This window comes from Eleutherodactylus coqui, chromosome 7, assembly GCF_035609145.1.
Source record: "Eleutherodactylus coqui strain aEleCoq1 chromosome 7, aEleCoq1.hap1, whole genome shotgun sequence".
NCBI classification, from domain to species: Eukaryota; Metazoa; Chordata; class Amphibia; order Anura; family Eleutherodactylidae; genus Eleutherodactylus; species Eleutherodactylus coqui.
In genome coordinates this window covers 229,762,131-229,906,309 of record NC_089843.1, presented here as the reverse complement: position 1 = coordinate 229,906,309, position 144,179 = coordinate 229,762,131, and the positions used below count along the sequence as shown (strand labels likewise).

General features: G+C 46.2%; 1 protein-coding gene across 1 annotated transcript; it reads right to left on the bottom strand.

The window, feature by feature from the left end:
* Positions 1–39,483: 39,483 nt before the first annotated feature.
* On the bottom strand, positions 39,484–125,423 carry LOC136573242 (cytochrome P450 2G1-like). Its single transcript, XM_066574540.1, has 9 exons — positions 125,247–125,423; positions 124,431–124,593; positions 122,645–122,794; positions 76,008–76,168; positions 74,537–74,713; positions 59,130–59,271; positions 57,990–58,177; positions 43,359–43,500; positions 39,484–41,686 (listed from the first exon to the last, which is right to left on the bottom strand). Exons 1-9 carry the CDS (start codon positions 125,421–125,423, stop codon positions 41,505–41,507), a joined length of 1,482 nt encoding a protein of 493 aa, XP_066430637.1. The 3' UTR covers positions 39,484–41,504.
* Positions 125,424–144,179: the final 18,756 nt, after the last annotated feature.

Here is a 144,179-nt window from a genome sequence, read left to right as displayed (position 1 = left end):
GCGAGCACACTCATCCGAGCTTGATGCTCGTTCGAGTATTAGGGTGCTCGAGATGCTCGTTACTCGAGACGAACACCACACTGTACTCGAGTCATGTGCATTTCCCTTCCCCACAAGTTTAGCGCCATTTTCTAGCCAATAAACATGCGGGGAAGGCATTACCCCTTCCTGCTGTGACGTGCCAGACCCCCCTCCCCCTCCCCCTCCCAGTAGTGAGTGGCTGGCGAGATCAGGTGACCACCGAGTACTTAAACTGGTCCCGCCTGCGGCTCGCCTCAGACGCATGCTGGCAGCGGTTAGGGAAAGTGCTGAGGCTTATACAGGGAAAGTGTTAGAGTAGGATCCTGACTTCAAGAACCCCAACAGTCCTTCTTAGGGCTACTCCTCATTGTGTGCATTACTGTTGTGGCTGGCTGGGAGCAGTAGTGCACCATTTTTTTTTTTAATATATATGTCCTGGCCCACTGCTGATCATTGCACCTATAATGTCCTATGTGTGCAGTGCCTTAGGCAGAGGGCTCACTCTCATCGCTAAATAGTACTCTACTATTTCCTGGGACACTGCAGATCATTGCAGCTATACCATTATGTGCGTGCTATGCCTTAGGCAGAGTGCTCACTCTCATTGTTAAATAGTCTGCAAATATTTCCTGGCCCACTGCAGAACAGCATTTCACAGATACCATTCTATTTGTTGGGTGAAGTATCCGCAGTTATCAGCACTATCTACTGGCTGTATAGCTTTCTGCCCCTGGGCAGAGCGTCACACAATACCCTTTCCTTGGGTGCGGGGAAGTAGCTGCATCTATTAGCACTGTTCAATGGCTGTATAGCGTTTTGCCCCTGTGCAGACCATCGCACAATACCCTTTCCTCGGGTGCGGTGAAGTTGCCCCTGTTGTCAGCACAATCCACTGGCTGTATAGCTTTCTGCCCCTGTGCAGACTGTCTCACAATACCCTTTCCTTGGGTGCAGTGAAGTTGCCCCTGTTATTAGCACTACCCACTGGCTGTATAGCTTTCTGCCCTTGGGCAGAGTGTCACACAATACCCTTTCCTTGGGTGTGGTGAAGTTGCCGCAGTTATTAGCACTGTTCACTGGCTGTATAGCTTTCTGCCCCTGGGCAGAGCGCCGAACGATACTGTTTTCTTGGGTGTGGTGAAGTTGCCGCAGTTACCAGCATTATCTTTCTCTTTTTCTCCCACTCCATACAGCGTTTCTATAATATACTAGTCTCTGTGAGCGGTTAATGACCCCACGGTATCAGTGCAAGACAGCGGTTTAATTTTTTCCGGTCACAGTATAGAGCCTCCGGTATCTAAAAGTCTCTGTGTCTTAGCCACAGTTCTCAGTGCTATATGGTGGGGTAATTTATTTTGGCCCTGCTCTATCCTTAATCCGACATGATGAGGAGTAGGGGTAAGGGTCGAGGATGTGGACAAGGCCGCGGGCGTCCAAGTGAGGGTGTGGGCGCAGGCCAAGGTCCTGGGCAGGGTGCATCACAGCCGGCTGCTGAGGGATTAGGAGAGTGCCAAGTCCCTTTGCTCCCCAGCTTCCTATCACAATTTACAGGTCCGTGTGGTAGACCATTTTTACAAGAAGAGCAGTGCAAGCAGGTCCTGTCGTGGATGGCAGATAATGCGTCCAGCAATGTATCAAACCCCCAGTCTTCTACGCAGTCCATTACTCCTGTCCTAGGGACTGCAGCTCTAAATCCTCCGGCTGCTTCTCCTGCCTCCCAGTCTCGTCACTCCAGGAAAATGACAGTTTCCGAGCAGGCAGACTCCCAGGAACTGTTCTCAGGTCCCTGCTTACAGTGGGAAAAAATGGTTCCTCTCTCACCTGAGGGGTTTATTGTGACCAATGCCCAACCTTTAGTAAGTTCCCGGAGTCCTGGTGATGAAGCTGGGGACTTCCGGCAACTGTCTCAAGAGCTTTTTGTGGATGAGGATGATGAGACACAGTTGTCTGTCAGTGAGGTAGTAGTAAGGGCAGCAAGTCCGAGGGAGGAGCGAACAGAGGATTCGGAGGAAGAGCTGCTGGACGATGAGGTGACTGACCCCACCTGGCTTGCTAAGCCTACTGAAGACAGGGCTTCAGAGGGTGAGGCAAGTGCAGCAGCAGGACAGGTTGGAAGAGGCAGTGGGGTGGCCAGGGGGAGAGGCAGGGCCAGAGCAAAGAATCCCCCAACTGTTTGCCACAGCACCCCCTCATAGCAAGCCTCAATGCAGAGGACCAGATGTTCAAAGGTGTGGATGTTTTTCAGGGAGAGCACGAACGGCCAACGAACAGTGGTGTGCAACCTGTGCCGCACCAAGATCAGCCGGGGAGCCACCACTACCAGCCTCACCACCACCAGCATGCCCAGGGATATGATGGCCAAGCACCTCACAAGGTGGGTCGAAGGCCATTCACCGCCTCCGAGTCACACCACTAACTCTACCCACGTGCCACAACCTGTGTCACAGATTCAATCCCCCTCCTAGGACGCAGGCACGAGCATCTCCCGGCCTGCACCCACACCCTCACCTCCATGGTCCTTCATGGCCTCTAGCAATGTCTCCGAGCACAGCTTTTAACTGTCGCTAACACAAGCGTTGAAGCGAAAGCGCAAATACGCTGCCACCCACCCACATGCACCAGCTTTAAACATGCACATTGCCAAATTAATCAGCCTGGAGATGCTCCCGTAACATTACATGTGCCCTCAACAACGCAGTTACTGGGAAGGTCCACTTAACGACGACACGTGGACAAGTACTGGTGGGCAGGGCCACTATATCTCCCTGATGGCACATTGGGTGAACTTGGTGGAGGCTGGGACTAAGTCAGAGCCTGGGACCTCTGACGTGCTACTCACACCAAGAATAGCGGATCCTACTTCGGTGCTTGTATATTATGCCATCTCCTCCAAACATCCCCCCCCCCCCTCCTCCGTCTCTCAATTGCGAAGTGTAAGCACGTCGCCAGTAGTCTGTAGCCTGTGGCACGGCAGCACAGCGGTGGGCAAGCGTCAGCAAGCTGTGTTGAAACTCATCAGCTTAGCTGACAAGATGCACACATCCCCTGAGCTGTTACAGGGTCTGACGGAACAGACCGACCTCTGGCTGTCCCCGCTGAGCCTCCAACCGGGCATGGTCGTGTGTGACAACGGCTGTAACCTTGTGGAGGCTCTGCAGCTTGGCAGCCTCACACACATGCCATGCCTAGCACGCGTCTTTAATCTGGTGGTTCAGTGGTTTCTGAAAAACTACCCCCACTTGTCTGACCTGCTCGGCAAGGTGCGCCGCATGTGCGCACATTTCCACAAGTCCACCACGGATGCTGCAACCCGCATGAGACGGCAACGTCGATTTCAGCTGCCAGAGCACCGACTGCTCTGCGACGTGCCCACGCGCTGGAATTTAACGCTGCATATGTTGGCCTGGCTGTACGGGCAGCGTAGAGCAATTGTGGAATACCAGCTGCAACATGGGCGGCGGAGTGGCAGTCAACCTCCGCAGTTCTTTACAGAGGAGTGGGCATGGATGGCCGACATCTGCCAGGTCCTCGGAAACTTTGAGGAGTCTACCCAAATGGTGAGCGGCGATGCGGCCATCATTAGTGTTACCATCCCGCTGCTTTGCCTGCTGAGAAGTTCGCTGCTAAGCATGAAGGCCGATGTTTTGTGGTTAGAAGAGGAGATGGGGGATGACAGTATGTCGCTTGATAGCCAGACCACCCTCACGTCTATATCTCAGCGGGTTTTGGAGGAGGAGGAGGAGGGGGAGGGAGGAGGAGGAGTGGAAGAGACTGCTGGCCACACTGCAGAGGGTACCCATGCTACTTGCCTGTCATCTGTTCAGCGTGTATGGGCTGAAGAGGAGGAGGAGGAGCATCCTCCTAGTGAGGACAGCGATGTGTTGCGTACTGGGACTCTGGCAAACATGGCTGACCATGTTAGGCTGCCTTTCCCGTGACCCACGCGTTAGACGCATTCTTGCCAACACGGATTACTGGGTGTACACCCTTCTCGACCCAAAATATAACGAGAACCTTTCCACTCTCATTCCCGAAGAGGAAAGAGGTATGAGAGTGATGCAATACCACAGGGCCCTGGTGGAAAGAGTGATGCTAAAGTTCCCATCTGACAGCGCTACTGGTAGAAGACGCAGTTCCAAGGGCCAACTAGCAGGAGAGGTGCGGGGATCAGGCAGCATGTCCAGCACAGGCAGGGGAACACTCTCCAAGGCCTTTGCTAGTTTTATGGCTTCCCAGCAAGACTGTGTCGCCACTCCCCAGTCAAGACTGAGTCAGAAGGAGCACTGTAAAAAGATGGTGAGGGAGTACATAGCTGACCGTACCATCGTTCTATGTGATTCCTCTGCTCCATACAGCTATTGGGTGTCAAAGCTGAACACGTGGCACAAACTTGCGCTGTATGCCCTGGACATGCTGGCCTGCCCTGCCGCTACCATCTTGTCAGAGAGGTTGTTTAGTGCTGCTGTGGGGGATCATCACGGATAAGCGTACACGCCTGTCAACTGACAGTGCTGACATGCTTACCCTCATAAAGATGAACAAAGGCTGGATTTCCCCAGACTTCTGTTCTCCACCGGTGGAAAGCAGCGGATCCTAAAGACTTCCTATTGCACAAATACACTGACTGACTAGGGCAGAGATGTGTGCCGAGGTCTTTGGCAGGGTAAAACTTTGCCATGTTTGGGCACTCTGATTTCTTCCTGTGTAATACCATCTTTGTGCACCCGCAGCATAGGCGAGCCCAAGGAACTCAAAGACTTCCCATTGCAGTGTTGAGCTATCTGACACCTACACAAAATGAATTGTGTGGGGAAACATGGATTTCCCATTGCTATGTAACTCACGGCAACCTTTGGGTCACACAAGGTGAAGGCTGGGACCGAGCCTGACCTTGGTATTACAGAGGAAGAAATCAGAGTGCCCAAACACGGCAGAGTTTCACCCCGCCAAGGACCTCACCTCACATTTCTGCCCTAGTCAGTCGGTGTATTTGTGCCAGACAGGCAAAACACTGCAATGAGAAAGCAGTCTGCACCCTACCCAAGTCAGTCAGTGTATTTGTGCCTGACATGTAAAACAACGCAATGAGAAGTCTTTGTGCACCCACAGCATAGGCGAGCCCCTGGAACCCAGGGACAGTATTAAACAGGAAGAAAAGAGAGTGCCCAAACATGGCAGAGTTTCACCCCGCCAAGGACCTCAGCCTCGGCCCACACCCTCAGCAATCGTGGGTATAAAGCGGACTTTTGTGCTAGTACATCTGTGAACGTCTCATTAAATCAGTTATGGTTGCTTTCATCGCTGCAAAGACTGCATGAACCACAGGCCAAACCTGGAGCAGTTGATTCTTTCCCCCAGGACCTCGGCCTCTGCCCACACCCTCAGCAATCATGGGCATAAAGCAGACTTGGATGCTAGTACAGCTGTGAACGTCTCATTAATTCAGTAACACGTCTTTTGTTTGGTCCAAACCAGTGTCTCAGATAACTGGTAACGTGAGAGCAAATACATGTTGCCCAGTGCTGATCCCCAGACCCCAAGCAGGAGGAGGAGGTGGCATAATAAGGCCGAGAAACCATGACTGAGGTAGGACCCGCAATACTCTGTGTGGGAAGCACGTGAGCGGGCCCTGGGTCAGGCTTGGTCCCAGCCTCCACCTTGTGTGACCCAAGGTGCCATGAGTTACATAGCTGTAGCAAATCCATCCCCCCCCCCCCCCACACACACACACACACTTCATTCTGTGTATGCATCAGGCAGCTGAACACCGCTATGGGTAACCTTTGTGCACCCACAGTATAGGCGGACCCCTGAAACTTTTCTGTTGCAAGAGTATAGGTGGACCCCTCTAACCTATTAGTAGCAAGTGTATTGGCGGACCCCAGTAATATTTCTGTAGCAAGAGTATAGGTGGACCCCTATAACATTTCTGTAGCAACAGTATAGGCGAACCCCTCAAAACTTTCACTAGCAAGAGTATAGGCGGACCCCAGTAACATTTTTGTCGCAAGACTGTAGGGGAACCCCTGTAACATTTCTGTAGCAAGAGTATAGGCAAACCATTCAAACTTTTCAGTAGCAAGAGTATAGGTGGACCCCTGTAACATTTTTGTAGCAAGACTATAGGCAAACCCCTGAAACATTGGGGTACCAATAGTATAGGCGATCACCTGAAAAAATGTATTTACCAAGAGTATAGACAAAGCCCGGAAAAATTAGTTTGCTAACAGTTTTGGCAATGGCCTGAAAAATTGGTGTACCAAGAGTATAAGTGTTCCTGTGAAAAATAGCTTAACGCCGAGGGCAGGTGAAACCCATAAACATTTTTTAAAGATACAGCTCGTTTATTGCTTAATTTGTAACAGAGCCTGGAGACAGCCCTCCGAAAATATTGGTTTAAGTTTAACTTTTTAAAACTTTAAAAACGTAATTAACTTTTAAAACTTTTAATCAGAGCCGCTTGGGCTGCATAAAAATTGGCAGTTTAGCATGATGACATGCTGTTTTAGGAGGAGGGGGAGGAGTAATATCCAAGAGCGATACACAAAGCTAATTCTCCCCTTTTTTGGAGTGATAGAGGATGAGCGGTCCCAGGCTCTGACTCGGTCCCAGCCTCCACCAAGCTCACACAATGTGCCATCAGGAAGATATACTGGCCCTGCCCGCCAGTACTTGTCCACGTGCCCATCGTTAAGTGGACATTCCCAGTAACTGTGTTGTTGAGGGAACGGATAATATTGCGGGAGGCGTGCTGATGTAGGGCGGGGATGGCACGCTGGGAAAAATAGTGGCGACTGCGGACCGAGTAGCGTGTTTTGGAAAGCCTCCGTTTCCACAAGCCTACACGGCAGCATCTCCTGGCTGAATAATTTGGCAATCTGCACGTTTAAAGCTTGTGCATGTGGGTGGGTGGCAGCATATTTGCATTTTCGCTCCAATGCTTGTGTTAGCGACAGTTGTACGCTGTGTTGGGAGACATTGCTGGAAGCCGTGGAGGACCGCGGAGGTGAGGGTGTGGGTGCAGGCCGGGAGATGCACATGCCTGCATCCTGGGAGGGGGATTGGATCTGTGGCAAAGGGGAAGAGGCAGGGGTGTGATCTGGAGGCAGTGAACGGCCTTCGTCCCACCTTGTGGGGTGCTTGGCCATCATATGCCTGTGCATGCTGATGGTGGTGGTGAGGCTGGTAGTGGTGGCTCCCCGGCTGATCTTGGTGCGGCAGAGGTTGCACACCACTGTTCGTCGGTTGTCCACGCTCTCACTGAAAAACATCCACACGTTTGAACATCTAGCCCTCTGCACGGAGGCTTGCTGCGAGGGGGTGCTGTGGCAAACAGTTGGGGGATTCTTTGCTCTGGCCCTGCCTTTCCCCCTGGCCACCCCACTGGCTCTTCCAACCTGTCCTGCTCCTGCACTTGCTTCCCCCTCAGAAGTCCTGTCTTCAGTAGGTTTAGCAAGCCAGGTGGGGTCAGTCACCTTATCGTCCAGCAGCTTTTCCTCTGAATCCTCTGTGCGCTCCTCCCTCAGACTTACTGCCCTTACTACTACCTCACTGACAGACAACTGTGTCTCATCATCCTCACCCACAAAAAGCTCTTGAGACAGTTGCCGGAAGTCCCCATCCTAATCACCCAGACTCCGGGAACTTTTTAAAGGTTGGGCATCGGTCACGACAAACTCCTCAGGTGAGAGAAGAACCATTTTTTCCCACTCATGGCAGGGACCCGAGGACAGTTCCTGGGAGTCTGCCTGCTGTCAGGAGGCTGGGAGGAAGGAGGAGCAGCAACCAGAGGATTCAGAGTTGCAGTCCCTAGGCCGGGAGTAGTGGACTGCGTAGAAGACTGGGTGGTCGATACTTTACTGGATGTATTTTCTGCCATCCATGACAGGACCTGCTCACACTGCCCTGTTTGTAATAAACATCTACCACGCGGACCCATAAATTGTGATATGAAGCTGGGGAGCCCGGAAACTTGCCTCTCTCCTAATCCCGCAGCAGCCAGCTGTGATGCACCCCGCCCAGGACCTGGGCCAGAGCCCACACCCTCACTTGGACACCCACGTCCACGTCCTTGACCCTTACCCCTTCTCCTCATTATGTCAGATTAAGGTTAGAGCAGGGCCAAAATAAATTACCCCACCGTATAGCACTGAGAACTGTGGCTAATTTACTGCACACAGAGACTTGTAGATACTGGAGGCTCTATGCTGTGACCGGAAACAATTAAACCGCTGTCTTGCGCTGATACCGTGGGGTCATTTACCGCTCACAGAGACTTGTATATAATAAAGAGGCTGTATGGAGTGGGAGAAAAATAGAAAGCCAGTGGATAGTGCTGGTAACTGCGGCAACTTCACCACACCCAAGGAAAGGGTATTGTGCGATGCTCTGCCCAGGGGCAGAAAGCTATGTAGCCAGTGAGCAGTGCTAATAACTGTGGCAACTTCACTGCACCCAAGGAAAGGGTATTGTGCAACGCACTGCCCAGGGGCAGAAAGCTATACAGCCAGTGAACAGTGCTAATAACAATGGCAACTTCACCGAACCCAAGGAAAAGGTATTATGCGATGCTCTGCCCAGGGGCAGAAAGCTATACAGCCAGTGGATAGTGCTGATAGCTGTGGCAACTTCACCGAACCCAAGGAAAAGGTATTGTGCGACGCTCTGCCCAGGGGCAGAAAGCTATACAGCCAATGGACAGTGCTAATAACTGCGGCAACTTCACCGCACCCAAGGAAAGGGTATTGTGCGACGCTCTGCACAGGGGCAGAAAGCTATGCAGCCAGTGGATTGTGCTGAGAACTGCAGCAACTTCACCCAACAAATAGAATGGTATCTATGAATTGCTGTTCTGCAGTGGGCCAGGAAATATTTGCGTACTATTTAGCGATGTGTGAGCTGCTAGAGCTGTAATGCTCTGCAGAGGGATAGATGTTTTTTGTTTTTTTTTAAATGGGTGCACTACTGCTCCCAGCCAGCCACAACTGTAATGCACATAATGAGGAGTAGCCCTAAGAAGGACTGTTGGGGTTCTTGAAGACAGGATCCAACCTAAACACTTTCCCTATATAAGCAGCTCTTTCCCTTAACTCTGCCTAATGCACTGCAGACTGGGAGCTGTAATGCTCTGCAGATATATATATATATATTTTTTTTTTTTAATTGCAACTTCACTGCACCCAAGGAAAGGATATTGTGCGACGGTCTGCACAGGGGCAGAAAGCTATACAGCCAGTGGATTGTGCTGGTAACTGCGGGAACTTCACCGCACCCAAGGAAAGGGCATTGTGTGACGCTCTGCCCAGGGGCAGAAAGCTATACAGCCAGTAAAAAGTGCTAATAACTGCGGCAACTTCCCCCAACACATAGAATGGTATCTGTGAATTGCTGTTCTGCAGTAGGCCAGGAAATATTTGCGTACTATTTACCAATGAGAGTGAGCACTCTGCTTATGCACACATAGAATGATATAGCTGCAATGATCTGCAGTGGGCCAGGAAAAATTTGCGGACTATTTAGCGATGAGAGTGTTAAGGGTTAATCTTGTTTTATAGTAACATAACATAAGAAAAATAAGGATAGATAGAACAATGATGTTGTTTTTAGTCTGGACCTTGCATTAAGGACATTGTGATAAGACACAAAGGCCCCAGATAAGGAGTCAACAGATAAATAAAGCTATGTTAACAGAGAAGACACAATTATTATAGAACTATTGTCTAACTCACCAGTAATCTCCTCTACTTGGGTAATTGTTTAAGCTTTGAGACTATTTGGTAGATGTCAATAAGTCCCAAGTAGTTTGACCTTCGTACCAGTAAAGTAGTTTGACCTTTGTAACACTAATCTTTGTACCAGGCAACATTTGGATACGCCTTCTTCCTCTTGTATAAGAACTGGCAATGTTCACAATAGAGTAGAATTCATTTGGACTCTCTATGCTGTGTGTGTAGTGGGTTCTTATGGTTCTCTGGGTACTCGTTATAACTTTCCTTTGAATTTGGACTCAGGCAACATCAGCACTGGTCTCCGTTGAAGACCCCCAACAGTTTACTTGGCGCCCAACGTGGGGCGGGGACTCCTTTTCACCTGCAGCCGATACCTGACGACACCAACTGCCAACAACCAAGGACCAGGATCACGGGACCCCAGATCTACAAAACACCGGTGTAAGGTAAGCCTTTGACTTGCCATAATCTGCTCTGGGCTCCCCTGACTTGTGTCTACTGTTGTCAGAAGGTAAGTCGCTGCATGTGTTATTCCCCGCCTCTTTGTGTAGTTTGTTCATGAAACTGTAATAGACGGAAGAACTCACTACTGGGATATTTTCATGCCATGTTGCATGAAACCTTGAAATAAGGTCCTGTATACTTAGTGAATAATAGTGGGAATAGATTACCTTTGTGGTTGAAAATGGGGTCTGAACAGTCTAAAACTTATCTGACCCCTATAGAGATAATTAAGGAGAGGGAAGGGGGAGACATATGCAGACAGGCATATAAGATATACAAACAAATAGGCCTTAAAAAGGCGTGAATCTTTAACTATGAGTTCTGGCAACAGTACGGGAGAAAGCATGAAAGATATCAGAGACGCCGGTTTAGAAAAAGGAACAGGTTTGCAGAAAGCGTCTAAAGGGGCAGTAGTGAGCCCTGGAATCCCCCTACTGACCCCTATACAGGTACAACTTTTGGGTTGTGAGAAGCCTGGGTAGAACAGGACTAACTTTAAATAGTAACTCCTGGGGAAATCTTCTTTTGTAGAAGAGGAAAAATAGAGTCAGGGAAGGGATAAGAGGGCTCTAAAAACAGACAATATGGGAAACGTACAGGGCAAGGAGTATGCCTATACGGAAACAGCTAGAGAAATAGCAGAGGACAGAGAAAGCTAGTTAGCCGTGGGGAGAGAATGTAGCAAGTTGTTGAGAAAAGCAGGCGTTTAGAATTTTGGGAGAATGGAGTCTTAGATCAACAAGTTTGGGAAAGATTCAGAGATAGACAAAAGGTTGGATAAAAGTATGTTAGACAGACGGATAGAGGCAAGTGTAGACACGGCAGTAATGGGTTATCAGAGAAAGAAAATCCTTTTATAGTCTGTGTTCCTTTGGGACATAAAGTAAGTTCTTGCAGAATCTGTGGACAATTATGTGACAAATAACCATTATTGTTTGTCTTGCATGTCTTGATGTTATGTAATCTAATCTTTGTTGTACGTCTTAGTCTTCTTCATACAAGTGTAAGAAAGTTATACCCCACTCACGTCTGTGGGGGCTTTTAAGAATATAAGGGTTAAAAATGCAGAAAATGTTGCGCTGTTAGAAGCACTTAGCATGTTGTCTTTTCTATGTGTTTAACTATTCATATCCTCAGAGAAACATACGCCTTGTAATTACTAATGATTAATGCTGTTTAAAGTCTAAATGTTCTGGCTACTTTTTAATATTTTAGCTATTGTTCTGTTTCATAGAGAGATAAGATTCAGGGTCATAGAAAGAAGGACAAACGCTGATGAAATAAGAAACTTGTAATGAATTACGTGAATTATACGGTCTTAAAAATAGAAAAAATATAGGGATTTTAAGATATATTTTTGCTTTTTGGGTAAATGTCAGTTCTGTGATTGGTTGGACGTCTGTATCACTGCTAAATGCTGTTAGGACTGTACTGTCTCTGAAGAGAATGTTCTGTAGATGAAACACGCAAATGGCCAGTATCGAAGCGGTGGAGCTAGATGATGTAAAAGTACGTAATCTTTCAACCTTCTCTTGTCCACAAAGGGGGGGGGGGGGGAGGAGAAGACATAGGTGATCTACGTATTGCAGGTCAGCTATTTTTTTAATTTTTTTTTTTTTTTTTGCAACAAGGTTCTGATCTATTTGAAATAGAATACCAGCCTGATTGTCTAGCAGTAATCGGTGCAAGGGGTTTCAGGAGTGCCAATTCAGCTGGCAGAAACTGAACCGCTAGAGGTAATGTTTAAAGGGTCGCGATGCCTCACGCGCTTCCTTGTGCTGGAAGGTCCTGAAAGCATATTGGGAACCGATGTGATGGAACCCTTGGGATGTTGTATCGAACTTCACCCGTCCGGTGAGGCTCGTATACACCCCGGGTCTGAAAGTCACCTGACCTTCTGTCAGATGGCAGCAGACCTAGCGACACCTCTCCCTGTCTTCACTCTTACGCACGCAGAGAAACAAGTTCTTAGTGTCGTTCCTTTGAGCCTTTGGGCTACCAGTCAGACGGACCACGGCAGACTGTCAGTCCCACCGGTAATGGTTTATCTAAAAGAAGGGGAAAAAGCCCCCATGATTCGCCAGTATCCCCTTGCCATGGCACAGGAAGACGCAATAGCCTCCTCTGTTACAGAATTATGTGCCTTGAATGCTTTAAAACCTTGTGTCTCCTCCGTTAACACGCCACCGCTGTACTGACACCGTTGGTCCCCAACCCACATACTTTGTTATCAACTATACCTTCCGGAACTTGCTGGTATACAGTAGTGGACCTTGCTAACGCCTTCTTTTCAGTTCCATTGCACCCTGACTGCCAGTATCTGTTTGCATTCACGTTCCGAGGGAAACAGTATTGTTGGACCGTCCTACCTCAAGGGGCGCAAAATAGCCCCAACCAGTTTACCAGATGTATGATGTTAGTGCTCGATGCTTGGGCCGCCCCGCCTGGAGTGGCCCTCCTGCAGTATGAGCAGAAAATAGAGATGGAGGGGAGCTACTACCGTAAAAAATTTTCTTCTTTATTGAATAAAACAAAGCATACAGCTCACAGGTACACGCTGAACGCGTTTCGGCAAAAAGCCTTTGTCAACAGCTATGAGGTATGGAGTGCATAAGACATTTATAGACCAAATACAAATTAAAACCAAAGGAGAGATACCTGTGTATGTTAGTTTGTCAGGGGGAGAAATGGTTGAGGGATGGTATAGAGGGTGTGTTCAAGAGCTAATTACAACACATGTTACAACCAGCATACAGAGATTTGTGGCAGGAGGATTCAAAACAGACAGATAGAGAAACAAGTATGCATGTGGATATCTGGGAAACAATACTTCAATACATTTACATAGCGATAAATAGGTAAAGAATCAAAGGGGAAAAAAAGAAAATAAATAAATTTATATCTTTTCTTTTTCTCTCCCATTCTTATCTCTTTTTTCAAATATATAGTTGCACAAGCTGTTTCCGCATAATCATAAAGCGATTGCTGGGTATATAAATTCACCAGAGTAGAAGTCAAGGAAAAAAAAAAACAACAAAAACCAAACACATATATATATAGGTTTTCTTCTTTCTTTTTTACCTATACTCCCCCCTTACTGTTTGTTAATAAACACAGAATAAATCCGTTCTATAATTCATACCAAATGGGAATCTTGTATTTAATTCCAAAATCCAATACGCTTCCCTGCGAAGAATATCCTTCATTTCTACTTTTTGTTTCCTATTTTTCCAAACTCTGTCTATACCCAAACATGAGAATTTTTTTGTTTCACCACCATGTTTTAGAATGAAGTGATTTGCAACCCCTGATTTTCCTAATAGATTTTTTTGGATGTCCCTCAGGTGTTCTGCTATTCTAGTATGTAATCTCCTAGAGGTGCATCCTACATAAAGTAAATTACATAGGGTGCATACTATTATATAGATTATTCCACTAGTTTTACAGTTAATAAAGCTATTGATTTTGTATTTTTTGTTGTTCTGTGGGTTATTTAATTCCCTAGATTTATTAAGGGTGTACTGACAACAACCACAACGTGGGTCAGCACATTTAAAAAATCCATTAATATTAATCCAATTGTTTTTGTGTTTCTGACATATGAAATTCTTAGATACCCTGTCTCCAATAGTACGATTTCTACGAGAGGTACATAACACGCCTTTGTCTAAGATAGATTTTAAATCGTCATCCTGTTTTAAAATTGGAAGATAGGAGAAAAATAATTTTCTTATCTGTGGGAATTCCCTACTGTATGGTGTAGTGAAGACAATTTTGTTGGATATACCATCAGATAAATCTTTATCCTTATATAATAATGTCTCTCTGTCCATTTTATTAACCTTGTCCCTAGCATTATTCAAAGTTTGTGAGTTATAACTTCTATTCGCCAAGCGGGTACAGATTTGGTTTGCTGATATATTATAGCTTGATGTATTAGTACATATACGTTTTGCCCTAATGAATTCCGTAAGTGGTATAGCATTAATTGTATGTCGGGGGTGACAACTAGTCGCCTTAAGTATCGTGTTGCCACTGCTAGGTTTACGGTATACTGAAGCATTGATACTGTCCCTAGAGCAACTGACCTCTAATAGGAGATCCAGGAAATTAATTTTGTTCTGATCACTGTTGATGGTAAACTGTAAGTTGCAATTGTTCTTATTGATATAACTCAGGAATTCTAATAATTCTGAGTGGACACCAGAAATGGTGGCATTATGGGAATGGAGAGATCCCTGTCTCCAAATAATAATGATGGCATCCAAGTATCTGGCATCCCACACCGCGCTGTCAATGAATGGATTAGATATAGAGAAAATATAAGATTCTTCCCACCAAGCCATATAAAGTATGGCTAAAGTGGGAGAGAATTTCGACCCCATAGGAGCTCCTACCAATTGTAAGAAAAATTGATTATTAAAAATGAAAAAATTATGAGTGAGAAGAAACTCTGTGCAAAGCATAATAAATTCTCTCAGTTCACTACTGTATTCGCTATACTCTCTCAAATGGTGGTGTAAAGCTTGTAAGGCATCGTGGTGTGGTATACAAGTATAGGGACTGACAACATCGCATGTTACCCAAATGTAATCCTCCCGCCACACAAATGTATCCAATTTTTTCAAAACACTACTGCTGTCTTTCAGGTAACCCGGTACTCGCATAGCTAGTGGTTGTAAAGATTTGTCTACCCAAGCACTAAGTCTTTCACATAGAGAGTCAATTCCTGAAATAATAGGGCGCATAGGAGGAGGGAAAGAGTCCTTGTGCGTTTTGGGGAGGCCATACATAAATGGGACTTTTGGGTTAGTAGGGATAAGATATTCTCCCATATTAGTAGTAATAACACCTGAGTTGGATCCCAATTGTAATAATTCATGCAATTTTTTAGAAAAAGCAGTCGTGGGGTCTCCCTGTAATTCTTTATAAGTAATCCTATCCTCAAGGATGTGATTAATACAATTAATGTATAGGGTAGTGTCCATAATAGTAATATTTCCCCCTTTATCTGACTGACAAATCCTGATTAGAGATGAGCGAGCACCAAAATGCTCGGGTGCTCGTTACTCGGGACGAAATTATCGCGATGCTCGAGGGTTCGTTTTGAGTAACGAACCCCATTGAAGTAAATGGGCGACCCGAGCATTTTTGTATTTCGCCGATGCTCGCTAAGGTTTTCATGTGTGAAAATCGGGGCAATTCAAGAAAGTGATGGGAACGACACAGCAACGGATAGGGCAGGCGAGGGGCTACATGTTGGGCTGCATCTCAAGTTCCCAGGTCCCACTATTAAGCCACAATAGCGGCAAGAGTGGCCCCCCCCTCCCAACAACTTTTACTTCTGAAAAGCCCTCATTAGCAATGCATACCTTAGCTAAGCACCACACTACCTCCAACAAAACACAATCACTGCCTGCATGACACTCCGCTGCCACTTCTCCTGGGTTACATGCTGCCCAACCCCCCCCCCCCCCCCCCCGCACGACAGTGTCCACCAAATTGTCCCTGCCCAGCCTTCAGCTGCCCTTATGCCACGCCACCCTCATGTCTATTTATAAGTGCGTCTGCCACAGGAAAAGCAGGCACACACTGCAGAGGGTTGGCATGGCTAGGCAGCGACCCTCTTTAAAAGGGGCGGGGCGATAGTCCACAATGCTGTACAGAAGCAATGAGAAATCCAATCCTGTGCCACCTCCATCTGGAGCTGCACACGTGGACATAGCAATGGGGAACCTATGTGCCACACACTATTCATTCTGTCAAGGTGTCTGCATGCCCCAGTCAGACCGCGGTTTTTTATAAATAGTCACAGGCATGTACAACTCCGCAATGGGAATTCCGTGTGCACCCACAGCATGGGTGGCTCCCTGGAACCCACCCGCTGTACATAAATGTATCCCATTGCAGTGCCCATCACAGCTGAGGTAATGTCGTGCTTAATACAGGTGGGCTTCGGCCCACACTGCATGCCCCAGTCTGACTAGGGTTCTTTACAAGTGGACAGATGTAGGATAAACTCCGTGTGCACCTACAGCATGGGTGGCTCCCTGGAACCCACCGGTAGTACGTAAAAATATCCCATTGCATTGCCCAACACAGCTGAGGTAGTAATGTCGTGCTTAATGCAGGTGGGCTTCGGCCCACACTGCATGCCCCAGTCAGACTGGGGTTCTTTACAAGTGGACAGATGTAGTAACAACTCCCTGTGGACCCACAGCATGGGTGGGTGCCAGGAAGCCACCGGCGGTACATAAAAATATCCCATTGCATTGCCCAACACAGCTGAGGTAGTAATGTCGTGCTTAATGCAGGTGGGCTTCGGCCCACACTGCATGCCCCAGTCAGACTGGTAATATGTACCTTAACAGTAACCTCGTTGGTGGTAATGTGGTGGTGACTGCGGACCTGGTAGCGCGGTTTTATGTAGTTGGTTTTCGGAATGTGGCCATGATTAAGTCGGCCGTGGCGGGGGGATGGTGGTGGTGCTCTCTTGTTGTGTCGTTAAAGGTGAAATTCTTGGACTGCCACCAGACGGACCAATGCAAAGGTATTTGCCAAGAATGTTTTCATTGTTGGAGGAGGAGGGGGATGTTTTGGAGGCACTATGTGTCCTCTACACGTGTCCGTGGTTATATGCACCTTAACAGTAACAGCGTTGGTGGGAAATGGCCTTGCCGCCATCATGTCTTTGTGAAGCCTCTGTTTCCACACCCCAGTGACATACCATTAGCAGTGGTATAGGCAGATCCCAGAATTATTAACATTTCAGCGGTAGCATTAGGGACAGGCCCCACTAACATATCACTAGCAGCAGTATAGGGGGAGCGCAGTCTTAGTTCCATTTCAGTAATAGTAGCACTCAAGACAGGCCCCAGTAACATTCCCATTGCAGCAGTTTAGGGAGATAACAGTCTCTTTCACATTTCAGTAGCTGCAGTATAGACAAGGCCCCAGTTACATTTATGTAGCTAAAGTGTAGGCCAACCCCACACACCTTTCTGTACCATGAGTGCAGGCGAAGAACATAGAAATTACTATGATTACACTGTAGGTGAGGGCCCAAAAAAATTGGTGTACCAACAGTACTAATGTACCTCAGAAAAAATTGCCCATGCCCAACCAAGATGGCAGGTGAAACCCATTAATCGCTTTGGTTAATGTGGCTTAAGTGGTAACTAGGCCTGGAGGCAGCCCAGTTGAACGAAAAATTGGTTCAAGTTAAAGTTTCAACGCTTTTAAAAGCATTGAAACGTATAAAAATTGTTTAGAAAAATTATATGAGTGAGCCTTGTGGCCCTAAGAAAAATTGCCCGTTCGGCGTGATTACGTGAGGTTTCAGGAGGAGGAGCAGGAGGAGGAGGAGGAATATTATACACAGATTGATGAAGCAGAAATGTCCCTGTTTTGGATGGTGAGAGAGAACGATGCTTCCATCCGCGGGTGCAGCCTACGTATTGCTTAGGTATCGCTGCTGTCCGCTGGTGGAGAAGAGAAGTCTGGTGAAATCCAGGCTTTGTTCATCTTGATGAGTGTAAGCCTGTCGGCACTGTCAGTTGACAGGCGGGTACGCTTATCTGTGATGATTCCCCCAGCCACACTAAACACACTCTCTGACAAGACGCTAGCCGCAGGACAAGCAAGCACCTCCAGGGCATACAGCGCGAGTTCAGGCCACGTGTCCAGCTTCAACACCCAGTAGTTGTAGGGGGCAGAGGCGTCACCGAGGACGGTGCTGCAATCGGCTACGTACTCCCTCACCATCCTTTTACAGTGCTCCCGCCAACTCAGCCTTGACTGGGGACCGGTGACACAGTCTTGCTGAGGAGCCAGAAAGCTGTCAAAGGCCTTAGAGAGTGTTCCCCTGCCTGCGCTGTACATGCTGCCTGATCTCTGCGCCTCCCCTGCTACCTGGGCCGCGGAAATGCGCCTTCCACCACTAGCGCTGTCGGATGGGAAGTTTACCATCAGTTTGTCCACCAGCGCCCAGTGGTATAGCATCATTCTCGAACCCCTTTCCTCTTCGGGAATGAGAGTACAAAGGCTCTCCTTATACCGTGGATCGAGCAGTGTGTACACCCAGTAATCCGTAGTGGCCTGAATGCGTGTAACGCGAGGGCCACGAGAAAGGCATCCTAACATGAAGTCAGCCATGTGTGCCAGGGTACCTGTACGCAACACATGGCTGTCCTCACTCGGAAGATCACTTTCAGGATCCTCCTCCTCCTCCTCCTCCTCCTCCTCTGGCCATACATGCTGAAAGGATGACAGGCAAGCAGCATCTGTACCCTCAGCAGTGGGCCAAGCTGTCTCTTCCCCCTCCTCCTCCTCCTCCTCCTCCTCCTCTGGCCATACACGCTGAAAGGATGACAGGCAAGCAGCATCTGTCCCCTCAGCAGTGGGCCAAGCTGTCTCTTCCCCCTCCTCCTCATGCTCCTCCCCCTCCTCCTCAACGCACTGAGATATAGACATGAGGTTGCTCTGACTATCCAGCGACATACTGTCTTCCCCCGCCTCCGTTTCTGATTCCAAAGCGTCTGCCTTTATGCTTTGCAGGGAACTTCTCAAGAGGCATAGCAGAGGAATGGTGACGCTAATGATTGCAGCATCCCCGCTCACCATCTGGGTAGACTCCTCAAATTTTCCAAGGACCTGGCAGATGGCTGCCAACAAGGCCCACTCTTCTGTAAATAATTGAGGAGGCTGACTCCCACTGCGCCGCGCAAGTTGGAGTTGGTATTCCACTATAGCTCTACGCTGCTCATAGAGTCTGGCCAACATGTGGAGCGTAGAGTTCCACTGTGTGGGCACGTCGCACAGCAGTCGGTGCACTGGCAGATTAAACCGATGTTGCAGTGTCCGCAGGGTGGCAGCGTGCGTGTGGGATTTGCGGAAATGTGCGCAGAGCTGGCGCACCTTTCTGAGCAGGTATGACAAGTGGGGGTAGCTTTTCAGAAAGCGCTGAACCACCAAATTAAAGACATGGGCCAGGCATGGCACGTGCGTGAGGCTGCCGAGCTGCAGAGCCGCCACCAGGTTACGGCCGTTGTCACACACGACCATGCCTGGTTGGAGGCTCAGCGGCGCAAGCCAGCGGTCGGTCTGCTTTGTCAGACCCTGCAGCAGTTCGTGGGCCGTGTGGCTCTTCTCTCCTAAGCTGAGTAGTTTCAGCACGGCCTGCTGACGCTTGGCCACCGCTGTGCTGCCACGCCGCGCGACACCGACTGCTGGCGACGTGCTGCTGCTGCTGACACATCTTGATTGCGAGACAGAGGTTGCGTAGGAGGAGGAGGAGGGTGGTTTAGTGGAGGAAGCATACACCCCCGCAGATACCACCACCGAGCTGGGGCACGCAATTCGGGGGGTGGGTAGGACGTGAGCGGTCCCAGGCTCTGACTCTGTCCCAGCCTCCACTAAATTCACCCAATGTGCCGTCAGGGAGATATAGTGGCCCTGCCCGCCTGTGCTTGTCCACGTGTCTGTTGTTATGTGGATCTTGGCAGTAACCGCGTTGGTGAGGGCGCGTACAATGTTGCGGGAGACGTGGTCGTGCAGGCCTGGGACGGCACATCGGGAAAAGTAGTGGCGACTGGGAACCGAGTAGCGCGGGGCCGCCGCCGCCATCATGCTTTTGAAAGCCTCCGTTTCCACAAGCCTATACGGCAGCATCTCTAGGCTGATCAATTTTGCAATGTGCACGTTTAACGCTTGAGCGTGCGGGTGCGTGGCGTCGTACTTGCGCTTGCACTCAAACGCTGGCGCTAGCGACGTCTGGACATTGCTGGATGGGGCCGAGGACAGCGGAGGTGAGGGTGTGGGTGCAGGCCAGGAGACGGTACTGCCTGTGTCCTCAGAGGGGGGTTGGATCTCAGTGGCAGGTTGGGGCACAGGGGGAGAGGCAGTGGTGCAAACCGGAGGCGGTGAACGGGCATCGTCCCACCTTGTGGGGTGCTTGGCCATCATATGCCTGCGCATGCTGGTGGTGGTGCCTCCCCAGCTGATCTTGGCGCGACAAAGGTTGCACACCACTGTTCGTCGGTCGTCAGGCGTCTCTGTGAAAAACTGCCACACCGTAGAGCACCTTGACCTGTGCAGGGTGGCATGGCGCGAGGGGGCGCTTTGGGAACCAGTTTGTGGATTATTCAGTCTGGCCCTGCCTCTACCTCTGGCCACCGCACTGGCTCGGCCTGTGCCCACACCCTGACTTGGGCCTCCGTGTCCTCGCCCGCGTCCACGTCCTATAGGCCTACCCCTACCCCTCAGCATGGTGTATTAGCAGTAGTGCAGAAACAGAACGCTGTAATTAAATGTGCCGCTTATTGGCCTGTGGTTGGAGGCTGACTTCGTTTACGGAACCCCAGGAAATAATTTGGCGCAAGCCTGCTGTAACACTTAGCTGGCTGAGTATTTATTTGGAGAACTACTACCCCCAGCAGACACAGACCCAGAACACTGAGCACAGTGACAGGCAGGCCAAATAGATTTTTTTTCAATATTTTTTTCAAAAGGACCACTGCGTATATTCAATCTATAATATATGTCTTCTGGCCCTGCCTACACAATTCTGTCCCTGGACTGTGTCACGGAACTGCAGTGTTGCACTGTTATTAACTGCAACAGACCGGTGATTTCAGAGCCAGGAAATAATTTGGCGCAAGCCTGCTGTAACACTTAGCTGGCTGCGTATTTATTTGGAGAACTACTACCCCCAGCAGACACGGACCCAGAACACTAAGCACAGTGACAGGCAGGCCAAACAGATTTTTTTTCAATATTTTTTTCAAAAGGACCACTGCGTATATTCAATCTATAATATATGTCTTCTGGCCCTGCCTACACAATTCTGTCCCTGGAGTATTACTGCAGGGCGCAATGCTCTGCACGGCCGATATACCAAAGCAGCCTCCACACTACTGCACACGGTTACATGTGGCCGTAAGAAGGACCGTTGGGGTTCTTGAAGCCTACAATAACTCCTAACACTCTCCCTGCCTACACAATTCTGTCCCTGGAGTATTACTGCAGGGCGCAATGCTCTGCACGGCCTATATACCAAAAAAAAAAAAATGTGCAACACTGCTAAAAGCAGCCTCCACACTACTGCACACGGTTAGATGTGGCCCTAAGAAGGACCGTTGGGGTTCTTGAAGCCTACACTAACTCCTAACACTCTCCCTACAGCAGCTCCAACACGATACCACTGTCCCTCAGCTATCTCACAACGCATCTGAGGCGAGCCGCAGGAGGGGCCGATTTTTATACTCGGGTGACACCTGATCTCCCCAGCCACTCACTGCAGGGGGGTGGTATAGGGCTTGAACGTCGCAGGGGGAAGTTGTAATGCCTTCCCTGTCTTTCAATTGGCCAGAAAAGCGTGCTAACGTCTCAGAGATGAAAGTGAAAGTAACCCGAACATCGCGTGGTACTCGTTACGAGTAACGAGCATCCCGAACACGCTAATACTCGAACGAGTATCAAGCTCGGACGAGTACGTTCGCTCATCTCTAGTTAAGACCCATCAACAAGATTTTCCGACATTAATAAAAAAGTCACTGGCAGCAGATAATAGTGTAAAATAGGAGAAAAGCCAACCTTTCCAATGACCTCCCCATCAAGCCTACTGATCCAATGAAGCAGTCTCATGGGACCGCTCCGCCAGTTGGTGGCCTCTATAGTCACTTGCTGTTTATGAACAGATGCCAATAGATAGACAAAAAGGTCTCATCATAGCATGCAGGTTCACACCTTGCCTTGTTACGCTAAACACATAGCCTAGTCATGCTTATCTTTTTTTATCCTGAGGAAGGGACTAGTTGGATCTTATAATGCAAAGCTGTCATTACAACTTTTAATTTAAGAAACTGATTCAAATAAACATGGAAGGCCACAAAATGAATAATGAAGTGGTTATGAACTGCAGGGAAAGGATTAAATATTGGGCAGGATAAGAGGAGGAGGAATGGCTATGGTTGTTATGAGGAGGGCCTTAGGGGGAGTTAAATAGGGGGGAGTGCAGGTACCGATTACCTTACCTTTAGACCACTTGCCTGGAAGCACCTCCCTGCTTGGTTTGTTGGACAAATGTGTGTTTTACTGTGTAGTGTCTTATGTTGGAAATGTTTTGTGTGGAATTTTTTCTGCTGGTTTTTCCTTTGTTACATGTGTCACAGCTGGTAGGTAAACCCTTTGCTTTGAAGAGAATGGTGGCTCTACTTGCTCATAGCAGAATAGTGCAGCAGTATCACAAGCACACAAGTTCAATTCAAAACTGTTTGATGTCATGTTTCTGTGCAAAGTTTGTTCTTATAATGGTTAATGGTTGTAATAAAAGTTGTGGCGACCCCATTTACACCCAAACTCTTAGTCATGCATCATTTAAAATGGGAGAGTGGTGAAGAGGGATAGTTATTAGACTTTAAAGCCTAGAAGGTACTTGGTTACACTTGGTTAGTCCCAGCTGTCAGTTTTTTTTAGACCCCCCCTTCCATGCATATAGAGCCTACTTTTCCTCTATTCTCCTAAATATATGGCTTCATTGATTTACCGAAGACTTTTTATAAGTAGCAGGGTAAATGTCTTATCTTCTCTCAAATCTAATTTCCAACCATCTTAATGTCAATATACTGTATGCCTGTTCTTTGCGTAAATAAATATTTGTCAGAAACACCGGCAATATTTCTGGTGTCACGGTATCAACAGCACTGTAACATCCTGGGTCGTGGTCAGATCCAGGGTGATGTCAGCATGGCAGCCCGGGCCACTTGCTCTGCTGAGTAGAGCATATGCACTGTTATTCAACGATGGACACCGAGGGAGTAGCATATCCCTATCATGCCAGCACTAATTGGCTGGCTGGGTTTTCTTTTAACCCAGTCAGCTTATTAGTAGTTAAAGTATGGAATACAAACTCGCCCCTTTGTCCTAAGGGTATCGGTTACACTGTGTTTGTACTGGCAATGGTATGCTAGAGGAAGTGTCAGCATAGTCTTCAGTATCCTTCTGTTCAGGTTTAAGGGTTAGGTAGCTTAGTACTTTGGGTTTATTTAGTATCAGAGGCTTAATGTTTATTGTAGTTTCAGTCAGTCTCAGATTGGTTCCTGGTCTCTATCCTGCACTGGGATCACCCTTTTTGGGGCAGATGCTCCACCAACAGGACCGCTCCAGTTCAGGCGGTTCTGGCCACCTTGTTTAGTGAAATCTTTTGCACTACACTATATCTGGTTAGAAATTCTAAGTTAGTCTGTAAAGAGCCATATCACTAGTGTAGTACCCCAGAACTGGGGCCCACAGCATTGATATAGCCACTTTCTGTAAATTGTGTGAATATAGCTTTAACCCCTTAATGCTACATGACATAAGGTTACATAGTGGCAGTGGGGTACTTAATGCAAAATTATGTAACCTTACGTCATGTGAATAGCGTGAGATCAGAAGAGATCCTGCGCTATCTGGCAGAGGGAGCCGGCTGTTACTGAAAGTCGGCCTCCCGCTGCAACAGCGATGGTGCATAAGGACAGCAACACCCACTGCTAACCCCCTGCGTGACGCGATCTATGTAGATCACAGCATGTAAAGAGTTCACAGAGGGAGCGCGCTCCCTCTGTGATGTCATCAGACCCCCGTGATGCAATCGAGGAGGGCCTTCAGGTTGCCATGGCAACAGGATGCCAGATACAGATGTTTTGCTTTGCCATCGCCTATGATCGCTACTACAAGCGATAAGGCATTGCAGTATAAGTCCTGCAATTCTTTATCATAACGATCAGGATTAGGTTTAGGTCCCCTTCAGTGACATAAACAGTGTAAAAAAATAAAAGAAATAGTGTAAACATTTTTTAAAAACATATAAAAAACCCTTTTGTGCTCATTTTTCCCCTATTTGTATGGAAAAAAATAAAACATTATTTAAAAAAAAACACATATGTGGTATAATCATGTCCTGTACTATAATTTGAGCACATTAATTATTCTACGCAGCAAAAACCATAAAAAAAGGAGGCAAAATGCTTATGTTATTCATTTTACCTCCCAAAAAGCGCAGTAAAAGGGATTAAAAAATCATATGTACCCCAAAATTGAACAAATAAAAATCACAGCTCATGACGCAAAAAAACCCTCACAGGGCTCCATCCATGGGAAAATAAAGAAGTTATGCGACTTTGAATACAACAATTAGAGATGAGCGAACGTGCTCGGCCACGCCCCTTTTTCGCCCGAATACCGCGATTTTCGAGTACTTCCGTACTCGGGCGAAAAAATTCGGGGGTCGCCGTGGCGGCGCGGGGGGTTGCAGCGGGGAGTGGGGGGGAGAGGGAGAGAGAGAGGGCTCCCCCCTGTTCCCCGCTGCTACCCCCCACGCCGCCACGCCTCTCCCCGCCCCCCGGCGCACCCGAGTACTTTTCACCCGAGTAGTGAAGTACTCGAAAATCGCGGTATTCGGGCGAAAAAGGGGCGGGGCCGAGCACGTTTGCTCATCTCTAACAACAATGCAAAATAATTATAATTTTTTTTAAAAAACGGTTTTAATTGTGCAAAAGCGGAAAAAACCTAAAAAAAAAATTGAATGATTTTCGTATTGTTGTAATTGTACCGAACTGCAGATAAGATGTATAGTGTCATTTATGCTTTATGATTGACGTAGTAAAAAAAAATAAATTCAAAAACAATAGCAGAATTGAAGTGTTCTCTCTTTCTGCTCGCAAAAAAAAAAAAAAAAAGGGTTTTCAATACATTATATGTAGAGATGAGCGAACATACTCGGTAAGGGCGATTTCGCAATCGAGCACCGCGGGTGAAAAGTACTCGGGTGCGCTGTGGGTGAGCGGGGGGTTGCAGCGGGGAGTGGGGGGGAGTGGGAGGGAGAGGGAGAGAGAGAGGGCTCCCCCCTGTTCGCCGCTGCTACCCCCCACTCCCCTCTGCAACCCCCCACCCCACAGCGCACCCGAGTACATTTCACCCGAGTAGTGAAGTACTCGAAAATCGCGGTGCTCGATTGCGAAATCGCCCTTACCGAGTACGTTCGCTCATCTCTAATTATATGCACCCAAAAATGGTAGGAATAAAAACTATAGTTCTCCATGAGAAAAACAAGCTCTTATACGGCCATCTCAATGGAAAAATAAAAGTTACGGATCTTGAAAAGTAGAAATGAAAATCCCCCGAAAATCGTTGCGTCCTTAAGCCCAAAATTGGCCATAACCTTGAGGGGTTAAATATGTTAAATGTGTGTGTATTACTTAAAATTTGTTAATTGGATGTGCTTCTACAAGCAAACTCCACATGACTCTCACCTGCCAATCACCCCCAGCTAGCTCAGGGATTGGATAGTTACCTTGCCCCTAGTTGATGATTGGTTGAGTCGGAGAGTATAAAAGGTAGAGCATGGGCGGGGTTAGTCATTCTAGTCCAGGAAAGGATCAAGGAGAAAGCCAGTGCAGTTGGAAGCTACAACATCCAAAGTGTGAGTACTCAAAATACAATAAATATTTAGCAGAGAGAGGAGAAAGAGAGAAAGAAAAGAAAAGGAAAGAAAGGAAATCAAGTCAGCAAGTCATAAATCAATGTACTAGTCAAAACCAGGGAGGAAAGTTGGACCTTAATGGATCTCGGGATGCTAGATTAAAGGATCTCTGGATGCTGACCTATTTTTATATATATACAGTAAAACGCATCAGTTTATTCTCAATCACCCTTTTTATTCATAAAAAGACTATAAAAATGCATAATTTTTATCTTGTCTGCTTCATATGTAGTTTTAACCTTCAAATCCATATTTTGGCTACAGAGTGGGAAAATCAGCACAGGTCTTTTCTCCTTGTTAAAGGGGTTGTCCAACTTTAAACTATTAATGGTCTATTCTGAAAGTAAGCCATAAATAATAAATCCTTGAAGGTCCACTGCTCAGGATCTCCATTGATCAGTTGTTCATCAGGCCATTGCCTTTATGTACATGTGCTGATTTCTGCAGAAAGCAGACTGCTCCATTCCTCCTGCAGCTGCCAGGCTTTGTATTGCAAGAAAAGCTCCCATTAAAGCGAATGAAAACCTGCCTGTAATACCAAGTTTGGTCATTGCATTGGGAACACAGCTGTCTGCTTCCTGCACTGATCAACTCTGTACATGAGCAGGCTAGCCCAGCAACCAGCTAATTAGAGGGGATCCTGGGCAGCAAACCACTTCGGATCTACTTTTGATTTCCTACTCTGACGATGGACTATCAATAGAGATGAGCGAGCACCAAAATGCTCGGGTGCTCGTTACTCGGGACGAAATTTTCGCAATGCTCGAGGGTTCGTTTCGAGTAACGAACCCTATTGAAGTCAATTGGCGACCCGAGCATTTTTGTATATCGCCGATGCTCGCTAAGGTTTTCATTTGTGGTTTCAAGAAAGTGATGGGAACGACACAACAACGGATAGGGCAGGCGAGGGGCTACATGTTGGGCTGCATCTCAAGTTCACAGGTCCCACTATTAAGCCACAATAGCGGCAAGAGTGCCCCCCCCCCCAACAACTTTTACTTCTGAAAAGCCCTCATTAGCAATGCATACCTTAGCTAAGCACCACACTACCTCCAACAAAGCACAATCACTGCCTGCATGACACTCCGCTGCCACTTCTCCTGGGTTACATGCTGCCCAACCCCCCCCCCCTGCACGACCCAGTGTCCACAGCGCACACCAAATTGTCCCTGCACAGCCTTGAGCTGCCCTCATGCCACGCCACCCTCATGTCTATTTATAAGTGCGTCTGCCAGAGGAACCGCAGGCACACACTGCAGAGGGTTGGCACAGCTAGGCAGCGACCCTCTTTAAAAGGGGCGGGCAATAGCCCACAATGCTGTACAGAAGCAATGAGAAATATAATCCTGTGCCACCGCCATCAGGAGCTGCACACGTGGGCATAGCAATGGGGAACCTATGTGCCACACACTATTCATTCTGTCAAGTTGTCTGCATGCCCCAGTCGGACCGCGTTTTTTTATAAATAGTCACAGGCAGGTACAACTGGGAATCCCCAACTCCGCAATGGGAATTCCGTGTGCACCCACAACATGGGTGGCTCCCTGGAACCCACCCGCTGTACATAAATGTATCCCATTGCAGTGCCCTGGACAGCAGAGCTAACGTCAGATGAAATGCAGGTGGGCTTCGGCCCACACTGCATGCCTCAGTCAGACTGGGGTTCTTTAGAAGTGGAAACAGATGCATTTACAACTCCCTGTGGACCCACAGCATGGGTGGCTCCCTGGAACCCACCGGCGGTACATAAAAATATCCCATTGCATTGCCCATCACAGCTGAGGTAATAATGTCATGTTTAATGCAGGTGGGCTTCGGCCCACACTGCATGCCCCAGTCAGACTGGGGTTCTTTAGAAGTGGACACATGTAGTTACAACTCCCTGTGGACCCACAGCATGGGTGGGTGCCAGGAAGCCACCGGCAGTACATAAATATATCCCATTGCATTGCCCATCACAGCTGATGTTACGTCAGCTGTAATGCAGGTGGGCAAAAAATTAATTGGATTACACTGTAGGCGAGGGCCCACAAAAATTGGTGTACCAACAGTACTAATGTACCTGAGAAAAATTGCCCATGCCCAACCGAGAGGGCAGGTGAAACCCATTAATCGCTTTGGTTAAGGTGGCTTAATTGGTAACTAGGCCTGGAGGCAGCCCAGTTAAAATAAAAATTGGTTGAGATGAAAGTTTCAACGCTTTAATGAGCATTGAAACGTATAAAAATTGTTTAGAAAAATTATATGACTGAGCCTTGTGGGCCTAAGAAAAATTGCACGTTCGGCGTGATTACGTCAGGTTTCAGGAGGAGGAGCAGGAGGAGGAGGATGAATATTATACACAGATTGATGAAGCAAAAAGGTCCCCGTTTTGGATGGTGATAGAGAACGATGCTTCCATCCGCGGGTGCAGCCTACGTATTGCTTAGGTATCGCTGCTGTCCGCTGGTGGAGAAGAGAAGTCTGGGGAAATCCAGGCTTTGTTCATCTTGATGAGTGTAAGCCTGTCGGCACTGTCGGTTGAAAGGTGGGTACGCTTATCCGTGATGATTCCCCCAGCCACACTAAACACACTCTCTGACAAGACGCTAGCCGCAGGACAAGCAAGCACCTCCAGGGCATACAGCGCGAGTTCAGGCCACGTGTCCAGCTTCAACACCCAGTAGTTGTAGGGGGCAGAGGCGTCACCGAGGACGGTCGTGCAATCGGCTACGTACTCCCTCACCATCCTTTTACAGTGCTCCCGCCAACTCAGCCTTGACTGGTGACCGGTGAAACAGTCTTGCTGGGGAGCCATAAAACTGTCAAAGGCCTTAGAGAGTGTTCCCCTGCCTGCGCTGTACATGCTGCCTGATCTCTGTGCCTCCCCTGCTACCTGGGCCGCGGAAATGCGCCTTCGGCCACTAGCGCTGTCGGATGGGAAGTTTACCATCAGTTTGTCCACCAGCGCCCAGTGGTATAGCATCATTCTCGAACCCCTTTCCTCTTCGGGAATGAGAGTGGAAAGGCTCTCCTTATACCGTGGGTCGAGCAGTGTGTACACCCAGTAATCCGTAGTGGCCAGAATGCGTGTAACGCGAGGGTCACGAGAAAGGCATCCTAACATGAAGTCAGCCATGTGTGCCAGGGTACCTGTACGCAACACATGGCTGTCCTCACTAGGAAGATCACTTTCAGGCTCCTCCTCCTCCTCCTCCTCCTCTGGCCATACACGCTGAAAGGATGACAGGCAAGCTGCATCTGTACCCTCAGCAGTGGGCCAAGCTGTCTCTTCCCCCTCCTCCTCATGCTCCTCCCCCTCCTCCTCAACGCGCTGAGATATAGACATGAGGTGGCTCTGACTATCCAGCGACATACTGTCTTCCCCCGCCTCCGTTTCTGATTCCAAAGCGTCTGCCTTTTTGCTTTGCAGGGAACTTCTCAAGAGGCATAGCAGAGGAATGGTGACGCTAATGATTGTAGCATCCCCGCTCACCATCTGGGTAGACTCATCAAAGTTTCCAAGGACCTGGCAGATGGCTGCCAACCAGGCCCACTCTTCTGTAAATAATTGAGGAGGCTGACTCCCACTGCGCTGCGCATGTTGGAGTTGGTATTCCACTATAGCTCTACGCTGCTCATAGAGTCTGGCCAACATGTGGAGCGTAGAGTTCCACTGTGTGGGCACGTCGCACAGCAGTCGGTGCACTGGCAGATTAAACTGATGTTGCAGTGTCCGCAGGGTGGCAGCGTGCGTGTGGGATTTGCGGAAATGTGCGCAGAGCTGGCGCACCTTTCCGAGCAGGTATGACAAGCGTGGGTAGCTTTTCAGAAAACGCTGAACCACCAAATTAAAGACATGGGCCAGGCATGGCACGTGCGTGAGGCTGCCGAGCTGCAGAGCCGCCACCAGGTTACGGCCGTTGTCACACACGACCATGCCCGGTTGGAGGCTCAGCGGCGAAAGCCAGCGGTCGGTCTGCTCTGTCAGACCCTGCAGCAGTTCGTGGGCCATGTGGCTCTTCTCTCCTAAGCTGAGTAGTTTCAGCACGGCCTGCTGACGCTTGCCCACCGCTGTGCTGCCACGCCGTGTGACACCGACTGCTGGCGACGTGCTGCTGCTGACACATCTTGATTGCGAGACAGAGGTTGCGTAGGAGGAGGGTGGTTTAGTGGAGGAAGCATACACCCCCGCAGATACCACCACCGAGCTGGGGCACGCAATTCGGGGGGTGGGTAGGACGTGAGCGGTCCCAGGCTCTGACTCTGTCCCAGCCTCCACTAAATTCACCCAATGTGCCGTCAGGGAGATATAGTGGCCCTGCCCGCCTGTGCTTGTCCACGTGTCTGTTGTTAAGTGGACCTTGGCAGTAACCGCGTTGGTGAGGGCGCGTACAATGTTGCGGGAGACGTGGTCGTGCAGGGCTGGGACGGCACATCGGGAAAAGTAGTGGCGACTGGGAACCGAGTAGCGTTGGGCCGCCGCCGCCATTATGCTTTTGAAAGCCTCCGTTTCCACAAGCCTATACGGCAGCATCTCTAGGCTGATCAATTTTGCAATGTGCACGTTTAACGCTTGAGCGTGCGGGTGCGTGGCGTCGTACTTGCGCTTGCGGTCAAACTGTGGCGCTAGCGACGTCTGGATGCTACGCTGAGAGACATTGCTGGATGGGGCCGAGGACAGCGGAGGTGAGGGTGTGGGTGCAGGCCAGGAGACGGTACTGCCTGTGTCCTCAGAGGGAGGTTGGATCTCAGTGGCAGGTTGGGGCACAGGGGGAGAGGCAGTGGTGCAAACCGGAAGCGGTGAACAGGCATCGTCCCACCTTGTGGGGTGCTTGGCCATCATATGCCTGCGCATGCTGGTGGTGGTGCCTCCCCAGCTGATCTTGGCGCGACAAAGGTTGCACACCACTGTTCGTCGGTCGTCAGGCGTCTCTGTGAAAAACTGCCACACCGTAGAGCACCTTGACCTCTGCAGGGTGGCATGGCGCGAGGGGGCGCTTTGGGAACCAGTTGGTAGATTATTCGGTCTGGCCCTACCTCTACCCCTGGCCACCGCACTGGCTCGGCCTGTGCCCACACCCTGACTTGGGCCTCCGCGTCCTCGCCCGCGTCCACGTCCTATAGGCCTACCCCTACCCCTCAGCATGGTGTATTAGCAGTAGTGCAGAAACAGAACGCTGTAATTAAATGTGCCGCTTATTGGCCTGTGGTTGGAGGCTGACTTCGTTGACGGAACCCCAGGAAATAATTTGGCGCACGCCTGCTGTAACACTTAGCTGGCTGCGTATTTATTTGGAGAACTACTACCCCCAGCACACACGGACCCAGAACACTGAGCACAGTGACAGGCAGGCCAAATAGATTTTTTGCCCAATATTTTTTGGAAAAGGATCACTGCGTATATTCAATCAATAATATATGTCTTCTGGCCCTGCCTACACACTTCTGTCCCTGGAGTATTACTGCAGGGCGCAATGCTCTGCACGGCCGATATACCAAAAAAAAAAAAATGTGCAACACTGCTAAAAGCAGCCTCCACACTACTGCACACGGTTAGATGTGGCCCTAAGAAGGACCGTTGGGGTTCTTGAAGCCTACAATAACTGCTAACGCTCTCCCTGCCTCCACACTTCTGTCCCTGGACTATTACTGCAGGACGCAATGCTCTGCACGGCCAATATACCAAAAAAAAATGTGCAACACTGCAAAAAGCAGCCTCCACAGTACTGCACACGGTTAGATGTGGCCCTAAGAAGGACCGTTGGGGTTCTTGAAGCCTACACTAACTCCTAACACTCTCCCTACAGCAGCTCCAACACGATACCACTGTCCCTCAGCTATGTCACAACTCATCTGAGGCGAGCCGCGGGAGGGGCCGATTTTTATACTCCGGTGACACCTGATCTCGCCAGCCACTCACTGCAGGGGGGTGGTATAGGGCTTGAACGTCGCAGGGGGAAGTTGTAATGCCTTCCCTGTCTTTCAATTGGCCAGAAAAGCACGCTAACGTCTCAGAGATGAAAGTGAAAGTAACTCAAACATCGCGTGGTACTCGTTACGAGTAACGAGCATCTCGAACACGCTAATACTCGAACGAGTATCAAGCTCGGACGAGTACGTTCGCTCATCTCTAACTATCAATAGTTTAAATCTGGACAACACTTTAAATCATTTTTACATGTCATCAACTATAAATACGATATACAAAGTTATGATGTTTATAGTTTAAAAGTCTGAGGAACCTTTTTTAATACTCACCCGTCCCCCGTTCCTTAATGGGAGTGTATGCACACAGCCTTCTGAAAAGAGTCAAGCTTTCTGTGCACATGCTGACTTTGCCTGCGGACACAACAGGAATGGGGGACTAGGGGAAATGTTAACAGAGGCTAGCTGGACTCCATGTCATCAAAGCTATGAGCACCATAGCTTAGTTTAAGGTGATTATGGTAGATGACAGGTTCTTTTTAAATTGCACTTGGAACAATTTATGTGGGTGGACCTATATGTTATTTTCTGCAAATTCAGAAAAATGTACAAAATAATAGTAATGAGAAGGCTGAACACAATTAAAGAAACAAAGACAGAGTTACTTGTGGCTGAGCATTTTTCTAGTCATGAGCACAACATAGAACATATGAAAGTTATTATATTAAAAGGTAATTTCAAATCTCAACGTCATAGAAGAAGGTGGGAGTACAAGTTTATAACCACCTTTGACACTCTCAAGCCAGGAATCAACATTGCAAGTGGTTTCATGCATCATTGAAGAATATGAGAAATCAGTAATAGAGAAATCGCAGACCTATTGACCCCCTAACACTAGAGATGAGCGAGCACCAAAATGCTCGGGTGCTCGTTACTCGGGACGAAATTTTCGCAATGCTCGAGGGTTCGTTTCGAGTAACGAACCCCATTGAAGTCAATGGGCGACCCGAGCATTTTTGTATATCGCCGATGCTCGCTAAGGTTTTCGTTTGTGAAAATCTGGGCAATTTAAGAAAGTGATGGGAACGACACAGCAACGGATAGGGCAGGCGAGGGGCTACATGTTGGGCTGCATCTCAAGTTCCCAGGTCCCACTATTAAGCCACAATAGCGGCAAGAGTGCCCCCCCCCCCCCCACTGTCAGCGTAAAAATCGTTCTCCTCTGCCATAGCTGTAACAGCTGTGGCAGAGAAGAATGATGTTTGCCCATTGAATTCAATGGAGCCGGCAATACAGCAGGTTCCACTGAAAGCAATGGGCTGCCGGCGATCGCGGGATGAATTGTCGGGAAGGGGTTAAATATCTAAGCCGTTCCCTGCAATTCATGCAGAAATGTGTTACAATAAAAATATATACCGGCGTATAAGGCGACGGGGCGTATAAGACGACCCCCCAACTGTCACCTTATACGCCGGGAATACAGCGGAGCAAAGAATAAAAATCATTACTTACTTCTTCTGACGTTCTGCGCCGCTCCTGCAGGCTGTTGCTCCCTCCTGGTCCACGGCAGAGTATTGCTTTCTGGACGCAGGGCTTGAAATCCCCGCCTCCAGAAACACAGCCAATCACAGCCATTCAATGACATCATTGTCATTGGCTGTGATTGGCTGAAGGCACGTGTGTTTCTGGAGGCGGGGATTTAAAGCCCTTCGTAGAGAAATTAATGCTTTGCCGGGAACCAGGAGGGAGCGACAGCCTGCAGGAGCACCGCAGAACACCAGGAGGGAGCAACAGCCTGCAGGAGCGCCGCAGAACGTCAGAAGAAGTAAGTAATGATTTTTATTCTTTGCTCCACTGTATTGCCGGCGTACAAGATGACAGTTGGGGGGTCGTCTTATACGCCCCGTCGCCTTATACGCCAGTATATATTTTTATTGTAACACATTTCTGGATGAATTGCAGGGAACGGCTTATATATTTAACCCCTTCCCGACAATTCATCCCCGCGCACGCCGGCAGACCATTGCTTTCAGTGGAACCTGCTGTATTGCTGGCTCCATTGAATTCAATGGGCAAACATCGTTCTTCTCTGCCACAGCTGTTACAGCTGTGGCAGAGAAGAAGGATTTGTCTTCTATATGTTCTCAATGGGGTCGGTGCTGCTGCCGCCGGCCCCATTGAGCGCATATAGAGAAGATTTATGGCCTTAAGAAGGACCGTTGGGGTTCTTGAAACCTAAAATACTCCTAACACTCTCCCTATAGCAGCTCCAACACGATACCACTTTCCCTGAACTAATCTCAGAATGCATCTGTGGCGAGCCGCGGGAGGGGCAGATTTCAATACTCGGGTGACACCTAATCTCGCCAACCACTCACTGCAGGGGGGTGGTATAGGGCTTGATCGTTGCAGGGGGAAGTTGTAATGCCTTCCCTGTCTTTCTATTGGCCAGAAAAGCGCGCAAATTTCTCAGGGAAGAAAGTGAAAGTAACTCAAACATCAAGTGGTACTTGTTACGAGTAACGAGCATCTCGAACACCCTAATACTCGAACGAGTATCAAGCTCGGCCGAATATGCTCGCTCATCTCTACCTAACACCAATTTAGAGACCATAAAACTTTCACAGCCCTTATCAATGGACTAAGTATCTAATCATCTTTTCATCCTATTCTGGTATTGTTTTAAATGCAAATTATTCACACCATGCCTGTGCCTCTTCATACGTGTATATATATATCTATATATATAAAGCTGAAAGCCCTCACTGACTCACTGACTGACTGACTGACTCACTCACTCACTCACTCACTGACTCACTGACTGACTGACTCACTGACTGACTCGCCAAAAGTTCTCCAACTTCCCGATATCGTAGAAACATGAATTTTGGCACGAGCATAGATTATCTCCAACATAGGAAAAGTAATTGGGTCCCAACTCAATTATTCAATTCTAGCGCAAAAGAATTGGCGTCGAAATTTTACGTACATAATCTAAATCTGTCACTTCCCAATGCCTTAGAAACTTAAAATTTGGCACGGGCATTGATTATGACATAAATAGGAAAAGCTAATGGGTCCCAACTCCATTATTCAATTCTATGCGCAAAAGAATTAGCGTCAAAATTTTACGTACGGAATCTAATTTTCTCACTTTCCGGTGTCATAGAAACAGGAAATTTGGCACGAGCATTGATTATGTCATAAATAGGAAAAGTTCATAGGTCCCAACTCGATTATTCAATTCTATGCGCAAAAGAATTGGTGTCAAAATTTTACGTACGGAATGTAATTTTTTCACTTTCCGGTGTCATAGAAACGGGAAATTTGGCACGAGCATTGATTATGTCATAAATAGGAAAAGCTAATGGGTCCCAACTCCATTATTCAATTCTATGCGCAAAAGAATTAGTGTCCAAATTTTACGCATGTAATCTAATTCTCTCATTTCCTGATGTCATTTTATATAAAGGAAACGTCGCATGGTTGCCTCCCCGTGGTGTTTCCTGGGTAACGCAGAGAACTATGCAAAATGGTGAACATATTTTTTTTCCTCAGTATCTCTAAAGTAACCACGACTTCATAAGATTTTCCGTGTGAACACCAGATAAACACCAGTACCAAATTAACTCGGGCGAAGCCGGGTATATCAGCTAGTATATATATATATATATATATATATAAAATCATTTAAGCCTGAAGAAGATCCCTTAGTAGGTTCAAATGCTTGCTATAACATCATGTCTTTTTCTTAACCATTAAAAGGTATCATTTACACTGGGAAGAGCCCACTAACTAATTTTAAACATAAAATATAACTTTTATTCACTCTGTTAAAAATTGAGCTCACTGACAAACATACACAGATATATATCAATCTAAATGATCAATTTACGATCAGTAAAGTATCAACACTGTAGTTCCAATATCAATAGATTCTGTTGGTGGACAAAAAGTATATAAATTATGCACGATCAACTTGTTTTTGTGTATCGTGCAGAAATTAATTTATTCTCCCACAGTCGACGCGTTTCTTCAGTCGCCTCCAACCTGTGACTGATTCATCAGGATGGGGAGACAGTATATTACAGAAATAGGTCCACTTTGATGATGGATAGTGAGGATGTATTAATCACTTATCAAAAACTCCCTTTTTTTTCTTTTCCTGTGGATTTTTATATAGTACGGGAGTTTTCTTTTCCCCAAAATTTGATGATACTTGTGTTGCAAATGGTCTGAATTATGATATTAGTTGGTTTCAGCTCAGTACTTGAAGTATCCAGCCCAGATTGATTTAGGTTTAATCATGGTTAACGGATGCCACCCGAGCTAAATCTCTAACCACATTAATGATATCATTCAGGAATCATGTGGTTACGATAATACACGGACTGGTATCCAACTGATGTATGTATCTTCACTGTGACTCTGTTAGACTAATGGTCATCAGTGTGATCTTATTCCATAAATTATTCTAGTAACTTACTGGGGTACTTCTGTATAGCTGTCCCTGATGTTTGTTTATAAACCATCAGTAAGTAGCTAACAGATGTTACACAGCTACTTGAAATGTTTTTATATAGGCGGTCATAAACACAGTTGGGCCTCAATATTATGAGCCCATTGATAAACTGTGTTATCATTAGTGTCCTTAGTGCAGCTTTAGGTTAGTCTAAGTCAAAAGAGCTAGATACTTTGGCTCAATTGCAGTGACTAAACACTAAAGCTGACTTAGTTTGCTGCCCAGATCACTAAAGAGAGCTGTAACATAGTACTGGAATCGGATGTGATATCTGATAGCACCCTTCAACCTTTCCCACACAGCACAGCATGTGCAACCGCTGGGATCAATGTCCCACAATAAACTGACTGAGGTTGCGCATTTAGTCAGCTGAACGACTAAATGCCCGGCAGGCGCGCTGGGCCTTACTTTTTTCCCGTTTCAATTTTGCCGTCATCTTCTGGCCTGGGTCGAAGAACATTAGAGCCGAAGCGTTGTCGCGTAGCTTCGATGTGCCTGAACCCGTGGATTCTCAGCCAGAGGGGATCCTCTCTCCTGGAGTGGTTCTCGCGGCCTTAACCCCCGGTCTCTCATCTCTGCTACATGCCGCCCAGCAAGGTGCCCTGGAGGCCCTTCCGGAGGGCAAACTGTTTGTTCCCCTCTCCCTGAGACTACGGGTTCTCGAAGAGATACACTCTTCGGTTCTGACTGGTCATCCTGGCATTAGGGGGACATTGGATTTATGCTCCCGGTTATACTGGTGGCCCCAGATGTCCAGAGATGTCCGGGGTTTTGTCAAGGCCTGCGCTGTTTCTGCTCGGGGGAAGAATGTTAGGAGACGCCATGAAGGTCCTATTCTTCCCCTACCAGCTCCATGTAAACCTTGGTCGCACATATCCATGGATTTCATTACGGATTTACCCCCGTCACAGAGCCATACCGTCATCTGGGTAGTGGTTGATAGGTTTTCTAAGATGGCCCATTTTGTTCCATTAAGTAAACTACCCTCAGCTAGCTGACCTGTTTATTTAGGAGATAGTTGGTTTACACGGTGTTCCAGAAGATATTGTTTCTGATCGGGGGGTACAGTTCGTGGTATGGTTCTGGCAGGCGTTCTGTAAGCACATCGATGTTAACCTGTCGTTCTCTTCCGCCTTTCACCCTGAGTCCAACGGAAAGACGGAGCGTATGAATCAGGAACTGATTCAGTACCTTCGTCTGTTTGTCTCGGACAACCAGGAGCAATGGGTGAAGTTTTTGCCTTTGGCGGAATTCGCAATAAATAACCATACCAGCTCATCATCTCAGTTTTCCCCTTTTTTCTGCAACTACGCTTTCCATCCCTGCTTTACCGTATCTGTCTCCTTGCCGTCGGATAACCCGTCGGCTGATTCCTTTACAGGGGATCTGGACGCAGTCTGGGTCCAGGTTCGCAAGAACTTACTGGAATCGCAGGAGAAGTTGCAGAAACAAGGTGCTGGTAAACGCACTCTGTCTGACCCCTTTGTAATTAATTGGTGACCTAGTCTATCTGTCCACAAGAAATTTAAAGTTGAAGGTACCATCTCTCAAGTTAGCTCCTCGTTTTGTCGGGCCATTCCCTATTTCCAAGGTTATTAACCCGGTGGCCTATAAACTAACCTTACCTGACTCCTGGAAGGTGCATAACGTCTTCCACAAGTCGCTCTTGAAGAGGTTTGTTCCCCTGATATTGCCCACCCGCAAACCTCCTCCTCCCACCCTTGTCCAAGGAGAGATGGAGTTTGAGATACAACGAATTCTGGACTCCAGGCGGGTACGGGGTGCTTACCAGTATTTAGTGCACTGGAAGGGGTTTGGACCCGAGGAGCGGTCATGGGTTCCGGCCAAGGATGTCCATGTTCCGCGGCTAGAACGTCACTTTCATAGGACCTACCCCCTCAAGCCAGCACCGGGTCATGGGGGTCTGGTGTCTCCCCGTAAGAGGGGGGGGGGGGTACTGTCAGGATGGGTGGCTATCGGGGTCGCCGTGCCCGCCCCTGCTGCGAGTGCGCGTCGCAGGGGGACTCCTATGCTGGTCATCACTCCTGGCCGCCCGGCTCCGACATGGCGCAGAGGTGCTAGGAGCATGGTGGCTGCTGCTCGGCGTCGTGTTCCTGTTTCCATGGCAGCCTGCTGCATCGCCACTTACCTAGTCTGGTCTGCTAGTGCTGAGGGAGGTTCTCCCAGCACTTTCTGATCATCCTGCTGCTGTCAGGTGCTCCGCCCCAATCAGCTGCTGGGGCGGGAGCTCTGACAGCATTTAAACCCCTCAGTTGCTTCCTGACACCGCCAGTGTTTGTATAGGCTTCCTTGCACTCACCAGCGTTATCTTGTATTCCTGTTTACTAGTGTATAAACCTCGGCTTTTCCCCTGACCTGACTTTGTCTCCTCCTTCTGTACTGCGTTTCTCTGGACTGACTTTTAGTGCTTGACCTTGGCTTGCTCCTGGACTGGTTTGCGGTTTTCCCTTTGTGCTTCCCTGTGGTTGTCTGTTTGTCTGTCCATTTGTTTTCTGTTTCCAGGGATTGTGGATTTCCCCAGCATTCCCCTAGCCAGTGTAGGGACCGTCGCCCAGTTGCCCGCCTGGGGTTAGCCAGGAGTGGAGGCAAGTAGGCAGGGACAGGGGTTGTGGGCTATGTTGCAGGGACCCCTGACTCCTGCTTTCCCTGATTTCCTGACACTCCAGTTGTCTGGAGCAAAACCGGATATAATAATGCGGTGGGGGGGGGGGGCATATAAGTTTTTGTTAATGGGGCCCCTAAGGTAGAATAAAGTAGCAATATACATATATTTTTCATTTCTGTCAGATTCTTAAAAATTATTGACAATTGTTTCTTGAATATATCTGTATAACTTCTATAGCTTTACATCTTTCACAGCGACTGTCACATAAATTCTCTAGACTTTTAGATGGCAAATCTGACTAGTTATATAATCATACATCATACAATCATAGAATGGTAAAGTTGGAAGGGACCTCCAGAGTCATTGGGTCCAACCCCCTGCTCAATGGAGGATTCACTAAATCATTCCAGACAGATATTTGTCCAGCCTTTGTTTGAACACTTCCATTAAAGGAAAACTCACCACCTCCCGTGGTAACCTGTTCCACTCATTGATCACCCTTACTATCAGAATGTTTTTTCTAATATCTAATTTGTGTCTCCTCCCATCTAATTTGTGTCTCCTGAAGATATACATGCAAGTGACAGGACTTGAATTGGCATGTAGCAAATCGGAGCAACATTGAATACAAAGAACTGCATAACTTGTTTTCTTCTGTTATTTTATTGAATGAAAGCCAAAATCTATACTGCATATCTATCCCTATACAGCATTTTTGTACAATGGAACTAATATTGAAACTTTATCATGTTAATCTATTTTGTTCATTATTCGTTAGCATATAGTGCCACCTATTCATAAACTCTAAAACAAAAATTAATATCCATTATAATAGATCTAATATCTAATAAAATTATGATTATGATGATATATGGTACAGTTACTAAGCAGCACAGTCGTCCGGAGATAAAGTCAGACCAGGGAAGTATCTACATAGAGAAGAAACACAGTAGGGCATAAAAGGAATGAGATTAAATAGAACCTATCATAACCTTAGAGCCCCATAAACTACAATACGGGACTCAAAGATAAAGAAACTGGGAGTCTGGGGAGCTGTGTCTTATACTCACTGAGTGCCCATTCTTGCACTATGTCCCCACAAAGTTGTCTCATGCACACAGCATCACTCTTATCAGATGGCTCTATGCATGTGCTGTCCCACAGAAATGAATAGGAGAATGTGCGCATAGAACCATCAAAAAAAAGTCACGCTATGTGCATGAGCTAAATATCTGGGGAAACTGCCTGAATGCAGAGAGTTGAAGAGATCCATTGGCAAGCTATGTGGATTTTGGTTGCCATACATATAATTTGAGCTAATATGTGCTCTTGGTTGTTAAACCCAGGCAGTCTATCTGCTAAGGGCTCAGTCACACGGGCGCATCGGCACCCGTACACATGTGCCCATGTGACTGAGCCCTTCCTGCAGGAAGAAGACGGCCATACCTCAAGACGGACGTCTCTCTGCAGCACTGAAGAAAAAACACATTACCAGCAATGAAGCCGGTCACATGTTCCTTCTCCCGGCGCTGCAGAGAGACGTTCGTCTTTAGGTATGGCCGTCTTCCTCCTGCAGAAACACGGGCGCCGATGTGCCCGTGTGACTGAACCCTAATAGAGCAACTGAGGGGGTGAGTAGAAAAGCCTTATGCAGCACCCTGGAGACAAGATTAGCCAGCTGCCTCTGGAATGATCTGATCCTAAGACACATCCACCAAACATGAATTGTGGTCCTTTCCTCCTGACAGTCTCTAAAGCAAAGCGAGGATATCCCAGGGAATACCTTCTTCCTTTTTATACTTCCAGTGCCCCATTACCATTAGGCATGTATTCTTATACCATGGATCACCTCCTGCCCCACCCAATGCAGAGGTCCAAGGGATGTACTGCACATGAGGTGAGTTAAGTTCCTCACCTTAAGCAGTGCTCTTCCATGACTGCAAGTGATAGCAAATTAATAAAAAAGATGCCGCTCTCTGCAAATTTTAAACTTTAGGCCAAAACACTACAAAATTGTTGAGAGTTGTGCAGAACTGCATTGTTTTTGACTATGCATATTGGTCACCTTCATCAAGAGCACCACCCCTTGGGAAATTTTAAAAAAATTTTGTCCAGTTACCTCAAGAGGCTTCACTACATCTGAAATCTGATTTGATGTCTTCTGCTATAATTTAGTATATATAAATTTCTAAGGCTACATGCATGACCATGGAACTCATGCGAGTTTTGTGCGTTGTCAGATGCACAAAACTTGCATGAATATCAACTTAATTCTTTTGAATGAAGTCATGTACATGAGAGATGTTTTCCCTTGCAGCGAAGCTGAGAGCGAAAAAATCAGTACATGTCCTATTTTTTCATATTTCTCGGAACACATTACCCATTGATTTCAATGGGACCTTAAATACATTGCATGGCACTGTGCATGCAAATGTGATGCAAGGTTTCCCATTGAAATCAATAGGAAAAACTTCCAATCCTCTTTTGCTTGTGAAACACAAGAGAGAGGTTCGGAATTTCAAAGAAGCCCGAAAAACACCTCGTTCCTGCGGGTAGAATGAATGTTGGCAAGTGTGATAGCGGGATGAGTTTCTCGGCCTAATAACGCTCTTGCCCATGTGAGTGTAGCCATAGGGAGTAATGTTTATAAAAATATCCTGCTGGAGAAATAGGCACTTAACAAGAAACAAATGAGAGCTCATAAGGTATCGGAACATTGCTAAATCCAGTCATTTTAGGATTGACGTCAGCTTCAGTTAAATGCATTTTGGTAGTTAGCTTGAAATTCTGCAAGATGGTTGTGAAGAAGAGAAACAGCTCCATTTTAGCCAATCCTTCACCGGCACACACTCTCTTCCCTGGAATTGAGTGAGAAAAAAATACAATTAATTCAAATGGCAAATATTGAAAAGAAAATACGTGTGTGACCATATATTTTTACTTTGGTATTCCATACACCATGCCATGTTGAGGTCTTTGTTTTTCCTATCTAAAGTATTGTCTGATCACAGACATTAGCTTTTAAATAGAAGCTGCCATAATCCTGGCAAACCTGGACATAGCAGGCATTCAGATGAATAGTCATTCATGTTATACATGGATTTCAATGGGTTCATTCAAAGGTGCCTATTTTGCATACACAATTGTGCGTGCAAAAAAAAAATACATACTAATGCTTCCAGACATTGAAATGGCCAAATTATTTAATAAGTGCCGGATGTTTCCTTTTCATGCACAAATCTACCTGAAAACAGAGCATGCAGCGGGTAATTTTGCGTGGCACAATTGCACTAGCAAAATACGTGCTTGTGAACTAACCCATTAAAATCAATGGGATCTATTTTCTATGTATTGCACGTGCAAAAATTCAGCAATGCTAATAAGCCTGTGTGAATCTAGCCTCAGGGTGGCTACCCACTAGCGTTTGCGAATTTGCTTCATTCTAATGTTAAAATCGCATTGCGGCAAAATCACAATTGATGTGATTCTAACATTAACAAGTCCCATAGACCCCTGGAGAAAAAAAAAACGCTGCAAATTTCGCAGTGAAAAAGAACTGTAGTGTGTAGTCACCCTTAGGGCGCCCACCCACTGGCGTTTGCGATTTTCGTGCGTGAAAAACGCAGCGTTTTCGCGGCGTTTTCGCGGCTTTTCCATTAATTTCCATTGACTTTCATGGGTGCATTAGGAGAAAAATAAGGACACATATGCAACTGACAGTTCCTATGTTAAAAATCGCAACGCAACGCAAAAAAAAACGCCAGTGGACAGGAGTACATTCAATTCTAATTGCTCTTGAGAAAAAACGCAAAACGCAAAGAAAAAAAAATCGCCAGTGGGTGGGCGCCCTTAGACAGCAGTGGTGCTGGAAGTGATCTTCTGCTATTATAGCCCATTAGTACTAAGGAGTTAGGTGCTGTGCGTTTGTTAGTTGGAGCACTAGCTTTGCATATGGCTGTAATTTGTTTGACTGTGTGCAGTCTGTTCATCACAATGATTGACATCTTCCTCTGACCCCTTTCATTGACGAGTTGTTTACATCCACAAGATCCCCTTTAGCTGGATGTTTTTCCTCGATCATACACTACCTTCAGTATTCCCTTGACACCATTGCATGAGAAAATCCCACAAGGTAAGTGGTGTATGAAGTCCTGGCTCCAGCCAGTCTACAACTAATGACCAGGCCTCATCAAAATTCACTCAGATTGCAGGAATTTTGCATTCTAATTTGGGTTTATACAGAAACTGATCCATGCCAAACATACTTCATTTTATGCTGAACTCCTGGGTCATGTATGTAATTTCCATACAGGGAAGTTCCAATCATATTGGAGTCGGTGTCAATAATAAAGTGACTATTCAGTGTATATTTCATTTGGTTGCATATAGTGAATATTTTATTATGATGTAATAGCTGAATTATCTCTTGTTATGTTTGTAGAATAACAGCTGTTCTAACTGTTTGATTGATATCAGACAGAATTACTTTGCAACATGGTCATATGTTTTCTATAGTAGGAAGGGTAATACCTGTGGAGAATGGAATAAAAGCATCTTCTTTTTTAAAGCGACCATTTTCATCCAGGAAATGATTGGGGTTAAACTTATTTGGAGTTGCAAAATAATCAGGATCTCGGAGAGCGCAGTACAGAAGGGGGTATACATCAGTGCCCTATATTCAAGAAAGCAGAACAACATTTCAGTAATGATGGCAGCAATGAGTGTGTAAAGCACAAGCAATAAACATAATCATTCTTGAAATATCAGATAGTGGTTTTACCAAAATGAGTCCAAAAGTATCTGGGAAACAACAGCCAAGCCCCGAAATGTCAGGCACAATTCATAGAAGTGTAGTGGCCCAGAGTTAGCGGGGCCCCTCCTTAATGTTCTATTTCTCTCTCGTGCCATTGTCTTGCCAGTGTCTTGTTTGTGAAGTATATTAGATTTAGGGAGGACACCCAATGGTGTTATATTCTCTCTCTTCACTAGCTGTAATAGGCTGAGTGCTCAGCCAATCAGCAGAGCCTTTTCAGGAGGCGGGGATTTTTGTCACAGCTGTGGCAGAAGTCTGTGGTATTCTCCCTATGTTTTCAATGGGGCTAGCGCTGCTACTGCTGGCCCCATTGAAAACACTGGCGATCATAAAGCATTTATTAGAGGAGAACTAATAGCCCTGGGATCGGAGGTTAAAAAACAGATCTCAAGCCTAGAGAAAATACACAAAAACTCTTTAAATAAAGACACCCTCAAAGAATTGATGAATCTTAGAGACAAACTTAAGAAAAGCCTCAATATAAAAGCTGCAAAGACTGTTTTCTCCTCTAAATATAAGATATATATGCATGGAGATAAGGGCTCTAAAACCATGACAAAATTAATTAAAAAAACAAAAAGAAAAAGCTTTTGTCTCCAAAATAAAAACACCAGGTAGCATAGCAACATCTACAAAAGAAATAGCCAAGGAATTTGAAAAATTCTACAACAACCTGTATAATCTTTCTACTGATAACTTAACGAAAGAGCACAACTACATCACTAACTCAACGTTAGCTTTCCTAGAGAGTCTCAACCTACCTATGTTAACCAAAGATGACAAATTGACCCTGCTCAACCCATACACCGCTTCTGAAGTGGAGAAAGTGCTTAACTCTATCCCCAATGGAGAAAGCCCAGGACCGGACGGTTTACCAATTATCTACTATAAAACATTCTCCTAAATACTCCTCCCAATCTTCACAGATTTATGCAACTCACTACTGGGGCAGGCCTCCCCAAACAATCTTTGGAGGCATTCATAACTTTAATACCAAAAGATGGTAAAGACCCAGAACAATGCAGCAACTATCGCCCTATATCCTTATTAAATGTAGATCTTAAAATTTGGGCAAAACTTTTAGCCCAACGTATATCCCCTTTACTAACTAAGCTTATCCACCCAGAACAGGTGGGGAATTCAATACATCTCGTATTATAAATGCAATCCATTACGTTAGAAATAACAAAATACCACTAGTACTTCTGGGAACAGATGCCGAAAAGGCCTTCGATAGAATGAGTTGGGATTTCATGGTAAACGCGCTACTAAAATTTGGTTTCCCCAAAGAATTTATTGACGTCATACTTACCCTTTACTCAAACCCGTCAGCCAGAATCCATAGAAACGGAACCCTTTCAGACTCCTTCCCTATCACAAATGGGACCAGACAGGGCTGCCCATTATTCCCTACCTTGTTTGTACAGGTAATGGAGACTTTACTACAGCAAATCAGACAAAACCCCAACATCCAAGGCCTGAAGGTAGGAAACCTTACACACACTACAGCTGCATTCACAGATGACCTCCTCATACTAATGACCAACCCAAAAACTGCATTGCCGGAAATTCTAAAGATTTTCGAGCAATTTGGCATAATATCAAACTTCAAAGTCAACTTTGAAAAATCAGAAGCCTTAAACATATCCACGCCAACTAACATAGTAACGACTATACAGAAACGATACCTTTTCAAATGGCCCTCTTCTAACATTAAATATCTGGGTACTTTTTTGACCTCTGATCCCTCCCAACTTTTTAAAGCAAATTATATTCCCCTTCTCAAGAAAGTACAAAGTCAATTGCAACACCTTGATGTTCCCTTACTATCATGGATGGGAAGGAAAAATTTAATATCTACTTATGTTCTGCCATATATCTTATACACATTACAAACAGTCCCAATCAGAATCCCCCACCACTTATTTTCTAAATTGCATCAACTATTTACAAAATTCATCTGGAACAAACACAAACTCCGCTTGGCATTCTTATACCTAATCCAAAAAAAAAAAAACATAGGGAGATTTTGGCCTACCGAACATATCTCTTTACTACGAAGCAATACGCATAGATAGATTGATCTCTTTAGTAGATAATAAATTGAACTCCCCCTCAATTAGCATAGAAAGAGCCATGCTGAATCGGGAGGGACAGTATCTTCTGTGGTCCAAGGACCTCCATCTATACTGAACTCAAACACTCAGCCCTATTACAAAGGGCAAAATCAAAGTTATGCATCATCTGAGAACGCAAAAAGGAGAACACTCCAAACTATCACCAATGACGCCTGCCTCCCTGACTACCTCAATCTTAGCTAACAAACCACGAAGAATCTTAAATCCATGGACAAAACTGAACCCCATGACAATACACGATATTATCAAAGGGGCTAGAATAACAAGCCTAGATCACATCTTCACACATAACAAATAGCCCCTCATGACACTCATGACACGCCTGTACAAAGGCTTGTTACTGAGCACCTCATCCGATAAACCGTGGTTTCTCAGAGTCTGGGAAAAGGAACTCGGTGTCACTTTGGACAAGGAAGACACCGAGAGAGTCCTAAAAAACTCACACGGTTTCTCTCAGTGTGTCCGAATACAAGAGAACTCATATGAAATTCTCTATCGCTGGTACAAGACTCCGGTCACACTATTTAAATCTAATCTTATCTAATCTAATCAGATATATGCTGGAGATGTGATTCAAATAAGAGAAATCTATTACACATTTGGTAGCATTGTCAAATCATCAAACCCTTCTGGCAACAGATTACGACACAAATAAACAAAATATGTGGTACCTCACTCACTCTCACCCATGAGGAGGTGCTATTGTGGATGCCCTCTGGACAGATAAACCCCTCAAAAAGACATCTACCCACAATACTGATCCCTGCAGCAAAACTACTTATACCAGGTTTCTGGAAAAATAAAACAATTCCTACACTGTCTCAATGGAGAGATAAGGTGTCTCAAATATACTGTTTTAAAGAGATTGCTGCGTGGGAATCTGGAACAAGATCTAAATTTTTACTGACCAGGGGGCGTGTCCTGACACCCCTTAATGGCGAACGTGTTCTTCTAGAGCTCCCACAAACCATAAAAGATTTGGGCCATCCAGCTTCCCCAGCATACAAAAAACCTGCCGCAGGTCCGACAGCAACTCACCCGGTCACTGCAGAATGACCTAGGAGACCGATCTGATCCCGAGGCTCCGGCTGGAGAGAAGGAAGAAGCCGGAACCCGCTGCAGCCTATCCAGCCCCGCGTGCAGCAGAGGGCGGGAAACACCAGCTCCGCTGACCGCATACCCAGAGGCTCCACAGTCAGTTCCCACGGACAGAACACACAGCGGACCACACATCGCTCCACTCACCTCACGGCCAGCGGGAGCTCCAGCGGCTAGACGCAGCCGAGAAGACCACACATGCGGGACTCGCGATCCCGCGACTCCCTGTCAGACACAAGAACGCTCCCTTCTGCAGGCGGAGGTACTCCAGGGTGCTGGAGAGACTCCCTGACCCCAGGAGAAGGAAAACTTCATAGCAGAGGCACGGCAGCAGGACCTGCAGAGTGCCGATACAGGGACCACAACATTTAACTGGGTGAGTCCCCTGCTGCTCTGCTACACCACCCACAGCAGAGCCAGCAGCACACACACCAAGAGACCACTTGGAACTGCAGATACATCATTAACACATTAAAACGTGACTCCTGCAAAGCCACTACTCATACTAGTGCCACTAGTGCCATAATATTTGCACACTTTTGTTAATGCTGGTAATTTGTGACTAGAAAAACTTCTCCATCTGCAGTGCATTTTCTAAACATACACAGATAGACCCTGATGCCATCTAGTGGCCTGTGTCAATACTACCAAAGCAAAACAGCTTAATACAACCGCACTGTAGATAAAGCGCAGATAAAAAATCACCACAACCTCTGCAGCACAAAGTATACCTAACGCACGCAACGCCACACCAGTGCGTCTTAACAAACGTATTTCAAAAAAGAGACTCTGATCTCTAAACAACATGTCATCTTGCTAATGTAACACCAGCCGCAAAGGGCTCTGAATGGTGGTCACAACCTCGGAAAGACCCTGAGACCCAATTTACCTAAAACTCAAACGAAGCAACTTCCAGTCCACTTCTTCCAAACACAACAACAATGCGCTCCGTTCAACCCAGGACAGGGAAAGGCAACCTAAGCTCACAAAAGAGTGCTAAAAAACCCTCTAAACAACAGGAGACTATCATTTCCTCCGACGAAACATCTCGCTTGTCACTGGAGGACTTACAGCTTCCATCACATGCCAACATGGACAGCCCTAACAATAACTCCTCAGAGAATCCTACTTCTACCATACCAGGCAATCTCTTAGCCCAAATAGAATCACTGCTACAAAAAGAGCTGTCTAAAACCTCCTTCGAAATAACAACTAAACTCTCCAACGAAATCCGAGAGCTTATCCAGAGGACAATCGCTCTTGAAGATAGAATGGACACCACTACCATAGTCCTTGAATCCCACGAAAAAGATATAGAACAACTACACGAAGAGATACATTTTCTTCATGATAAGCTAGAAGATGTTGAAAATAGGGCACGACGAGACAACATACGCATCTGTGGAGTCCCTGAATCCATCAAAGATCTACAATCAAAAGTGACCGCGCTGTTCCAGGAGCTCTGCCCGAACATCCCAATCGATTGATTGGAACTCGATAAGAGTTCAGAGCCCTACGAGCACCAAATCCAAATGGTCCTCCAAGGGATGTCATGTTAAAACTCCACTTCCACCATACTAAAGAGCAACTGATGCGCACAGCTCGATCTTCCCGCAAACTAACATTCCATGGCTTTGACTATCAGTTATTTCCCGATCTGGCACCATCTACACTGTCCAAGAGGAGAGCCCTTAAACTGTACCTGTCTATCCTGCAACAGTTAAAGATACAGATGGGGCTTTCCATTTAAACTGACTTTTTCATTCAAGATAAAGTACACACTATTTTATCACCGGAGGGTGCCCGGCGCTGCTTCAAAGAATTAAACCTACAACAGCCCCCACCCCAGCCGGGCTCCACAGCCTCAGCTCCCACATTCCCCTCACCTCCAAAATCCACACTTGGAGTCGGAAAGAAAAACGCCACAACCTCCTGAATGAATCCACAACCCCCTGGAGTCGTATCTATGAAAGACTTTTGAGTTAGCAAGACGTCAGATTTTCTCTTGCAGACTTTTTCTTTCACCAGTTGGGAACATCTTGTTGTATTACCGTGAGTTAAATTCACCTCAAGACTATACACATGAGTTTCTATCCGAAGAACAAGATGACAGAAACACGACAGACCTTCTCTGGACGGTGGATCTTTGGGAGATCGGAAAAAACTCTCCTCCTAAATAGATCGCTACTTTCTAACGAAATACCAATCAATAATTACAGTTAGCTTTTGACCTGTTATATGTTTTGCTCCTCTACTTGGATCTACACCCTCCTCCCCCATCCTCTCTGCTTTCCCTCCGCCCCCCCCCCCCACCACCACCACCATTCCCTCCCTTCTTAGGGTCTTCCCGACCTTCTTTTATTTTCACCTACAAAGACTATACGCCACCCTAATTCGGAGCTGATGTGGCTTTCTACTTGTACACCACCTTGTAACTATGAAGAGTTTATTACTTGTTACCACTGAGAGAATACCACCCATTACACCTAGCACTAATAGTATATGTTGGCCATAGTACATAGTGTGCCTGCAAGAAACCCATTTCTCCAGTAACTCTACTCTGCGTTATCTTTCCCCCCAATATCCCACATTCTATTCAGCAAACGCTCCAACCAAAACTATAGGCGTCACCATCTGCTTCAATAAATCAGTCCCTTTCACACACGTATCTACCATTGCAGACCCTGAGGGTCGCTACCTATTACTAACAGGCTCCATTCAGGATGTCGCAGTAACTATCGTCTCCTACTACGCTCCAAATTCAAGACAAATCCAGTTTTTCACGAAACTTTTTGAATTGGTCGAGAACAAAATAGGCACTATAATTCTTTACGGTGACTCAAACTGCATTCTTGACCAGAGTCTGGATAGGAACTCAACCACTCTTCCAGCCCATTCCCCATTGCCCCAACACTCAATCTCACACAACTTTAAATCCCTCCTTCAACAATACCATTTAGTAGATACCTGGTGGGAACTAAACTCAACCACCAAAGACTATAAACACTTTTCAGCCCCACACTCTCTATACAGGAGAATAGACCACATTCTAGCTCCCGATACTTTCACACCTCAAATACTACAGTCTAAAATCCTATCAGTACCATGGTCTGACCCTAGCCAGTTATACATCACCTGTAACTCTCTGATGTCTAAACCAACAAACACATCTTGGATCCTTAATGACTCTCTTATCGATCCTTGAGGTTATATCCTTACTAACTCCACAATTGGAAGAATACTTTCAAATGAATAGCCCGTCTGCCTCCTCCGCCATTTCTCTTTGGGAAGCACACAAAGTAGTGATTCAAGGTCTTTTAATAGAAATAGCAGCCCGACGTAAATGGGAACGCATGTCGCAACAACTAAAATTAGAACAACAAGTCTCTCAACTTGAAGAAGTAACCAAAAAATATCCATCTAAAAATAATCTCCAAGCACTATCTCAAGCTAAAACGGAACTAGATCTTTAACTTACAGATTCAATAGAACAGAAAATACGTTGGTCCCGACAGCGTTTTTAGGCACTCAACAATAAACCTTCCACGCCTGTAGCCCGTAGACTACGCTCACACCCCAGTACAAGCTCCTTTTACAAATTACGCACAAACCAAAATGGAATTACGGCAAATACAAACACAATAACGCAGGAATTCCAAAAGTTCCTAGTCAAATTGTACTCACAACAACGTGCCCTCCCAAGTAATGAAATCACCTCTTATCTCCAAGAAATACTACTACCAACACTTAAAGAAACATTCCTTGACAACCTATAATCTAAAATTACCCATTAAGAGGTTATTTATGCCATTAAAGCATTAAAACCCAATAAAAGACCTGGCCCAGATGGCTTCTCAACCCCATATTACGAGAATTTTTCACCAATCCTGTGCTCTTATCTGGCCAATTACTAAAATGCAATGAGAGATGGTCACCGAGTAGGCCAGACAGCCCTCCTGGCCTCGATATCAATGATACCTAAGCCAGACAGAGACTTGTTAGATAAACAAAACTACCACCCCATTTCCTTAATAAATGTGGACGTAAAACTTCTCACCACAATCCTTGCGACGCGATTAAATATGGCCCTTCCTTCACTAGTTGATAAAGATCAAGTAGGATTTGTCCCAGGCTGTCAGGCCCCTGATAGTATTAGAAGAATAATCGACCTCACCCACCTCTGTAGAACCAGAGGGATCCCAGCTATGCTTCTATCCCTAGACATACATAAAGCGTTCGACACTTTAGGCTGGGATTACTTATTCTTGGTCCTCGACAGGTGGGGGTTTGCTGGCGAGTTCCTCACATGGCTACGGATACTATATGCCCACCCTAAGGCCTTTGTACGCTATAGGGGCTTCTGCTCCGATACATTTCCGATCCATCGGGGGACACGACAGGGTTGCCCACTATCCTCACTACTATTTATCCTGGGCATGGAACCACTGGCTATTAAAATTCATAACAATTTCGATATAAAAGGAATCAAAATCGCTTTAGTTCACCACAAACTCTCAATGTTTGCAGATGACTTATTACTGCTTATATCCTCCCCACACACTACCATACCCAACCTCATGGCAGAGCTATCCAGATTCGGGTCAATCTCAGGCTTAACAATCAACCATACAAAATCCAAAGCGTTCAACCTCACACTATTACCTGAGTCGGTAGATTTGCTCCAGACGAACTTCCCCTTTCAGTGGGTGACAGGCTCTCTGGGCTACCTGGGCATCCAACTGACAAACTCCTATACATCTCTATATAGTCAAAACTACATTCCCTTTACCCTTACGTTCTACAGCAAATTATAGACCCATCTCTTTGATAAATTGCGACATAAAAATATATTCAAAATTAATAGCCCAGTGATTATTAAATGTGCTCCCACAAATTATCCATAGCGACCAAGTGGGCTTTACAAAGGGTAGGCAGGCATCAGATGGGACCAGGAGGGTGCTCAACTTACTTTCAGTGGCGGAGGTGAACCACGCGCCGTCCCTGATTTTGGCTTTGGACGCAGAAAAAGCCTTTGATAGGCTCCACTGGGGGTTCGCCTTCGCCACTTTGGAAAAGTTTGGCTTCAGGGGAGACATCCTCAGAGCCATCGATGCTTTATATAGCTCACCATCCACAGAGGTTTTGGTAGATGGCACCCTCTCAAGAAATTTCAAAATAACAAATGGTACCCACCAGGGGTGCCCCCTGTCCCCACTATTGATTACATTAATTATGGAGCCATTTGCTGAATCTATCAGACTAAATTCTAGAATCAAAGGGATCCCTGCAGGTCTTAGACACCATAAAATCAGCCTATTCGCTGATGACGTCTTATTATTACTCACTGACCCCTTATCTTCATTGAGAGATATGTGAGACAATCCAACAGTTTAGTAAGGCATCATACTACAGGCTAAATATAGATAAGTCACAGATTCTGGGAATAAATATAGACACATCTTTAAAAGACAACATCAAAAAAGAATTTCCCTTCCAGTGGCAGGGGAAAACTATCCCCTACTTGGGAATCAAATTGTGCTCTCCATCAATGATATAATCTCTGCCAATTTCTCCCCCTTATTAGAAGAACTCCAAACGGAACTGAAAAATCTTGAGACTAAAGAACCGTTGTGGTTAGGTCGAGTTTCTCCTATATAAAATGTTAATCCTGCCCAAAATCTTTTATTGTTTCCCACTCTCACCCTACCGATCTCCAGGATGGAAATTTCTAAATTTCAAAAAACAACTCTCTAACTTTGTATGGGTAGGAAAGAGGCCTAGAGTAGCTGCATCTATCCTATACCTCAACAGAAAACAAGAGGGCCTGGGGGTACCCAACCTGTGGTCTTACCTACATGCGATCAGCAATAACCAAATCAGACATTGGGTGGGGGGAGCTACAGGCCCAGGCTGGCTTCAAATTGAATCTCATCTTCTTGACAATAAGCCTTTTAAATCTCTCCTCCTGGCCTCCCTTCTTAGTTCTCTAATACCCTCACAAAAAACCAGAGACCAAAAAGGGAAAGACAACTTTAAAATTCCTCCTACTACCCTTGAATTCTTTATCCCCAACCTGTGCCTGAAATCTTGGGTGGAGAGAGGCATAACAAATGTAGAAGACCTGATACAGGGAGATGGCATTATTCCCTTCCACACCCTAACGAAACACTACCCTATACCAGCGCAAGAATTCTTTAAATACCTCCAGATCCGTTCCCTTCTTCAAAGCTCTCAACTCTGGAAGGTGAACATACCAAATGAAAATAAAAGGATTCTTAATGGCTCCGTTCCGCTGTCTCGATCCCTTGTGAGAACATGTTATGATGCCCTCTCTGGTGATATGAGAGAAACAAAAAAAGTTCATCTTCTCAACTGGGAGAAAGACACAGGAGGGAGAAATTCACCAAATCAATGGATCTCAGCATTTGAGTGGGCTAACAAATCAACCCTCAATACAAATGTTCTCAAGGTCCACATAATAGTGTTGACCAGATGGTATTATACCCTGGTGACCCTAGCTAGAGCCTTTTCTAATACAAGAGATACCTGCTGGAGGCAGTGTGGCCTCCCGGGCAGTATATACCACATCTTCTGGAGCTGCCCAAAACTTACGCTGTTCTGGGACGAAGTCTTTTCCCTCATAGGGAAAATTACAAAAAAAAGTTACTATTAAATCCCCGAGAATAGCAATTCTCCTACTAGACAGCAGGAAGCTTCCTATCCAATCGAGGAAGATCGCATGCTACATCCTCCTTGCTGCCAAACTACTAATATCTAGAAAGCGGAAAACTGAGGTGTCTCCTACCATAAATGATTTAATCCAGACAATATCAGACCACAGTATATATGAAAAACTCTATGCCCAAAAGAATGGAGGCTTTTCGGCTTATCTAAATAAATGGAACCCATGGCTTCATCTGTTCCCCAACTAACCACTTTTCATTCCCCCTCCCTCAACCCCGTAAAAAGGTTCACTCAAGTGTTTTTTTTTCTTTTTTTTACTTCTTTTCTGTGTCCTTTTGCTTTATACTTGCTGAAAAATAAAGATACGTCAATGTTCTGAATATACACAGAAGATAGATATGTTTAGTTAATGTACGTAACGTTCCATTCTCACAAGAACAGAAGATATGTACTTGTGTTGCAACTCCTTGCAAGTATGTACAATTGTTACTTTATTCCTGTTATCTGCTGTAATGCTACTAAAGATAAAACCAATAAAAATCTAATGGTTAAAAAAACTACATTCCCTTTCTTCGCAAAACAAGGTTACTCCTGGAAAGTTGGAGGCGATATCATATTTCCTGGATTGGGAGAGCTAACGCCTTAAAGATGTCATTTCTCCCTAAACTATTATACTATTTTAGAGCTCTCCCGGTACGGGTGCCTGGATACATGCTGAAGACTCTTCAGCAAATGTCCCTCAGATTTGTGTGGGCTGGCAGTATTCCCAGGGTCCCACGATCTACCTTATACAGACACAGACGAAAAGGAGGTTTGGGAGTTCCTAATTACTCGAAATATTACCAGGCGGCCCAGGTGGTTCAACTAGCCCTCCTGCACTCCTCCTCAAACACTCCTCTTTGGGTATCACGGGAAGCAACAGAAATGCATCCCCTTACTATCGATTCCATTTTATGGATACCACCTAAACATAGACCCCCGATCAGCAACCCTGTCATTAACCATTCCCTTCATATCTGGGACTCCATAAAGTACTCAGGAAAACTAATATCTCCCCACCTACTTCTCACGCCACTCTTGCAAAACCCTATGTTTATACCAGGAATGGAATCGCCCCAGTTGTTTAAGAATTGGACGAAGTCAGGCCTCATCAAATTATACCATCTGCTCTCAATAAATGGGCTCACCCCTTTTCCCACTCTACAGGAAAAATATAACTTACCACCTTCGGAAATATTCTGATACCTGCAGTTAAAACATTTTATATCCTCTCTCCTTAAGAACACAAGTTCTCCACTGACCTTAACCACATTTGAGTGATATTGTCATAAATACACGCATGCAAGAGGCCTTATTTCGCAGATTTACTCGGACTTGGTGCATTCCTCCTATTGCTCTCAATTGCCGTACATAACGCGTTGGGAAAGGGACCATGGCAAAACTATCCAAAGAGGAGTGGACTCAGATATTGGAGTCAACCAACAACAGCGCCAGAAACATATTAATGCTAGAAACTTCATTAAAAAATTTATTGCACTGGTATTTAACCCCACATAGAGTAGCCCATGCAATACCCAGACGCTCTCCCAACTGCTTTCGCAGATGTCTAGCTTCGGGAGATATGCTCCACATATGGTGGTCCTGTCCTCGGGTCAAGAGACTATGGATTCGAGTTTACTCCCTAATATATTCAGTCACAGTCCACAACATCCGCAAAGACCCTTGGGAAGCACTGTTAAATAAACGCATAAACACTATCCCTCCTGACTCAAGAAAGCTAATATCCTTTTTTTTTCTGGCCACAAAGCAAGTCATTGCGCATTCGTGGCGCAAAGCTTCCTTGGACTTCACTAAGGTTAAACGTAGGATGGACTGGTATCTGATAAATGAAAAGCTGACCTCTATCCTAGCCGACAGACATGAGAAATTCTTAAACATATGGTCCCCATGGCTAGATTATTCCTACCCATCGCAAAACAATAGATTTCTAGCCTCCCTGTAAACGTATACGAGAACTATAACGATCAACCTCTGTCACACTATCACTTTACAGCCCAAAACCGCCCTCAACAGCATCTACCCCATGGGAACAAAAACTCCTTCTGTCTCAGGTGTTATCCCTCCCCCTTCTCTAGCTTTCCCTATCTCTTTCCTATTTCCCCTAAACTCAGGTTAGGCCCTGGCCAGGCCGTTAGTATCCTGTTACTGTTAATCAACAGTCTAGATTCCAGATTGGGCCGGGATACTGGGAGGGAGGATTGCTCAAACATGCCTACTAGGTGCGCTCTCTTCTCTCTTTCTCCCGATCCATACCATTACAAACAGCTTCTGTGATATATTAATGAGACTGTGATGCATTTCATTAAATGTTTATTACAATATTGTAAAATTTGAAAACTTCAAATAAAAATTTACAGTATTAAAATTTTTCTGACCTGGAAACCATGGGTATTATACCAAAATAACCCTCATAACGTATTTGACACATGCTCAAGATTTTGACACCTTAATACTTATACGCAGACTAACATTCAAGGCAGAAACGTTTTGTTGACGTGTTCTTTTCTATTCTGTTGTTATGTTCAATTTACTCACATTTAATACACGAGGATGTATCGGAGCCGCAACATAGTACCCTGGTTACTATGGAGCTAAACAGTTAGCAATTTCCATACACAAGTATAAAAATGGTAATAAATTAGTCAGACAACCCCACCTTTTGACCCCTAATCTAGACTCGATCTTGTTGAGTCATCAGTATCTACCATAGCGCTTGGTTCTTCTTTTATACACAAGAAGGAGATCAGATGCTCACTTGACCCACTTAGGACACACACATACAATTATCGCCCTATAACGCTTTGCACCTTACTGAGGGTTAACATAATAGGAAACTCACACTCATAGCTCCACTTTCATTATTATTTCTAATTAAACTGAGCAATATCCGCACCTTGTCAAACTGTATACTTGTTTTGTACATAGGACCTGCGAGTCCAAACCTTTTGTATATTGAAGTTGCTTGACATTAATGCTCCTCCCACCTCGAATATTATATTCTCATTTCTCAATAATAAGAGATTGTTTAAAAAAAGAAAACACTGGCGATGTTCCAGCATTTTTCTTGCGCTGCGAGGCGAGTGTTTTCACTTGCTCTTACAGCGCAAGAGAGAATATAACATCAGTGGGAATCCACCCTTATATGAATTGGATGGTTGCAGGACTGAAAGGGTTAATGTCTGGTATGTTCTGTCCTGTCTGGAAAATGTATCGTATTGTATGTATCGGTTGTGGTTACGTGATGGTATTATGGATGGACATGTGAATTGTACAATTACCCCATGAGTCCCACCGAGAGATTATAAGTGTGAACTGTGATTTCTACAACTTTTCAGCAACTGTTATGCAACTGTTAGTGACTTTATGCAAACATTTAAGTAAATGGACAAGATCGACCATTTCTGTTTTTGTTCCAAAATATATGCTTCTGGTTTTGGACTACTTTATTCATTTGCAAGATTTAGCCCTGGAGAAGGAATGGTGGCATCACGAGTGAAAACTGCACTTAAGGTAACCTTTGGTTACTACCCCTGTGATCTCCCACAGCGGTAATGTGACCGGGTCCAGAGCTACCCTTAGTGGGAGGAGATGGTAGAGCCCCGTGACAAGGCCTTTCTCTACTCTACTGTCTCCTCGGCTGTGAGCCTGCTCCTTGGATGCTGTAGTAGCATACGGTATATCTCCTAGAATGCATCTGTATGCCAAACACACTGATACTTATCAGGAAGGGAGGGATATATCCCACCCTGACATTAACTACAGAGAGTGGCACAAGCAAACCACCACCTGCCACCTCAATAGTAGGGGAGGGGCATGTATCACCATCAAGCGCATTATTATAGTGATGCTTTGTTAGCTACCAGAAGCTATACAGTACTTTGCTGTTTTTGTAGGACAGTACTTCCATCTGACATCAACATGAAATTCTATACATATAACACACAATGCATTCAAATCCATTAAATACTTCAATCATAATACAGGAATCAGCAAATAATGCTATTTACAAACATTTTACATGATGTCCACAAGAGCAGGCCTACTCCTATCATTTGACATGTTACTGGAAGAAGCAACTCTCCATTCCACCTTGCATGCATATGGGGCAAATGTTTAGCGGAATGTTTCAGAGGGTCCCACTGAACCAATCATACATGGTGTGAGCCAATTCTAAGTCTTTTAACAGAGTATCACTGTAGGGGCAGAAAATGTAGCTGTCCTGAGACAGATGTAGATGACTTCTCATCAACCCATTGGGTTAAGATTTAAGTGGATGATATTGTTTTTTTCTGCTTTTTCAACTGTAGCATTCCTGAAATATTTTGTAGCAGTAATAACCTTCGATAGCATTTCAATCTAGATCGTTACCTTTGGAATGGTATGTCCATGAAACGTGATGTCTCTTACAGGGGAATGTGGAAGATTCATAGGCAAAACATCACTAAACCTCTGGATTTCATGAATAACGGCATCTGTATACGGCATCTTGCTGCGGTCTTCAATATTTGGGCATCGATTGACCCCAATTACTCGATCAATCTCCTCATGAAGTTTTGCTGCAGAACAAAGAAGCCAAAACAACCAAATTATATCATACAGTGGCAATCAAAGTTATTCAACCCCCGTTGCAAATTACATCTATTTGAAAAATTTACAAACTTTCAGTTGTTTGAAAAAAATAATTGAAATAGTTTAGCACAACTACTACAAAATGCCCCTTTTAATGACTATTGCAGTTTCAGAATTATTCAACCCCCTGAATAGAACCCCTCATAAGACACTTGATGCAATTAATCTAGGGCTTCATTAGTTGCATTAGGTGTGCTTAAGATAAAGCACATAAAATACCTGACATTTGATTGCATGTTAGAAATATAATTATGTCACATATAAAAACATTAAAAAAACACAGAACATGGCCATATACTTACCGACTAAGGAGGGCAGATAGGTATATCCTCTCAACATGCAGGTAGCAGACTACCAAATGAGGGAGCTAGTTACACCTGTGAGGGACACCGATGAAACAGCGACTCACACAGCCTCTTAATATAGAGGGGGTAGCTGTTTGGTGTATACTCCCACACAGAGTAGATACAAAGTGTCAGACCTTCTGATACATGTAGTTCACCATGCAGACCAGCAATCTTTTAATGACGACATAATAGTTCGGCGGGTTGCCCTGCACCTCCAAAAGTGGACTGCCCCCCTCTGGCGTTTTAAAGCCACACTGCATGTGAATAATAGATAATAAATGTGAGGTATTAGTTGGATTTAGGCCCAGAACATGGCCATATACTTACTGACTAGAGCAACCCAACAAGAAACCACTTTTTATATTAGTTGTGTTGAGGTATTTAAGTTGTTCTTGTTTAATTTTTTTTTTGCAAACAGCTGAAAGTTTGTAGATGTGGCAATAATCCTAATTTGCAATGGGGACTGAAAAAGTTTGCAACTGTAAATATGTATGAGGAGAATGAGTGCAAAATATACCACCATATAATATACCTTCAATCTCAGGATATTTAAGTATGATGAGAAGACCATGTCTTAGCGTGGTACTGACTGTCTCCGTTCCAGCAAAAAATATTTGTAGCACCGACATCAGCAAATTTTTTGTGTTGAATTCAGAGTTGGGGTTCTGTTTCTCCTGAGTATGAAAGTCAGATTGAAAATTAAAATCAAAGCCATCAAAAACAAGGTATATAAAGGCGCTTAAAAAGTATACTAAAATCTAAATGTATTGAATACCTATTAAAATATTTAATGTTAGGATATCCTGATGCAGACATAACCACCTATGCACTGTAAATCATTGTAAATAAATGAAATAATCATGATCCATAAATACTAGAGATGAGCGAGCAACAAAATGCTCGGGTGCACGTTAGTCGAGTCAAACTTCCCGCAATGCTCGAGGGTTCGTTTCGAGTAACGAACCCCATTGAAGTCAATGGGCGACCCAAGCATTTTTGTATGGGACCTATGCTCCGCTAAGGTTTTCATTTGTGAAAATCTGGGAAATTCAAGAAAGTGATGGGAACGACACAGCAACGGATAGGGCAGGCGAGGGGCTACATGTTGGGCTGCATCTACAGTTCCCAGGTCCCACTATTAAGCCACAATAGCAGCAAGAGTGCCCCCCCCCCCAACAATTTTTATTTCTGAAAAATCCTCATTAGCAATGGATACCTTAGCTAAGCACCATACTACCTCCAACAAAGCACAATCACTGCCTGCATGACACTCCGCTGCCACTTCTCCTGGGTAACATGCTGCCCAACCGCCCATTTCAGTAACAGTAGCAGTCAAGACAGGCCCCAGTAGCAATTCCAAAGCAGCAGTATAGGGGGAGCACAGTATTAGTTCCATTTCAGTAGTAGTAGCAGTCTAGACAGGCCCCAGTAACATATCACTAGCAGCAGTATAGGGGGAGCACAGTATTAGTTCCATTTGAATAGTAGCAGCAGTCTAGACAGGCCCCAGTAACATATCACTAGCAGCAGTATAGGGGGAGCACAGTATTAGTTCCATTTCAGTAGTAGTTGCTGTCTAGACAGGCCCCAGTAACATATCACTAGCAGCAGTATAGGGGGAGCACAGTATTAGTTCCATTTCAGTAGCAGTAGCAGTCTAGACAGGCCCCAGTAACATATCCTTAGCAGCAGTATAGGGGGAGCACAGTCTTTGTTCCATTTCAGTAATAGTAGCAGTCAAGACAGGCCCCAGTAACAATTCCGAAGCAGCAGTATAGGGGGAGCACAGTATTAGTTCCATTTCAGTAGTAGTAGCAGTCAAGACAGGCCACAGTAACATTCCCGTTGCAGCAGTTTAGGGAGATAACAGTCTCTTTCACATTTCAGTAGTTGCAGTATAGACAAGGCCCCAGTGACATTTATGTAGCAAAAGTGTAGGCCAACCCCACACACCTTGCTGTACCATGAGTGCAGGCGAAGCCCATAAAAATTACTAGGATTACACTGTAGGCGAGGGCCCAAAAAAATTGGTGTACCAACAGTACTAATGTACCTCAGAAAAATTGCCCATGCCCAACCAACAGGGCAGGTGAAACCCATTAATCGCTTTGGTTACTGTGGCTTAATTTGTAACTAGGCCTGGAGGCAGCCCAGTTAAAATAAAAATTGGTTCAGGTGCAAGTTTCAATGCTTTAATGAGAATTGAAACGTATAAACATTGTTTACAAAAGTAATATGACTGAGCCTTGTGGGCCTAAGAAAAATTGCCCGTTCGGCGTGATTACGTGAGGTTTCAGGAGGAGGAGCAGGAGGAGGAGGATGAATATAATACACAGATTGATGAATCTAAAAGGTCCCCGTTTTGTATGGTGATAGAGAACGATGCTTCCATCCGCGGGTGCAGCCTACATATTGTTTAGGTACCGCTGCTGTCCGCTGGTGGAGAAGAGAAGTCTGGGGAAATCCAGGCTTTGTTCATCTTTATGAGTGTAAGCCTGTCAGCACTGTCAGTTGACAGGTGGGTACACTTATCTGTGATGATTCCCCCAGCCGCACTAAACACCCTCTCTGACAAGACGCTAGCCGCAGGGCAAGCAAGCCCCTCCAGGGCAAACAGCGCGAGTTCAGGCCACATGTCCATCTTCGACACCCAGTAGTTTTACGGAGCAGAGGAGTCACGGAGGATGGTCGTGCGATCGGCTACGTACTCCCTTACCGTCCTTTTACAGTGCTCCCGCCGACTCAGCCTTGACTGGGGAGCGGTGACAGAGTCTTGCTGGGGAGCCATAAAGCTGGCAAAGACCTTGGAGAGTGTTCCCCTGCCTGCGCTGTACATGCTGCCTGATCTCAGCACCTCCCCTGCTACCTGGCCCTCGGAACTGCGCCTTCTGCCACTAGCGCTGTCGGATGGGAATTTTACCATCAGTTTTTCCACCAGGGTCCTGTGGTATAGCATCACTCTCGAACCCCTTTCCTCTTCGGGTATGAGAGTGCAAAGGTTCTCCTTATACTGTGGGTCGAGCAGTGTATACATGTACACCCAGTAATCCGTAGTGGCCAGAATGCGTGTAATGCGAGGGTCAAGAGAAAGGCATCCTAACATGAAGTCAGCCATGTGTGCCAGGGTACCTGTACGCAACACATGGCTGTCCTCACTAGGAAGATCACTTTCAGATCCTCCGATGACAGGCAAGCAGCATTGGTACCCCTAGCAGTGGGCCCGGCTGTCTCTTCCCCCTGCTCCTTCTCAGGTTTCTCCCCCCCCCCCCCTCCACCTCCTCTTCCTCCTCCTCAACGCGCTGAGATATAGACATGAGGGTGCTCTGACTATCCAGCAACATACTGTCTTCCCCCGCCTCCAATTCCAAGCGCAAAGCGTCTGCCTTTATGCTTTGCAGGGAACTTCTCAAGAGGCATAGCAGAGGAATGGTGACGCTAATGATTGCAGCATCCCCGCTCACCATCTGGGTAGACTCCTCAAAGTTTCCAAGGACCTGGCAGATGTCTGCCAACCAGGCCCACTCTTCTGTAAAGAATTGAGTAGGCTGACTCCCACTACGCCGCCCATGTTGGAGTTGGTATTCCACTATAACTCTACGCTGCTCATAGAGTCTGGCCAACATGTGGAGCGTAGAGTTCCACCATGTGGGCACGTCGCACAGCAGTCAGATTAAACCAATGTTGCAGGGTCCGCAGGGTGGCAGCGTCCGTGTTGGACTTGCGGAAATGTGCGCTGACCCGGCGCACCTTTCCAAGCAGGTCTGACAAGTGTGGGTAGCTTTTCAGAAACCGCTGAACCACCAAATTAAAGACGTGGGCCAGGCATGGCACGTGCATGAGGCTGCCGAGCTGCAGAGCCGCCACCAGGTTACGGCCGTTGTCACACACGACCATGCCCGGTTGGAGGTTCAGCGGCGAAAGCCAGCGGTCGGTCTGCTCTGTCAGACCCTGCAGCAGTTCGTGGGCCATGTGCCTCTTCTCTCCTAAGCTGAGTAGTTTCAGCACGGCCTGCTGATGCTTGCAACCGCTGTGCTGCCACGCCGCGCGACACCGACTGCTGGCGACGTGCTGCTGCTGACACATCTTGATTGCGAGACAGAGGTTGCGTAGGAGGAGGAGGAGGGTGGTTTAGTGGAGGAAGCATACACCACCACAGATACCAGCACCGAGCTGGGGCCCGCAATTCTGGGGTTGGGTAGGACGTGAGCGGTCCCAGGCTCTGACTCAGTCCCAGCCTCCACTAAATTCACCCAATGTGCCGTCAGGGAGTTATAGTGGCCCTGCTCGCCTGTGCTTGTCCACGTGTCAGTTGTTAAGTGGACCTTGCCAGTAACTGCATTGGTGAGGGCGCGTACAATGTTGCGGGAGACGTCGTCCTGCAGGGCTGGGACGGCACATCGGGAAAAGTAGTGGCGACTGGGAACCGAGTTCCGCGGGGCCGCTGCCGCCATCATGTTTTGGAAAGCCTCTGTTTCCACAAGCCTATATGGCAGCATCTCCAGGCTGATCAATGGCTATGTGCACGTTTACCGCTTGAGCATGCCGGTGCGTGGCGGCGTACTTGCGCTTGCGCTCAAACAGTTGCGCTAGAGACGTCTGGACGCTGCGCTGAAAGACATTGCTGTATTGGGCCGAGGACAGCGGAGGTGAGGGTGTGGGTGCAGGCCGGGAGACGGTCGTGCCTGTGTCCTGAGAGGGGGGTTGGATCTCAGTGGCAGGTTGGGGCACAGGGGGAGAGGCAGTGTTGCGACACGGAGGCGGTGAACGGCCTTCGTCCCACCTTGTGGGGTGCTTGGCCATCATATGCCTGCACATGCTGGTGGTGGAGAGGCTGGTGGTGGTGGCTCCCCGGCTGATCTTGGCGCGACGAACCTTTTAAAATATAGTATTTTTTTCCAATTTTGGGAAAAAGCCCACTGCCTATATAGCCTGTATATGGATTTCCCTGTTGGAGGATGACTGTGATTATTGAAAGCACAGTGCAGCCAGAAAAAATTATGCGCAACGCTGCAGTAACACCTAGCTGGGTAATAGTGAGCGACTACTACCACCAGCAGACACGCAGTAAACTGAACACGGTCACAGGCAGCCCAAAGATTTTTTTTTCCAATTTTTTTGAAAAACGCCCACTGCCTATATAGCCAGTATATCTCTTTCCCTGTACCACTGTGTCTGCCTCAGCAGTACTGCCCAATACTCAGTAAAATGACTGCAGACTAATGACGCTATGGTCTGCACGCCTGATATACAAATAAAAAAAAAAATGTGCAAAACTGCTAAAAGCAGCCTCAACAGTACTGCACACGGTCAGATGTAGCCCTAAGAAGGACCGTTGGGGTTCTTGAAGACGAAGATAACAGCCTAACACTCTCCTTATAGCAGCTATAGCAGGACGGCACTTTCCCTAATGCATCTCAGCGTGCATCTGTGGCGAGCCGCGGCCGGCCCCAGTTTATATACTCGGGTGTCACCTGATCTCCCCAGCCAGTCACTGCAGGGGGGTGGGATAGGGCTGGAACTTCACAGGAGGAAGTTGTAATGCCTTCCCTGTGTTTCTATTGGCCAGAAAGCGGCGCAAACTTTTCTGGGAAGAAAATGGAAGTGACTCGAACACCGCGTGGTGCTCGTCTCGAGTAACGAGCATCTCGAGTACCCTAATGCTCGAGTACACTCGCTCATCTCTAATAAATACTAAAATCTAACATGCCTGAATACAGGATTCCTATCAAATATATATATATACATATACATATATGCTTTTCCAAAATTCATATGATTATCTCCAAGTGCGAAAGGCAGTAGAAATTAATCCATTTAAATATCACCAGGTTTTGTAGCAAATGCATATAGTAATTCATGACTGGCAATTAATTTAAAATGAAAGCATTCTTAAGAAATGTGCCCATTATTATCTCCTCTGACTGGTGAAAGTCACTCATCATAATAAGCCATATTTCTATCTACTTCTTACATCCATGTTTAAATAATTAAAAAGTCATAACATATATTTAAGTAATAAAAACTTCTAAATGTCCCACTCCAATGAGTTTCCAGATATCATCACTTGTTAATAACTCCAATGCTAACTACCGGACTTCCCACTGATGTACTAACACCAGACAGGACAGGTGTTGAGGGCCCACTGGTAATGGCGGTAAACCTCATAAGCTAGAGTTCACATTTGTAACAAGTCAAACACCATTTCAATAAGTGTATACTTGCTGTTCTAATTTATGCTCTTATAGATCACCATGGTATCGGTTTCAACAGAGATACTTGTATTCATTGAGGAAAATCTGTACCTCCAAGATGGCGATGATATATAAACTTTCAAGCACTTCTGCCATATAGTCTATGCCTGCTAAAACACAATACACTATACGCCTTGAGATTCTAATTTTTGTACCAGATCTGGACTTAAAGGGGTTGTTCAGCAGCGAAATCGAAAAAAAAAATTTTCAATAGACCCCTGCATTATGCCCTGTTAAAAAGAATGCATTTGTTAGTTTTTAAAAATAACATTTCGCTTACCTGCATCCCCGTTCTGCCGCTTTGAAGATTTCTTCTTCTATTCTTCTTTTAAAGATGGCGCCGCTGGTCTTCTCCCACGGTGCACCACGGGTCTTCTCCCATGGTGCACCGTGGATTTTCTTCTTCTTTCTTGCGTTCCACTGCCGATACAGCCACCTCATTGGCTGAGCGGCACCACGTGACGGAGGCTGAGCTACGATGACGACGCACAGACCAGCTCTCCGGCGCCAGCGCGCCGGAGCGGCCCCATTCACCAGGCAGAAGACCGGCCAGCGCAAGCGCGTCTAAAGCAGCCAGAAGACACAGAAATTAGTCGGAGCCATGGAGACTGGGACGCCAGCAACGGAGTGGGTAAGTGAATAACTTCTGTATGGCTCATATTTAATGCACGATGTACATTACAAAGTGCATTAATATGGCCATACAGAAGTGTATGACCCCACTTGCTGCCGCGGGACAACCCCTTTAAGGGAATGGAAAGTGAGGGGTGTGAAATTATTGAATGATGTAATATCTATAAATGCTATGAGAACATTTTCAGATCTCTTACAACTTATCAATGAAAGAAATTTATACCTACTACAGAATAAGGTCTGTTTTTTTTGCAAAAATCACCTATTCATAAAATTCTTCTTCCTAGCACAATTATCCACAAAACAGAGTCAACAGAGAATGTAGATAAATCATAAACCAGGCTATTCTACAATATAATGACAGATAATAAAAATCTGAAGAAAAGTTGGGAGAGGGAGTTGGGAGAAACAATATTTGTTGAAGCTTGGGAAAAGGCATAAAGAATGTCTCTAAAATCTACCAAAGGCTTGGGGATACTAGAAATCCAAAAAAAATTGCAAATAAGATGGTAATATTCCCCTTAATTGCTAGACAGTAGATTAAAAAGCGGAAATGGTCTATGCTGGAGGCAGTGCGGGCAGTTAGGCTCCCTATTGCATATAGTCTGGTTCTGTCCCAAATTAAAATTATTCTGGGTAGAAATCCTTAAAATTTTTCATGGTGTCCTAGGATGTGGTGCCAGCAGAGATGCCAACTTAATACTACTTTAAATAGGCTCGGAAAGTTTCCTTCCATGTACTAGGTACTTGCTTTGCCACTCCTTAATGACCGCAAAGACAATAATTTCACAAATCTTTCTGAATACCATGATATTGTAATGTATATTCATCTCTACAAAAACTTTAATAAAAATCTAATGTGGAAAAAAAATAAAATCATCAAAATCCTAAAACAAAAATACATGTATGGTATCACTACATCCATAAAAATCCTATTTTTATCCCGCACGGTGAATATCTTCCGAAAAAAAATTAGGAATGTCAGAAATGCGCTTTTCTGGTCATTCTGTCTCCAAGAAAAAATGCAATACAAAGCGATCAAAAAGTTGCATGTATTCCAACACGGCACTAACACAAACTACAGGACAGCCCACAAAAAAATGAGTCCTTGCACAGAAAAATACAAAAAGTTATTGCACACAGAAGAAGGCGGCAGAAAATTAAAAAAAATTAAAGGTCTTTGAAAAAAAATAAAAGTAGTACAGCAAAAAAAAAAATCTACATTAGTTTTTGTATTTTAGTAATCGTACTGACTCATAGAATAAAGTTAGTTTGTGTGCCGTAGAAACAAGATGCATCGAAAGATGCCGGAATTTTTTTTTTTTTTCATTTTACTCCAGTTAGAACTTTTTAAAAGTTTTTTAGTACATTATATGGCACATTAAATAGTACCATTGAAAAACACAACCAGCCCCGCAAAAAATAAGCCTTCATACAGCGATGTTGATAGATAAATAAAGGAGTTACAATTTTTTAAAACGAAAAAAAAAAGCTTGGTCACTAAGGGGTTAAGTAATTTGAAAATCAGACGTGCTACTATTATTCAGTTTTACCAGTGGAATCAGCAGGTTTTAATTTTACAGAAACATATTAATTACTTTCATTTATAAACATTTTTTAAAAATGTGTTGCACGGTGTAAACGGCACGGCATACATTTGTTAAGACTGCCTGCATTTCAGAGACTCTAAATTAATTGCCTCCCATGAATTACTATGAGTGTTCGCTATGAAACCTAGTGATATTTATAATGAACTAGCGTACCCGTCGCGCGTTGCTGCGAAGACAGACATACATACATACATTCGTTTTTATATACCTAGATAACAACCAATCACAGCGCAGCTTTCAAGTTACCTCAGCGGTATAATATATAACAACCAATCACAGCACAGCAGCTTTCATGTTACCTCAGCAGTATAATATATAGCAACCAATCACAGCACGGCTTTCATGTTACCTCAGCGGTATAAGAAATAGCAACCAATCACAGCACAGCTTTCATTTTACCCCAGTAGTATAAGAAATAGCAACCAATCACAGCACAGCTTTCATTTTACCTCAGCATTCTCAATATCCAGCAATTGTCTTGCGAAACGTTCGGCGGATGTATCATTTTGTAGTTGAACACGCTTGCTCATTATGGCTTTTGCTTTTGTGCTTGAGATGGAAATCAAACGATCTTTGTCTGGGGGGCATAACTGTCGACGATGCTCGCACGCACGCCATTTATCATAGGATAGTTGTACTATGCCAGTAATCTTCCCAGGAGTGTACTTGACAACTTCCCAAAGTTTCATGGTGATTAGATGAATGGTGTAGTAGCGCCAAAAGGACAGACAGACAGACATACATTCCATTTTATATATATAGATGACATCAGGAAGTGAGAGAATTAGATTCCGTATGTAAAATTTGGACGCTAATTATTTTGCGCTTAGAATTGAATAATTGAGTTGGGACCCATTAACTTTTCCTATTTATGACATAATCAATGCTCATGCCAAATTTCAAGTTTCTATGATATTGGGAAGTGAGAAAATTAGATTCCGTATGTAAAATTTGGACGCTAATTCTTTTGCGCATAGAATTGAATAATCGAGTTGGGACCTATTAACCTTTCCTATTTATGACATAATCAATGCGCGTGCCAAATTTCAAGTTTCTATGACATTGGGAAGTGAGAAAATTAGATTCTGTACATAAAAATTTGGACGCTAATTCTTTTGCGCTTAGAATTGAATAATCGAGTTAGGACCCATTACCTTTTCCTATTTATGACATAATTAATGCTCGTGCCAAATTTCAAGTTTCTATGACATTGGGAAGCGAGAAAATTAGATTCCGTACGTAAAATTTGGACGCTAATTCTTTGGCGGTTAGAATTGAATAATCGAGTTGAGACCCATTAACTTTTCCTATTTAAGTCATAATCAATGCTCGTGCCAAATTTCAAGTTTCTATGATATTGGGAAGCGAGAAAATTAGATTCCGTACGTAAAATTTGGACGCTAATTCTTTAGCGCTTAGAATTGAATAATCGAGTTAGGACCCATTAACTTTTCCTATTTATGACATAATCAATGCTCGTGCCAAATTTCAAGTTTCTATGACATTGGGAAGCGAGAAAATTAGATTCCGTACGTAAAATTTGGACGCTAATTCTTTTGCACTTAGAATTGAATAATCGAGCTAGGACCCATTAACTTTTCCTATTTATGACATAATGAATGCTCGTGCCAAATTTCACGTTTTTATGACATCGGGAAATGAGAAAATTAGATTCCGTACGTAAAATTTGGACGCTAATTCTTTTGCGCTTAGAATTGAATAATCGAGTTGGGATCCATTAACTTTTCCTATTTATGACATAATCAATGCTCGTGCCAAATTTCAAGTTTTTATGACATTGGGAAATGAGAAAATTAGATTCCGTACGTAAAATTTGGACGCTAATTCTTTGGCGCTTAGAATTGAATAATCGAGTTGGGACCTGTTAATTTTTCCTATTTATGTCATAATCAATGCTCGTGGCAAATTTCAAGTTTCTATGATATTGGGAAGCGAGAAAATTAGATTCCGTACGAAAAATTTGGACGCTAATTATTTGGCGCTTAGAATTAAATAATCGAGTTGGCACCCATTAACTTTTCCTATTTATGACAAAATTAATGCTCGTGCCAAATTTCAAGTTTCTATGACATTGGAAAGTGAGAGAATTAGATTCCGTACGTAAAATTTGGACGCTAATCCTTTGGCACTTAGAATTGAATAATCGAGTTAGGACCCATTAACTTTTCCTATTTATGACATAATCAATGCTCGTGCCAAATTTCAAGTTTCTATGACATTGGGAAGCGAGAAAATTAGATTCCATACGTAAAATTTGGGCGCTAATTCTTTTGCGTTTAGAATTGAATAATTGAGTACGGACCCATAAACTTTTCCTATTTATGACATAATCAATGCTCGTGCCAAATTTCAAGTTTCTATGACATTGGGAAGTGAGAAAATTAGATTCTGTACATAAAAATTTGGACGCTAATTCTTTTGCGCTTAGAATTGAATAATGGAGTTGGGACCCATTACCTTTTCCTATTTATGACATAATCAATGCTCGTGCCAAATTTCAAGTTTCTACGACATTGGGAAGTGAGAGAATTGGTGGCAATGATGGAAATCGAACGATCTACGTGGGGGGGCGTAACTGTCGACGACGCTCGCACGCGCGCCATTTATCATATGATAGTTGTACTATGCCTATAATCTTCCCAGGAGTGTACTCAACAACTTCCCAAAGTTTCATGGCGATCGGATGAATGGTGTAGTAGCGCATAAAGGACAAACAGACAGACACGCAGACAGACACGCAGACAAACAGACAGACACGCAGACAGACACGCAGACAAACAGACAGACACGCATACATTCAATTTTATATATATAGATTAATTTCTGTTGCCTTTTGCAATAAATAATTCCATGCATTTTTGAGAATCGCTTACTGTATATATTTGATAGGAGTCATGTATTCAGTCTTGTTACACTTTAGTATATTACATTTATTTAGGTATGTCTGCATCAGGATATCCTAACATTAAAGGGGTTGTCTCGAGGAAGCAGTGAATTTTTTTTTTGCCCAGTCCCCCTAATTAAGCATACATTACTAAGCCCCCCTGTAAATGACTTTTCTAGCTGGTTTCTACTTACAGTTCCAGCGTTTCAGCAACTTATAAAAATTTTCCGAAGATGGCCGCCAGCTCTTTTCCCATCGCTTGCTGTAGCCCGACGTGCGCGCTCCCGAGACGCTACCAGCTGTGTCTCCCTGACAACCAGACGCCCCGCAGCCGCCGACCGGACCCCTGGATTGAACGCGGCCGACCACGGCACACAGTCACCCACCGCCAGGCAGCAGGTAACCGGCGCAGCCCCCCCCCCCCCGGCCCAGCGGCAGCCCCCCCGGCACAGCGGCAGCCCCCCCCCCCCCCGGCACAGCGGCAGCCCCCCCGGCACAGCGGCAGCCCCCCCCCGGCCCATCACTTACCTGGGCGGCAGGACGGCGGGACAGCTGGGCGGCTTCTCGGGACAGGTGGGCGGCTCTGCACCTTCCTCTAACAGAGGATGGTACAGAATGGCCGCTCCAGCGCGCTCCCGTGCAGTGACAGCTCGTCTGCGCATGCGCAGAAGAGCTGTAGCGGGGAGCACACTGAAGCGGCTCGTGCTGAAAGGAGAAGACCGGCCAGCGCAAGCGCGTCTAAAAAAGCAAGCTGCCAGCGAATTTAGACGGAACCATGGAGACGGGGACGCCAGCAACGGAGCAGGTAAGTGAATAACTTCTGTATGGCTCATAATTAATGCACGATGTATATTACAAAGTGCATTAATATGGCCATACGGAAGTGTATACCCCCATTGCTTTTGCGGGACAACCCCTTTAAGTATTTTAATAGGTATTCAATAAAGTAAGACTTTAGTATAATCTTTCAGTGCCTTTATATACCTTCTTTTTTTTGTTTATTGGTGGTATTGGTCTTCATAATTGAAGGCTGAAACCACGATCATGTACCCTTAAACCCTTTTTTACCTTTGTGAAAGATTGAAAATTACACATGAAAGATCCACATAAGATATATGACAATAAAATTCATGGACCTGCTACGGCAGGAGAGCTGTCATGCATGGAATGCAACGTCAGGACATATACTAAAATGTCCACTGTATAAGGCTAACTTCACACGGGCGAGCGTGATATCAGGCTGTGTATCAAGGCCCGATATCACGCTCGCCAACATGTAATTTCACTGCGGATGCGAGGGCCTTTTATTTTAAAACCGACTTGCATCACTTTGGGGAAGTAACGATCCACTGCCAAGGCTGACAGCATAGTGTCTCCCATTGTTTACAATGGGAGACCTTGCATCGCACTTGCATGCACCTAACACATGGTGCAATGCTGCCAAGGGCCTCATTGAAAACAATGGGTGAAGCAAGGGTACGTCCAAAGATAGGAGGTGCCGCAATCTGTTTCTCTCATCACGGTGCAATGCAAAAAAAACATTGCTCATGTGTATGACCCCATTCAAAGGAATGGGGTTCATATTCGTGCAGGATTTGTTTGTCTCTGTGGCGCACAAATCTCACACAATTTTCTCAGCCATGTAAAAATGGCCTTATAAATATTTGTTTTTACAAAAAACGTTGTGAGCATCTTGTGCAAGCAATGCTGAACCGGTGGCGGCTATCTGTAAGGAATACAGCGATTCGTAAAGTTTTCTATACAAGCCAATGTAGCTTCTGAAGAAAAGAGTCAAGCCATCAATCAGTTCCAGTAAATGTCAGCATACCATTTTCTGAGTGACTGCTGCCCCCTGATGTACAAAACTACATCTTACTAGAAGATGCTTTGCTGTGTTCTGTGCAGTAAAGTGAGAGAATACTGCAAAAATCAAGAATAGTCCCTGCTTCTCTGACTATTCTTGCTTTCTACACTTCTTCCTGACTCATCAGTGCATGGTTTTGCATCTATGGAGCAGTAGAGAAGAAGGAGGACCAGTCAATGCTCTGCATGCTTGCAGGAATTGGTTGTTGGAGCCATAGGCCATCACTGCTAGGCTTGCTTTCTGCATTGCCCCCAGAGTCCGGCTACAGTGTGGCAACAGAGGAGCATATTCCTCACCAGTCCCTCCCAGGTATGATAAAGATGGCTGCAGCACTCGCATTATGTAAGCTGCAGTCTAGGCTGATTTGGTCAGCATATGGGTCATATGTAGAGCACATTAGTAATAATATCAAGCAGGCAAGGGCATGTGGAGGAGAAAGGCCTTAGCTAGACAGAAGGAGCTGGAAGGTTAGAGAAGTGAGCATCAGAGGAGTTTTAAGTTTAATCTAATCTATAGATGTATGGGGATAAGCATGGGCGGGCAATAGCAGGCACATGGGCAGGGTTTAGTGACAGAGAGGTGTCTCGGGTACAAATGCGCAATCTCTACTTGCTACTTGCCAAGGATCAGCAGCCTACAAAAGAAAGCAGGCATAATAAATATACAGTAGCGATGCGAATGATGTATATGTTTGATATTAGTAGTTATTAGCGTAACATTAAAGGGGTTGGCCACGATAATAAAAAAAAAAAAACAGTTTCCCCCATGCTAAAACATAAGAAACAAGCTTCTACTTACCCCTCCGAATTTCCACAATGATAGCTTCAGCCTTCCCTGTGACGTGATGTTTACAGGCTACAGAAGTTTTTTTTCAGATTGCCACAGGCTGCTGCAGCCAATCACAGACCTCAGTACTTGAATGATGAGGTCTGCAACTGGCTGCAGCTGTCTGATGTCCTGTATACAGACTGCTTGCAGCTTGTAAACACAGATACAGCACAGAGGACCAAGCTGCATAGTGCAGAAAACATGAGAGTGGTGAGTAGAAGCTTGTTTTCTATGTTTAAGGACTGGGAACCTGCTCTTTTTAATTATCTCAGACAACCCCTTTAACAGCGCATGTCCATTGTATGCATGAAATGTGTGCACTGTGAGGGGGGCACTATTACTAAGTGGGCCTCCAAGATGGCACTATCACTCTTTCTTTACACAGAGGCCCCTGCACTCTGTGCCTGCCACTGGTCCAGATTGGTATGTAGTATTTGTCTAGTGTTTTAGTGGTGTTTGCACAACAGGAGTGAAGGGTGTAACTGACTTTCCTCCTTAATTACAAATATTAGACCCAACGCTATTTCAAAACTTTAGCACGCTTCATCACAATCCTTCACCAGCCCAGAATATCAGGCTTTCTATTTGGAGAGCTTCATACAATATAGTAAAGCAACTAGTCACACTTCTATAGCACATTTAGAAAAGTATTTATCTTGCAATCACATGAGTTTCAATCCAAGTACATTAGAATAAAAGAATGCTGTTGTCTCTGCAATCTCACGACAATTTGCAGAGCTATTATGCCTTTACTATGTGTGAGTGTACAGTGGGCATTATTCTTGTGTATCACATATAAGAGGGAATTATAAGAATGTGATGAATTTTGGCACTAAAGATCACTAAAAATTGTATTTTGTCCTAAGAAGTTCACTAATATCACATTTCTTAGATACATAATATAGATGGTGGTATATGATGTATTGTATTATATAAACTTAATATTTCTGTAATGTTTTATTTTTTTTTAATTAAACTATGATTGGAGAGATCTGATTTTTGGATGCATTCACCATTGCCTAAATGCTCTTCAGTTCCACATTTCTGTCCTCCCTGAGCTTATCTTAGTTCACGTGTAATGGTTGGTAAAAACCTACTTAGGGATGTGGTCTACTCTGATGTCACAAGGTTGGCAAGCAAGGAAATGAGAAAATATGCATGAGCTATGAAAATTGGATAGATGTTCTATTGTCATTAAAGGGGTTGTCCCGCGCCGAAACGGGTTTTTTTTTTTTTTCAAACCCCCCCCCCCCCGTTCGGCGCGAGACAACCCCGATGCAGGGGTTAAAAAAGATCACCGGAGAGTGCTTACCTGAATCCCCGCGCTCCGGTGACTTCTTACTTACCTGATGAAGATGGCCGCGGGGATCTTCTCACTCGGTGGACCGCAGGGCTTCTGTGCGGTCCATTGCCGATTCCAGCCTCCTGATTGGCTGGAATCGGCACGTGACGGGGCGGAGCTACACGGAGCCCCATTCAGAAAAGAAGAAGACCCGGACTGCGCAAGCGCGTCTAATTTGGCCATTAGACGCCGAAAATTAGACGGGCTCCATGGAAACGAGGACGCTAGCAACGGAGCAGGTAAGTGAAAAACTTCTTATAACTTCTGTATGGCTCATAATTAATGCACAATGTACATTACAAAGTGCATTAATATGGCCATACAGAAGTGTATAGACCCACTTGCTGCCGCGGGACAATCCCTTTAATTGCTAGAAATGTGACAGTATTGAGCAGCTTCTTGAAACTGGCATTATTTGTATCTTTGTTTTTCATATGAACTCTTTTGACACATTGTTGAGATATTCCAGTGGTTGCTGGATGTTTAATGTAAATAAAGTATTTTACCTGGTTCATTTTAATGAGAAAGCAGTCAATGAAATCCCGAGGGTTCAACGGATCGAATGTTTTTTGATTTATTTTTACTCTTTCAGTAACAAACTCCATCAATTGTACTAAGAGTTTGTGAATTTTCTGGTGCGGTCCCGGTACATGGTTCATTATCTCTGGAATCATGTCATGAAACTAGGAGAGAAATGAGATGAGAACTTATCACAAACTATAATGGTTATGTTTCCAATAATTGGTTAATGTTTGTAAAGTATTAGATTTCTATTACACATGTTAACCTATGTATACAGCTGTAGGGTTAAGGTCTACACTATGACATACAGTGATGGGTTCAGTTCCTGATACTTAGCAATCAGTTTCATGTTCACAGCCTAGTACTTGGTCAGACTTACATGTAGTGGGTAGTGTGACAATAGCTGGTTGTTAGAGAAAAATATTAGTCTATAGCATCTAGGGACAGCCCAATTTTATTGTGTATATGAACTTTTTCTAGACAGATGGCAAGCCTTCTCTTCTCTCTATATGATACTGACTGTGTTTGACACTTCAAAATTTGCTGAAGCAGGGCAGTCATTGAGGACCCCCAAACTTTCAGAGCTACTCATTCTTTTTCTCGGTCCGATATCTCTGCTCTGTTTGGGTGTTGTGACAAAACTGGACTTCTACAGAGTGGAACCGGGTTGTCTTCAGCGATGAGTTTAGGTTTAGTTCAGGCACTGACGATGGCCATGTTCATGTCTGGAAACCTAGGGGTGAGCACCTCAATCCTGCCTGTGCTGTGGAGTGGCACAATGCTCCCACTGCTGGTGTGATTATCTGGGGGCCATCATATATGACAGTTGGTCACCCCTACTAGTGGTATGAGGGACGATGACAGTTCAGCTATATGTTTAGGACATCCTGTGTTTCCTTTCACAGCAGAGCTTCCAAGAGGCATTTTCCAGCAGGGCAATGCTCGGCTGCACACAGCATGGTTGTGACAGGAATGCCTTCACAACATTACCATGCTTCTGTGGCCTGCCTGGTCACCATATTTATCACCAATAGAACATGTTTGGGACAATCTGGGGTGACAACTTCAACAATTTATGAGTTTGCATGATCTAGAATCTTAGTTACAGCAAATTGTGGACCAATATACTGCAGGATACCATATGGAACTTGTATGCCTCCATCCCCATATCATATCTTGCATCCAAACTAGAGGCAGCCCAACAGGATACTAGAGCCTCCCTTCAAGTGTTCAGTTTTCTGCAATAAATTATCCTTTTGCTTTGATATTCTAATAATTACTTATATCAATGTTACAATCACACATAGAAAGTTTAATTCAATTACAACTATTCCTCCTATGTGCTTGTTTTTTTGGGGGTTTTTTTTTTTTTACAATAAGCGTAGATTGTTCTCTCTTCAACAAAAACAAGCAGGGGCTTTAAGGCAACAAATGTAGGACATGTAGGTCATTTACCTGTCCTGCGGTGGAGCTCATCAGCTGAAATGTTTCATTAAAATTGTTGAGAAGCCTCAAAAACTTTAGGTCTTCATACTCAAATCGATTCCCAAACACAACAGAGCAGATGACATTGGATACAGCTTGGACCAGGATATTCATAGGGTTAATTGGTGACTCTGTAATAAAGGAATAAGTAAACAGTTAATGCAAAACGGATACACTGGGTTCAGCCTAGTGTAAGGTTTTTCAAAAGTTCAAAGTCACTTCACAGTTTTTTATGCAGCTTACCCAGCCTTTCCATGTGAAGAGTGCAACAGACAGGTGGTAATCAGCTTGGAAATCACATGCAACATAGAAGAGTCAAGTCCAGCACTTCCATAAGAGCAAAATCTTTTTAATTGTATCATTATTATCCCTGTTTCATACCTTGCACCATAAAGTCCTGCACTAGTCCTAACACAGTTTACCAGTTTTGCCTAGAGTGTTACTTTAACATTAGATATGGTTCATATTACAGTCACCTTTGCTAGCCAGTGGGATGCAAATAACAAAATCTGGCTTTTGTAAAGACAGAATATGCAAACTCTACAGAATATATATCTGAATAAATCTCAGCCCAGTGCTGCAAATAACACCATAACTGATTGTATGGCAGCAATTAATCATAATATAGCCTTTGGAGTTTGCTTTTCAAAATTCTGTTGACATGAAAATTGTAGGGTGTGGACATTGCAGAGATATGTAAGTATGGGTGTTATTGGCTCTGTATTCTGTGTTTAACTCAAGTAACATGCCAAATATATATTATATTATACCATGCAATTTATTCAGAGAACAGAACAAAGTGAATTCTGCACCTGAGTACATTTTGAATACACATCCCATCACCCCATGACACATTCACAATCTCCTGCTTGCAGACTAGACATTCTCTGACTTTATCTCTATGCACTATGTCTGAGAATGCTTGGCTGTAGTGCATCTCATAAATCTCTTAATGGACTTGAGTATTGACTTAAAAGAGCCTCATGTTCTGTTTACCAAGGTTAATCAGTCGTGTTGCTGCGTAGCAAACATTGTCATTGTGATAACTTTCTTGTAATTTTCTGTCTCTTTCTGTAACTGTGCAATGGATATAATACAATCACTTGAACAACAAAGATTCCCTTTTGTTTAATTTACTATTGATTGCATACACTTGTAACTGATTTTTAAATGGCACAACTTTACGCAATCCTGAAAATCTCCTACCATTTGGTGTCTATAGCTCCCATGTAGAACTATGCATCACCATGGTTACAGATTACAGACAGACCCCCGTGTGGTCTGATCCTGCAGTCATATGTTACTCTGTTCATCTGCACCCTTTTATTGATAAATTACAAGAACCTTGTGACCAATGGCAGCCAGGGAGGGAGACAAGGTATTAAAAAGTCACTAATGCAGGTAGTAGGGAGAAAAGAAGGGAGGAGCGAAGACACTTCTTCCTGTTACTGGGTCAAATTTTGAGAGTGAAGAAGAGGACGAGCAGGAGGTAAGGGAATTAATACTACTTGGGAATTGAGAGATAATTTAATGCAAGATGTTCCGCATAGCTCTTCAGCAGTGAGATATGTGACAAACCCCAGTGCTTTAGGACTTGTGTCTCAAAATACATGATTTTGACCATTTTGGGCAACCATCGTTTGAAAAATTAATACAATCATTCATGAAGGCCACTTTGTCTGCCAAAAATGTGATCAAACTTGTCGTAAAATTCCATCCCCATCCAAAATGCATAAGCAAATACAGACAATCATTTGTCATGTTGTATAACTAAGGAGCTGTTTTTTTTTTTGTTTTTTTTCTTTACAGACTTCCTGGTTGTCCTCTTCTATCATTATTCCTGCTTAATCAGTTTTTATTGAAGCATTTTAGTTTTTACATAACCATAAATAAACATTTTCAATCATCATCATTGCATGTAGCTTTCATTAACCCGTTTAGGACCAGCCACAATAAATTTATGGCGGCTGGTCCTGGGTTTAGAGCACCGCTGATAGTAACATTACAGTGGTGCTTTAAGTCTCCTGCTCTGCAATCAATCAGAGGCAGGAACGGGAACAAAAGGCAGGAGGGGTTTTTAACCCTTTCTGCCTTCTGCTTCCCCGATACACAGTGCTCAATGAGCACTGTGTGGGGAAAGTGAAAGTAACATGCACTTTCACTACGGAAGCCCGGGAGAGGGAGGGGGGGGGGGCATGTGACCTCCCGGGATTCCCTGCTACTGGAGAGCTGGAGGTCCACACTAGACCCTGGCAGCTCTGCAAGTGGCTAATGTCACTACAGGGGTTGCTTTCCCCTGTAACTGGGGCTCCTATTGATGCCCCAGCTACAGTGGGAAAGTGTCAAATAAAGAAAAAAAACATATGAATGTCCCCCAGAGGTCTTAAATAATGTCATGGGGGACATGGATAGTAAAAAACACAATTATATACATAAGTTATATAAAATTACAGAATAAAACAATATATACATAAGAAAGAAAATAACACAAAGCAGACGACAAGAGTGGAAGTGACATCAGACGCCAGGAGCAGCGCGCCGAGGCAGAGGAATGAGCGGGGGGGGGCTGTAGGGCAGAAGGGGACAGCAGACCAGCGGAGGAGCCGATACCAGCGCCCGGAGGTGACAGGAGTCCGAGGAAGAGCCGGCAGGAGGAGTGCAGAAGCGGAGCAGGTCCCGGAGCAGCAGCAGAAGGGCAGAGTGAGCGGCCGCCGGGAGAACAGGTGACATCACTGTGGAGGAGCTGCAGGAGCCGATAAGTATCTTCTGTGTGTGTGTGTGAATCTAAGTGTTTGTCTTCTGTGTATTTAGTGTTTCCTGGTTGTGTTTTCTGTGTACCTAGTGTAAGTGTGTGTGTCTGTGGGTCTAAGTGTTTGTGAGGAGGGGGGAAAAAAAATTTTGTTGTGTGAGTGGTTGAGCTGAGGGTAAGCGTCAGTGTGTGAGCGGTTGCGCAGAGGGGGCAGCATGTGAGAGGTTGCACAGAGGGGGCAGCGTGTGAGCGGTTGTGCAGAGGGAGCAGCGTGTGAGCGGTTGCGCAGAGGGGGCAGCGTGTGAGCAGTTGCGTGCGAGTCAGTGTGTGAGCGGTTGCGCGAGAGTGGTCCTTGCAGGAGGCAGCAGGTGAGTGGCAGCGTGTGAGCGGTTGCGCAGGGGCGGCAGCGCGTGAGCGGTTGCGCAGAGGCGGCAGCGTGTGAGCGGTTGTGCAGAGGCGGCAGCGTGTGAGCGGTTGTGCAGAGGCAGCAGCGTGTGAGCGGTTGCGCAGAGGCAGCAGCGTGTGAGCGGTTGCGTAGAGGCGGCAGCGTGTGAGCGGTTGCGCAGAGGCGATGGCGTGTGAGTGCTTGCGCAGAGGCGGCGGCGTGTGAGCGGTTGCGCAGAGGCGGCGGCGTGTGAGCGGTTCCACAGAGGCGGCAGCGTGTGAGCGGTTGCACAGAGGCGGCAGCGTGTGAGCGGTTGCACAGAGGCGGCAGTGTGTGAGCGGAGTGTGAACAAATCTATCTTCACTACTTCCACAAGTAAATCGTAGATCCCCATTAGGATGAGCTCCATGCTTGGGAATGTCATCCAGTGTGCTACTTGTGCAATGTATGCGGTCCTTGATCAGCCGATCGAGGGTGCATACTGTTGCGCGAGATGCGTGCACATTGCACATTTAGAAGCCCAAATCCTGGATCTAAATGGGCAACTGACAACACTAAGAGCCATTGACATCATGGAAATGAGTTTGGTCCTCACTGAGCAGGCACTCGCTGGGGTAGAGGAGGGGGCGGATGGTAGCACGGAAGTGCAGGGGGAGCAGGCAAGAAGCTGGGTGACAGAAAGGAGGGATAGAGGGAAGAGAACCAGGGAGGCTAGTCCTGAACTGGCACAACCCAACAAGGTTTCAAGATTGGCAGATGAGGGGGATGCCATTACAGAGCCTGCACCGCTGCAGCACGACACTCCCTCTGAACACCAGGGGGATGACTGCTCCAGTGAGACGGGGACGGGGAGCGTAGGGCAGGCTAGACAGGTCCTAGTGGTGGGGGACTCAATTATAAGGGGAACAGATAGGGCAATCTGCCATAAAGACCGGGATCGTCAAACGGTGTGTTGTCTTCCTGGCGCTCGAGTTCGACACATGGCGGATCGGATTGACAGATTACTGGGAGGGGCTGGTGAGGATCCAGTGGTCATGGTGCACGTTGGCGCCAATGAACAAATTAGAGGTCAATGGGGGGCCCTCAAAAATGATTTCAGGGACCTAGGGTCCAAGCTTAGGGCGCGGACCTCCAGGGTAGTTTTCTCGGAACTACTACCTGCACCTAAAGCCACACTAGAAAGGCAGCAGGATCTTAGGGAGGTAAACAAGTGGCTCCGGAGTTGGTGTAAGAAGGAGGGATTTGGGTTCCTGGAGAACTGGGCTGACTTTGCTGTCGGCTACAGGCTCTACCGTAGGGATGGACTGCATCTTAATGGGGAAGGTGCAGCTGTGCTGGGGAGAAGATGGCTAGAAGGCTGGAGGAGTGTTTAAACTAGGGACTCGGGGGGAGGGCAAAATGATAAATAGTGGGGTAGCCAGTGTAGCTAGCGACCTGGGTCAAAGAAATGGGAATGGGGGTCGAGCGTGCGCGCGGGGGGGGGGGGGGGGAGTTAGTACAGTTAGAAATGTGAGGTCAGCCAATAGTACGAATAGCAACAAAACGAATTTAAAAAACAAAAATAACTATATCAATTGTATGACCACGAATGCACGAAGTCTGATCGGTAAAGTGGGTGAGCTTGAAGCAAGAATGACTGATGAGAGTTATGATATAGTTGGAATAACTGAAACATGGCTTGATGATAAGTGTGATTGGGCGGCGAATTTACAGGGGTACAATCTCTTCAGAAGAGACCGAAGGAACCAGAAAGGGGGAGGGGTATGTCTGTACGTCAAATCGAACTTAAATCCGAGACTACGGGAGGACATAGGTGTAGGAGACGAACAGGTGGAATCTCTGTGGGTAGAAATACAGGGAAGAAAAAATAACAAAATCCTGATAGGGGTCTTCTATAGACCACCAAAAGCAACAGAAGAAAACTTACTATTAAGGCAGATAAAAGAGGTGTCAAACCGCAACGAAGTAATTATAATGGGGGACTTTAATTATCCAGATATAATATGGGAAAATGAGACCTGCAAATCTCACAGGGGTGATAAGTTCTTGAGAGCAATTAAAGATAATCATCTGAACCAACTGGTGCAGGAACCAACAAAAGGGAGGGCCATTCTGGACCTAGTACTAAATAACAAACCGGACCGAATAAAGGGGGTACAGGTTGAGGGACACTTGGGGAACAGTGATCACAATATAATCAACTTCCAGCTGTCATTCAATAAGAAGCCTTATCAGGGAGCGACAAACAAACTAAACTTTAGTAAAGCAAAATTTGATCAGCTTAGAACTACTATCGGTAACATTAAATGGGACAACATCCTCAAAAATGCCAGTACGGAGGAAAAAAGGGAAAAGTTCAAAAGGATCCTAATCACCTCATGTGAGCAGTTCATTCCCTTTAAAAATAAAAGAATCTCAACTAAAAGGAAACCGATGTGGCTCGACAAGACGGTAAGAGGGGCAATAAATGAAAAAAAGAAAGCGTTCAAACTACTAAAGCAAGAAGGCAGCGAAGAAGCGCTAAAATCGTACAGGGAAAAAAACAAAATATGCAAAGATACAATCAAAATTGCCAAGGAGAAGGCGGAAAGACTGATCGCCAAGGAGAGCAAAAACAACCCGAAACTAATTTTCAACTATATTAACAACAAAAGGATTTGCAGGGAGAGCACTGGCCCTTTAACGAATAATGCAGGAGAAATCATTGAAGATGATGGAGGGAAGGCAAATCTATTAAATAGTTTCTTTTCAAGCGTATTCACAAACGAAAAGGAAATGCCACACGAGATGCAGGGAAATAAAATAAACCCCTCGCAAAATATGTCATACCTAACGCAGGAGGAAGTGCGGAACAGGTTAGAGAAGATTAAAATCGATAAATCGCCAGGCGCAGATGAAATACACCCAAGGATGCTAAGGGAACTAAGTGATGAGATAGCTAGGCCGCTATACCTAATATTTCTAGACACTATCAAGACCGGTGTTGTACCATTGGATTGGCGCATTGCCAACGTGGTTCCAATTTATAAAAAGGGGACAAAAAGTGAGCCTGGTAACTACAGGCCGGTAAGTCTCACTTCAGTAACGGGAAAAATTTTCGAGGGGCTCCTGAGAGACGCCATCGATGAGCACCTCAAGGAGAACAAGGGAATAACTCCTCACCAGCATGGATTCATGAAGGGTCGCTCATGTCAGACAAATCTGATCAGTTTCTACGATGAAGTAAGCTCTAAGCTGGACCTGGGAGAGTCTATTGATCTCGTATATCTGGACTTCTCTAAAGCGTTTGACACCGTGCCACATAATAGGCTAATATACAAAATGAGTCAGCTCGGACTGGGCGAAAATATCAATATTTGCAGATGACACAAAATTATACAATATAATTAATGCAATGGAGGACAATGTGCGGCTACAAACTGACCTAGATAAGCTGGGGGCTTGGGCAGAAAAATGGCAAAAGAAGTTCAATGTTGATAAATGTAAGGTTATGCACATGGGCAGCAAGAATGGATGTTACCAATATTCACTTAATGGGGTACCGCTAGGGAAAAGTGATATGGAAAAGGACCTGAGGGTACTAGTGGATTGTAGACTTAACTGGAGTAACCAATGCCAGTCAGCTGCTGCAAAGGCAAATAAAGTTTTGGGATGCATTAAAAGAGGTATAGGGGCGAAGGACGAGAACATTATCCTTCCACTATATAAGGCAATTGTCAGGCCTCACATGGAATACTGTGTACAGTTCTGGTCACCGGTGCTCAGGAAAGATGTTACGGTATTGCAGGGGGTTCAAAGAAGGGCAACTAAACTAATACATGGAATGATGGGACTAGAATACCCTGAGAGACTATCTAAATTGGGACTATTTACTCTAGAAAAAAGAAGGTTAAGAGGCGACCAAATAACCATGTATAAGTACATGAGGGGACGATACAAGGATCTCTCCCAGGATCTGTTTATACCCAGGACTACGACAATAACAAGAGGGCATCCGCTACGTTTAGAGGAAAGCAGGTTTCATCACCAACATAGAAGGGGATTCTTTACTGTAAGAGCAGTTAGACTGTGGAACTCTCTACCTGAGGACGTAGTGATGGCAAAATCCTTAGAGGAGTTTAAAAGGGGACTTGATGTCTTTCTGGAGAGGAAGGATATTATAGGCTATAAATCTAAGATTATTTGTTAATCCGGGTGTACAGGCAGGTAGGAACTATTAGAGGTTGATCCAGGGAACAGTCTGATTGCCATTAGGGAGTCGGGAAGGAATTTTTTCCCCAAAAGGGCTAATTGGCTTCTGCTCTTGCGGTTTTTTGCCTTCCTCTGAATCAACAAAACAGGAGGCTAGACAGGCTGCACTAGATGGACATTGTCTTCATTCAGCCTTACGAACTATGTTACTATGACAACAAAAACCATGGCTGTATGCACCCTGTAAACCAAAACCATACATACTATATACCAAATGTACGAAACATATAGAGGAACCCATTCCCATACTTTAATTTTAGTGTAAATATAAAAATGATTTAAAAAACTATAAATGTTAAAAAAACAAACTTTTTTTTAGCTTTTTACCCCCAATAAAACTAAAAAACATAGTCCTATATGTCATGGAAAAAACGCAACAAAAATAATTTTGGTAGCTAAAGGGAAAAAAAACAGCAGTAAACCGCCACATGGGTAAAATCCCTAAAAAGTGTCTGGTCCTTAAGGTACAAAACAACCTGGTCCTTAAGGGGTTAAAGCACCTAATACTTTTGAACGCAATCAGGTAGTTAAGCAACAACAGTAATAAATTCCTAATTATTGTAATAGCCTTTAAGGCCAATTTAGACACAACAATTACTGCTCAAAATTCACTCAAAAGCCATCTTTTGAGCAATAATTGTAAATGTGCCCATCTTTCACTTTTCTCCCAATCAATGGATTTCAGTTTGGCATGAAATCCATCTTTCAGTGGAAAAGCTGATAAGACAGACTATGTGCCGTGTTCTGCCCGGGGAGTGCTGATAACAGCCGATTACATTGTCTGAGCTGTAATCAGCATGTCAGAAAAAAGGGAATTTATTCAGCGAACAGCGGCCGGGCTGTTCCTTAAATACAGCTCCTGGCGGCTCACACGCTAGTAATTCGCACTAATAGGCATTAGTACCAAGTAATAGTTTATGCAAAAATGATCGCTCAAAAGCCATCTTTTGAGCGATCATCTTTTTGTCTGAATGCACCTTTAATCAGTATCACTATCTTTCAAATGACCTAAAAGTTGTGTTTGTCTAAGCCCTATTTTTTTAAGCTTTCCCGCGAATCATAGCTCTTAGTACATTTACCAGAATTAGATTGTTCTAAAAGGGAAAAGAAGGGGGGGAAAAGGAGGGGGGCAGGGGAGGGGACCCTCATGCATACACCAAACACACATCAGTGGGAAAGAAAAAATATGCAGTATAATGACATATGGATGAAAAAATGTGTCTATAACCAGAGAAAGTTATTACTTTTTGTTTGACATAAAAAGTAATAAAGATTGACCCTATACTGCTGTCTGAAAGTTTCCAATATGTCTCCTACATTCCGGAGATTTGTGGCAGTGCATCCAGGGACTCCAAATACATATAAACTTTTCCCAAATATCTCTCTCCTCTTCCACCAACTCCTCCATAGTCATCAACTCGTTAACCTCCTGTATCTACTCCACCATTGTTGGGACCATTTGCGTTTTCCAATACCTAGGTATAACTGAGTGTGCGGCTGTTAAAAAGAAACATAAAAGATCTTTCTTGACAGCCAACACTGAACCAGGTAGCATAGACAGGAGAGCTATCTGTGGGGTGGGATCAAACTTTTCGTAATTTCCTTGTAAGTGGAGAGCACCATATCCCAAAAGAGCACAATACTAGGACAATTCCACCAAATATGCAGCATGGTTCTTAGTTCTCTACCACATCTCCAGCAATCTGGAGAGACCATGGGGAAAATGCGGTCCAATGTAGCTCTGCTCTACAGGCTATGGACAGCTTGTTAGCCAGTAAGAAGGCCCTCTCTCACTCTTCGGGTTCAATCAAACATCCCAGATCATGTTCCCACTTCTTTAAAAAGGTGGAGTCCCAGTCAAGGGTATTCCCCATAATTTCTTGCAAAATTTTTGACAGGCATCTAGGTGGGGGCAATTGCTTAGTAAATAGTGTTTCAAAGAGAGTAGCTGGAGTTGAGAAATTTGAGTAATTGGATTTCAGGAAGTGTACTAATTGCATGTACTAGAACCATGATAATAATTTTTCTGGTTGTGCCGCCATCAGGTCTTCATAAGATGAGACCCCCACCTCTCTCAAAATCTGGTACACTCTAATGTCATCTGTTATTGACCAACCTAGGAAGCTGGAAGCCTCCATGGCAAGTGGGAAATCTGAGTTACCAAATACTGGTGTTAATGGTCCCCTCTTATTGGACAGTCCGTATCTTATCGCTGATTTGCTACACATTGTCAGGAAATCTTACATAAAAGGCGAGTACTCTATAGTTTAGATCTTAATGTCTGTGCCAACTATAGCAAACCCCCCACTTTCGATTCCAACAAATCCTCTTCTAGACTCACCTATTGTTTGGACTCCCTGTGGATATGCCAGTCAAACAAGCGCATTACCAATGAGGCCAAATGGTATATCCTAAGGTTAAGTAGCCCCTCTCCTTGATCCCCTCTAGGTCTTATTAGTGTTCTAAAACATATCCTACTACAGTTCCCTCCCCATACAAATCGAGTAAATGCTATTTGTAGTTATTTTAAGAAACCCTCTGGAGGGACAATAGGGAGTGTCTGAAACAGATATAGGAAGCGAGGGATAACATCCATTTTGAGAACATATGGCCAAACTAGGAAAGGAATTTGTTGTTATAATTGTTTAAATCCTTAATAGTATGTTCTAGTAAGGGAACATAATTTAGAGAATATATTGATGATACATCTGTGGATATATATGTGCCCAGATACTTAATGCTGATACATTCAGTGCCTCTGATTTTGCCATACTAATTTTAAAGTTTCCGAGTTTCCGCAAAAATCGCCTGAAGGAAGATCTGCGGTTGTGTAATATTCAATAGCATATCATCAGCATACAAAGACATTTTGTACTTTTTGGGCCTTATTGACAGACCATGCACACTGGGGCTCCATCTCACCGCCACGACTAGATGCTCCAGCACCAGAGCGAAAAGCATTGGAGACAGCAAGCAACCCTGTCTAGTTCTATTTGCTATTGAAAATTGGAGTGACAGAATCCCGTTAGTCCTATTACTCGCGCCATAGGTCTGTTGTAAAGGGAAAAATTTTCCCTCCCTCCATGAACCCCACCTGATCTTCATGTATTAAAGATGGGAGAATAGGACCTAATCAATTTGCCATACATTTAGAGAATAGCTTAACATCTATGTTAATTAATGAGATTGATCTATAACAAGTGTATGTAGATGGATCCTTTCCCGGCTTTGAGATAACTTTATTAAGTGTGGATAAAGACCGAGCCAGGAACGGGGAAGAGGGAGATATACTGTTGAATACTTTTGTAATAAAGAGTATTAGCTGTTCCCCAAAAGTTTTATAAAAGCGAGGAGTGTAGCCATCCGAGCCCGGGCTTTTTTCCTGCCAGGGTCGCCTTTATAACCTCCACTACCTCTTCTACTGTGAAAATCCTCCTCTAAGGATGATTTAATCTCTGTTAAAATAGATGGAAGAGGGTTCTCTTGAACATATTCTCTTATTTTAAAATCTAGCTGATCTAGGGGCAACACAGAGTATGGTCCCTTTATATTGTTTAGATCTTGATAGTATTTCTGAAATAGGAGATGAATGTTGGGTCATGAATTTCAGTGTTCGTAAGAGACAAAATGTGGAAGATAAATGTGTGTGACGTTCTGGTGTGTAAGAACCTTGCTAGTGGTTGACTACATTTATTGGCATATTCATGAGTTTATGTTTTGATATGCTGTCTGCATTTGGTATATTTTTTGTCCAGGAGGGCCTTAAGATCATTCAGCCTGTTAGATGTTTACTTAGCTTTGTGCGCAGCCTCTAAGTTTCATATTTTAGTTAGCAGATTAACCACTGCAGATGAATCTGCTTTTTCTAACCGGGATCCATGTTTGATAAGCACCTGATGATAGTACGCATTTTAAAGCTTCCCACGGAAAAGAAAGAGAAGTCAGATCACTAGAATGGTCCTCTACAAAGTTATCTATAGTCAATCGAATCTCCGCAGCGCATACTGAGTCATGAAGCAAATTCTCGTTTAGCCTCCATGAGCCAGAACGCCCGACCATCCCTGGGATTTCTAAAAAGAGAGACCAGTGCATGATCCAACCATACAACACTTCCTATGGTAGAAGATGGATGCCAGGAAAGGGCATGGTGGCTCATTAAGAACAAGTCTATCTGGCTGTAAGAATTGTGCACATGCAAAAGGAATGTGTAATCTTTATCCTGGGGATGTACTATTCTCCACATGTCTACTAGTTGTTGTTACGATCGTGTGGGCAGGCAAAGCACGGGACCCACACGATCGTGACCAAAGGGGATGCACACGGGTATCACCAGGGTCACACGGGACTCACACCGGTTTCAGGCAACTGACCCTGTGCTACAAGTAGGAATGAGAGTGGCCCTACCTGAGCGGGGACATTGCCCCAATAAGGGCAGCCCAGCGGTCTTCGGATCTGGGCCCTTGCTGATCCTAGGAGCCACGCACCAGAAAAGGATGCATTCACATGCCACATGACAGACCCAGAATACACTGCATACAACATGCAACCACTAGTAACAGATTGCAAGCTGAATATAAATACCAGGTATTGGTTGACATTTTGTACAAGATGTTGTAAGCTAGCAGGCCACTTCACGGCTCCTGGTTATACTGCTAGTCCCTACACTAACCAGGAGTCCAGCAGAACCGGACACCGTTCACACCGCACGCTGCAACAGGGCAGGACACAGATAGCAGGTCACACAGCAAGCTAACACAAAACTGACAGAATTTAAATGTACAAACGGACATGAACCAAGTCACACTGCAAACCTCACCAGACAAGCATTCATGACTACTCACCTGAGGGGCCATACAGACTGACCAGGAGCTGGGTTTATATGTGAGCACAGATCCAGGGGATTGGCTAGCAGAAAGTACCACACCCAGCCAGCTCAATCATTAACCCTGAGAGCGCTGGGCTGCTGGAATCACAATAGTACATGTCTCAGCAGCACACGTAACAGTACCTCCCCTTTAAAAAAGGGGGCCTCTGGACCCTTTAAGCATAACCAAAAAAAATTATGCAACTCCTCCAAACTGCGCACGTGTACAGGATTTATCTAGAAAGGACCTGACACCAAGGCAAAGATGACAAAATGGGAGAGAGTAAGGGAATAACTAAGCAGGACCACTGTGCCTTATACCAAAAGGCCACCGAACAGTAGCCTGCATAGAATATGCACAATCCAGAGGGAAAGATGGCTACCCTCCCTACTGACATAGCGTGACCAGGACTTATCACTACGGGCCTGATGCGGACGCCAGCCAGTCAGCAGGAGTAGGAAGTACACCCTGGTACCTCCTGCACAGGGGTCTACAACAAATTACGTCCGCAGGGCGCACCTCACCACAAAACGGACACCGGAACAGGAATACAGACTGAGATGGAACTCAGACACAACATGCATGCCACCAAAGTTGTATGGAGGCACCCATCCACCGTATGAAGGGAAGGACCGCCAGAACACCTATCTGGCCTATAAGGAAAATCGTGGCCGGCATCACCAGCTCGCAGCACGCACACAAAAATCAGATGTTCGGAGGACGCACCTGCCAAGGGAAAGGAGAAACCTGCGAGTGGCTACACTTGCGCGGTCACAGTAACGCACCTACTGAGTGCACCACCCCAGAACGCCAGGAAGGGAAGGAACAGCAGGTGTCCAAACCATCTGCGGGGAAGTACGGGGAAACTTGGTCCAACAACCGCATGCAACAGACACTACAACACAGTGTGTCTAACATACATATGAACACCAACATGAACATGACTATCCCCACCTGATGTCTGGCCACCTGCACAGACACTGGACTAGTCACTGTTCACATACAACATCCTCAGAACAGGACCATCCACACCTGAACATAATATACAACATAATGCACCCCCTTTAGTAAGTGGGGGGGCATTATGTTACGATCGTGTGGGCAGGCAAAGCACAGGACCCACACAATCGTGACCAAAGGGGATGCACATGGGTATCACCAGGGTCACATGGGACTCACACCGGTTTCAGGCAACTGACCCTGTGCTACAAGGAGGAATGAGAGTGGCCCTACCTGAGCGGCCCCAGTAACAATTCCGAAGCAGCAGTATAGGGGGAGCACAGTATTAGTTCCATTTCAGTAGTAGTAGCAGTCAAGACAGGCCACAGTAACATTCCCGTTGCAGCAGTTTAGGGAGATAACAGTCTCTTTCACATTTCAGTAGTTGCAGTATAGACAAGGCCCCAGTTACGTTTATGTAGCAAAAGTGTAGGCCAACCCCACACACCTTGCTGTACCATGAGTGCAGGCGAAGCCCATAAAAGTTACTAGGATTAGACTGTAGGCGAGGGCCCAATGAAATTGGTGTACCAACAGTACTAATGTACCTCAGAAAAATTGTCCATGCCCAACCAAGAGGGCAGGTGAAACCCATTAATCGTTTTGGTTACTGTGGCTTAATTTGTAACTAGGCCTGGAGGCAGCCCAGTTAAAATAAAAATTGGTTCAGGTGCAAGTTCAACTCTTTAATGAGAATTGAAACATATAACCATTGTTTACAAAAGTAATATGACTGAGCCTTGTGGGCCTAAGAAAAATTGCCCGTTCGGCGTGATTACGTGAGGTTTCAGGAGGAGGAGCAGGAGGAGGAGGATGAATATAATACACAGATTGATGAAGCTAAAAGGTCCCCATTTTTATGGTGATAGAGAATGATGCTTCCATCCGCGGGTGCAGCCTACATATTGTTTAGGTACCGCTGCTGTCCGCTGGTGGAGAAGAGAAGTCTGGGGAAATCCAGGCTTTGTTCATCTTTATGAGTGTAAGCCTGTCGGCACTGTCGGTTGACAGGCGGGTACGCTTATCCGTGATGATTCCCCCAGCCGCACTAAACACCCTCTCTGACAAGACGCTAGCCACAGGGCAAGCAAGCCCCTCCAGGGCATACAGCGCGAGTTCAGGCCACGTGTCCAGCTTCGACACCCAGTAGTTGTACGGAGCAGAGGCGTCACGGAGGACGGTCGTGCGATCGGCTACGTACTCCCTCACCATCCTTTTACAGTACTCCTGCCAACTCAGCCTTGACTGGGGAGCGGTGACACAGTCTTGCTGGGGAGCCATAAAGCTGGCAAAGGCCTTGGAGAGTGTTCCCCTGCCCGTGCTGTACATGCTGCCTGATCTCCGCGCCTCCCCTGCTACCAGGCTCTCGGAACTGCGCCTTCTGCTACTAGCGCTGTCGGATGGGAATTTTACCATCAGTTTGTCCACCAGGGTCCTGTGGTATAGCATCACTCTCGAACCCCTTTCCTCTTCGGGTATGAGAGTGGAAAGGTTCTCCTTATACCGTGGGTCGAGCAGTGTGTACACCCAGTAATCCGTAGTGGCCAGAATGCGTCTAACGCGAGGGTCACGAGAAAGGCATCCTAACAGGAAGTCAGCCATGGGTGCCAGGGTACCTGTACGCAACACATGGCTGTCCTCACTAGGAAGATCACTTTCAGAATCCTCCTCCTCCTCCTTAAGCCATACACGCTGAAAGGATGACAGGCAAGCAGCATGGGTACCCTCAGCAGTGGGCCCAGCTGTCTCTTCCCCCTGCTCCTCCTCAGGCTCCTCCCCCTCCCCCTCCTCTTCCTCCTCCTCAACGCGCTGAGATATAGACATGAGGGTGCTCTGACTATCCAGCGACATACTGTCTTCCCCCGCCTCCGTTTCCGCCCACAAAGCATCACCTCAAAGTTTCCAAGGACCTGGCAGATGTCTGCCAACCAGGCCAACTCTTCTGTAAAGAATTGAGGAGGCTGACTCCCACTACGCCGCCCATGTTGGAGTTGGTATTCCACTATAGCTCTACGCTGCTCATAGAGCATGGCCAACATGTGGAGCGTAGAGTTCCACCGTGTGGGCACGTCGCACAGCAGTCGGTGCACTGGCAGATTAAACCAATGTTGCAGGGTCCGCAGGGTGGCAGCGTCCGTGTTGGACTTGCGGAAATGTGCGCAGAGCCGGCGCACCTTTCCGAGCAGGTCTGACAAGTGTGGGTAGCTTTTCAGAAACCGTTGAACCACCAAATAAAGACGTGGGCCAGGCATGGCACGTGACTGAGGCTGCCGAGCTGCAGAGCTGCCACCAGGTTACGGCCGTTGTCACACACGACCATGCCCGGTTGAAGGCTCAGCGGCGCAAGCCAGCGGTCGGTCTGCTCTGTCAGACCCTGCAGCAGTTTGTGGGCCGTGTGCCTCTCCCCTCCTAAGCTGAGTAGTTTCAGCACGGCCTGCTTACGCTTGCCCACCGCTGTGCTGCCACGCCGCGCGACACCGACTGCTGGCGACCTGCTGCTGCTGACACATCTTGATTGCGAGACAGAGGTTGCGTAGGAGGAGGAGGAGGAGGGTGGTTTAGGGGAGGAAGCATACACCGCCGCAGATACCAGCACCGAGCTGGGGCCCGCAGTTCTGGGGTTGGGTAGGACGTGAGCGGTCCCAGGCTCTGACTCTGTCCCAGCCTCCACTAAATTCACCCAATGTGCCGTCAGGGAGATATAGTGGCCCTGCCCGCCTGTGCTTGTCCACGTGTCCGTTGTTAAGTGGACCTTGCCAGTAACCGCGTTGGTGAGGGCGCGTACAATGTTGCGGGAGACGTGGTCGTGCAGGGCTGGGACGGCACATCGGGAAAAGTAGTGGCGACTGGGAACCGAGTAGCGCGGGGCCACCGCCGCCATCATGTTTTTAGAAAGCCTCCGTTTCCACAAGCCTATACGGCAGCATCTCCAGGCTGATCAATTTGGCTATGTGCACGTTTAACGCTTGAGCGTGCGGGAGCGTGGCGGCGTACTTGCGCTTGCGCTGAAACTGTGGCGCTAGCGACAGCTGGACGCTGCGCTGAGAGACATTGCTGGATGGGGCCGAGGACAGCGTGTGGGTGTGGGTGCAGGCCGGGAGACGGTCGTGCCTGTGTCCTGAGAGGGGGGTTGGATCTCAGTGGCAGGTTGGGGCACAGGGGAAGAGGCAGTGGTGCAAACCGGAGGCGGTGAATGGCCTTCGTCCCACCTTGTGGGGTGCTTGGCCATCATATGCCTGCGCATGCTGGTGGTGGTGAGGCTGGTGGTGGTGGCTCCCCGGCTGATCTTGGCACGACAAACCTTGCACACCACAGTTCGTCGGTCGTCTGCACTCTCAGTGAAAAACTGCCAGACCTTTGAGCACCTCGGCCTCTGCAAGGCGGCATGGCGCGAGGGGGCGCTTTGGGAAACAGTTGGTGGATTATTCGGTCTGGCCCTGCCTCTACCCCTGGCCACCGCACTGCCTCTTCCAACCTGCCCTGCTGCTGCACTTGCCTCCCCCTCTGAAGACCTGTCCTCAGTAGGCTTAGCAAACCAGGTGGGGTCAGTCACCTTATCGTCCAGCTACTCTTCCTCCAAATCCTCTGTGCACTCCTCCCTCGGACTTACTGCCCTTACTACTACCTCACTGATAGACAACTGTGTCTCATCATCATCGTCCTCCTCACCCACTGAAAGCTCTTGAGACAGTTGCCGGAAGTCCCCAGTCTCCTCACCCGGATCCCAGGAACTTTCCAAAGGTTGGGCATCGGTCATGAGAAACTCCTCAGGTGATAGAGCATCCATTTTTTTGCAATCAAGGCCAGGACCCGAGAACAGTTCCTGGGAGCCTGCCTGCTCTTCTGAATGTGTCATTTGCTGGGAGGGAGGAGGCTGGGAGAAGGGAGGAGCAGCAGCGAGAGGATTCAGGGATGCAGCAGTGGACGTCGTAGAAGACTGGGTGGTGACGGTGGATAGTTTGCTGGATGCACTTTCTACCATCCACGACAGGACCTGCTCACACTGCTCAGTTTCTAATAAAGGTCTACCGCGTGGACCCATTAATTGTGAGATGAATCTGGGGACCCCAGAAACTTGCCTCTCTCGTAAATCCCGCAGCAGTCGGCTGCGATACACCTGGACCAGGAGCTCGGCCTGTGCCCACACCCTGACTTGGGCCTCCGCGTCCTTGCCCGCGTCCACGTCCACATCCTCTAGGCCTACCCCTACCCCTCAGCATGGTGTATTACGAGTAAAGCAGAAACAGAACGCTGTAATTAAATGTGCCGCTTATTGGCCTGTGGTTGGAGGCTGACTTCACTTACGGAACGCACAGCAGAGCCAGGAAACAATTATGCGCAAGCCTGTAGTCAGACCTAGGTGCGTATGACTGAGCTACTGGAATTCACAGGGCAGAACCAGTCAAGTGGCCAAAGGCCAGTGGTAGGCCTTAAGTATTTTGCTTCAATTTTTTAAAATGGTGAGGTGAAAAACCAGACAGACACCGTATGCAGCGTATATATGTATACTCTTTCCCTCTGGCGGGATGACGGCGATCATGTAGCGTACACAGCAGAGCCAGGAAACAATTATGCGCAAGCCTGCTGTAACGCTTAGCTGGGTAATACTGAGCGACTACTACCCCCAGCAGACACGCAGTAAACTGTACATGGTCACAGGCTTGGCTGGGTAATAATGAGTGATTACTACCCCCAGCAGACACGCAGTAAACTGTAGACAGTCACAGGCTTAGCTGGGTAATAATGAGCGACTACTACCCTCAGCACACACGCAGTAAACTGAAGACGGTCACAGCAGCCCAAATATAGTATTTTTTTCCAATTTTTGGGAAAAAGCCCACTGCCTATATAGCCTGTATATGGATTTCCCTGTTGGAGGATGACTGTGGTTATTGGAAGCACAGTGCAGCCAAAAAAAATTATGCGCAAGGCTAGGTATTAGTGAGCGACTACTACCCCCAGCAGACACGCAGTAAACTGTAGACGGTCACAGGCTTAGCTGGGTAATAATGAGCGACTACTACCCCCAGCACACACGCAGTAAACTGAAGACGGTCACAGGCAGCCCAAATATAGTATTTTTTTCCAATTTTGGGGAAAAAGCCCACTGCCTATATAGCCTGTATATGGATTTCCTTGTTGGAGGATGACTGTGGTTATTGGAAGCACAGTGCAGCCCAAAAAAATTATGCGCAAGGCTAGGTATTAGTGAGCGACTACTACCCCCAGCAGACACGCAGTAAACTGTAGACGGTCACAGGCTTAGCTGGGTAATAATGAGCGACTACTACCCCCAGCACACACGCAGTAAACTGAAGACGGTCACAGGCAGCCCAAATATAGTATTTTTTTCCAATTTTGGGGAAAAAGCCCACTGCCTATATAGCCTGTATATGGATTTCCCTGTTGGAGAATGACTGTGGTTATTAAAAGCACCGTGCAGCCAGAAAAAATTATGCGCAAGTCTGGGTATTAATGAGCGACTACTACCCCCAGCAGACACGCAGTAAACTGTAGACGGTCACAGTCTTAGCTGGGTAATAATGAGCGACTACTACCACCAGCACACACGCAGTAAACTGAAGATGGTCACAGCAGCCCAAATATAGTATGTTTTTCCAATTTTTGGGAAAAAGCCCACTGCCTATATAGCCTGTATATGGATTTCCCTGTTGGAGGATGACTGTGGTTATTGAAAGCACAGTGCAGCCAGAAAAAATTATGCGCAAGGCTGGGTCTTAATGAGCGACTACTACCCCCAGCAGACTCGCAGTAAACTGTAGACGGTCACAGGCTTAGCTGGGTAATAATGAGCGACTACTACCCCCAGCACACACGCAGTAAACTGAAGACGGTCACAGGCAGCCCAAATATAGTATTTTTTTCCAATTTTTGGGAAAAAGCCCACTGCCTATATAGCCTGTATATGGATTTCCTTGTTGGAGGATGACTGTGGTTATTGAAAGCACAGTGCAGCCAGAAAAAATTATGCGCAAGGCTGGGTAATAATGAGCAACTACTACCCCCAGCACACCTGCAGTAAACTGTAGATGGTCACAGGCTTAGCTGGGTAATAATGAGCGACTACTACCCCCAGCAGACACGCAGTAAACTGAAGACGGTCACAGGCAGCCCAAATATAGTATTTTTTTCCAATTTTGGGGAAAAAGCCCACTGCCTATATAGCCTGTATATGGATTTCCCTGTTGGAGGATGACTGTGGTTATTGAAAGCACAGTGCAGCCAGAAAAAATTATGCGCAAGGCTGGGTATTAATGAGCGACTACTACCACCAGCAGACTCGCAGTAAACTGTAGACGGTCACAGGCTTAGCTGGGTAATAATGAGCGACTACTACCCCCAGCACACACGCAGTAAACTGAAGACGGTCACAGGCAGCCCAAATATAGTATTTTTTTCCAATTTTGGGGAAAAAGCCCACTGCCTATATAGCCTGTATATGGATTTCCCTGTTGGAGGATGACTGTGGTTATTGAAAGCACAGTGCAGCCAGAAAAAATTATGCGCAAGGCTGGGTCTTAATGAGCGACTACTACCCCCAGCAGACTCGCAGTAAACTGTAGACGGTCACAGGCTTAGCTGGGTAATAATGAGCGACTACTACCCCCAGCACACACGCAGTAAACTGAAGACGGTCACAGGCAGCCCAAATATAGTATTTTTTTCCAATTTTGGGGAAAAAGCCCACTGCCTATATAGCCTGTATATGGATTTCCTTGTTGGAGGATGACTGTGGTTATTGAAAGCACAGTGCAGCCAGAAAAAATTATGCGCAAGGCTGGGTAATAATGAGCGACTACTACCCCCAGCACACCTGCAGTAAACTGTAGACGGTCACAGGCTTAGCTGGGTAATAATGAGCGACTACTACCCCCAGCACACACGCAGTAAACTGAAGACGGTCACAGGCAGCCCAAATATAGTATTTTTTCCAATTTTTGGGAAAAAGCCCACTGCCTATATAGCCTGTATATGGATTTCCCTGTTGGAGGATGACTGTGGTTATTGAAAGCACAGTGCAGCCAGAAAAAATTATGCGCAAGGCTGCAGTAACACCTAGCTGGGTAATAGTGACCGACTACTACCACCAGCAGACATGCAGTAAACTGAACACGGTCACAGGCAGCCCAAAGATTTTTTTTTCCAATTTTTTTGAAAAAGCCCACTGCCTATGTAGCCAGTATATCTCTTTCCCTGTACCACTGTCCCTGCCTCAGCAGTACTGCCCCTGTACTCAGTAAAATGACTGCAGACTGAGGACCCTATGGTCTTCACGCCCGATATACAAAAAAAAAATGTGCAAAACTGCTAAAAGCAGCCTCAACAGTACTGCACACGGACCGTTGGGGTTCTTGAAGACGAAGATAACAGCCTAACACTCTCCCTATAGCAGCTACAGCAGGACGGCACTTTCCCTAATGTCTCTCAGCGTGCATCTGTGGCGAGCCGCGGCCGGCCCCAGTTTATATACTCAGGTGTCACCTGATCTCCCCAGCCACTCACTGCAGGGGGGTGGGATAGGGCTGGAACTTCACAGGAGGAAGTTGTAATCCCTTCCCTGTGTTTCTATTGGCCAGAAAAGGGCGCAATCTTTTCTGGGAAGAAAATGGAAGTGACTCGAACACCGCGTGGTGCTCGTCTCGAGTAACGAGCATCTCGAGTACCCTAATGCTGAACGAGCATCAAGCTCGAACGAGTACGCTTGCTCATCTCTAATTATGAAGTAAACTAAGACTTCATTTTAAAGAATACTTTAAAGGTAATAAGCAGGTTACCATTGACTCACTTCATTCTAAACCAAAGTTTCATTTTATTAAAAAATAAATTTGCGGTTTTGTGGATTTAAGCAGGTTTTTTTTCCAGTATTATGGTTTATTCTACAGGGGATTAGCATTAACTATCTTGTGCAAGTTTCTAACTTACTTAAGGCCCAGTGTCCACTGGCGGATTTGAATTGTGGAATCCACATGGCGCTAATTAGACCATTAGTAGTTAATGCAAAATGATTGATCAAAACTGTTAGAAACTGACAAATTTTGAGCAATCATCTTTGCATGTAAATGGGGCTTTACTCACAGTTGGGGATTCTGCTGAGGTGAGTCCTGATGGTGAATGCTGCTACGCACGTGGGACTGCCATGTTCTCCTTCCCTGCCAGCAGTGAAAGAGCCTCCGGTGCTCTCAGGTATCTAGCTATAGAAGGCCCTCTGGAAGGTGTTCCTGCTGTCCTTCTTCCCCATGCTTGGAATTCAGTTAGATTCTGGTCTGGGGTCTGTTGATTTGCTGTATGGCAAAGTTGAGGCTCTAAGCTCTCAGACCCACTTCTTCATGGCTCCATGTCCAAGCCTTGCCCCCATAGGATCATTTCTATGATGGATCCCATGCGTGATTGATTATAGCGCGGATCATTTACATACAGCTGGCTTAAGAAAGAAGTGAAAAGTCTCAAAGGTTGGTAATTAATGTAGCCTTCAGAAAGGGGAAATAAGCTTGTTTGGTAAGGTAAAAGGACAGAGTTGAAGCCTTTAACCCCTTAAGGACATGGCCTATTTTGGGCTTAAGGACGCAACGATTTTTGACGGATTTTCATCTCTATTTTTCAAAAGCCATAACTTTTTTACTTTTTCTGTTGACATGGTCGTATAAGGGCTTGTTTTTTGCATGGCGAAGTGTAGTTTTTGATGATGCCATTTTTGGGTACATATACTATATTGTAAAACTTTTATTTTTTTTTTTTTTATGATAACAGGGAGAGAAAACGCATCAATTCTACCTTAGATTTTTTGGGGCTTTTTAACAGCGATAATCTCGCAGCATAAATGACACAATACCTTTTTTGTGCGGATCGGTACGGTTACAATGATATCAAAATTCTTATATTTTTTTTTAGGTTTTTCCACTTTTCTGCAATAAAAACCCTTTTTTTGGAAATCTTTTTTTTTTCTATATTGCTGCATTCAAAATCCTGTACCTTTTTTATTTTTCAATGTACAGAGCTCTGTGAGGACTTATTTTTTGCAAGACGAGCTGTAGATTTTTATTTGTGTCATTTTGGGGAATATACGGCTTTTTTGATCACTTTTATTGCATTTTTTCCGAGGCAAAATGCTAAAAATTAGCATTTTGTCTCTGTTTTTTTTGCGTTTTTTTAAAACACTTTTTGTCGTGCAGAATAAAAAGCATATTTAACTTATTGTACACGTCATTATGGACGCGTCGATACCAAATATGTGCCATTTTAATTGTTTTAACCTTTTTTATGCTAATATGAGAAAAAGCATAAAAAAGGGGTTTTTTTACATTTTTTTTTTACATCTTTCTTTTTTTTACATTTTTTTTTACACCACCTATGTCACTCTGGGGGACTTAAAGGACAGCACTGATGATCGCTGTGATAAGGCATTGCAGGAGTTCTGTCCTGCCATGCCTTATCGCTTATACAGCGATTATAGGCTCTGGCAACACAGGATGTCGGTATCTGGCATCCTGTTGCCATGGCAACATGCCGGGCTGTCTGCGATTATATCGCGCTCCCTCTGTGAACCCTTCCCATGCCGCGATCTACATAGATCGCGGCAGGGAAGGGCTTAACAGTTGGGGGCGCATCTCTGATGACTGACAGCCGGCTCCCACTGCGGGATAGTGCAAGATCTGCCATGATCTCGCGCTATGCCTATGACGTAAGGGTATGTTATTTTGCGGAAAGTACCCCGCTCCCATGACGTACCCTTACGTCATGGGGAGTGAAGGGGTTAAAGGTGGTCCACTTATAAACTATTGATGGCCTATCATTAGGACAGGCCATCCATAGTAGATTTGCAGGGTGTTCTGCCAACTGGAAACCCCACTGATCAGCTGTTCACTGGGGAGATGTGCTCATGCACTGATCTGATTTCTACAGCATCTAGGCTTGGAATTACACGCAAAGATCCAAGTTACTTCAATAGGAATACCAAGCCTGGCCACTGCAATGCAAATTGAGTTGTCTGCTTCTTGCAGAAATCATCTCAAGTGCATTACCTGAATTAACAGCTGATCGTCTGGGATTCTGGGTGGCAGACCCCTGCCGATCTACTACTTACCTATTCTGAGTATAAGCTATCAATAATTTACAACTGGACAACCCCTTTAAGCATATAAGCATAAATAGATAGATAGATTGTGAAACCTTGGAGATTAGTCAATCCTTGGCATGATGGTTGGCACGAACACATGGGAAGTCAATCCAAAATCAGAGATTCTCTTTAAGCAAGTTTCATTGTTTATCTTGGCAGCAAAATATTTAACAGTTTCAGTGCAATGCATTTGAAACACCTGGCTGTCTTGAAAGTTTGTTTCTTAGAAGAATGAGAGAGACGTTAAGACTATTTTACTGCAAAAGAGACTGTTGCTGTGGGTCTCATGACTGAATATAAGGAAAAGATGATGGAGACAAAGTGGTGAAAAGAAAATACTAAAAAAGGGGCCAATCTAAGGTTACTCTGGTATAATCTAAAATTCACCAAGAGGCTGAAGCGTGGCTGCAGAAGTCCCTGAAAGAATAGGATGCTATGCAAAGTCAACACTCTACACATTAAGATTTGCTTTTAATTGTATGCCCTATACTGCAAAGTGCAAAAAGTCACCATGATATCAGGAAATTTAAATATGAAAGTTGTGAATGCTGTTGTTAAAGGCAACCACAAAGGCCCATGTAATAGAATGGACCCTGTGTGGTGAGATGTCCTGTGGCTAGTAACCAGACAACCCCTTTAGGTCTGCTGGACTATGGGCCAGTTGCACAAAAGTTTTAATCTGAGATCAACTCTCTAAAATGAAGAAGAAAAGCGTTGCAACAACGCGGTTTATCCCATAATCTTGGTTTAAATGCGGTTTCAATGTGATCCCCCAATTTTGGTGGATCAAACTAGTTGAACTTAGTTTAGCAGCCAAAATTCAAGATGGCGGACTACGCTGACATCCTGATAGACTTATCGGAAGTAGTGAAATTACACCCACATTTACTACTTGTGACAGTCATGTTTTTACTATTGCTATGAATGCTAGGAAGATCACCTGACTACAGTAACCAGTCAATATGCACAATATATTTTGTCCAGGTAGAAGCTTTGATCTCAGATCAAGGGAACATGGTTTTGCTAATGTTAAATCAAAAAATGACTATGGAGAGTATTGAAGGGGCCTAGACACAGATGGAGAAAAAAAAAAGAAAGCAGATGTCACCTGTGATCACTGGAGGTAACTACACTATTAGTTGAGCGGTTGTATCTAAACCCACCATGAATGATGCTGAAAGGAACATTCAGGAACTAGAAAAGTGAAGAATGTTCAGACAGCAAGTAAATGAGATGAAAACTCAGTTGAAGGAACTTGAAGATGAGTTACAAGCCACAGAGGATGTCAAGTTGCACATAGAAGGTAACCTGCCCTTCACAGAATAGACGTTTATTCACTAAAACATATTTTTATTAATTCCTATTAAAAACGTAGGGCTGGACACACACAAACTGCCTATCCACAGGAATCGCGCTTGGATTGGTTCCAAGCTCAGAGACACTTCTCCCAGTTGTACAGAAAATATTGGTCTTCAAGAGGTTTCATATTCGTCACCACCTCATAAAAACCAACAGTGATAGACTATGTATCAGGCTTCTAGCGATATAAGCTAGGTACAGTTTGCATCAAGAAATAGGCGATTGTCCTGATGTGTTACTGAAATATCGCAATGTATAAACGTTCATTTTCCATTATTCATACTCTCGGTTCTGAGTTTATTTTGATTCATTACGGTTCATTTCGGTTCATTGCGGTTAAACACGCTTCACTGTAAATGGTACAACTCATCAGGAACCGTTACAGTTAGGGTTTTATTCACAGAGAATTGTAATTTGATTTTTGGTAATAAGCATAACTGAAATGTCAGCAGCATAATGGTAGTTATGCAAAAACTCGCTTGTATTTGCAACACTGCATTCCCTATGGTGTGTGCACATGTCTGTACTTTGCAGGTGCGTGCCTGCAAAGATAGGACATGCGTGCACGATTGGGAATGCATGCATTGTTTTCAATGGAGCCAAGGCTGCTGACGACAGCTCCATTGAAAACAATGGTCTGCCGGCACCCCTGCATTCTTTTTCAGGGAAGGGCTTTACATATAAGTCCTTCCCTGAAAAAGAAACATTTTAGTGTAAAAAAAAAAATACTTACCTTTCCGCCACTGCCGTGACTGTGACTCCCGTGGAGATGCAGATTCCTTCACCCTGGCTGGTTAAAATGATTTCCTGCTGCCACATCTGTGGTAGATGCAGCAGAGGAATTCTTCAATTCTCTACCGCAGCTGTCACACATGACAGCTGTGGTAGAAAATCCTGCTGCCGGCATCCCCGTCATTGGATTTCAGTGAAGGGCTTTAAACATAAGCCCTTCCCTGAAAATCCAATAAAAATAGTGTAAAAAAGAAAAAAGCATACTCAACTGACTTCAGCTGCCGGGGCTCAGCCGCGACTTCTGCCGCTCAGTGCTCAGCCAATCACAATCAGAGCTACCAGCAGGCGGGCATTTTAAATCCCCGGCTGCTGATAGCTCAGAACTATAGAGTTGGGGACAGCGGCAGAAGTCGTGGCTGAGCCCCGGCAGCTGAAGGCAGGTGAGTATTTTTTTTTACACTATTTTTATTGGATTTTCCAATAAATCCAATAATGACGGGGATGCCGGCAACAGGATTCTCTACCGCAGTTGTCATGTGTGACAGCTGCGGTAGAGAATTGAAGTATTTCTCTGCTGCATCTGCCACAGATGTGGCAGATGTAGTAGCAAGGAATTCTTTTAACTAGCTGGGTTGAAGGAAACATCTGCCGCATGCGGCAGATGTGTTCTTTATCCCCGCGGGGGTCAGGGCAGCAGCGGAGAGGTAAGTTGTTTTTTTTCGTTTTTTTTTTACACTAAAATCTTTCTTTTTCAGGGAAGGGCTTATATGTAAAGCCCTTCCCTGAAAAAGAATGCTGTGATGTCAGCAGACCATTGAATACACTGCATGCAGCTACATACACGCCTGCTTTTGCTCTTACCTAGGTGCGCACGTATGTACGCACCTAAGGACGCACAAAAACACGCTCGTGTGAACCCACCCTTAGGTTGTGCATCTGGGACCTGCTGTTCTACGGGCTTCCTGGTGCACACCTTCACAGGTTGCATGTGGTATTCTCGGCCAGCCAATCCCCTTTACTCTGCAGCATACAAAGACCAGCATCTCTTAGTAGTGGATGCTGGTCATTTTACTGCTTGGATATCACTGTCTTGTGCCAACTTAGAGCTATATTTGCATGTCTGTCTGTTATGACTTGCTATAATATTTCAGCTGTCAATACTAGGCCTGTATGAATAAGTCCTTGCACATTATGTCAGTAGGGAGGGTTGTCATCTTTTTTCCCCCAGACTATTGCACTCATTTTGCAGGCTACAGTGACTGAGGCCGATTGTGTAAGGCACAGTGGCCCTGCTTAGTTATGCACGTTATCTTATTCTCTCCTGTATGGTGTGCATGTGTTGGAGTCAGGCCCGTGGAATAAGTCCTGTATTTCACGTGCATAGTTGGAGGAGTTGCATAAAGGTTTTTGTTTTTTTTATGCCAGAGGCCCCTTTTTGAAAGAGGAGATACTATTAGGTTGTGCATCTGGAACCTGTTGTTCTACAGGCTTCCTGGTGCACACCTTCACAGGTAGGGGTTAATCGAGCTGGCTGGGTGTGGTATTCTCCACCAGCCAATCCCCTTTACTCAGCAGCATATAAAGACCAGCATCTCTCAGTAGTTGATGCTGGTCATTTTACTGCTTGGATATCACTGTCTTTTGCCCACTCAGAGCTATATTTGCATGTCTGTCTGTTAGTATCTCTCTGCTTCCCTGAAGAGAAGCAGAGTACTGCAACTCATAAGTGTTATACTAACAGGGAATTTGTCAACTGTCTTACTAGAAATGTGGTTTACCTCGCCTCCTGTCCCTGCCCACTGAATTATGTGGGTAAAATCATGCAACAGATTAGACGCCGAATATTGGCGCATATTGGTAATCGCAGAAAAGAGAGCACCCCCCCTTGCTAATGATATGTGAGCTTGAACGAACAACAGGAGAGGGGACGGGGAGCGAAAAATTTTGCAGAAAGAAACAGCATGGATCTTTAGGATAAGTAAAAATCTATTTTTTACCAGCTTTCTCTGACTCGTCAGTTCCATCCTATGTCTACAATATGTTCCTTGAGGCACCTTTAAGGCATTGGTTTTGGAGTTTCATTGAGTCTGTACATCAGTGTTCAAAGTAGGGTGGATATTAATTCATATATCTAGATCAACAGTGTTTTGTAATCCCAATCAGATTGAAAGGACTGGTGGAAGCATTATTGTCATGATGACTGAAAGGGGTTGTCCCGCGGCAGCAAGTGGGCCAGACCTGGGCAAAGCACGGCCCGCGGGCCACATCCGGCCCGCTGAATAGCTCGGACCGGCCCGCAAAGAGTGTCCTGGTGACTCACCAATGAGTCCGGTGTCAGCAACGGGAAGCAGCGAAACTATGGAGTAGCAGCGCGCCGAGGCAGAGGCACGAGCGGGGGGTCTGAGGGAGACATCGGACCAGCGGAGGAGCCGATACCGGCGCCCGAAGGTGACAGGAGCCAGCAGGAGGAGTGCAAAAGCGGAGCGGGTCTCGGAGCAGCAGCAGGAGGGCAGAGTGACAGGTGGAGTGAGCGGCCGCCGGAGCAGAAGCAGGTGCGGGGGCAGCAAACAGAGACCGGCAGTAGCGGAGGGGACCAGCGGAGGGGACCTGAACGGAGCAGCTGAGACAGGAGGGCAGAGTGAGCTGATAAGTCTCTACCTCTACCTCTGTGTGTGTTTGTGAGCTGTGTGTCTTCTGTGTATCTGGTTAATTGTGTCTTCTGTGTAAAAAAAAAATTAAAAAAAATAAAAAAAATAAAAATTTGTGAGCGCGTGTCAGCGGGTAAGCGTTTGCGCGAGAGCGGCAGCGAGTGAGCGGTTGCAGCAGCGTGTGAGCAGTTGAGTGGTCGCAGCAGCGGGTGAGGGGTCGCAGCAGCGGGTGCAGCGGGTGAGGGGTCGCAGCAGGGGGTGCAGCGGGTGAGGGGTCGCAGCAGCGGGTGAGGGGTCGCAGCAGCGGGTCAGCGGTCGCAGCAGCGGGTCAGCGGTTGCAGCAACGGGTGCAACAGCGGGTCAGCGGTTATAGCAGGGTGTGAGAGGTTGCAGCAGCGGGTCAGCGGTTGCAGCAGCGGGTCAGCGGTTGAGCGGTTGCAGCAGCGCGTGAGCGGAGTGTGAACAAGTCTATCTTCACTACTTCCACAAGTAAATTGTAGATCCCCATTAGGATGAGCTCCATGCCTGGCAATGTCATCCAGTGTGCTACTTGTGCAATGTATGCGGTCCTTGATCAGCCGATCGAGGGTGTATACTGTTGCGCAAGATGCGTGCACGTCGAACATTTAGAAGCCCAAATTCTGGATCTAAATGGGCAACTGGCAACACTGAGAACTATAACGAGACGGGTCGAAGACATAGCGGGGAATTTGGAGCTTCAGCTGCAAAAGAAAGCGGATGATTTTACCTTTTTTTCCTTGGCTCTGGACGAGAGCTGTGATATCCGAGATACAGCCCAGTTACTTATTTTTGTACGTGGGATAACAAAAAACTTTGAGATGATGGAAGAGCTGGCAGCTATGCGATCAATGAAAGATACTACAACGGGGAGTGATTTGTTTACAGAGGTAAATGCATCCATGGACAAGCTAGGACTAAAATGGAACAAATTGGTAGGTGTTACAACCGATGGCTGTCCAAATCGGGCGGCTGGAATACGGCCCCATTAAGGCAATGTGCATGGAGCCTTCGTATGTTGGTCTGGCCCTCTAAAACCATTCCAATTTCTCATGTGGCCCCATGGGAAAATTAATTGCCCACCCCTGGTCTATACACTTCTGTATGGCCATATTAATGCACTTTGTAATGTACATTGTGCATTAATTATGAGCCATACAGAAGTTATAAAAAGTTTTTCACTTACCTGCTCCGTTGCTGGCGTCCTCGTCTCCATGGTTGCCGTCTAATTTTCGCCGTCTAAAATGGTCGAATGGCCAAATTAGACGCGCTTGCGCAGTCCGGGTCTTCTTATCTTCTCAATGGGGCTCCGTGTAGCTCCGTGTAGCTCCGTGTAGCTCCGCCCCGTCACGTGCCGATTCCAGCCAATCAGGAGGCTGGAATCGGCAATGGACCGCACAGAAGAGCTGCGGTCCACGGAGGAAGAAGATCCCGGCGGCCATCTTCAACCGGTAAGTATAGAAGTCACCGAAGCGCGGGGATTCAGGTAAGCGCTGAGCGGTTTTTTTTTTAAGTCCCTGCATCGGGGTTGTCTCGCGCCGAACGGGGGGGGGGGGGGGCGGTTGAAAAAAAAAAAAACCCGTTTCGGCGCGGGACAACCCCTTGAAATGCAGTATACTATAATCTTTTATAATCTTTTCTAGACTATAATCTTCTTTTCGTACTCTGATGTGCTCCAACTATAAGATTCCTGTCAGGGTCTTTGTAAATCCTTTCTCTGTGATCTGTGGTAGGTGACCTGTGCTTGTGTACGGTTGGTCCACGGGATAGATATTGGGTCAACTCATTAATTACTGGCTCTGTACATCCTTGTGGTATTATTAGATCTTCAGAGGGAGACACACTCAAATGAGTTTGATAACCTGTGCATATCACAATATGCTGTTTTATTATGGTCGTGGTCGGTAGACATAAGATCTAAGAGTCTCTCATATACAATGACAGCAAACACAAATTAACAAGAATCATTAGATTTATTGTAATACAGGATTAGATGGATACTTACCACGTATTGATGCACATCAGTGTACCTATTATGGTACGTGGTACCATTGCTACTTGTTTTACATATGTATCCTGTAATGTACAATGAGTATTTAATATCCAGGTAGAAATGGGCATCCTCATTTTGGCTATGATAAAGTTCATTGAGCTGGGTACTGTTTATACTATAGTGTGATTACAGTGGGAGCGCTCAATTTTATATATCAGTCCCGACTATCCAGTCACCTGCTTGATGCTTCATCCTGAATTTACAATTTGCATCCGCATACTATGTGTAGTATGATGTAGGGGTCTGTCAATTACCCCAATGAATGAAGGGAGCAGCGCCCCGCCCTTCTGTGTGACATAGATATCATGCATTATATGGGATGTACGGGGTTGTAGCATCAGGTGACTATGTGTAGCGTGGGTCACGTGATTGCTGTGCGCCATGATGACACTTTGAATGTAGGGGCGTGGCAGTAGAGCACTGTCAGGTGTTTACCTGCTCCATGGTGACAAGCAGTTATTTTCACCATGACGCCGGTACACACCCCAAGTAGACTTCCAATGAGCAACGGGCTGTGTGCTGGTTTGTTGACTCTCGGTTGAGTCTGACGATCGAGACACTGAGATGAGGATCGTGGAGGGACTTTACCTTGGTACATTAATGCTGAACGAAGCTGGTGATATCAGACACTTTTTAGCACATTTTTGGAAAACAATTGATGATTTATATTAACTGCAGGGACATGATAGGATACTCTCCATCCTCCTTACACTGATTGGACTTGTGTGACTGATCTGCCCATATAGGTGGTACTTATGGGACTATATCAGCAGGGCTTTGATTGCAGACTTATTAATGCCTGTAGTCTACCATCAAGGCACCATGCTACATCCTTGTTATTTTTGTTCTATCTAAGCAGTCAATAGATAGACAGGGTCAGCAGCTCTTGGTAGCTAACTAAGGAACAAGTTAAAGCTTAGTAGTGGCAGCATTGCTCTCATCTATTTCTCCTCTTCTTATGCTGTGAACCGTGGTAGGGAAACAGCATGGGACTAGGGACAGGCAGGGTAAGGGTTAAGTGTAGCGAACGAAGCAGGGGGTGGGGGGAGGAGCTAAGACAGGAAAAGCAGAGGGAAGGGGAGCGGAAGAAGAAGAAGACCAGAAGACGGGAGACACGTGGAGAGGAAAGAAGTCTGGAGCAGAAAAGAAGCCCACCCACCCTCCCGGAAGGCCTGGGCAAGGGAGGAGAAAGAACAGGGTTAGGAGTTAGTTGAGTCCACCTTTTTAATTTTAATTTTTCTTTTTTGTTTGAATTTTAATTTTTCTTTTTAGTTTTTCTTTTCGGAAGTTGTCACAGCTAGTGGTTGGCCCGGAATTATCCATGCTGGTTAGGGATGATTGAGGAGGGTTTGCAAGCCAGAGGATCGTGGGCTTACAAACGTCCTCTGGGACGGTTTATGGACTGAAAAGTTAAACTGCATACAGCATGGATAGGTTTCGTGAAAGTTCAGGATTAACGTTACTAAAAGGTTGTTTAATAAAGCTGTGGCCTACCCCACATTTGTTCAGCAAGAAGTAGTCGAGTATGTTATTTACTAGGTAAGTGAGCTGTTTAGAATTAAGTTATTGTCCCTAGTCCCTAAAAAATGCAGTAGTTCCATCATATCCTAGCTCTGTGATATTAGGGCAAAGAGACTTCTGGTGCACCTTGATAGCTAGCACGGGACAGCATGATAGATGAGTTCATGCCATCAAGTGACTTATAACTAATCTCCGACTGTGATAGCACGCAAAGTATCTGCATCATGGTCAATAACAGGGAGGCTATGTAATATGCTGTTAACCATTGAGCTCACTTGAACAAAGTTATTAAGGTTCGTTAGCGGATTGTTGTCCAGAGGTCTAAACTTATTTTTTGTCACTCCTAACCTTATCTAATCTCTAACTACCATTATGCTGAACTGTAATGAACCGAAATGAACTGTAATAAACCATAATGAACCATAATGAACCATAATGGACTGAAATAAACTCATAGGCGAGAGTATGAATGATAGAAAATTAATATTTATACATTGCAATTAGAGATGAGCGAGCACCAAAATGCTCGGGTGCTCGTTACTCGGAACGAACTTTTCGCGATGCTCGAGGGTTCGTTTCGAATAACGAACCCCATTGAAGTCAATGGGCGACCCGAGCATTTTTGTATTTCGCCGATGCTCGCTAAGGTTTTCATGTGTGAAAATCTGGGCTATTCAAGAAAGTGATGGGAACGACACAGCAACGGATAGGGCAGGCGAGGGGCTACGTGTTGGGCTGCATCTCAAGTTCACAGGTCCCACTATTAAGCCACAATAGCGGCAAGAGTGGGCCCCCCCCCCCTCCCAACAACTTTTACTTCTGAAAAGCCCTCATTAGCAATGCATACCTTAGCTAAGCACCACACTACCTCCAACAAAGCACAATCACTGCCTGCATGACACTCCACTGCCACTTCTCCTGGGTTACATGCTGACCAACCGCCCCCCCTCCCCCCCCCCCCACAGCGCACCCCAAAGTGTCCCTGCGCAGTCTTCAGCTGCCCTCATGCCACACCACCCTCATGTCTATTTAGAAGTGCGTCTGCCATGACGAGGAACCGCAGGCACACACTGCAGAGGGGTTGGCACGGCTAGGCAGCGACCCTCTTTAAAAGTGGTGGGGCGATAGCCCACAATGCTGTACAGAAGCAATGAGAAATATAATCCTGTGCCACCGCCATCAGGAGCTGCACACGTGGGCATAGCAATGGGGAACCTATGTGCCACACACTATTCATTCTGTCAAGGTGTCTCTGCATGCCCCAGTCAGACTGGTAATATGTACCTTAACAGTAACCGCGTTGGTGGTAATGTGGTGGTGACTGCGGACCTAGTAGCGCGGTTTTATTTTGTTGGTTTTCGGAATGTGGCCAGGATTAAGTGGGCCGTGGCGGGGGGATGGTGGGGGGGCTCTCTTGTAGTGTCGGTAAAGGTGAAATTCTTGGACTGGCACCAGACGAACCAATGCAAAGGCATTTGCCAAGAATGTTTTCCCTGTTGGAGGAGGAGGGGGATGTTTTTGAGGCACTACGTGTCCTCTCCACGTGTCCGTGGTTATATGCACCTTAACAGTAACCGCGTTGGTGGTAATGTGGTGGTGACTGCGGACCTAGTAGCGCGGTTTTATTTTGTTGGTTTTCGGAATGTGGCCAGGATTAAGTGGCCCGTGGCGGGGGGATGGTGGGGGGGCTCTCTTGTAGTGTCGGTAAAGGTGAAATTCTTGGACTGCCACCAGACGAACCAATGCAAAGGCATTTGCCAAGAATGTTTTCCCTGTTGGAGGAGGAGGGGGATGTTTTTGAGGCACTACGTGTCCTCTCCACGTGTCCGTGGTTATATGCACCTTAACAGTAACCGCGTTGGTGGGAAATGGCCTCGCCGCCATCATGTCTTTGGGAAGCCTCTGTTTCCACACCCCAGAGACATACCATTAGCAGCGGTATAGGCAGAGCCCAGAATTCGTAACATTTCAGCCGTAGCATTAGGACAGGCCCCACTAACATATCACTAGCAGCATTATAGCGGGAGCGCAGTCTTCGTTCCATGTCAGCAATAGTAGCACTCAAGACAGGCCCCAGTAACAATTCCGAAGCAGCAGTATAGCGGGAGCGCAGTCTTCGTTCCATGTCAGCAATAGTAGCACTCAAGACAGGCCCCAGTAACAATTCCGAAGCAGCAGTATAGCGGGAGCGCAGTCTTTGTTCCATGTCAGCAATAGTAGCACTCAAGACAGGCCCCAGTAACAATTCTGAAGCAGCAGTATAGCGGGAGCGCAGTCTTCGTTCCATGTCAGCAATAGTAGCACTCAAGACAGGCCCCAGTAACAATTCCGAAGCAGCAGTATAGTGGGAGCGCAGTCTTAGTTCCATTTCAGTAGCTGCAGTATAGCCAAGGACCAAGTTACATTTATGTAGCTAAAGTGTAGGCCAACCCCACACACACTTCTGTACCATGAGTGCAGGCGAAGAACATACAAATTGCTATGATTACACTGTAGGTGAGGGCCCCCAAAAATTGGTGTACCAACAGTACTAATGTACCTCAGTAAAAATTGGCCATGCCCAACCAAGATGGCAGGTGAAACCCATTAATCGCTTTGGTTAATGTGGCTTAAGTGGTAACTAGGCCTGGAGGCAGCCCAGTTTAACGAAAAATTGGTTCAAGTTAAAGTTTCAACGCTTTTAAGAGCATTGAAACATATAAAAATTGTTTAGAAAAATTAGATGAGTGAGCCTTGTGGCCCTAAGAAAAATTGCCCGTTCAGCGTGATTACGTGAGGTTTCAGGAGGAGGAGCAGGAGGAGGAGGAGGAATATTAGACACAGATTGATGAAGCAGAAATGTCCCCGTTTTGGATGGTGAGAGAGAACGTAGCTTCCATCCGCGGGTGCAGCCTACGTATTGCTTACGTATCGCTGCTTTCCGCTGGTGGAGAAGAGAAGTCAGGGGAAATCCAGGCTTTGTTCATCTTGATGAGTGTTAGCCTGTCGGCACTGTCGGTTGACAGGCGGGTACGCTTATCTGTGATGATTCCCCCAGCCGCACTAAACACCCTCTCCGACAAGACGCTAGCCGCAGGACAAGCAAGCACCTCCAGGGCATACAGCGCTAGTTCAGGCCACGTGTCCAGCTTCGACACCCAGTAGTTGTAGGGGGCAGAGGGGTCACCGAGGATGGTCGTGCGATCCGCTACGTACTCCCTCACCATCCTTTTACAGTGCTCCCGCCGACTCAGCCTTGACTGGGGAGCGGTGACACAGTCTTGCTGGGGAGCCATAAAGCTGGCCAGGCCCTTAAAGACTGTTGCACTGTCTGGGCTGTACATGCTGCTCGATCTACGCACCTCCCCTGCTACCTGGCCCTCGGAACTGCGCCTTCTGCCACTAGCGCTGTCGGATGGGAATTTTACCATCAGCTTGTCTGCCAGGGTCCTGTGGTATAGCAACACTCTCGAACCCCTTTCCTCTTCGGGAATGAGAGTGGGAAGGTTCTCCTAATAGCGTGGGTCGAGCAGTGTGTACACCCAGTAATCTGTAGTGGCCAGAATGCGTTGAATGTGAGGGTCACGAGAAAGGCATCCTAACATGAAGTCAGCCATGTGTGCCAGGGTACCTGTACGCAACACATGGCTGTCCGCACTAGGAAGATCACTTTCAGGATCCTCCTCCTCCTCCTCCTCCTCCTCCTCAGGCCATACACGCTGAAAGGATGACAGGCAAGCAGCATGGGTACCGTCAGCAGTGGGCCAAGCTGTCTCTTCCCCCTCCTCCTCCTCCTCCTCCTCCTCATCCTCCTCCTCCTCCTCCTGAACGCGCTGAGATATAGACAGGAGGGTGCTCTGACTATCCAGCGACATACTGTCTTCCCCCGGCTCTGTTTCCGAGCGCAAAGCGGCTGCCTTTATGGTTTGCAGGGAAGTTCTCAAGATGCATAGCAGAGGAATGGTGACGCTAATGATTGCAGCATCGCCGCTCACCACCTGGGTAGACTGATCAAAGTTTCGAAGGACCTGGCAGATGTCTGCCAACCAGGCCCACTCTTCTGAAAAGAATTGAGGCTGACTCCCACTGCGCCGCCCATGTTGGAGTTGGTATTCCACTATAGCTCTACGCTGCTCATAGAGCCTAGCCAACATGTGGAGCATAGAGTTCCACCGTGTGGGCACGTCGCACAGCAGTCGGTGCACTGGCAGATTAAAGCGATTTTGCAGGGTGCGCAGGGTGGCAGCGTCCGTGTGGGACTTGCGGAAATGTGCGCAGAGCCGGCGCACCTTTACGAGCAGGTCTGACAAGCGTGGGTAGCTTTTCAGAAAGCGCTGAACCACCAAATTAAAGACGTGGGCCAGGCATGGCACGTGCGTGAGGCTGCCGAGCTGCAGAGCCGCCACCAGGTTACGGCCGTTGTCACACACGACCATGCCCGGTTGGAGGCTCAGCGGCGCAAGCCAACGGTCGGTCTGCTCTGTCAGACCCTGCAGCAGTTCGTGGGCCGTGTGCCTCCTATCTCCTAAGCTGAGTAGTTTCAGCACGGCCTGCTGACGCTGTGCCCACTGCTGGCGACATCCTGCTGCTGCTGACACATCTAGATTGCGAGACAGAGGTTGAGGAGGAGGAGGAGGAGGAGGGTGCTTTAGTGGAAGAAGCATACACCGCCGAACATACCACCACCGAGCTGGGGCCCGCAATTCTGGGGGTGGGTAGGACGTGAGCGGTCCCAGGCTCTGACTCTGTCCCAGCCTCCACTAAATTCACCCAATGTGCCGTCAGGGAGATGTAGTGGCCCTGCCCGCCTGTGCTTGTCCACGTGTCCATAGTTAAGTGGACCTTGCCACTAACCGCATTGGTGAGGGCACGTACAATGTTGCGGGAGACGTGGTCGTGCAGGGCTGGGACGGCACATCGGGAAAAGTAGTGGCGACTGGGAACTGAGTAGCGCGGGGCCGCCGCCGCCATCATAGCTTTGAAGGACTCCGTTTCCACAACCCTATACGGCAGCATCTCAAGGCTGATAAATTTGGCTATGTGGACGGTTAACGATTGAGCGTGCGGGTGCGTGGCGGCGTACTTGCGCTTGCGCTCCAACACTTGCGCTAGCGACGGCTGGACTGTGCGGTGCGAGACATTGGTGGATGGGGCCGAGGACAGCGGAGGTGAGGGTGTGGGTGCAGGCCAGGAGACGGTAGTGCCTGTGTCCTGAGAGGGGGGTTGGATCTCAGTGGCAGGTTGGGGCACAGGGGGAGAGGCAGCGGTGCAAACCGGAGGCGGTGAACGGCCTTCGTCCCACCTTGTGGGGTGCTTGGCCATCATATGTCTGCGCATGCTGGTGGTGGTGAGGCTGTTGGTGGTGGCTCCCCGGCTGATCTTGGCGCGACAAAGGTTGCACACCACTGTTCGTCGGTCGTCAGGCGTCTCGGTGAAAAACTGCCAGACCTTAGAGCACCTCGGCCTCTGCAGGGTGGCATGGCGCGAGGGGGCGCTTTGGGAAACACTTGGTGGATTATTCGGTCTGGCCCTGCCTCTACCCCTGGCCACCGCACTGCCTCTTGCAACCTGCCCTGCTGCTGCCCGTGCCTCCCCCTCTGAAGACCTGTCCTGTGTAGGCGTTGCACACCAGGTGGGGTCAGTCACCTCATCGTCCTGCTGCTCTTCCTCCGAATCCTCTGTGCGCTGCTCCCTCGGACTTACTGCCCTTACTACTACCTCACTGCAAGACAACTGTGTCTCATCGTCATCGTCCTCCTCACCCACAGAAAGTTCTTGAGACAGTTGGCGGAAGTCCCCAGCCTCTTCCCCCGGACCCCGGGAACTTTCGAATGGTTGGGCATCAGTGACAATAAACTCCTCTGGTGGGAGAGGAACCACAGCTGCCCAATCTGAGCAGGGGCCCGAGAACAGTTCCTGGGAGTGTTCCCGCTCCTGAGCATGTGTCATTGTAGTGGAGTGAGGAGGCTGGGAGGAAGGAGGAGCAGCAGACAGAGGATTCGGATTTGCAGCAGTGGACGGCGCAGAACTGTGGCTGGACGATAGGTTGCTCGAAGCACTTTCTGCCATCCAGGACAGGACCTGCTCACACTGCTCATTTTCTAATAAAGGTCTCCCGCGTGGACCCATTAATTGGGCGATGAATGTGGGGACGCCAGAAACGTGCCTCTCTCCTAATCGCGCAGCAGTCGGCTGCGACACACCTGGATCAGGAGCTCGGCCTGTGCCCACACCCTCACTTCGGCCTACGCGTCCTCGGCCACGTCCACGTCCACGTCCTCTAGGCTTACCCCTACCCCTCAGCATGCTGTATTACCAGTGATTTGATTTCCCAGGCAGGAAATAAATTGGCGCAAGCCTGCAGGCCAAATATAATGTTTTCGCTTTTTTGCAAAGGGAAGGACCCACTGCGTATATTCAATGAACAATAACTTTTAGAACTGTAGTGTGGCCCTGAAAAAGTCACACACAACTTTAGTGTAGCAGAGTTATTAACTCTAGCAGAGCAGGTATTTGCCAGTCAGGAAAGACAATGGCGCAAGCCTGCAGTAAACCGTAGCTGGTTGCGTCTGATTTTTGTACGTTGTCCACGCAGCACACACGTACACGGAGACCTTAGGACTGACACAGGCAGGCCAAATATAATTTCTTTTCGCTTTTTTGCAAAGGGAAGGACCCACTGCGTATATTCAATGAACAATAACTTTTAGAACTGTAGTGTGGCCCTGAAAAAGTCACACACAACTTTAGTGTAGCAGAGTTATTAACTCTAGCAGAGCAGGTATTTGCCAGTCAGGAAAGACAATGGCGCAAGCCTGCAGTAAACCGTGCTGGTTGCGTCTGATTTTTGTACGTTGTCCACGCAGCACACACGTACACAGAGACCTTAGGACTGACACAGGCAGGCCAAATATAATTTCTTTTCGCTTTTTTGCAAAGGGAAGGACCCACTGCGTATATTCAATGAACAATAACTGTGTTGTGGCCCTGCCTACACAATTCTGTCCCTGTAGTATCAATGGAGGGTGCAATGCTCTGCACAGACGATTTTTAGAAAAAAAAAATATGCAACACTGCTAACAGCAGCCAGCACAGTACTGCACACGCTTAAATTTGGCCCTAGAAAGGACCGTTGAGGTTCTTGAAGGCTACACTCACTCCTAACACTCTCCCTGCCTATGCACCACTTCTGTCCCTAATGCCGGGTGCAATGCTCTGCACTGCCGATTTTGAGAAGAAAAAAAAAAAAACACTGCTAGCAGCAGCCTGCACACAGGTAGATGTGGCCCTAAGAAGGACCTTTGGGGTTCTTGAAGCCTACACTGACTCCTAACGCTCTCCCTACAGCAGCACCAGCACGATAGTACTTTCCCTCAGCTAACTCACAAGGCATGTGTGGCAAGCCGCAGGAGGGGCCGACTTTTATACTCGGGTGACATCTGATCGCCCCAGCCACTCACAGCAGGGGGGTGGTATAGGGCTTGAACGTCACAGGGGGAAGTTGTAATGCCTTCCCTGTCTTTCAATTGGCCAGAAAAGCGCGCTAATGTCTCAGAGAGGAAACTGAAAGTAACCGGAACACCGCGTGGTACTCGTTACGAGTAACGAGCATCCCGAACACCCTAATATTCGCACGAATATCAAGCTCGGACGAGTAAGTTCGCTCATCTCTAATTGCAATCTTTCAGTAACGCATCAGGACAATCACCTATGTTTTGATGAAAACTGTACCTAGCTTATATCGCCAGAAGCCTGATACATAGTCTATCACTGTTGGTTTTTATGTTGTAGTGACGAATGTGAAACCTCTTGAAGACTAATATTTTCTGTACATCCGGGAGATGTGTCTCTAAGCTTGGAACCAATCCCTGTGCACGCCATCTGTTTATTGCAATAGAGGGATCTTAGCCTATACCTCCTTCTTCCCAACTGTACACTATTTTATCCATTGCTCCCATCCACACCTAGTGCAATTCCTGTGGATAGGTAGTTTGTGTGTGTCCAGCCCTACGGTTTTAATAGGAATTAAGAAAAATCTGCTTAAGTGAATAAAGGCCCATTTTGTGAAGGGCTTTAGTATTTCTAGACTGTTTCTGTCTCCGTGAAGGTTGTTAGAAGGTCACCTGCAAGCTATGCAGGAACAGTTTGAAGAAATTCAGTGATAAGCTGGCAAGAAAATCCAGTCAGCCAAAGCAGATTATTACTGGTATTCTGGAGGATCAACGTGCAGAAGCGTCTTTAGACACCACAGTACAAGTGGTTCAAGAAACAGAGACTAGTCAGCAATGGAAAGATAGGGGGCGGAGCCTGACCGCTGTGCTGAATGGCCCCCTGAGTGCACAGCTCCGTCGGCAAGACACCCACAGTGGACCTACAGCAGCTACCAGAAGCACCAAGATGAGGAGAATCGAGAAGGAGAAGGGCTCGGAACACACAGGGACCCTGCGGGCAAGTAGAGGGCAGGCAGATATGTAGCAGTACCTGAAAGAGAAGAGCTCCCGCTCGCCGCTGTACCCCTCCAAGATGGCGCCGGCACAGACCTCTGCTGCAGCTCACAGTAAGAAGGGGGAGGAGGAAGCTATGTCAGATAGTGAAGACAGTGAAACGGTCTCCAGGGGGTTTATGAAAGACCTTATTATGAAAGCCCTCCACCCCATAATGTCTGAACTGACAGAGATTAAAGAAGATATTAGACACCTGGGTTGGCTGGTGAAAGACCTGGAGACTTCTACTGCCTCTATAACAACTCATGCCACAGAAATGGTGTGGGTCCTGCAGGAACAGCACAACCACCTTAATAGAGCCCTGTTAATGCAGGAGGACTTCGAAAACAGAAACAGGCGCTGCAATGTCCACATTAAAGGACTACCTGAATCGTGGGCTGCTGATTGTCTCCCTAAGGTGGCCAAAGAAATCTTCTCACTCCTTCTTAGCCCTGAGAGAGCCGCCTCCATCACAGTCGAGCGGATTCATAGGTCGATCAGACCCCTCCCAGCGAATTTGGAACCGCCAAGGGATGTAATTTGTAAATTGCTCTCCTTTCAGTATGCGTTAGCCGTTCTAAGAGCCGCCAGGAGCCATAGGGATCTAAAATACTCTGAGGCCCCCCTTCACATTTTCCAGGATCTGACCCCTACCACCCTGTCCAAGCGACGTCTCCTCCGCCCACTTTTAGATGATTAAGAGAAAGAGGGATCAAATATGCTTGGCTTTTCCCATTTGGCCGGGGCATATCACACAAGGGCCGAAGGCTTAACATCCGTACTCCAGAGGACTTGCAGGCTTGCTGGTAGTTCCTGGAGATGGATCCGGTTGATTTCCCGTGTTGGCTCCCGCTACCCGAGCTGCCCAAATTTCCAAAACTACCATCCCCATCTGAATAGAGTACAGCAGGAAATGCAAAATCGCCTAGGGGTAAGAAGAAAAAGAGCCGTGACACTACCCCGGCGGGAGAATGAGGGACTTTGACCACCTCTATTCTCCTCGTTCCAGCTGACCCTCCGTCTGAGCTTTGAGAGCTAAGCGGGGGAGTCTGTTTGTCTGTCTGGGAGATTGCACTTTGGACTGAGCCCCTGCCGTGGGTAACCCTGGCGTGTACCCTGAGGCGACCATCCCTCCATGCCCGCCTGGCCGAAATTGCTCTCACCCATGCTCTCTGGGCCCACAGTTTAAATGTTATTCTCATTCCCCTCCCCCTCTCCCCCGAATCAATTTGGTTACTATTTTTATTGTTGGTGCCTTCTGTATTTTTCAGTGGTCCTCTTTGGCGTCTGTCAGGGCAGGCTTCGTGCAACTTGGTTCCTCTGCCTGGTCTCGCTCTAGTGTACCAGTTCCCCACTTTGAGTGGGCATTTCCGTCTTGCCCGACACCCCCACTGACTGTCTAGGGACTAATTGGTCTTTAACATAACAAATACTTTTTTGTTGCTGCTTTACCCCACCCTATTGTATCACATTCCTTTTCCTTGTGTTCGCCCCCCACCTCCCCCTGGACTGTCCCCTATTACTGCGCGGAGTAGGAGCAGATTAACTAAGCTCTCAGATTCTCTCCTCTTCAGGACAGCGTTGTGACTCGCTATGGAAGACCGCTTTCGCCTTACCTCCTTTAACGTAAGGGGCCTCAACTCCCCGTTCAAAAGACACAATGTAGCGCAACTCCTAAGAAAATATGGTACCAAGATCGCATTCCTGCAAGAAACCCACTACAAGAGGTAAGTGCTTATCTTGGCCGGGTAAACAGTACTCGCAGGGCTTCCAGAACCCCCACCCAACATCGGCCTCGAAAGGGGTCTCAATTTTGATCCACAGCTCTATTTCTTTCATTTGCGAGGCACAGCACACTGATGGAGAAGGCAGAGTCCTATATTTAAGGGGGAGTATCAATAATTTCAAGCTCACTTTGGTTAATGTATATACACCAAACTCCAATCAGGTAACCTGGCTGGTCGGGCAGTTGGAAACACTCAAAGAGTTCGCAGAAGGCCCCATCATATTAGGAGGGGACCTGAATCTCACAATAAATCCCCTGTTGGACTCGTCAGTGGGCCGATCCCAGATATCCCAGCCTAACGCTGCCTCTCAGACCTGGGACTGGTAGACGCTTGGCGCCAGCTTTCTCCTTCTGTCAAAGATTACACCTATTTCTCCCAGGTCCATGCCTCATTCCAGAGATTGGACTATATTTTTATTACCACTAAACTCCTGCCCTCCCTATTCAACTCATCCATCGCCCCTACAACCATCTCAGACCATGCTCCGCTACATGTGGATCTCCGACCCCTATGTAACTCCCCACGGGAATGGAGATGGCGACTATATGCCTCCTTCCTTGATTCCGCTGAGGATAAGGCCTCGCTCTCTAAACAACTAGTAGAATTCTTTGAATTAAATATGGGAGGTGACCAACGAGCACCTATAGTGTGGGAAACGCATAAAGCGTTCATTAGAGGCGTGCTGATAGTGCTTGGTTCCAGAAAGAAAAAAATACAACAAAAGGACATAGACGACCTCTTGAAGCAAATTTCCAAACTAGAATATGTTACCAAACTCTCACTTAGCAAAGAAAATTTACCCAAACTGACCACCCTTAGAAAGGACTTGAAACTCTGCCTTGAGTCGAGATTCAATAGGAGATGTCTCAACCTTAAACATGTAGGCTTCGCCAAGGGTAACAGGGACAGCAAATACATGTCTGCAATGATTAGGAAAGCCCACACCAAGAATCAGATCAATTCAATAAAAACTCAGTCAGGCTCCCGGGTCTCATCCTCTTCCGACATAGCGGTTGAATTTCAAAAATTCTATTCCCAACTGTATAATCTACGTCCCCAGACGGCCCAAGATGACATTAGCAGCTCTAGAAAACAGATTAATGACTTTCTAAAAAATCTGCACCTACCTAGTCTGGAGACGGCAGCAGCCAAATCACTATTGGCTCCAGTGACGGAACCAAAGGTGGATGGGGTTTTAGACTCCCCCCCCCCCCCTGGTAAGAGCCCAGGCCCAGATGGCCTCCCTCTCATATATTATAAGTCCTTTCGCTCCACACTAGTGCCTCGCTTAACTGAAATGTTTAATGTCCCCCTGAAAGGTGGCACTCTTCCAAAACAGGCACAATAAGCCCACATTACCTTAATACAGAAGGATAACAAAGATCCGGAGATGTGCGGCAGTTACAGGCCCATCTCTCTAATTAACCTTGACGCTAAATTATGGGCCAAACTCCTCACGAAACGCATGGAGGCACATATTTCGAACTTGATTAACAGGGAGCAGACTGGTTTTGTGAAGGGAAGAGAGGGCAGGGATAACTGTATACATATCCTGCACGCAATGCACTATGCCCAATCAAAGGGAATACCACTAGCCCTAGTAAGCATTGACGCTAGAAAGGCTTTCGACAGAGTCGATTGGCTATATATGAACTCTGTACTACTCCACTTTAATTTCCCCCCTCCTTTGTTACAGCTATCTTCTCTCTATACTCTGAGCCCTACGCCAGACTAAAAATAAATAATATACTGTCACCCCCATTCGAAATAAAGAACGGCACACGCCAGGGCTGCCCTCTCTCTCCCACTTTATTTATCTTGGCCCTGGAGCCCCTTCTCCAGAGCATCAGGCTGGACCAGGAGATACGGGGCCTTTTAGCCAGAGGACATGTCCTCTCTACGACAGCTTTCGCGGATGATATTATTTTCCTAATCACCAACCCTGAGACAGGACTCCCTAGACTCATTCTCTGTTTGGAACGATTCGGGTGCCTCTCTAATTTTAAAATTAATTTCAACAAATCGACAGTTCTTAACGTCTCTATATCAAAGACTTGTTGTGGGAGCCTAATGATTGGGTCCCCGTTCTCCTGGTCCAGCTCTGCAATTGACTTCCTGGGAGTGAAACTAACCAGAAGAGTGGGCGATCTATACCCCGCTAACTTCCCCCCGCTTATTGCAAAAATTAAAACCCTGTTGCAAAACTACAACCTCCCCTACATTTCGTGGTTTGGGAGGAAAAGCATAATAAAATCTTACATATTTCCAATACTCCTATACCATATCATGTCCCTCTCGATTCACCTCCCGGTTAACTTCTTCAATACCCTCCGCGCAATGGTCACGAAATATATCTGGAGACAAAAGAGACCTAGATTGGCATACAGCCTTATGATAAGGAGGAGAGAGGAGGGCGGAATTGGTCTTCCTAATATCCATGACTTCTACATTACGTCCCACCTCAGTTATTGGCTGAGACTGACGGCACCGACAGGGGATCCCTTTTTGACCCATTTGATCACTGAAATGTATGGAGCTTCCTCAATGGAGGTTTTGTGGTTCCCCAGGAAATCTACCTATAGAAATAGGAAGTTTAATCCTCTTCTCTGGGGACCCTTTGAGTCTTGTGACCTACAAAGGGAGACTTTAGCCCCAACGCCTTTACCGATTTCCCCCTTGCGCTCCCTACCCAGCCTCCTGGGTCACCCATCGGACCCATGCATGAACAAGATCTGGTCAAAATTCGGAAATAGATTACTTAGCGAGCTCCAGGCCTTAGCTCATTTGAACCCAAAGGAGGCAGTGAGAGCCCTGCTGCCCGACCAGCCACTGACCTTTCTTCAACTAGTACATGTCGAGGGAGTGATTGGAGATTTTTTCAAGACATTTGTCTCCACAAGACCTCTCGCGGCGTTCGAGAGAGTGGCAGGGGTGAATAGGCCGATCGGTAAGAAAATTGCTTTCTTTCGTAAGCTTTACTTCCCGCCCTCTCTAGCCTCAAAACCCGCGTTCCTTTCCTCATGGGAGAAGGAACTTCATATTACCCTGTCTTCATCCGACATTCAATTAATTTTGAAGCTTGCCTATGGTTTGTCCTCCTGCATCCTCACACAGGTGGCCCACTATAAACTGTTAGTCAGATGGTACAGGACACCGCAGTAGCTCTCTGATCACAAATTATCGACACGTAGCAAATGCTGGAGATGCGGAGGAAGCATAGGATCATTTCTACACATCTGGTGGGATTGCCCGATTCTGACCACCTTTTGGCATAAGGTCACGGAGTCTCTTAAAAGATAAGCTCCCAACTTCACACTATCACCGGAGGTGATTCTCTTGTGGAAGCCCTCGAGTAACTTCAACCCCCTAAATCAAAAATTGTTAGCACACGCAATTGATGCAGCAAAAGCACTTATTCCTCCACTGAAGCTACAAAAATCCCCACCCCTTATAACTCAATGGAAAGACAGAATGGACTTGACCTATAACCTGGAAGAACTTTCCAGTTGGTCAAAAGGCACTCACGGAAAATTCTTGGAGGTCTGGGGCCCCTGGCGCTGCCTGCGCGCAACTATGCATCCTTAAAGTCCATCTGATGGATGAGGCGAGACCCGGTCCCCTGCTTGGAGGTGGAGGTGAGCCTCCCCGTGCCCCGTCCTAGATACTGCTCTGACCGGGCCTGACCTGGGCTGGACCCGGCCCTTCCCCGGCTACAGGAGGCGTTTTGGTGTGACTTGGAGGACTGCATGGGTGGAACTTATCCCGTTTCTTGTCCCCATACATCACTCTCCCCCCCCCTTCACCCCCACCCTCCCTCCCCCCTCTATGTATGTCGTTGTACTTCATTTGTTCTGTCTCTGTTTAGTTAATCTTACAACAGTATTACCTGGTAGGAATGCATGATCCAGATACGATATTCTATCCTTATATCTCTGTATCTGCCTTGTGAATTTATGATTCCACTGATTGTATATCCTCCACGTTCATGTTAAAAAACTCAATAAAACTTGGATTTGAAAAAAAAAAAGAAATGGAAAGATAGTGGTAGAAATAAATATAATTTTGTTATGGCACAGAGCCAAACAGTTGTGAAAGCAGTCTGGGATGAAGTCAAGAGCATTGTTCGGATGATTATGGTGCAGAGCCAGAAAAAAGCGAGTAATGTTTTCCAGTGACTAGAAATTGACTAGTTTTAGACAGCATAACCCCAAGAAGATTTGAGCTGGTCAGAACTGAGATCATATAACCAACTGAGGAAAAGGAGGCTGAAAGTTTTAGATAAAAAGGAATAACTAACTAACTTATATATACTGGGGGATAGCTACCTAATGAATTAAGAAATATAATTTGTACCATTGTCTGAATCCACAGTGCCCCACGGCTCAAAAGCAAACAACAGCTAAAATGAAGAAAGAGGAGTGGGCATGGTGAGTACTGTTGGCGGAGGGCAGATACAAAAGCAAATAACTTTAGTAACCAAGCTTACAAGTTTGTTTGATTAGTACACATGCTGTAGTAACTAGTCTTCTGCCTTGCCAAGACATTTAGATGACTTTTGCACTGCTGCCAATCCCTGCCCTGCAACCAGTATATAATAATATTCATGGTATCGATAAAAAATATGCAGAATTATAAAGCCTTACGTTTGTATGATTTCAGTTCCTCAATTAAAAACTGAGCCTCCTCCTGGATTCTCTCCTCGATGCTCCTCTTCCCCATGCCAAAATTCCTTAGGGTCATCAGGGTAAAGCGACGCAGCTGCTTCCAGCGCTCTCCATTGCTGAGGATCATCCCTGGGTTAAGCAAAAACAACTCTTAGTCTTATGCATTTTTTTCCTTAATTAGAATCTATACAGTATAAAGTTAATCATTTGTGAGAGTTTTTAATTGTTTTCAGGCCTCCAAGGTCAAAAAAAGAGTCATCGCAAAAAGATATTACAAAGAGTTAAAATTTCCTTTTGTGATATTTAGTGCCCCTGATCATAACAATAGCTCTGTAGGCCCCTGTCTAAGCTTTTCTTATCAACTCATTTATCTATAAAGGTAATACGATTGAACTGTACGCAACCTAAGCTTGCTAAGTTGTTTTTACATCTCCCATAGGCTTTAATGGAGAGAGCCATATGGCCATTTTACATGAGATGATTATCATTCAGAATCATTCAGATTCCAGTGTTCCTGTGCATGCCTGCCCATTTACCTTCTGTCCCTCCTATTGAACCTTATAAATGGTATCCTACCTTCCCTAGTTTAATTTGTATGCTTAGTCCCAAGAGAAATGCATTTTTAAAGGTAAATATCCATCTTTCTCAGGTTAAGATTAAACCACCTGGTATTAGCGTTGGGACCCATCTGAAAGCTTGATCACCTGGACGTTGGTAGATGGACCAATATGATTTATTCAAATTATATACCAAGAACCTTGCATTATTTAATGTGGTTAGTGTATTTACTATAGGTATGTATATTTCTGATAGCAAATGTATTTTGAGTGCTGTTGCCACATTTTGGTTTCTGCTCCTGTGCGAAATCATAATCATCCTGTGTAAATGCATGCAGCCACTGAACGAGAATTGTTCAGTCTTTCAGTTTCTGCCTGCAGAAAACTGAATGATGAGCCGTTCAGTGTATACAGCAGTCGTTCATTTCTGAACGACTGTCTTTTACTGTGAATGGAGGCGGGCAGGGGTAGAACGCTCTCCAGTTCTCTCCACCTCCATGCTAACAGCGCTGTGAGCAATACCAATGATACTCGCTCCTATGTAACAGCACAGAAATGAGCATCACTGGGACAAGTGTCAGGCATAGTTTGCCCCACAACGCGTCCCGTATAAATGGGGTGATATATATGAACTCGCTATTTTGTGCCATAACTGGCAACTTTAGCTCACTACGCAGGACTTTACGGAATCTCTATCTCTTGCTAGAGGGATTCAGAGGCCCCAAACAACTTTTCGAATATTAATATACCATTTATAACACTAGCTTTCTCTTATGTGGCAGAGACTTATTTAAGGCTCCGATGTTCACTGTGATCACATCTGCAGCCTCTGTTTTGTGGAAATGCCGAAAAAATGTGTGAAAATCCATTGAATAGCTTTATAATGTTTGAAGTTAGAAGGTCTACTACTGTCAATGTTTTTTAGCCTGTGCTCTGGTGATTCCTCTTTGTCATAGGAACATACAAGTTTCCTTATGACAAGTCTTAAAATGCAAAGCCCAAAACAGGAAATGTCTCAGGCACAAAAAACTAGCAAAGCTGCAGACTTCAAGTCTGTAAATTCAAGCACTATAAACACTGAAGACATCAAAGTTATTAAAATAACTACCACATATAATAAAGCTCATTCTAGTTCTACTTTATGACAGAATTTGCTCAATCATAAGGGATAAATTGAAATAAAAGATTAAGGGGAATCAACAATTTACCATGACCCTGGAAGAATCTGTCCACTGTTGGAATCTGACCACGGTTACTGAAGTCATCTCCACGGTCAATAAGGGCATCCTTGACCATTTGGTAGCCAGTGAGGATTACTACTGGCCGTGATCCGAAGTAGAGAGTATATATAGAGCCATACTTCTCTCTGAGCTGTAAATAGATTGAAAACATGTTATTTTTCTCACTTCTCTTGATCTATGATACATTTTTAATTGAACCGAATCAGAGGCCCAAGCATACAGCCAATGTCGTTTAAAAAGATCTTCAGTTTAAAGAACAAAGAGTTCTGTAAGTGATGATTTGGCCACCACAGAGCCCTAGTCTCAATAACACCAAGTCTGTCTGGATTTTTTCACACCTGCTTAAAACCTTTGCAGACAAATGTGTAACTTAAAGCTTCTGTGCCATATATATTACTAGTGTCTTATGTTGTAGATGGACCTTTGGACTCCTTTAGACATCGGGACCTGAGGTCAACTGCTACTTCAGCACTCTCTATAGCTACATCCCTGTGGGCAACTATGAAAACTGACAGCTTCAGATAGTCTTGAGTACTAGTGGTACCAGGGAGGCCATAGCATTACTAGGTAGAATAACATGATGAGCCATATAACTTGGCCATATATTGAATAGGTTTTTCTCTTTTTCTGTTCAATGTGGCTCAACACTATCTAGTAAAATATATTTTTGCTATAATGAAAATCTGCACAGTTGAAGGCTATGAGTAGATTACACTATACGCCTGATGCTATACATCTATAGGTTTTTATATAGTAAGACAATACATAAAATGAGGTACAGACCTGGTTTAAAGATTTCACCAGCTCTCCACGCTTTATGTGCAACAAGCTTCCAATAATCGGGAGCGGTGTGGGTCCTGGTGGTAAATTCCTCCATCTGTACATTTTATTCCATGTTGAGTAGATAAAAAGGCAGGATAACAGGACAAGAATTAGAGTTGCTAACGCTGTGATATCCATGTTGTAGGTTGGTGACAGTCACAGTCATTGGATCACGAAGGTTTACCAACATTTATATCAGACAATTCTGGACTTGTGCCACAGAATGTTTGAACTGTATCATAGTTCATTAGTACTTGTGTCGCACTGAAAAGATTTACCAGAGACATTCTTAAGCTTAAAGCAAAAGTCAATAAAAATACGTAACCCTTTATTGCCGGCAATACGCCTTTTTATCGATCTCACTAATGGTATTTAACCCCTTAACATCTTGGCTGTGGGGTAGTTAATGCAACAGGACATAAACTTACATATTGTGGATGGCATAGGATCAGAAGCTAAGCCCGCATCATCCCACAGCAGGAACTGGCTGTCAGTGAAAGACGGCCTCCGGCTGCAACAGAGGAGATAAATAGGAACAGTGATCCCCATTGTTAACCCCCTACATACCGCCCGAGTGAATTTGGTACTGGTGTTTATCTGGTGTTCACATGGAAAATCTTATGAAGTTGTGGTTACTTTAGAGATACCGGAAAAACATATGTTCACCATTTTGCATAGTTCTCTGCATTACCCAGGAAACACTACGGGGAGGTAACCATGCGACATTTCCTTTATAAAAAATGACATCAGGAAGTGAGAGAATTAGATTTCATATGTAAAATTTGGACGCTAATTCTTTTGCACTTAGAACTGAATAATCGAGGTGGGACCCATTAACTTTTCCCATTTATGACATAATCAATGCCCGTGCCAAATTTCAAGTTTCTATGACATCGGGAAGTGAGAGAATTAGATTTCATATGTGAAATGTGGACGCTAATTCTTTTGCACTTAGAATTGAACAATCGAGGTGCAACCCATTAACTTTTCCTATTTATGACATAATCAATGCCCGTTCCAAATTTCATGTTTCTATGACACCAAGTGAGTAAATTAGATTCCGTACGTAAAATTTGGACGCTAGTTCTTTTGCGCTGGAAATAAATAATCGAGTTCGGACCCTTTAACTTTTCCTATTTATGACATAATCAATGTTTGTGCCAAATTTCACGTTTCTATGACACCGGAAAGTGAGAAAAATACATTCCGCACATAAAATTTGGACGCTAATTCTTTTGCGCATAGAATTGAATAATTGAGTTGGGACCCATTAGCTTTTCCTATTTACGGCATAATCAATGCTCGTGCCAAATTACACGTTTCTATGACACCGGAAAGTGAGAAAATTACATTCCGTACGTAAAAGTTAGACGCTAATTCTTTTGCGCATAGAATTGAATAATTGAGTTGGGACTCATTAGCTTTTCCTATTCATGACATAATCAATGTTTGTGCCAAATTTCACGTTTCTATGACACAGGGAAGTGAGAAAAATACATACCGCACATAAAATTTGGACGCTAATTCTTTTGCGCATAGAATTGAATAATCGAGTTGGGACCCATTAGCTTTTCCTATTAATGACATAGTCAATGCTCGTGGCAAATTTCAACTTTCTATGACACCGGAAAGTGAGAAAAATACATTCCGCATATAAAATTTGGACGCTAATTCTTTTGCGCATAGAATTGAATAATCGAGTTGGGACCCATTAGCTTTTCTTATTTATGACATAATCAATGCTCGTGGCAAATTGCACGCTTCTATGACACCGGAAAGTTAGAAAATTACATTCCGTACATAAAATTTGGACGCTAATTCTTTTGCGCATAGAATTGAATATTCGAGTTGGGAGTCCTTAACTTTTCCTATTTATGACATAATCAATCCTCGTGCCAAATTTTACGTTTCTATGACACCGGAAAGTGAGAAAATTAGATTCCGTACGTAAAATTTGGACGCTAATTCTTTTGCACATAGAATTGAATAATCGAGTTGGGACCCATTAGCTTTTCCTATTTATGACATAATCAATCCTCGTGCCAAATTTTACGTTTCTATGACACCGGAAAGTGAGAAAATTAGATTCCGTACGTAAAATTTGGACGCTAATTCTTTTGCGCATAGAATTGAATAATCGAGTTGGGACCCATTAGCTTTTCCTATTTATGACATAATCAATGCTCCAGTCAAATTTCGAGTTTCTATGACACCGGGAAGTGAGAAAATAACATTCCGTACGTAAAATTTGGACGCTAAGTCTTTTGCACATAGAATTGAATAATCGAGTTAGGACCCATTAGCTTTTCCTATTTATGACATAATCAATGCTCGTGCCAAATTTCACATTTCTATGACACCGGAAAGTGAGAAAATTAGATTCTGTACATAAAATTTGGACGCTAATTCTTTTGCGCATAGAATTAAATAATTGAGTTGGGACCCATTAGCTTTTCCTATTAATGACATAATCAATGCTCTAGCCAAATTTCGAGTTTCTATGACATTGGGAAGTGAGAGATTTAGATTATGTACGTAAAGTTTCGACACTAATTCTTTTCTGCTAGAATGGAATAATCGAGTTGGGACCCATTAGCTTTTCCTATTAATGACATAATCAATGCTCCAGCCAAATTTCACGTTTCTATGACACCGGAAAGTGAGAAAATTACATTCCGTACGTAAAATTTGGACGCTAATTGTTTTGCGCATAGAATTGAATAATCGAGTTGGGATTCCTTAATTTTTCCTATTTATGAGATAATCAATGCTCGTGCCAAATTTCACGTTTCTATGATACCGGAAAGTGAGAAAAATACATTCCATACGTAAAAGTTGGACGCTAATCCTTTTGTGCATAGAATTGAATAATCGAGTTGGGACCCATTAGCTTTTCCTATTTATGACATAATCAATGCTCCAGCCAAATTTCGAGTTTCTATGACATTGGGAAGTGAGAGATTTAGATTATGTACGTAAAGTTTCGACACTAATTCTTTTACGCTAGAATTAAATAATCGAGTTGGGACCTATTAGCTTTTCCTATTTATGACATAATCAATGCTCGCGCCAAATTTCACGTTTCTATGACACCGTAAGGTGAGAAAATTACATTCCGTACGTAAAATTTGGATACTAATTATTTTGCGCATAGAATTAAATAATCGAGTTGGGACCCATTAGCATTTCCTTTTTATGACCTAATCAATGCTCGTGCCAAATTTCACGTTTCTATAACACCGGAAAGTGAGAAAATTACATTCCGTACGTAAAATTTGGACGCTAATTCTTTTGCGCATAGAATTAAATATTCGAGTTGGGAGTCCTTAACTTTTCCTATTTATGACATAATCAATGCTCGTACCAAATTTCACGTTTCTATGACGCCGGAAAGTGAGAAAATTACATACCGTACGTAAAATTTGGACGCTAATTCTTTTGCGCATAGAATTGAATAATCGAGTTGGGACCCATTAGCTTTTCCTATTCATGACATAATCAATCCTCGTGCCAAATTTCACGTTTCTATGACATTGGAAAGTGAGTGATTTAGATTATGTACGTTAAATTTCAACGCCAATTCTTTTGCGCTAGAATTGAATAATCGAGTTGGGACCCAATTTCTTTTCCTATTTTGGAGATAATATATGCTTGCGCCAAATTTCATGTTTCTACGACATCGGGAAGTTGGAGAACTTTTGGCGAGTCAGTGAGTGAGTGAGTCAGTGAGGGCTTTCAGCTTTATATATATAGATATAGATTGTAGAATGTAAAAGGTTCATAGAGGGAGTATGCTTCCTCTGTGATGTCATCAATGTAATTGCGGAAGGACGATAGGTTGCCATGGCAACAGGATACCAGATATTGTTGTCCAAGCTTGCCATTGCCTATAATCTCTATTGTAAGTGATAAGGCATTGTAGAGTACATATAGAACCATACTTCTCTCTGGGCTTCAATTAGATGCGAAAGCATTACTTTTCTTACTTTTTTAATTGATCTGAACCAGAGACCAGTGGCATGCCATCAAAAGAGTCAGAGCACTTACTATTACTCTGACTCTATTGGTGGCTCTACTATAAGTGCTAAAGCATTGCAGGACACTCCTTCAATGCATTATCATAATTATCATAGCTGCTATGGTTCAAGTTTCCCACAGGGATGTAAAAAAAAAAAAAAATAGTGTAAAAAATACATCTAAAAAACTAACAAAAAATCCTTTTTCACACATTTTCCCTATGTGCATAAAAATAAATAAAAATCACACATATTTGACATACTATTCGTAAGAACCAGTACAACACATTATTTTCCTGTATGTACCCCAAAATGGTATCAATTAAATCTAAAGCCTCTCATTAGAGATGAGCGAGTACGCTCAGATAATGCAGTTTCACGAGCGAGCATTGCTCTTCTCGAGTAACTGCATTCTTGTCCGAGCAGGCTCAGGGGCTGGGGGGTAGCTGCGGGGAGAGTGAGAGAGATATCTCTCCCCCCCCCCCCACTACCCCCCTTTACCCCCCTTACAGGAGGCAGGTTTATTTATATATTTATAAACATATTTATATCCCTGCCTGCTGAAAGTGCTGGACAGCAGTGCGGAGAAGCCAGCTAGGGATGATTTTCACAAAACCACTGCTTTCCATGGGGCTGGCAGCAGCGCCAATCCCATTGATAGCAATGGGATAGCATGCTAGACTCCTACCACAGCTGTCACAGCTGTGACAGCTGTGGCAGAAATTTCGCGTTATTCTCCGTATGTTTTCAATGGGGTTAGCGCTACTGCCGCTGGCCCCATTGAAAACACTGTCAATATCACACCGTTTTTCTCGCGCTGCGAGTGTTTTCACTTGCTCTCACAGCGCAAGAGAAGAAAAAACGCCACTGGGTGCGAGCCCTAAGGGTGCGTTCAGACGAGCGTGTTTTGGTGCGTGCATACGCACGCACAAAAACACGCTTGTATTTAAAGCACTGCATTCCCTATGGTGTGTGCACATGTCCGTACTTTGCAGGTGCGTGCCTGCAAAGATAGGACATGCGTGCACCATAGGGAATGCACGCATTGTTTTCAATGGATCCGCGGCTGCGGCCCGCGGCTCCATTGAAAACAATGACCTCCTGGTTCCCTGCATTCCTTTTCAGGGAAGGACTATACATATAAGCCCTTCCCTGAAAAAGAAAGATTTTAGTGTAAAAAAAAAAAAAAATGCTGGCATTCTCTTCAATAGAGCCACTTCTGCTGCCGGCGGCTTCATTGAAGACAATGGTCTGTGGTACACCTGAATTGTTTTTCAGGCAAGGGCTTTACATATAAGCCCTTCCCTGGAAATCAATTAAAAGTGATTTAAAAAACAAAAAAAAAAAGATACTCACCTCCCTTCAGCTGCTGGGGCACAGCCACGTCTTCTCCTGCTGTCCCCTGCACTGTGGTGCTGATCTAGTGCTCAGCCAATCACAGGCAACTCTCCCCGAATGAATGACAGGTGAGAGTTGCCTGTGATTGGCTGACCTCAGCCAATTACATACAACTCTTTCAGCAGGCGGGGATTTTAAATCCCCGGCTGCTGATAGATCAGCATTTCAGCACCACAGTGCAGGGGACAGCAGGAGAAGACGGGCTGTGCCCCAGCAGCTGAAGGGAGGTGAGTACCTTTTTTTTAAATTTTTTTTACTATTTTAAAAGGCTTTTCAGGGAAGGGCTTCTGAAGCCCTTCCCTGCAAAGCCACTGACAGCTGCCGGGGCTCAGCGGGGACTTCTGCCGCTGTCCCTGGCTCTGTAGCGCTGCTGAGCTCTCAGCAGCCGGGGATTTAAAATCCTCTCCTGCTGGTAGCTCTGATTGTGATTGGCTAAAGCAATTCAGCCAACCACAATCATAGCTACCAGCAGGCGGGGATTTTAAGTCCCCGGCTGCTGATAGCTCAGAACTACAGAGCCGGGGACAGAGCTAGAAGTCGCGGGGGAGCCCCGGCAGCTGAAGGGAGGTAAGAAATGTTCTTTTTTTATTATTTGCACTATTTTAAATGGCTTTTCAGGGAAGGGCTTATGAAGCCCTTCCCTGAAAAGCCATTGACAGGATGCCGGCAGCAGGATTCTCTACCGCAGCTGTCATGTGTGACAGCTGCGGTTGAGAATTGAAGAATTCCTTTTGCTGCATCTGCCACAGATGTGGCAGATGTAGCAGCAGGGAATTCTCTTAACTAGGGGGGGGGGTGAAGGATACATCGGCGGCATGCGGCAGATGTGTTCTTCATGCCCGCGGGGGTCACAGCAGCGGCGGACAGGTAAGTTTTTTTTTATTCCTTTTTGTTTTGCACTAAAATGTTTCTTTTTCAGGGAAGGGCTTATATGTTAAACCCTTCCCTGGAAAAGAATGCAGGGGACTGGCAGAGCATTGTTTTCAATGGAGCCACCGGCAGCAGCCGCGGCTCCATTGACAACAAGCACACAGCTGTGTTGACGCGTGCTTTTGCTCGTACCTAGGTGCGGACGTATGTACGCACCAAAACACGCTCGTCTGAATGCACCCTCAGGCTGTAAAAAAAAAAAACAATGGCCAAATTGATGTTTTCTATCCCTACTCTCTGAAAAAAAAGTTTTACAACATAATATGTGTACCCAAAAATGCCGCCAATAAAAATTGCAGTTTGCCACACAATGTTGATGGAAAAATAAAAAAGTTATAGCTTTTGAAAAGTGGAGATGATAATCTCCCCCAAATCATTGCGTCCTCATGGCAAAAATAGGCCATATCCTAAAGCGGTTAAACCTGCACACACATCTTTTTACGGCCAGCTTCACAGGGTGTGAGATGCACAGATCTCGCACAAATATGAACCCCATTTTTTGAATGATTCCACTAATCACTGTGACAGTAGGGTTCTTTTTTAACTTAATTATTTACACTGGGAAGAGCCCACTAACTAATTTTAAAAATAAAATATAACTTTTATTCACTCTGTTAAAAATTAAGCTCACTGACAAACATACACAGATATATATCAATCTCATTGATCAATTTACGATCAGTAAAGTATCAACACTGTAGTTCTAATATCAATAAATTCTCTTGGTGGACAAAAAGTATATAAATTATGCACGATCAACTTGTTTTTGTGTATCGTGCAGAAATTAATTTATTCTCCCACAGTCGACGCGTTTCTTCAGTCACCTCCAACCTGTGACTGATTCATCAGGATGGGGAGACAGTATATTACAGAAATAGGTCCACTTTGATGATGGATAGTGAGTAGAGATGAGCGAGAACCAAAATGCTCGGGTGCTCGTTACTCAGGACGAAATTATCGCGATGCTCGAGGGTTCGTTTCGAGTAACGAACTCCATTGAAGTCAATGGGCGACCCGAGCATTTTTGTATATCGCCAATGCTCGCTAAGGTTTTCATTTGTGAAAATCTGGGCAATTCAAGAAAGTGATGGGAACGACACAGCAACGGATAGGGCAGGGGAGGGGCTACATGTTGGGCTGCATCTCAAGTTCCCAGGTCCCACTATTAAGCCACAATAGCGGCAAGAGTGGCCCCCCCCTCCCAACAACTTTTACTTCTGAAAAGCCCTCATTAGCAATGCAAACCTTAGCTAAGCACCACACTACCTCCAACAAAGCACAATCACTGCCTGCATGACATTCCGCTGCCACTTCTCCTGGGTTACATGCTGCCCCCCCCCCCCCCCGCGCGCACGACCCAGTGTCCACAGCGCACACCAAAGTGTCCCTGCGCAGCCTTCAGCTGCACTCATGCCACACCACCCTCATGTCTATTTATAAGTGCGTCTGCCATGAGGAGGAACCGCAGGCACACACTGCAGAGGGTTGGCACGGCTAGGCAGCGACCCTCTTTAAAAGGGGCGGGGCGATAGCCCACAATGCTGTACAGAAGCAATGAGAAATCCAATCCTGTGCCACCTCCATCAGGAGCTGCACACGTGGGCATAGCAATGGAGAACCTATGTGCCACACACTATTCATTCTGTCAAGGTGTCTGCATGCCCCAGTCAGACCGCGGTTTTTTATAAATAGTCACAGGCAGGTACAACTCCGCAATGGGAATTCCGTGTGCACCCACAGCATGGGTGGCTCCCTAGAACCCACCGGCTGTACATAAATGTATCCCATTGCAGTGCCCATCACAGCTAAGGTAACGTCCGATTAAATGCAGGTAGGCTTCGGCCCACACTGCATGCCCCAGTCAGACTGGGGTTCTTTAGAAGTAGACACATGCAGTTACAACTCCCTGTGCACCCACAGCATGGGTGGCTCCCTGGAACCCACCGGCGGTACATAAATATATCCCATTGCAGTGCCCAACACAGCTGATGTAACATCAGCTTTAATGCAGTTGGGCAAAAAATTAATTGGATTACACTGTAGGCGAGGGCCCCAAAAAATTGGTGTACCAACAGTACTAATGTACATCAGAAAAATTGCCCATGCCCAACCAAGAGGGCAGGTGAAACCCATTAATCGCTTTGGTTAATGTGGCTTAATTTGTAACTAGGCCTGGAGGCAGCCCAGTTAAAATAAAAATTGGTTCAGGTGAAAGTTTCAACGCTTTAATGAGCATTGAAACGTATAAAAATTGTTTACAAAAATTATATGACTGAGCCTTGTGGGCCTAAGAAAAATTGCCCGTTCGGCGTGATTACGTCAGGTTTCAGGAGGAGGAGCAGGAGGAGGAGGATGAATATTAAACACAGATTGATGAAGCTAAAAGGTCCACGTTTTTGATGGTGATGGAGAACAATGCTTCCATCCGCGGGTGCAGCCTACGTATTGTTTAGGTATCGCTGCTGTCCGCTGGTGGAGAAGAGAAGTCTGGGGAAATCCAGGCTTTGTTCATCTTGATGAGTGTAAGCCTGTCGGCACTGTCGGTTGACAGGCGGGTACGCTTATCTGTGATGATTCCCCCAGCCACACTAAACACCCTCTCTGACAAGACGCTAGCCGCAGGACAAGCAAGCACCTCCAGGGCATAAAGCGCGAGTTCAGGCCACGTGTCCAGCTTCGACACCCAGTAGTTGTAGGGGGCAGAGGCGTCACGGAGGACGGTCGTGCGATCGGCTACGTACTCCCTCACCATCCTTTTACAGTGCTCCCGCCGACTCAGCCTTGACTGGGGAGTGGTGACACAGTCTTGCTGGGGAGCCAGAAAGCTGTCAAGGGCCATAGAGAGTGTTCCCCTGCCTGTGCTGTACATGCTGCCTGATCTCTGCGCCTCCCCTGCTACCTGGCCCTCGGAACTGCGCCTTCGGCCACTAGTGCTGTCGGATGGGAATTTTACCATCAGTTTGTCCGCCAGGGTCCTGTGGTATAGCATCACTCTCGAACCCCTTTCCTCTTCGGGTATGAGAGTGGAAAGGTTCTCCTTATACCGTGGGTCGAGCAGTGTGTACACCCAGTAATCCGTAGTGGCCAGAATGCGTGTAACGCGAGGGTCACGAGAAAGGCATCCTAACAGGAAGTCAGCCATGTGTGCCAGGGTACCTGTACGCAACACATGGCTGTCCTCACTAGGAAGATCACTTTCAGGATCCTCCTCCTCCTCCTCCTCAGGCCATACACGCTGAAAGGATGACAGGCAAGCAGCATGGGTACCCTCAGCAGTGGGCCAAGCTGTCTCTTCCCCCTCCTCCTCATCCTCCTCATGCTCCTCCTCCTCCTCCTCCTCAACGCGCTGAGATATAGACAGGAGGGTGCTCTGACTATCCAGCGACATAATGTCTTCCCCGACTCTGTTTCCGAGCGCAAAGCGGCTGCCTTTATGCTTTGCAGGGAACTTCTCAAGAGGCATAGCAGAGGAATGGTGACGCTAATGATTGCAGCATCGCCGCTCACCATCTGGGTAGACTCCTCAAAGTTTCCAAGGACCTGGCAGATGTCTGCCAACCAGGCCCACTCTTCTGTAAAGAATTGAGGAGGCTGACTCCCACTGCGCCGCCCATGTTGGAGTTGGTATTCCACTATAGCTCTACGCTGCCAATAGAGCCTGGCCAACATGTGGAGCGTAGAGTTCCACCGTGTGGGCACGTCGCACAGCAGTCGGTGCACTGGCAGATGAAACCGATGTTGCAGGGTGCGCAGGGTGGCAGCATGCTTGTGGGACTTGCGGAAATGGGCGCAGAGCCGGCGCACCTTTCCGAGCAGGTCTGACAAGCATGGGTAGCTTTTCAGAAAGCGCTGAACCACCAAATTAAAGACGTGGGCCAGGCATGGCACGTGCGTGAGGCTGCCGAGCTGCAGAGCCGCCATCAGGTTACGGCCGTTGTCACACACGACCATGCCCGGTTGGAGGCTCAGCGGTGAAAGCCAGCGGTCGGTCTGCTCTGTCAGACCCTGCAGCAGTTCATGGGCCGCGTGCCTCTTCTCTCCTAAGCTGACTAGTTTCAGCACGGCCTGCTGACGCTTGCCCACCGCTGTGCTGCCACGCCGCGCGACACCGACTGCTGGCGACGTGCTGCTGCTGACACATCTTGATTGCGAGACAGAGGTTGCGTAGGAGGAGGAGGAGGGTAGTTTAGTCGAGGAAGCATACACCGCCGCAGATACCAGCACCAAGCTGGGGCCCGCAATTCTGGGGGTGTGTAGGACATGAGCGGTCCCAGGCTCTGACTCGGTCCCAGCCTCCACTAAATTCACCCAATGTGCCGTCAGGGAGATATAGTGGCCCTGCCCGCCTGTGCTTGTCCACGTGTCCGTTGTTAAGTGGACCTTGGCAGTAACTGCGTTGGTGAGGGCGCGTACAATGTTGCGGGAGATGTGGTCGTGCAGGGCTGGGACGGCACATCGGGAAAAGTAGTGGCGACTGGGAACCGAGTAGCGTGGGGCCGCCGCCGCCTTCATGTTTTTGAAAGCCTCAGTTTCCACAAGCCTATACGGCAGCATCTCCAGGCTGATCAATTTGGCTATGTGCACGTTTAATGCTTGAGCGTGCGGGTGCATGGTGGCGTACTTGCGCTTGCGCTCAAACACTTGCGCTAGCGACGGCTGGACACTGCGCTGAGAGACATTGCTGGATGGGGCCGAGGACAGTGGAGGTGAGGGTGTGGGTGCAGGCCGGGAGATGGTCTTGCCTGTGTCCTGAGAGGGGGGTTGGATCTCAGTAGCAGGTTGGGGCACAGGGGAAGAGGCAGCGGTGCAAACCGGAGGCGGTGAACGGCCTTCGTCCCACCTTGTGGGGTGCTTGGTCATCATATGTCTGTTCATGCTGGTGGTGAGGCTGGTGGTGGTGGCTCTACGGCTGATCTTGGCGCGACAAACCTTGCACACCACAGTTCATCGGTCGTCTGCACTCTCAGTGAAAAACTGCCACACCTTTGAGCACCTCGGCCTCTGCAGGGTGGCATGGCGCGAGAGGGCGCTTTGGGAAACAGTTGATGGATTATTCGGTCTGGCCCTGCCTCTATCCCTGGCCACCGCACTGCCTCTTCCAACCTGCCCTGCTGCTGCACTTGCCTCACCCTCTGAAGACCTGTCCTCAGTAGGCTTAGCAAACCAGGTGGGGTCAGTCACCTCATCGTCCAGCTGCTCTTCCTCCGAATCCTCTGTGCGCTCCTCCCTCGGACTTACTGCCCTTAGCACTAACTCACTGATAGACAACTGTGTCTCATCGTCCTCCTCACCCACTGAAAGCTCTTGAGACAGTTGCCGGAAGTCCCCAGCCTCATCCCCCGGACCCCGGGAACTTTCCAAAGGTTGGGCATCAGTCACGACAAACTCCTCCAGTGGGAGAGGAACCATTGCTGCCCATTCTGGGCAGGGGCCCGAGAACAGTTCCTGGGAGTCTGCCTGCTCCTCAGAATGTGTCATTGTAATGGAGTGAGGAGGCTGGGAGGAAGGAGGAGCAGCAGCCAGAGGATTCAGAGTTGCAGCAGTGGACGGCGCAGAACTCTGGGTGGTCGATAGATTGCTGGATGCACTTTCTGCCATCCACGACAGGACCTGCTCACACTGCTCATTTTCTAATAAAGGTCTACCGCGGGGACCCATTAATTGTGAGATTAATCTTGGGACGCCAGAAACGTGCCTCTCTCCTAATCCCGCAGCAGTCGACTGCGATACACCTGGACCAGGAGCTCGGCCTGTGCCCACACCCTGACTTAGGCCTCCGCGTCCTCGCCCGCGTCCTTGTCCTCTAGGCCTACCCCTACCCCTCAGCATGGTGTATTACGAGTAGAGAAGAAACAGAACGCTGTAATTAAATGTGCCGCTTATTGGCCTGTGGTTGGAGGCTGACTTCGCGTACGGAACACACAGCAGAGCCAGGAAACAATTATGCGCAAGGCTGGGTATTAATCACCAACTACTCCCCCCAGCAGAGACGCAGTAAACTGAAGACAGTGACAGGCAGGCCAAATATAGTATTTTTTTCCACTTTTTGGGAAAAACCACACTGCCTGTGATATACACTGTATTTCGATTTCCCTGTTGGAGGCTGACTTCGCGTACGGAACGCACAGCAGAGCCAGGAAACAATTATGCGCAAGGCTGGGTATTAATCACCAACTACTCCCCCCAGCAGAGACGCAGTAAACTGAAGACAGTGACAGGCAGGCCAAATATAGTATTTTTTAAAACTTTTTGGAAAAACCACACTGCCTGTGATATACACTGTATTTTGATTTCCCTGTTGGAGGCTGACTTCGCGTATGGAACGCACAGCAGAGCCAGGAAACAATTATGCGCAAGGCTGGGTATTAATCACCAACTACTCCCCCCAGCAGAGATGCAGTAAACTGAAGACAGTGACAGGCAGGCCAAATATAGTATTTTTTAAAACTTTTTGGGAAAAACCACACTGCCTGTGATATACACTGTATTTCGATTTCCCTGTTGGAGGCTGACTTCGCGTACGGAACGCACAGCAGAGCCAGGAAACAATTATGCGCAAGGCTGGGTATTAATCACCAACTACTCCCCCCAGCAGAGACGCAATAAACTGAAGACAGTGACAGGCAGGCCAAATATAGTATTTTTTTTTACTTTTTGGGAACAACCACACTGCCTGTGATATACACTGTATTTCAATTTCCCTGTTGGAGGCTGAAAATCTATAATTCAGATATAATCTATATCTATAATCTACATAATTAATAAATAAATAGATAGATTCATTCATTCATTCATACTCATTCATTCATACATACATACATACACACTGTATGCAAAGGAGCCAGGTGTCTGGCAGGCTGATGTCCCTGCATTGTGATTTCATCAATTTAGAAGTATAAATACCGGACTTGGCAGCCATGTTAGTCAGTCTCTGCTGCAGCTCGGAGACAGGAGGTGGGGGAACCCCTATCTCCTCCGAGAAGTCACAGAACTGGATCCTTTTATTTTTAGCGAAGTGCATTTTTAATGCAGCACACAAGGGGGAGACAGCGGCCTACCAAAATCCAGTTGGCTGTTGCTGTGGCCTATTTTTTTTTTTCTAAAGGTAGGTTCTGTCCTTTCACAGTGAGGAATAAGCAGGGAGGTTCCGTTTTTGCCAGCTGGGGAATGCTTATAGGCAAGGCCTTATTCCTGGTGGTGCATCTAACGTCAGACCAAGTTTCAGACATGCAGCAGCGGCACCAGCAGCATTCAGTCAGTCAGGACTGGGGGGACTTCCCAATCCCTTTTAACGTGCTCCCCTCATAATAATGACAAAGACCATTTGTATTGCTGGCATAAATTTTGTGGGAAGGCCACAGCTTTATTTAAAATTTTTAACCGAACATTTAACTTTCCTTAACTACTATTTCTTCCCATGCCTACAAAACGTCTTGTTAAACTTGCTGATAGTCCAATAACTGTAAACAAGCGTGAGAAAGCCCATAATGGCCTGTAAACGCCTTCCTTCCCCAGCTGGCATGGAAAGTCCAATTTTTACCGCCAAGAAGGATGCAGCGTAAGCCTACGCTGCACTCCGCCACCCAACTTGCCAGTGACAGAGCTGCCTCCACCCCGTCCTGTAGCCCTGAAAGGAATGTATCCATTCCTATATCGCTGAGGTGAACCCCGTTGCACCTCATCCTCCCTGGCTCCCTCCTTTCTAACTCCCAATGCCTGATAGCTACCCCACCTAGCGATTGTACGAATTTGGACATTTTAAAATTAATGCTTCTCCTCACCCTCTCGATAGCTTCTGCATCCCTTGCTTCCCTCCAAAATCTCCTCGCAACAATATCAGACCACACTAATATAACCTTTTTAAAAAACTTTTTAAAACGAACCATATCCTCCTTCATTAATGCTAGTAACACCACCACCTTCACCTTTCCTCCGGCATGAATAACTAGCACCACCTTTTCCGGAGACCATTTGCTGATACATAAGATTTCGTGAAGCAGCCTGGCCCATTGCACACCCCGGATGCCATGCCATCTCACTTGCACGTCCTGTATTCCTAAGTTCGCACCAATGGGCCTGGACCCCGCTCTTTTCTCGGACCAATAGACATACGAATGTCCGACCACCCAAACTGTCCAGCCCGATTCTGCAAAAGGAAAAACAAAGGAAAGCACAGAAGCACCACACAATCCCCATTTGCTACGGGGGTTATCATAACACTCTCAGATCTGGTCGGGCGTACGACCTGTACGCCTCCGACCTCCACCGGCCCACCCTTTTTACCTCTTCCCCTTTTAAGCCGCAAGCAAAAGCCGACATTGCTGCGCCGATTCTAAAGGAGTGAGTGCCGAACTCACCTGGCTCGAAGCCTAACTTTGATAAGCATGCGCGCATGACTGCCCCAAACTGGAATTTCGTCAGCGGGGAGCCTGACGCATGCGCTAAGAGTGGTTCCGATCCTCTATGCCTTGCCATGAAATCTCTTAGTAGGACTACCGGGCACCATCTGGATCCCAGAGCTACTATTCGCAGCCATTCGCCTGCGCCACAGACGTCCGCTTTGGACTTCCTGATACATAGCTTTAAATCTTGTTCACTACACATGACGTCCGCGAAAAACAGACCGCCCTGTCTCCTTCTACTTGGGGATACTAGTTCCCCCAGCCTCAGCGCAGCGAAAAAGCTGCCCGAAACAACGCCACCTCCTGCTCGTCACTGCAAACCGACTCCAATACGTCTAGCATTGCGCAAAGTAATTCGAAGTTTATCGGTTGCCTGCCATCTTTTGACGACTTTTCTTTTTTTCAACCCTTTACTATCTGACCAAAGAGAAAATCTTTGGTTACATAGCGTGCGCCGTGTAATCTAAGCAAAAAGGCAATTGCCGTTAGATGCTTCCGCGCCACATCCGCCGACGCGCCCCGCTTCCCAAGCTCCATTAACGTATTCAGTGTCACCGATCTAGCCTGCTCTCCTTCGGGAAATTGCCCCTCTGCTGCCGCCATCCATGTACTCCAAATAGTATTGTACTGCTTCCACGTTGATTCCGCCACTGAGTTGCGAATCAGAGTTAGGAGCTCTCTTCTACTATCTCCCACAAGAAAGCCGGGCAACATACCCCCTTGACGTCCGCTGTCGAGTGCAGCTCCCTGAAATTCTCCATTGGAAACGAGAAAGAGCGTCAGCAGTTCTATTGAAGATACCAGGCACATGTCTTGCCTTCAACTTAATGTTATATTGCAAACATCTTAAGACCAAGTGGCGAAGCACCGCCAAAACCAGTAAAGATGAAGACGACTGCTTGTTTACCGCTCTGACCACCGTCTGATTATCCGACCAGAAACAGATATTTTTATTCTCCAACACTGGTCCCCAGATCTCCATGGCTACCATCAATGGGAAAATTTCCAACAGCGCAATGTTCTTCACCCACCGTCTTGACACCCACTCCGCTGGCCATGGGGCGTTACACCGTTTCCCAAAATGACTCCGAAGCCCCAAGAGCCCGACGAGTATGCAAAAAGGCACAAATTCTTGTTTGCCACTTCTCCCGATTGGCAACTCATCTGACCATTAAAAGTCTGGAGAAAAATCTGCCATACATGTAGGTCCGCCCGCATTCCTTTCGTCACTCTGACGAAATGGTGCTTTTCTCTAACCCCCGTCGTTGCTAATGACAAACGCCTAGCAAATGGGCGGCCCATGGGAATGACCCGACAAGCGAAATTAAGCAAACGAACAAAACGTGTAGCTGGTGCAGTGTGGCCTTGCGCGAACTGCCAACCATTTCTACCGTTTGTCGCAGCCTCGCCACTTTATCTTCCGGCAGCCGGAAAACCATCTCCCTCGTGTCTTTTCTATGCCCAAGAAAGTGAGGCACGACGAAGGACCGACCGTCTTTTCGCGAGATAGCGGGACGCCCACCTTCTCCATCAGCGCTTGAAATGACGAGAGCATAAAACCGCACTCTTTTGAATCCAACGGCCCGACAAACAAGAAATCATCTAAGTAATGTAGTGCCGATGAGATGCCCGTCTCAAATCTAAGCATCCATTCCAAAAAGGAACTGAAAACTTCGAAATAATATCACGAGATGGAGCAACCCATAGGCAGGCACATATCTACAAAATATAAGCCGTCAACGTGGCAACCCAGTAAATGGAAACAGTCAGGGTGCACCGGGAGCAGACGAATGGCTGATTCAATATCCGCCTTCGCCAGAAGGGCTCCGGGGCCCGCCTGCCAGACTAAGTATATCGCCCTATCGAAAGACATATACGACACCGCCGTTTGTTCTTTCGAAATCCCGTCGTTGACTGAGTCACCCGTTGGAAAAGACAAATGGTGGATAAGCCGGAACTTGCCTGGCTCCCTCTTTGGTACCAGGCCCAAAGGAGAAACCCGCAAATTCTCGAATCACGGCTCCTGAAAAGGACCCGCCATGCGACCCAGCTCTACTTCCTTTAGCAGCTTATCCATCACCAACTCCTTGTTGTGGCGCGCGGATTTCAAGTTGCGGCTGAGTGTAAGCGCCGAACCCGGGATATGGGGAATGACGAAGCCTGGGGTGAAACCCGCTTTAAGCAGATTTGCCTCCTGCCTCCTGTGGTACTTGGCGAACCACTCCAGGTACTGGACGCTCACTGGGGTTGTTCCCAGTCGCGGGCATGCCGGGGACTGTCGTCGTCCTTTGTCGTCTAAAGCAGCGCACCGCTGCATGCGTTCCTCCACAAAAGGAACACTCATGCCGGAATTTGCATGAGGCAAGGAAACGGCAATGGCCTTCATTGAACGCCCAGCAGGAACCCAAGGGCTTGTGCACCACAGGTGCCTGCTGCCCAGTGGTGGCTCCTGTGGTGGTTCCTGGAAAAAACGGTTTGGGCGGCTTCTGCACCAGGATTAGTTGAATCCAAGCGTCAGTTGCCTTCGTAGCCCAGCTGACATTCTTTACACCCGAAATACGTCGACGAAAATCCTCGTCATAGCGCCACCAAGCTGAACCGCCATGCAGCTTGTAGGCGCTATGGATGGTATTAATGTATACCAGCAGCTCCGGTCCTTTTTGCAGATGCTGCTGACATACCACATGAGCCAGGGTCAAGATTGCTTGCAACCAATTACTAAACGTTTTCGCGATTTTGGTTTTTTTCTCACCGCTCCATTCCGAAAAACGTTCCTTGTCCACTGCGACATGCTCCATCAACAGGAGCGACCAAATGTTGATGTAACAACCGCTCCTTATTTTTTCCACCAGGTCCTCCACGAGGCCCACACCCAACGGGGCCACGGCACAAAATAAAGAATCCGCAAACCTCAAACCGTCTTTACCAAGCTCTTCGCTTCTCCAGCTCGCCCCTGTAGGGTGCGTGAGCCAACAAGCCAACCTCAGGCGAGCTTCGGCTCCCTGTATGTACGTAGGACACTTTTTCTTGACCGAATTGTTTTACCAGCGCTTTGAGCGTTACCATAAAATCCTTAACACCACTGGCCGATGACTAGCCCCACACTTTACCACAAGCTGACTCACCCGCTCTTTTGTCCTCCGGCCCTGCCAAGGGATAAACAGGGGCGGGTGGTCTCACTCGATAAACAATAAGACTCTGGGCCGCGTGTCGTATCGGAGCCCTGCTGTGGGCGACACCACGGTTTCCTGGGCTCCACGCGCCTGAAGCCCCGCAGGACGCAACCGTCTCGCGTTGCCTGCCTATATGGCTGGCTCGCCTAATATCTGCGGAAGAAGCCGGGGACACATGTAAAGTGGACCGCGGAGCCCAAATCTCTACCACTAGGCTGCTGCGCCCAATGCCGCGTTGCCCCGCTTCTGCACACTCGCGCTGCCCCGCAGAAGGGGTTCTCCTGCAGCTGGCGCATTCATCGCCCGAAACTGGCGACGACGAACTGGAGTGCGTGTCCCTTCTAGACCTTCTCTTGCCTGCCGCGCTGTGACCTGCAAACCCTCGCTCACCCCTTGCATGCACCCTGTGCCCTGAATCATACCCCCTAGTATCCGTGCGAGGAGAACTGCCTGCTAATTCGTTCAATCTCACATGCCCCCCCCCCCCCCTCCATATAATCCCCTGGCTGCTCCCTCTGCTGTGCGCTCCATGCACCGCCTGCTGGCGGCCGCTGCGGCACGAGACATTTTGTCCCATGATAAGACGGGGGAAAGTCCGTGTATGGGCGGCACCATGCTGCTGCTGCTTCCCGCGCTACTTTCCCTTTCCCTCCCTCCTCCCCCCTGCCGCTCCTGTTCCTAACCGCTGGCCGGGTGCTTTTTACCGCACCTCCGCTGGCCCTCCTGCTCTTTTGGAATATATCCTGGGCATTTTCCCGCTCCAGGCTGTAGGGGGACTCCCGTAGCCCCCGCTGCTCCCGCGGCATAAGTCCTTGCCTGCATCGGGACTATATCCCGATCGCAGATCCCTCCGCCCTCGCCGCGCGAGGGCTGTTCTGCTTCGACCTCTACCGCTCGTCGGACAGCCACGGGGAACCCCCCTCCCGCGCTGGATTTACCACCTCCGAACTCCGAACGTGCAGTCCCGGTAAGTCC

Coding starts and splice junctions, on each gene's coding strand:
- LOC136573242 (XM_066574540.1), bottom strand. CDS start 125,423: ATGGATATCACAGCGTTAGCAACTCTAATTCTTGTCCTGTTATCCTGC. Junction 124,594..125,246: donor TGGTGAAATCTTTAAACCAG/GTCTGTACCTCA, acceptor ATCTATTTACAG/CTCAGAGAGAAGTATGGCTC. Junction 59,272..74,536: donor TTCTCATTAAAATGAACCAG/GTAAAATACTTT, acceptor TTTCATACTCAG/GAGAAACAGAACCCCAACTC.